The following is a 122,073-nucleotide window of genomic DNA, read 5'->3' on the forward strand; positions in this document are numbered from 1 at the left end:
ATAAATTTCTCTTATCCAAGTGGTTTGACAGATGGAGTTTAAATACTCCCTCAGAAAAGCCTGTAACCTCTTCAACTCTAAACATTTTGACCCACTGGGATTATGAGCCTGCAGCAGAGCTAAACAGAGTGATCCTCAGCTGAACTTTACACCGCCGTGCAAGACCTGGAAGTGCACTGCACGTTCAAGCAGAGTCTGTGGGAAATAGAGTACTCCAGGGTCAACCACACGATTGACCCAGTGGGTGTCCAGGCAAGGTCATATTAAAAAGACTTCCCTTCCACAAGAAAAAAAACTATAAACGTGTTGGGAAAATGATTTCCAGCTTCCTTACAACCATATTTCAGACTTCAATCTCAGAAGAAACTTCATCTCTATCCTTGGCCCAAAGTTAATGATAGCATTATGGCTTCCATTCTCTATCATAGAATCGCAGAATCACTGAAGTTGGAGGTCTTCTCTAAGGCTGTCAAGTCCAACCATTGACCTACCACCAGTACTGCCCACCAAACCGTGTCCCCCAGTGACATCTCCACTGTTCTGGAGCACCTCCAGAGATGGTGACTCCACCACCTTCCTGGACAGACCCCACCTTCCCTGACACAACTTAAGGTCATCAGCTCTCATCCTATTGCTGTAACCCAGGAGCAGAAGCTGACCTCTGCTTTGTTACAACCTCCTCTCAGGGAGTTGAAGACAGCAGTGAGGTCTCCTCTGAGCCTTCTTTTCTCCACTGAGCTCCCTCAGCCAATCCCCGTAACACTTGTGCTCCAGACCTGTGCTCATATCTCTACTTTTGTCAGATCTTGGATGGCTGAGATGAGCTCAGAACAAAGGGCTAAAGAAACCAATCTCCTTTTGTTCCCACTGCTGGTCCTATCTCATGACCTTCTCTTGTATTATTCCACACCAAAGCTAGATAAGGTGAGTTCCCACCTCCAGAATGCTCCATCCCACGCTGGAACATGACCTTGATCCAAAGTCCCTCCCAGTCCATTGAATGGCACTCCAGATCACTGTGATGTACTGAGAGCTGTGTCATCTCTGATCTGCTGGGAGGCGAGAGGATGGGCAGGAGAAGCCCCACACCAGCTCTTGGTCCCCAACACAGCCAAGCAGAGGAGCTGCAAAGTTGAATCCAAAGCCCCCTCAGTTTCACACTGTCACTTCTTTGCACCTCATGTGACAGTGCTGTGCTGTGCTGAGGTCACAACAGAGGCGGTTTTGTTCCCATTTCCCACCAGAATTAAGCCTGATTTTTCTGCTAATCTGAAGATTTAAAAAAAAAAAAAAAAAAGCCTTTTATTTTAATCTCATTGGCACTTCAAAGGAAAATCTGAATCATCACTAAGCTGCTAGAACATGGCTCTCAGTTCCTCAGCCAGGAGATACTAAGAGTGCCTTCTGAAGCCTGGCATGCTTCCACAAGCAAAACCCCTGTCCTGTTTGGTGCTGGAGGGACTGTCAGAGCTCCTAGGGAATGGTGCCAGAGCCCATGGCCATCCCAGTAACTCAGCAGGATGCTTTCTGTCCCAGATCAGGCAGAGTGGAGGCTTCATGGAAGGAAGGAGTCCAGAATCTCAAGGAGTGTTCGGACATGGCTCTCATACAAACCTTGGTGATCCTTGTGGGTCCTTTCTAACTCAGGATACTCCATGATTCTATAAGTTATGCAGGAGAGAGCATGACTGGCACTTGTGCTCACATCATCGACTGTAGTTTGCTGTTGGTGCTCCCTAGGCTGGTGCATGCTGCAAGCCATTGGGTTGTGGTTGATGCTGAATTATCCAGAGCTGTGAAAAGATGCTTCAAATGTCCACGTCCTTGTTTTTTATGGCTTAACTGGAGAAGGAGAACAGCGCTGCTAAAAATACTTACACGTTCAGAGTAGCATTCTGTCTCTGAGGAAGAGCAATGGCCTCACAAAGTGAAGCCAAGGCTGTATATTATTACAAGCAATAAACCTACTGGAGTCTGTCGCTGGCGTACTCTAAATTATGAGCCAGCCTACCCGAAGCCTACAGCACAGAGGTGGGAAGACTGGAAAAGTAGCACAGCAGCCTCACTTAAACTCAAGCAGATTCATTAAGGAACAATAATCAGTGTAGTAGCACGCTCTGTATTATTTCAAGAGGGCATTCACATATCTGAGGGCAGCCCCCTCATCATTCACCTCAGCCCTTCAGTCCATCACTGCACACCATCACAAAGGGGACGTCTTGAGGACACCAGGAGCCTGGGCTGACAATGTGCTGAGCAAGATTGATCTGCTGCTACTTAGATCAGCCCATTTAGGGGGTTGTGAAATGTAAGGCACTGCGGGAAAGTGAAAAGAGCTGAGGAGTCAAAGAGTGTCCATGGATTCACAGCGTCATTTCCAGAGAACAGTTATCTTGTGGAGACAGCTTCTTACTGAGAAGCATTTGTTGACTGTGTGTGTATTTATATCTACAGACATCAAAATTTCAATCACTCCTTCTTTAGAAAGGCGTAATAGCAGCTGAGAAAACATTTGCCCTTATTCAAAGGGCTTTATTTACGTTAGCATCAGAGTGATTCAGTAGGAGGCAGTGGGCAGGGCCGGAGGGGACTAGCTTCTGCCCTTGAAGATGGAGTAGAGGCTTACATCAAAAGTGGGATTTAATCCTGCTGCTTTTCACTTAGAAGATTTAGCAAAGTGCCTCCCTTTTACTTCAGCAGTGTCTCCAAGCACTCGCAGGATTTAAAGAAGTAGAATACAGAGTGGTTTGTCTTATTTTTAAGGCTAGTAGTTGTCAGCTGGGGGACAGGAGGAGTCCTCGCCTGGCCCAAGTCTTGCCCCCAGCCTCCCCAGCTCCAATACTTCTGCTGCAATCTCTCTGACATTTTCCAGTCTCTTCACATTCATATTTTAACACTCAGTATCAAGGTTACTCCAAGAGGTGTCCACACAGGGGTTGGGTGCTGTGGGTTTAACCACTGTGACATTAAGCCAACCCAAGCAGCCACACTGCAACCTTTATTAGAGGGAAGTACAGGATGGGTTCACGCATAAAAACTCCTCCACTGTTTTTGGCTTGAGCTCATGGGTCCCTCCAGCTGATGTAACTGGAGCCATTTGTCTGGATTGATGATGTGAAGGGGAAAACTATGGGGGAAGAGGGTTGTGGGATGCTGCTGGCTGGTCCTGCATGTCCCACTGTGTCTCGCTCCAATTTAGGAGTGAGGCAAAGGTTCTTTTGATATGTTATGCCCGGCGTGAGATTAAGAAGAAGAACATTCAAATGTTGATCCGACCAGTTTATTGGAAGTAATAGACAATTGAGGGGATGGGGAAGGGGGAGCGGCGAATGCCAAAATTAGGGTGATGGGGAAGGGAAAGTAGGCGATAGAAAAAGGTAGAAAAGAGCAAGAATTACGTTAAAGCGGGGAATAGTCACCTCCTGAATGCAGCAGCGTCCCGTAGCACGTTGTTAACGTTGGTCCGGGGCAAAATAAGCGTAGGGGAGAGCAGCAGCGGAGTAGCAGGCCGCAGATCGATGAAACGCAGAGATGGTCAGAGTAGCGAGGTCTCAGGAAGTGGAGTCTCGGGCAGCGAGGTCCCTTGGAGCAGAGTCTCGAGCAGCAATCCCAGAAGAGATAATAGGCAGCAGTAGGACAACGGTGGAGGAATCTGAGGTCAGATACCTAGATGCCCACAAAACCGTGGTTTGTCCGTGCCCTTTTTATCCTTCTTTCCAGCCTTCGAGAGATTTCGGGACGGCTCGGGTCAGAGTCCTGTGATTTCCTCAGAGATGTCAATCTTCCTTGAGATGAGCCAACACGAGAGGAAGACCACTTAAGGGCCATCAGTCCTCAGAGATGGCCATCTTCCTTGAGATAGGCCAACACAAAAGACCACTTAAGGGCCATTGATCAGTATCTTATCTCCCTTTCGTAGCTCCCGGACTTGTCCATCTCCTAAACAAAGGGATTTCTCGAACCTTGGTTCCTGTGTGTCTCAGACAAAGGCAGTCCTGGAACCTTGGCCAGGACTTGCCTGAACGTGTCCATTTCAGCAAACTTTGAGACAGTACTGTAAAAAGCATGGCTTCTTACACACTGTCAGACTTCCAAGCTTCTTTCTTCCTTCAAGTTGCACGCAGGGTTTTGTGGCTCCCTGGGGCTTTCTGCAGCTTTCCCCAGAGGCCAGCTAAATCAACACACACTCAGTGCCTTGTCGCCATTCATATGTATCCAAACGAGGAGGAATAGCTTTACTTGGGTGTGTTTGAAACATTGCTAAAAACAGCTTGTGGTTTTGACCTAAGAAAATGCATGAATGATTTGCAGAAGAAAACTTGAGATCCAAGCACACTTAATACATTTACATCTCCTGTGATACAGCTGCTCTGGCCTCACTTTTCAGGAGCAGGAGCAGCAAAAGTGTGCGGAACACAGAGCAAAAGCTCGGAAAATATGTGCACGTGTCCCTGTTCTCCAGGCACTCATGGGAGAAGATAAACAATTTGCTTGGAAATAATCCTGACACCTTCCTCTCCTCATTTAGCAACCACTCAACCTGCTGAAGGAAGCGTGTTAGTTGACTTAAAAGCTGTCACAGGACCTGAAAACTGTTTATTTCCACCTTGGTGGCTGCTCTCTGGAATGGCCAACTTGCTGGGCCTTCATGGGATGTTTGCAAGGAGGTGCTTAACAAGGAGGTATATATGCTGCTTTCATCTCTTCCTGCTACAATGCTGTGAAAAAATAAAGCAATGTAAAAAGAAGGGGCAGAGTAGGAGAGCTCATCGATATTATTGCTGCCACCTCTTCTTTGCCTGTGCAGCATTCAGATGTGTTCATGGTCTGCATGCACCAAACCTGCTCTGCTGTGCCATGGGCAGAAGCACCAGAGGTGGCTTGAAAGAGTTTGCCAGTCTCTGCAATCCCATGTTTTAAACACTACCAGTGTTTCCCTGTTATTGCTGTGGTTGCCTTTGAAAGCTGGAACCAAATTGCAGCAAGCTCCCCGGGGGCCGCCTTGTTTGTAACCACTTGGACATGGGTGAAACTATTTCTAATCTGGATGTGTGCACGGAATCCATCTCCAAAAGATGCTGCTGCTGCAAAACGTCTGTGTTTAGCCCAGTCTTGTCTTGTTTTATTTAGACACATGATCATTCATAGAACTTGGATAACGAATGTAGAATTAAAAGAAAAACCTCCATGCCCAGACACATCAGTGCTTTAGGCAACAGGAAAACATACGTATATTTCAATGTTGGAAGTCATAAACAGGCAGTCCTCCTTTAACACAGTGCTGGTAGCCCAGCCCCATTAATTATTCTTGGGCTCGAGATGCTCCATGGCTCCTGGGTCCCTTAGCAGGCAGCTGCAGAGCTCCTCTGGGCTGCCTGACCTCTGCTTGGACTGCCCTCTGTCCCTTAATGCTGTCTTTCTCTTCATCTGCAGAACTGGCCTTTTCCCAGTGTCGCTTGCTAGAAGCAACAGCATGACAGATTTCTTCTTTCCCCCAGAAAGTCAAGGCTCAAATACTTGACTGGCCCTTTCAGTTGCATACGTGGTCATCCAGACCATATTGCATGGGAATAAAAACGACATTACTGCTACAGCACTGCTGAGCCCACACAGATGGATAGAAAGAAAAAGAGAGCTTGGCACGCTACTAAGGAGGAATTTGGGTGCTTGCAGCTGCTCTCTGCTCTCCCCCACAGACAGATCCCCAAGTTTCTGCTCCCAGCTGGCTGAGTCTGTGCACAAGGACATCTCCTGGGGGCAGGGCCTGGAGGCAGCCTCCATTTGAAGGCTGTAGAGGGAACTACAGGACAGAAAATGGTTACTTGGGCTTTGTTTCCTTTTGGAAACCAGGCTAAAAAGCACATGATCGGCTGACAGCTCCATCACCAGCATCAGGATCAGGGCACCCCTGATACATTCATACAGTCCACGCCACATTAAAGCTGGAGAACTGCTGATCTTCCACAAGCTGTTAATGACTATGTTGGCTCAGGTGGCTGCTGATGTTCCCTAGGGAAGCCCAGGTGATGCTCATTGTGGTGCCAGCCTCATTCTGGCAGCCCTATAGGAGCTCTAATTCCTCAGCCCCTTCTGCACCTCCTTTGTTTGTCCCATTCTTTTCACCATACAGTGCCCTAAGGCTGACTTGTGTGCTTCAAGGTGTGATCGTGTTGCTGATCGTGGCCATTTATGGCTTCTCCATGACAAAGGTATGAAATCATCTTGCAACCCTCACCCAAATACATAGGCATACCTGTAAGCCTTCACCGCCTGCAGGTGTGCAGCCCAGGACGTGTCTCAACCGTGCTGCAAAAAATCATCCAGCTTGATCTGGTCAAATCCTCTCACCTGGGGGATGAAAACTCTCATTTACAAAGCAAAAAGGTGAAACTAACAAGTCTCAGTTACAAACACACCTGCTCCTGTCCAAAAGCTGATGTCAACACAAAGCTCAACCCATGGGAAGCTGTGTACAGGGTGTCTCGTGCTTCATGTGTGCCCTGCATATAGGGAACCATGGCAGAGATGCTTACTCATGGCTTGAAGCAGTGATTGAGCACCTGGTGGAAGGCAGGTGTATGCAATGTACTTGAGTGACTAGAAGGGCAGGGCCAGGATCCAGCCCTTCCTAGACCTCATTTGAGGCTTGGCAATGGAGGTGAAAGTATCTTACAGGGAATTCTTGCCTATCAGTGGCCTTCTAAAGGTAAGCAGATTGTTTCCTCTGTTTTTATACCTAGAACTGTTGTATTTGAGTATATCTTTATTTGCTGTAGCCTAGATCTTCGCTACTATGTTGCTGTGCTTTCCATCATGTTGTGGTATTACGAGTGTGTTTCTGTGAGCTCTGTATCTGACCATTGTCTCTGACTTCAGAAGGAAACTGAAACCCAACGTGCTGGGAAGGTGAAGTTGAAAGTAATTGCAGTGACGTTAATTCCATGCATCAGTTTTTCTCATGTGGTAAGAATACTCAGTTCTCTTTGGCTTGGTAACCTTAGGGAACTTGACATCGTTTCAGTGAGAAGGCGGGGTCTGTACTGCGTGCACCTTGTGGCCCTTGTAGGTTCTGCAGCCTGGTTGTGAGCATGGCAATGCTACCCAATGGGTGGTGTGAGCCCAGCACTAGCTGGGAAGAGTTTGGAGGCAGTGATGCTACTTCCTCCCTTAGCCCATGGTGCCTGTGGGAAAGAAGTGATGGATGGAGGAGGTGGCACCTAGCTTGTATGGTGGACTTCCAGGTGGAAGCCAGGTTGTGGAGTCATAGAGTGGTTGGGTTGGAAGGGACCCTAAAGATCAACCGTCTTCACCACCATCATCCTGCCCTGGGCTGGGTTTCTACCAGCTAGATCAGGCTGCCCAGGGCCCTATCTAACTTAGTCTTGAATGCCTTTAAAGACAGGGCATCTACAGCCTCTCTAGGCAAGTATTGAAGACTATTTCATTCATCAGCACAGTTCCTCTGTGTCTGAAAGCTTGCAGAAGCATTTCCAATGCATGCTATGGGATGTGTGGATGCTCTTAGCAATCCCCTCTAAACAAACCTGCTCTATGACAGATGGAGAAATGTAGTAGGTGCTGGTGGGGGATATGACAAAAGAATGATACCGGAGCCAGCTGACAGGGCCTCCATCCAAACATGGGGTGAGAAGGGCTGCTTGCCCACCGGGTAGATGAGGTGGGCATAGAGCAGAACCCAGGTGCATGCAGGCTGAAGCCTGATGAGCTGCAAGCTGTTCTCCTGTGTCATTATATTTAGAGACAAGCAACCAGGATGTGTCTGGAAAGGTTACCAGGCTCCTTTCTAATGACTCATTTCAGAACAGCGGCGTCAGTAAGCCACAATTTTTGCTTTGCTGTGATTTTTAGAGGGTGTGAAGTTTGAAAGTAAAGAAGTCAGTTGAGTTCAAGTGATGGCAAAGCTGTGTGGAGAAGCCTAGACTGGAACACAGTGCCTATGTCTCAATGTACAGTGCTCTAAATAAAGCTCTAAAGGTAACAAAGGTCTGAAAAATTGCTATGGGTATCCCTGTGCTTCCAGACTGATTTCAAAGGATGATCTTTTTTTTTCTCCTTCTCCAAAAAGAAAGCAAACAATTTTGAGCATCAAATGAGTGCCGTCGCCCTGCCCAGCATGCTTTTACCTTCTGCTTGCCGCCTACATGAGTTGCTTTTATTCTGTGGCTTTCTTGAGGGGAAAAAGAAAGTATGCAGTGTTGGAACGGGGATCTGAGCTGCAGCCTGGGCTGCTGCCGCCCTCTCCTGGCTCCGACAGTGCCAAGGAACTGAGATTTCCTAAGCGAGAATCCTGCAAACCTGGGTTCATTTCCCAAGAGATTCTTGCAAGCTGCTGCCCAGCTGGCCTTGCCCATGAGCACAGCGTGGCCTCTTCCCCACTGCTGCCCCACTGCCTCCTTCCTCCCCAGCCTGATGCTTCATTCTGTGTACTTTCAGTGCCCTGTTCAGGCTTTTCCTGAGCTTTCCTATGTGGAGAGAAAAATATCATATCCCAGGGATTCTCCTCGTGTTGGCCTCTCCAAAATGTGCCCGCTCAGGGACTGCAGGATGACAGAGCATCCCATGCGGCACAGAGCGAGCTGCATGCAGCAGCTGCCTAATGGTTTCAAAAGCCACTTAGTGGCTTACTGTGGTGTGAGTGGGTGGAAGCTCAGCACCAGAGAGCTCAGAAGCAGTCGGGCAGCCCCTGCTTTCCTCCTGATGGAGTGCAGGAAGAGAAGGTTTCTTTTCTCAGAGAACTACTCCTGCTCCACGTAGCTGGCAGGGCATGGAGTAGAGCACCAGGAACCTGTTTGTGTGCCCCAGATCATTCTGCATGTTCTATTGTGCTGCAGGTCCACGCGGTGCCATTGCAGCTGGGAGATGGGGATCCCTGAGGCAGCATCAGTGCTGCTTCCCCCTAATGCTCTTCCTTTCAAGGATGGAGAACTCCACTGTGGGCTATTAAATGTGAAGTCCCCAAGCCACAAGTCAGGTTGCAGATAGAAGTGATGGTCTATTTATATGCTCCCATTCAAAAGCCAGACAGACCTTTGGCTATCTATTGCTTTCTGAACAATTTCTAGCCCAGCCATATCCTGAGGTAGAGGGAGAGAAACCCATTTGGTGAATTATGTATGTGTGTAGGGCTGTGGTGATGTTCTCCTCTTTGTGATCTCTGCTTTTCCAGGCAATTATGAATGTGTGCCTTACATCTGAGCAGCTTTTGAGTTATGTGTTGAAACCAAGCTCTTTTATCTGCAGGAGGAGGCAGGTGGTCTTGTGAGGTGGAGGGGGGGCAAGGCACTGTTGCCAGGGGCCTGCAAAATCAAGGGGTCAATTCTTGATGCTCTGAGTAATTAAAAAACAATGTTGTGTCAAACCATCAGGGGTTTAGACCCTTCCATCCTGCCCTGATACAGCCTGAATTGCAGCTGATGAAGCAATAGGGATTTGCAGGGTTCTTCCTGGGGGTTGCATCGTGATACATAGGACGCTTGTATGAGTTCCATGCGCCTGCTGTTCCTGCTGTTTGGGTCCCACCACCCCAGGGCCATCTGCTTGCTGGCTGCCAGCACCCTAGTTTTCCTCTGCTTTGCCCTCAGCAATGGTGCTTGGTCTGCTGCAATCCTCATCAAAAAGGGATTACTGGGCATCAGTGTCTGGGGCTGAGCTTTTAAGCAAGAGGCCTGGCAAAAAAGATGTACATGTGTGTATCCTTAGATAAAGAATGCACTTGGAAAATACCCCCCATCCATACTGCTGGAAGTTACATTTTGCCACAAGGCCATTTCTTCCCAAAATGCTGGCAGTGGGGAAATGTTCTGCTGTGCTGTGCTCTTATTGCTCCTTCTCAAGAGCACACACCTGAGCACTGCTGGAGCTTTCAGGGTGGGCTTGCTTGCTAAAACACAGCTGGTTGCCATCAGCTTTTCAGGCATCCAGGTGATGCCAGCAGGGCTGATGCAACACTCCCAGCACCTTGGAGCTTTTCTCCAGCCTGGTGGTAGTGATAAGGTCCTTTCACCCAAATGAAATCCTCATGCTACAACCCCATACAGACAGCCCAAGGTTTAAGTTACATGGTACAGCTTATTTAGCTTGCTGGCTGTTAAAATCCTGAGGAAAACCACTGCTGAGAGCTGTGTTCCAGCTCTCAGTGCCCTTGGTGAGGTCTCAGGTTTCCAGAGGTGAGTGAAGGGGACAGACGCTGCTGTACCTACTGCTCAGGAGCAGCAATATTAAGTTGCACCACCCTGGGGACAAACCGTCCCCATCAGAGCGGATCCTCATGCCAGACATGGCTTTGTGAAATCACTGCGAGTCCCAAAGATGGGAATGAGCAGGCAGACACAGACCCCATGCTACCCCAAAGCAGGGTGAGAAGCCCCCAGCTTACCATCTGCCCCTTAGAAAACCCCCAACACAGCATCTGGCAGCACACACAAAGCACAGCCCGGGAGGAACAGAAAGCAAGATTCTTTATTGTACACAGTACAGAACGTAATGCGGCTTTGCAGGAGATACATAGCCCTGCTTGAGTAAAGGTTATTTCAATCAGTCCTCAGATTAACCCCCCTCTGCACTGAGCAAATGTTCTTAGCCATCCCCAAGGCACAGTGCCTGCAGTCACCGCTTCCTGACGGCACTGGGCACCCTGAGCACTGCAGGGAAAGCCAGCCATCCTGCAAGGGTTAATCTTCATACTTCCCCCAAAAAAGAATTAATCAGTCCAAAAACAACCAACCAAAAAAAAACCTGACAAAATAACCCCCCCAATCCCCCCCAAAAAAGACAACAAAAAACCCCAATCCAAACAAAGCTAACTAAGGATGAGAAAAAATTTCCTATACAGCATTTACAACAAAAACATGTAGCCATTAGGGGTGTGGGAGAAGGGGGGGATGCAGGGATGTATATATGAGAGGTGGAGGAGTGTTAGGGGTTGTGGGTGGGCAGGGGCCAAAGGGAAGGGACCCCAGCCTGGCCCTGTTATGCGCAGAGGGGAGCGGAGCCCCCTGGGGCAAGGATGTGAGCAGTGAAATGGAGTGGACCAGGTACTTCGGCAGGCAGCCTGGTGAGCCGTGGGGGCATCGGCACAGCAGCCAGGCTGCAGAAAATATCTTTGCCTTAAAATACAAAAAAATCTACAAAAATCGGTTAGAAATCTGTTTTTTTTTCCCCCTAAAACATCCCCCCCACCCCCTGGAAAAAAAAAAAAAAAAAAAAAGAGGGAGATAGCATCACAGCCCCCCTCCTGTGAAATTAAACCCATCGCATACAGCCTGAGCTGGGGAGAAGTGATGGGGATGTGGACAGGAACAAGGGCAGGCTGACAAGTCGTTATATTGGAGAGTAATGCTTGCTGGGAACAAGGAGGGACGGGGAGGTTGTGTCTGGGAAGAAGGCAGAAGGCTCCTCCAGCTTTGGGGTGGGATGCCGCACACATCAGCCCCAGGGCGCCGAGCCCCCCAACACCCCCTCGTCTGTGCAAATCAAAGCCCTTTCCAACACACAAGGCAGCTACGCGTATTGTGATCGATGCAAAGCAGATTGTCGTGACAATTCGCTACAGTCACACCGTCTAGACCGGTCCCACGGGCGCTGCTGAAGCCATCAGCCATCGCATGCTCACGAGAAGCGTGGCCAGGGTCAGAGACATGGTGCTCAGCTCCCAGCTCCCCAACGCAGCTGTGGGACGCTTGGCGCCAGCCTCGGGCAGTCCTATGCACTAGCCCTTGGACAGTAAGGTTGTGAGCTCAGCACTGGCACACACTGGGCATTTTAGATTCCTCCAATTGCGCTTAAAGGTAAAGGCCAGTCTGTGTGCGCGCGTTTCTTTCTTTTTTTTTTTTTTCCTTTTCTTTTTTTTTCCTTTTTTTGTCATGTTTTGTTTTTAAAAGAAATGGCAAAAAATACTCTTTACAAAACCTTTGCCCTTATTGGCCCACAGCAGACGTGCGTGCTAGTGCTGGTCGCTCTGCCAGCCGGCCATCAGTAGGCAAAGCCCTCGGCGTAGGGCAGGCTGCCGCAGTGCTCCACCTCCAGCAGGTAGGCAGGGCTGTCCTCAAAGTGCGTCAGCGGCAGCGTGTCCTCCTCACTCACGTGGCAGTCGGGCTCTGCTTTCAGGAAGGGGCGCTGATTGTCGGGGTACGCCATGGAGAAGAGGGCATCAGGGTCACACACGAACTTGTAGACGTACCGCTCGCCGGCCACCTGCAAGCAGACTAAGTGTGAGCTTGGGGAATGAGGAGCTTGGCTGTAGTGACAGCAGGGTCACCCCATTGTGCTGTGTGCTGGGGTGATATTGGGGGTGCCCAAAACAGGCATGGGACCTTCTGCATGATGCCCTTCTCGTAGTAGTAGCGCAGGGAGCGGCTCAGCTTGTCGTAGTTCATGGCCGGCCGGTTCTTCTGGATGCCCCAGCGCCGTGCTACCTGCAGGGGACAAAAAGCTGTGTTCAGGCACGGGTGCCCCAAACAAGGCAAACCGCATGAGTGCTCTGCCTGCCCCAGGGCACTGCTCACACCATCACTGTGTTCCTCCATCCCCTCTAAATCCTATTGGATTGCTGCAGTGCAGCCCACACGGAGCTGGAGGCCTAATCAAAAGGCATCTGATGAGGGAAACCTGCCAAAATTTCCTTCCAAACCACAATTTCCATGCATGGTGTTGGGGATATTATGGGTAACAGCCACAGCTGCTCTTGCTTGCTTGGCTACCTCCTCCATACTGCCTGTACAGGAAGGAATGGCCTCATACCCAACCCGTACCTCCTCAGGCTCAATCAGCTTGAACTCCATGCCGCGGCCAGTCCAGGCGATAAAGTGAGCGTTGGCGGGGTCATCCAGGAGTGTGACGAGGAACTGCCAGAGCTGCAGCGACCCGCGCCGCTGGTAGGGAGGGCCCTCGCGGTACAGGGTGGGCTCCTGCTTCACCTTACCTGCAGTGAGATGGCTGCTCAGCCATATGGGGCCCAAGGGCAGCAGCAGACCTCAGGCCCAGCAATGCCAGCACTAAGCCCAAGCGTGCCCCCCACCAGACCCTTACTTACCCTCCAGTCTCTCTGGTACCACGCACGTGTCGTCAAAATACAATCGTGTGTCTTTTTCATACGAAAATCCTAAGGGAAGAATAGCCTGCTGTGAGCAGCCCCCTCCCCAGGTACCCATTCCCCCGCCATGGGCCTTGCTAAGACATGGCTCTGTCCTCCCCTCACCCCAGGAGCTGGGACAGCCAAAGCCCTCTTAGCAGCTATTTCAGGTGGTTATCCTAGATTATGCTGGGCGGCACATCATTCCCATGCCTGCAGGGAGAGGCTGGGAGCAGGGAGAGCCCCGGGCATGGAGCAATGCTGCCAGCGGAGGAAGGAGGGATGGGATGGGCCATGGTAGCAGGCTCCATTCCACATTTCTTACCATCATGGCTGCCGGGGAAGAGGCCCCCTCTCATGTATGAGGACTGGCAGTTAGGCACTTCTGCAAGGGAAACAGAGGCAGTCATAAGCCTGGTGCATTCTCACCCCTAAGCATGAGCCCATGTACCACCCCAGGTTGCCTTGTTCCACCCAATGTGCTGCATAGCCCCACTCCCATCTCTGGGGGAAAGCGGTACAATTAACAGCACTGGGGTTCACTTGTACAACTGTGTGTAGTGTGGCTGACACCGGCTCAGCTTTTCACTAAGTTATTTAGGCCACATATGATGAGAGGCAGCAATTGCCCATCACCAGCACCAGGCTCTTGGCCACCTCCCTTCCCTCAGGGCCATCTGCTCGGCTGCACTGAACGGCCACCCCCAGCCCAAGGCTGTGGTATTTTTAGGCCCTAAGGCGCTTAGAGGATTTTCCGTGATGCTCATGGAGTCTGGCGCCAGCCAGCAGGAGCTGCAGTGGGATGAGCCCAGGCCCCGGTGTGCCCACCCTGATCCCCACCCACCTGAGTCAATGCAGTAGTCCCGGGGCTCCTGCTTGATGCCCATGGGGGACTGGAAGCCATGCCCAGGGGGGCCGGGCAGGCTGGGGCCGGCGTGCTCATAGAGCGGGTCGTGGTACTCCTGTTTGAATCCCTGAGCGGGGTGGGGGGCGGCGGGGCCAACAGGTTCTGACAGCTGCCGGTGGTAGACGGGGCGGCTGTCCCCAGGAACGCCGGGCTGCGGTGGGAAGGGGTGGCAGGGCTCAGACATCTGCCTCTGGAACCTGGGGAAAAAGGGACACGGTGTCACCAAGGGGCACCCATGGGCTCAGCCAGAGCTATGTGTCCCCATTTGGGATGGGACAGCGCATGGCCATCACCTGGGTTTGCACCCAGCAGGGTGCTGGGTTCCCCAGGCCAAGGGATGGAGATGCACCTTGCATAAGCATCCCATAGGGTTCTTGCCTTGGATAAGTGTGGGACTGGGGGGGGGGGGAGGAAAGCAACGATGCTGTAAGATAAAAACAGCCAGCTCAAAGCAGGTGAGGCAATGTTGCTTGGGGCCCAGGGCCACTGCAACAGGGCAGGTGCTGACGCAAAGCCAAATCCCCTCTGCTGCGCCACAGAGCCAGTTGGCCACTAATCTGCCTGGGATTAAACCTTGAACCGGGTACGGACAGTACTATTTTGGGAGCGAGGGGCCGGTGCCCTCCCATGAGGCTCAGTGCTGTGCAGGGTACACAGGAGTGGGCCGAGGGATGCTGCCGACCCCTGCACGGTGCAGCACCGTGAAAGGCGATCTCCGGGCGCCCGCTCCTTTCGGGGCCGCTGAGCACCGCTCAGCTTTGTAACCAGATCCCTCCCAGCTGACGGACTGGGATTACTCCATTTCCGACCCGCGTCCCCCTGCCCTTCCTGAGTGAAACCCAAACCCCGTGCTGGTATGGCACTTCCAGATGGGTCGCAGCCAGTCCCCCGCATAGCTCCAAGGTCGCCCAGAACCGAGCTCTGTACTGGAGCTGGCTGCTGTGCCAGGAAGGGATGCAGCCTGACCTTCCCTGCGCGCTGCATCCAGCCCCAGGTCCTGCTCCCATATGGAGCACCATTCCCACAGCACTGCTGTCTACGAACGCAGAACAGTTGCTCCTCCACCTCCAGAGGCCACTGAGCCTTACCTGTGCTCTGTGGGGTATTGGTTTTCAGACATCATCTTTGGCATGTGCATGGGCGGGTGGGGCGGCCGCGGCACGGCAAAGGTTTGCTGCCTCTGCTCCTGCAGCAGGTGTGGTGCCGGCGCGGTGCTGCGCAGTGGAGCCGCTGGGCCGCCATGGGCAGCTGCCTGCACTCCTGGGGCCGGCGGCGGTGGCAGGGATGAGCCCGGCTGCACGGGGGACACCGGCGTGGCGGGTGGTGTTAATGGCTTGAACCCAGTGGGGGGCTTCCTGTCGTAGGCACTGCAATGGGGAGAGGGGATGGGGGTTGAGAGCAAGGCAACGCTAACACAGTCAGACAGCTATGGGCCCCTGGGGAGAGCATGGTGCAGAGGAGACTGACACATGAGACAAGCGCCTGTGACATGGCCACTGCTACCCGCTGGCAGCGGGAAACAGCCCTCGTGGTGTGACCACCTGCAAGGGGCTCAGACTGGCCAGGCAGGGGACCCCAAACTCCTTCTGGCACCAGTGCTTTGCCTGCTGACATGGAATGCTCCCCATCACCCAGCTTCCAGTGAGGGGATGGCAGAAAGGGACGCGCAGAGACGTACCAGCAGTTGTAGAGGCACTTGTCTCCGTAGCTGGCACAGAGAGCCTGCTCATGGCTGCAGGCCGACAGCTCTGAGGAAGGGCTGTGGAGCTCCCGCTTGATCTTGGCTGGAGGTGGAGCATGCAGGACCACTGCAACAAGAAGGAGGAGGAAGACATGGGCACCACTGACTCTGAGCTGCATGGGAATAGGCCATAGGCATAGGAGCAGCTGTGTGGGTGCTCCCTTCAGGAAGCCAGAAGCTGACCCCCTCCACAGGAGCACAAGAGAATCACAACAGCACAAAAAACCCACAGCAAGGACTACAGGGACAGCTGGGCATCACCCACAGAGGGGAGCTGCTCCCCTCTCATGAGGTGTGGGGGCAGAGCATGGCATGGGACAAGGACGTGGGTGATCACCAATGAGTGGTGTGCCTGGACCATCCCCTACAAAGCAGCTATGAGCCCAGCAGTGCCACCCTTTGCCACACATGGACCTTTCCTTGAGTGTACCCAGACTCAGACCTGTGGAAGCCACTACATGTTTGCCTGCACCCAGCCCCAGACAAGCCAGCCAGAAGCAGTGAGCAGCAGCCAGCACCACGTGTGCTGTGCTCAGTGCTGGGACCACTGCGAGATGGAAGCCATGACTGTACAAGTTCAAGGGGCAAACAGCCCATTAAACCCAAAGCCCTCCCAGCTCCAAGCCCGTTCACTATATATACACATTTTAAACCGAGTAATATATGCTTAACTTCTTTAATTTCTAAAAGCGGGTGCTCTAGGAAAGGGAAAGCACGTCAGAGATCTTTACCTAAATCACGCCTGAGCGGGAGAGCCAACACTAATCGGAAGTGGAGTATTAGCTACATGCAAAGTCTAAACACAGCCCAGCTACACCAGAGGGGAGCAAATAGCTCCAGGACAACTGTTCACTGCTTGCCAGGTAATTAGCTGCTCCCCTCATTTGTCAAACCCTTTAAAGAGCTGCTGACTTCCCCCCTCTTCCCCCCCCCACTGCAGCCCAGCACAGCTGGTACCAAGGGCAAGAAAAACCCAAAGGAGCATCTGAAACATGAAGCCCGGGCTGAGCAAGCACAGCCCCTGTGCTGCTTGGAGCCCCCCCAGCCACCCTGGGGCCAGATTTGCTCCCCTGCGTGCATTTTGGGCCGGTGTGGAGGCTGCGACACCGCAGGAAAGCGAAGGGGAACGCACATTGGAAGGGCTCCAGCTGCCGATCACGGGCATGTTTCTCCCTAACAGTCTCTGTGTTGTTCGAGCGGGTTGTTTTTCCGCCAGCCGCACAATGGGGTCTGGTTATTCATTGAAAAAAGTCTCGGAGCGGGGCACCACCCTCCATTCACAAACAATTTGGAGCGCTCCATTCATGCGGTTGGAAGGGGGAAAAAAAAAGAAGAAAAAAAACCAGAAAAGAAAAGAAAAATTTCCCCAGAGCTTAGTGCTGCCATTCAAGAAAAGGGAAACGATACTTAAGATCATAACAGAGACCAGCTGTCCTCGCAAAGAAGCCCGGACTTTGTGCAACGTTTGAATTCCTTACACAAACAGCATAGGGCCGGGCGCGCTGCGCTCCCAGCTCGGCCTTTCCGCCAAATTCATTCAAAGCAAAGCGATTGTGCAAGGTGGTGAGGCCGGAAAACCCTTTGGGAAGAGCCAGGAGAAAGAAAAATAACATCCAGCGGCTGCTGGGGGAAGCACCGAACCAAGCTGCCTCTGGGGGGTGGGCAACCTGAGCACCGGCCACGTGGAGTGGGGGGTGGGTGTGGGGGGAGCACCCCTGATGGCCCTACTGTGGGCTGTGTTGGTTCCATAGGATGGACAGAGCCCAGGGGGGTCAGCATCGCATCTCCAGCCAGGCCTGCCCCATGATGCCACCAAAGAGCTGACACCTTCAGCAAGGAAGGGGACACCCCGAAGCTGCTTGGGGCTTTGAGTCCGGTCTGGATGGCACATTACAAGCCTGCAGGATGGAGCATTGTGGTGGCTCTACCCCAAGCACCGCTCCAACACACGCACCAGCTGGGGACCTTGGCACCACCGCAGCCGTCACCTGGGCACCAGCTCCCTGCCAGCCCCTCTGTCCCCCTGGCACAGGACGCACCCAAGGTCACGCCAGGAGAGGAGCCAAAAATAGAAGCCGTGCTCTTGCTTTCCTTTGTTTAAGCTCTCCTTCCTCAGAAACAAACCTCCTGCTTTCATTTGGGTGTCTTAAAAGAAAAAAAGGCAAGAAAAAGCCTGCTCATGGCTTTCACTGTGAGCCATCCACGTGGGGGGACACAATTCCACAGGGAACAACACTCCTCCCTACCAAAAAAAGGGACCCTGCACCTTCCCACCCCCAGCACTCGCTGTCCCAGCACAGTCCTATCACCCTGTGCCTATGTAAACAACTGCCCCAGATAAGGCTCTGGGCACATGCCCTCCTCCCCAGGGCCAGGTGGGAGGACAGGAGACACGTGCCACGTGTTGGCCAACACCTGTCTGCGTGCTGCCAAACCCAACTCCTGCCATGACATTGTGACCCACAGGAGTTTGATCAGCCGCTCTGCAGGCAGCCTGAGCTCCACCAGGGCTTTCAGCAAGGTGGGAACGACGGGTGTCACTGACACTCAGCACAGTGCACGGGGGGCACTGGGATCGAGCTGGGTGCCACTCATCCCATCACGCCCCCACGGCAGCTGCCATCAAGCACAGCCATCACTGGGAAATCTGGGGTCAAACACCCCAGCCAGCGAGGAGACCTTTGCTTCATCTCCCCAGGAAGGTTATTATGGCAGGAAGTCACGCACGGACATCACCCTCCAGGTGACAAAATTGTTTTGACCCCGATGACACCAGGCCGCAAAGGCTGAGCGATGCCAGGAGCTCACCGAAAGCCTCGACCAAATGCTTTTTCCCCTCCTGCATCACCCAGGGAAGTTTGTCTCTTCTCCCTGAGCCGTTCAGGTTACAAGGAAGCCAGCGGCTGCCAAAAGGCTCTGGAAGCAGCTCGGCTCCGCAGCCAGCCTCCCACGCAAGCTGCAGTTTGCGCCGCTCCAAGCGGGAGCTGCTGGGCTGAGCGCGGATGGCAGCAGCGGCTGCGGCTCTGCCTCGGGGCTCTGCCTTTTATCTCGGGGGAGAAAGGGGGGAAAAAAGGCGCATCTGAAGCCCAGGCTGTCTGGAACAGTTTAATGGCAAGCTTCCCATTCAGAAGTAATCAAAGAGCAATAATTAACATGCATTTACTGTAGTATAAGATACTCTGATGCATGCTGTGACAAAGCTGGAATGAAAAATCTGTTCGACTGCAGGCTAAATTTGATTTCCTTCAAGTTCTCTACTGGCTGCCTGAGCTGCAAATCCAGCACCGGGCTGCTCCTCGTGTTCTCTGGGTAACAACTCAAAGCCCCCAAAGCCATCTGAGAATCAATGCCAGAGCCCCCTGCACACACACAGCACACTATTAGCTGCGCGGCAGCCCCTGGCTCAGGCAGTGAACCACAGCTAAGAAACAACTCTCTCTCTATTATGCAATTCAAGAGGGACTGCATTTTCACTGGCCTCCTTTTAAACACGCTCGCTTGCCAGCGATTAATGCTGCTTAAAGCAGCTCAAGTTTCACCGCTCGGGTCGGCTCTCGCCAGCAGCACGAGGCCAGGACTGGAAAAAGCTGCAGAAGTGCAGAGATTGTGGCTAACCAACAAGCCCAGCACGAGCTCTCGCTTCCACTTGAAAAGGAAAAGCAGCATTTTGGAGCAAATCGACGCTACTACGAAGAGGCATTGAGGTTCAGGGGAGCCCAGAGCTCAGACAGAGACTCTTCCTTGCGTTCGGCCTGGATTTACCCATTTATGAGACGCAGGACACTGAGCCCCAGATGCACAGACCCACATGTGCTGCCTCTCCAAAGCCCGAGGGTCTCAAGGCCTCAGGGGTTTGGTGCTGGTAGCTTTCCCAGGGAAGGGGCCTTACACCATTGCATGCAGGGACCCAAATGCTTCCACCCCACAGAGCAAACACCAGGATGGTTACTTACGGTTGTCAGACTGGAAATCTGGGACAAATTGTTCATCATCAGGAACCTGAGCTGAAGGGAAAAAAAAGAAAAGTGTTTTTATAGCATTTTCAGCTCTCAAAGAAAATGCACGCAAAGAGATTTTACATGGCAAAAAGCAGAAATGAGAACTTGCCTTCAGCTAGCCAGGCCTCCTGCAGCTGGCTGAGATCCTGGAAGAGCTCTGGAACACAGCGAGAGGTTTATGCACCCACAGATCACTGAGCAAACGTGCCGCTATTTGCGGGCTTATCCCTCAGCCCAAGGGGAGCGGACCCACAGGGGCCTGCAGTGCTGCCTACCTTCCGAGTCGTGGGCCAGGTCGGTCTCCAAGAACTTCCTTTTCCTCTCGGAGCCCAGCCGGCCTCGGCCCTCCTCGGCACAGGATTTCTGCAACAGCCACGGTGTGAGGGTGGCAGCCCCCCAAAAACTGGGGGAGCCCCAGGAAGCGCCTCAAAGGGGGTAAGGCGTGCCCCAATAGGACTAATAGAAAGTGCCTGCCCCAAAAGGAGGGTCCACAATGGGGACAAAAGGGAGGGGCACCCCAAAGAGACCCAAGGGGAGGCATTCCAAAGGAAGGTGCCCCATGGGATCGCAAACAGGTGTTTCAAGGGACCCGGGGGGGCTTAGGGCAGACTTACCCCAGGGCCCATAAAGGGGACCTGCTGATCGTAGAAGCCATCCATGGTGCAGGGAGGCAGGCAGTGCCCCCGGCACGCTCAGCATCGACGGCGGCCCGGGAAGGGGGCTCCCGCCTGGACTCCGGCAGGTGCGAGGCTGCGGGGGAAGAGGCGAAGGCAGGATCAGAGTCGGGTCCCTTCAGGGCTGGCCGGGTGCCGGTGCGGGTCCCGCAGCGGGTCGCGGCCCCCGGGGCCGTGATGTCACCGAATTTCTATAGAAACAGCGGTGACATCACGCGGGGGGGAAGCGGCCCCGTTCCCGCTCCGCTCCGTCCGTGCCGCCGCTCAGCGCCGCGGGGCCGCAGCCGGGCCCGTTCCCACGCCGCCCCGCGCGCCCCATTCATAAACTCCTCCCCCCCCCCCTCCTCCTCATTCACTCCCTCCCCCTCCCGCGCGCGCCCTCGCTCGCGCGCGCCCCCCGCCATTCACATCGCGCGGCCCGCGCCATTCATAAGCACCGCCCCCACCCCGGGCAGCGCCACACCGAACCGCATCGAGCTGCCAGACCCGGTGCGGACGGCGGGGCACCTCGGGCTCACCCGCTGCAGGCCGGGAGCGGGGCCGGGCGGGCCGGGACGGCGCAGCTCCGAGCCGGGCACCGGGCACCGCGCTGCCGCTCTGCGCCGGCCCGCAGCCCCACAGCCAGCAGCCCCCGCCACGCCACGCCCAGCGCCGCTTGTTTACCCTCGGCGCCGTCCAATGGGGAGCCGGCAGCCGGCAGACAGCGCCTGCCGATTGGTCGAGGTGTCGCCCGAGGGCCCGCCCCCCCCCGCTCCGCTCCGCGGGGCACCATTGAGAACTGCGGGGTGGGAGGGGGCAGAGCAGCCAATGAGCGCAGAGAGATTTGCATGGCTCCGCCGAGAGCGTTTTTCATTCATAAAAAAATAGCAGGGGAAGAGGCCGGCGGGTGGGGCGGGGGCAGCGCAGGATTTAAAGGGGCCGCGGCCCTCTGCAGTAGGGGGTTGGGTGGGAGCCTCAAGGGCGACTAAGGTGGGTGCTGGGTCGGCCTGGGAGCCTCATGAGGAGCGTACAGCGTCCTGCAGAGGCAGGCCGGTGGGTCAGAGGGGGCCTCCGGGCTTCATATGCAGCTGTGGTGGTATTGGTGGGGTCATTCTTCGGTCTTTCTTCCTCCCCTTCGGTACCCCGAGTTGAGCCAGCCCAAGCGGCCGTTGTGTTGTTTGACCCCCGCTCACACCTCGCAGCCCTCGGAGGGCCTTTTAAGGGGGGGCTGTGGGAAGAGATTCTCACCTGCATAGAATTTGAATGGTGGGAAGGAGTTGCTGTTGGTCTTCCAAGTGGCCGTGTGGGGTTGGTGATGCCCAGGGCTGGAAGGCAGAGAAGGAGCATGAAGGGATAGAATGGGGGCACAGGGAGGAGGAGGAGGCTTGCAGGTTGGCTGGAATCATACCCCTGGACAGACCTTCTGGGTCCCCCAGCGGGACCTGCAGCTCTCAGGCACATCCTGTATAGGATTGCAGATGGCTCAGAGGGCTGGAAATTAGCTCAGGACATAGCCATGGGGACATGAACTTCCCCAGCACTGCCCGGTTGCATGCCTCAGTTTCCCTGTTTATAAAGGTAAGCAGTGACTATGGTGCTCTGCTACCATGTTGTAGGGCCTGGGATATCGCTGATGGAGAAGGTTAAAAGAGTGCTCAGCAAGTACTTTTCTGCCCAGCTTGGGACCTGGGAAGGGTGCCCAGAGACTTGTAATCTGGGGGCCATAGGCTTGCAGGCAGCCTTATAGAGGTGTGCTGCAGGGCTGTCAACATCCCCAGGGCTGATGCTGGTCTCTGTGGGCAGTTTGGCTCCCAGGTTGCACAGCAGGGCAGCTGCCATCACGCCTCATTCACAAGCTGCTGGGACACGTGGGGTGGGCACAGGGTGTCCTTGCCATTGGGGACACTGCTGGGGGGCTCTGCAGGAGCTGGCACTCTCGTGTTTCCTTTTGCACATGGGTGAGGAGGATTAAATCACCACTAGTAAAATTAGCAGATGACACACAGTTGGGCAGGTGGATGGGGGGCTGCGGGGTGTCGGCAGCAGTGGTACACAAACAGCCCATGTCAGGCCCGATGGCTGCTGCAGATGAAGAGGAGAGGTCAGGGGTTCTCCCTGCCTTGCCTTTGCTTTTGGAGGCAATTGACAAGACCCCAGCCAGGCCGCTGGCTGGCTGTCATGGGGTCTCCTTATGGTGCCTTGGGGTACGCCAGCGACCATGGACACACAGGGTTGGGAGGGGGATGGCGACCGGTACCTGCTAAATTTAGAGCCCGCTTGGGAAGAGAAAAAAACAACCGACAAATCACAGGTTCCAAATTTAGCCTGTTGTGCCTCCCACCAAACACGGCTCCATCTTGCTGCAGCTGAAAACACAGTCACCTGTGTGCCAACAGAGGGGCACATCCCGTTGTGTCCCCAAAACAGCTGAGAAATGGGGACCCCTGTGCTCAGGACCAGCTGAGTGTTTCATCACCACCTTTATTTGACGCAAGCCCACAGCAGGCCGGGTGTACACGGCAACACACGCTACGCTACAGACGCCACGCTATTTCCATGCAGGCAACCACGGCTACGGACATGGCGGGAGGATGGGAATGGAGCCTTCCCTGGGGAGGCTGGGAGCTCCATCCTATGGCCTTTGGGGGTATAAATGGGGGTTGGTGTGGGAGGCACTGGCTGAGCCAGGAGGCTGTCATAGGCCCTATGAGCCCTCCAGGCTGGAGCCTGGTGGCTGCCAGCTGCATTGCCTTTGGTGTGATCCATGTTGAATCCCACAGAGGAGGCAGCAGCCCTGGCAGCCTGAACCACCTGTGCCCCCCCTGCTCTGCCATCACCATTGCTAAAGGCAAGCGGAACGGCCCCGGCACTGATCTTTGCCCAAAGCATGAGCCCACCAAACCGTGACTGGGTGCAAGGATCAGTCTGCGGAGAAAAATGCTGCTGCTTGCATACGGACACCTTCTGACTGTGGTCACAGCACAAAACAACAGCTTGAGACCAAGTGGAGAGTGAAAGAAAGCCAGACTTGTCTCTATGAACGTCCCTGCCCTCGTGTCTTGTCATCCTGCGCCCCAAGCAGAGCAGGGCAGACCTTGAGGTTGTTGTTTTGTTTCATTTTAATCCTCCCCAGGTGCCAGCATTGAGATCTGCAGATAACATCAAGGAGGGGACTGGAGAAACTGGAGGCTGCCGTTTCAGGAGAACTTCAGGGTTTATTTTGGCATCCATCCCATAAGCTTTCACCTGGCTACTCATTAATGGCTGCCTCAGGCGAGGAGCAGAGGAGGGTGGATTTATGTGCTGCAGGGAGTGCGCAGGTCGCTGCACTTGAATGGTGCTGCCTTCAGTGTCTGTGCCTGGGGGGGTGACAAACACTTTTCAGTGCGCTGTTAACTCTGAAACCTAATGACGGCAGCAGCTCTGCACTTAGGGGAATGATGCTCTCGACAGCACAGAGCATCCCCAGGGGACTGCTGCAGGGGTGAAGAGTGAGCAAGATTCCGCAAGTCAGGGGGAGGAGGCTGATTTTGGAGCCGTGGTCTTCTGTGGCCACTAGAGGGTGGGGGGCAGTGGGTGGTGGCAGAAGAAATCAGCAAACCTCACTGGGGCTCAATGCTGGCAGCTCATTCAGCTCATGGTATGTCATGCATTTCTCTGTTTGCTGGGGGAGGAACTGGGCTTCAAAGCCACATCCTTGGCTTTGGGATGGGTAAGGGAGAGACCTGGCTGCAACAAACCCAAGGGCTGGCTGCTCACATTGCTCCCTGCCACAACTCAACAGCATCTGAAGCAGAACAAGTCCTCACTGGGATATATGAAGAGGTGACGCTTCCAAGCCAGAGGAGCTTTTAGGTGATGGGAAATGCTGCATTGCTCTCCCAGCAGCTGCACAGAGCGAGGATGGAGTTGCTGGGGGCTGCAGCCCACACCAGACACACTGCCACAAAGATGGCCAGCCAAAATGAGGATGGCATTCGTGTCCAACCTCATCCCATGATGAGGGAAGTGACCCCTTGAAGTTTGTTCAATAAATACATAAATACAAATCCAGATGTGAGGTCCAAACACGGAGCTGGGCTGGCAGCTCTCCACTGGGATCCCTCTGGCTGTTCCCACTTCCCAATGATGCCTTCTGTCTGCCCGGAGCCCGGCCCCTTGTCCCATGTGGGCTGTGTCCCCACACAGCCTGCTTCACACCCTGTGCTTCAGAGCCAACAGCAAGCGTTGTGTTGGCATCTGCTCTGTAGCAAACCAGGAGAGCCAGCTGAAGGCATGGAAACCTGCTTGGAGAGCAGCAAGGGAAGCGAGGGTCGGGCAGCCGAGTTCTCAAGGCTGAGGAAATAAATAACTTCTCAGATGCACAGGTCTGGTGGACAAGAAAAGCCAGTGCAGCAAAACACCAAACGTCCTTCAGGAGGATTAAAAATAAATAAGTGAAGCTCGGCTTTTTCTCAGGAACGCGTTTGTTTGCAGCTCTGCTGGCAGGAAGGGGGTAGTTCTTTAAATAAAGGGAAAAGAAAAACAGTTCTAGCACGCCTGCACGCCAAGCTGCCTTTGCCCATCGCTCTGATCCTGGCTGGAGAAAATACTCGTGGTGGCTGGGAAGGAGATCCCAAGTGTTCCCGAGGTGGAGCATCCAGCTGGGCTGAGTGGGCTGGGCTGGGATCATTCACCATCTCAGCTCGGGTCCTGCCGCAGGACCTGCCCTGCACAGCCTGCAGCCACTTTCCAGCTCAGTGTTTCTGAAGCAGGGAGAAAGGTCAGGATGCGCAGAGATGATGGTTTGCAGCCCCAGGGATGCCCAGGATGTCTGGCTGCCTCTGGGCTGTGGCTCTTTGCACCCAGCTTAATCTCGAGTTCGGTTTCTCCTCTTCAGGAAAAAGAAGCTGCTCTTCTGGGGAGGGCCCAGCAGCATTGGCACTTGGCTTTTATGTGTGATTTTGACCTAAAAATAAACAAATGCAGCTCAGCAAGCGGCTCCCAGCCGTGAGTCATACTCTGGCCAGGCATCAAGCACCCCTGCCTCAGTGGCTCCCACTCCATCCTCGTCCCCCCAGGGGCTTACAGTGCAGGATGGCTGCATCCAGGGCTCCCCATCCACCTGCATGGGCAGCAGCTTGGAAGTCCTGCAAGAGGAAATAGGGGATCACGCAGCCGCCCACTTTCGCTGCCCATCAGGGCATGCCCTGTGTAGGGATGGGCACAGATACCTGATGGTGACGGCTGAACACTGAGCCAGCCTCTTCCCAGCGCTCTTCAGCCCCGTGTAGATCTGCCCCATCTCCATTGCGCCCTCCAGCCCCACCACCTCCAGCAGGTGGTCACTGAGGTCTGCAAAAAACAGAGCTGAGTCAGTGCCAAGGTCCTACATCCCCACGTCTCGAGGGTCTCCTGTGCATTCCTTTTTGCTGATGGAGTGGGGGTACTCAGGGTCTTTGCCAACCTGGGTATGCTCCTGTTTTCAAAATGACTTAATATTGAGCCGGGTGTCTAAAGCCCCCCAGAGCCGAGCAGAGCTGCCCACAGGTGGGCACAGCCAGCCATCCACACACAGCAGCAAAACTCCACAGCCAGCCCCTGTGGTGCAAAGCTCTCGCTTTGTCCCTGCTTTTGGCAGGATGCCTTCGCTCCAGGAAATCAGTCGAGCTTGAACTCTCCAGCCTGAACCTGTCTGGGTTTCATTCATGCGCAGCCTGAGTGCTCTCATATGTAAAAAAACAGCTCCCCCCCTCCTTGTACGATCCATCCCTGTCCAGTGGGTTCAAGGTTCCCTCTTTGGCCCAGGCAGGCAGGGAACAAGGTGAAGGAGCTGCAGCAGTGATGCAGGCTGCCTGGGGACCCTGCACCTTCTACCATCCTGATGCATCCTGACCAGCTTGGTGTAGCTGCTCCCACAGAACTACAAGAGCAAAAATCCCCCTGGTTCCAAACAGCACCAGACCCCCACACAGAGCCCCTTCCAGCCCTTGGATGGGGTGTGAGCATCAGGGGAAATGACAGCAAAGAGACTCACTGGAACAGCTTCCCACCACAGACTCTGGAAAAAGCGGGTGCTTGGCACATCTCAGCAGCTGCCAGGAGCAGCACATCACTTCCCAGTCGATTTCTCCCTGCTGAGTAACTCCTACAGCCTGCTCTCCCGAGGGCAAGCTGGGCTGCCTGCACAATCCCTCGCCCCTGTCTCTGCCTCTGCCCGTGCCTGTGCTGGCGGAGATGAGTCAGGCACCAGGGGCACTTGTGGGTGCAGTGCTGGGCAGAGGTGCCGGGGGCACAGCACACTGGAGGAGAGGTGCTGGGGTTTTTCCCTGCAGCCTGCACACACCGCTGCCTTCCCACAACAAGGCAGCCATGCTGACGGCACTGCAGCAGGAGAAGCTTAAAAAAGCCACCGGTGCCAGCACTGCGGTTCTGCTGCCAGCCCCTCCCACGCACCGTCCGTCCCACCACCGCTCACCCTGTGCACAGAACTTGAGCTCCTTGGCATCAGTCACCACCGCTGAGTGAGGCTTCTCCGGTGCTTTCTTGCTCAGGCGGTTGTAGCCACGCTGCTTCTTGGTCTCACCCCAGAGGTTGGAACCACCGTACATGCTGGGGATGTTGAGAACGGCGATGCCCTCCAAGGAAGCATTGCTCAGGTCCAGAAGGGTTCCATCACACTGCAGGGCACACGGACATACATCAGGACCCAGCAGCCTGCCCCAGCAGGACCCTTTGTGCCATGCAGCCCCATGGGCTCCTGCAGAGCCAGCCTTCTTCATCCCCTTGCTTAAGCTGACCTCAGCAAATTGAAGTCTGGCTACACAAAGGCTGATGAAAAAGGGCTTGCCTTAAAGTGCTTGTTGGAAACCAGGAATAAATCATGGGATCACAGACTCACTACGGTTGGAAAAGACCCCTCAGATCCCCAGGTCCAACCCTGGCCCACCTCACCCTGCCCACTGCCCACATCCCTCAGTGCCACATCTCAATGGCTCTGAACACCTCCAGGGATACCAACCCCCCACCCCCAGTGCCTTAAGGGCTGTAGAGAAAAAGATGGCAGTTTTGGGGAGAGAGTAACAGGGCAGTGCCCAGGATGGGTGTTCTGGATTCATTGGCACACAGCAGGACTGATGGCTTTGAAAATCCCATGGAAGGCCCAAGAGCTGCTATCAGTGTCTGTCCAACAGGACACAGAGATGGAATTACATCCCTTAACATCAGCTCTCACTCCCAGGGCACCCAGGACGTGGCACTGACCTCATCTGTGGGTGCTGCCACGCAATTCCACCAGAAAAGACTGAGCCTTGGGTTTGAAGGAACAAGGGCTCCTCTGTCTGGATCCCTCTGAAGTCAGGACTGCTGTGGGCAGCATCCGTCTCTTGCTTTCAACTCCATTTTCTCTAGAGCATCTGTATTTCCCTTTGAGCATCTGCATTTCTCCCCAGGCATCTGTTCCCTACCTGCCAGCCTACACTTCAGCAAACACCAGCACATTTTTCTTCTTGCATTTTGGGGATGTGAAGGAATTTCTGTCTCTTTGCCAAGAGGAAATGTGAGTTGGCTGATAGAACCCCGCTGCTGCCCACACTCTAGTTGTTTTGCTGGAGCCGGAGTGGAGATGGCTTGAGCTTATTTGTAATGCACTCCTTGATATGGGGCATGGGCTGGATGGGAACAAGTGGGTTTCTCTGTAGGCTCAGAGCTCTGCCCCCTCTCCTCTCTCAAAGACGGTTCGGCCCTGCCTTGAAAGCAGAAGGCTTCTAGTCCACAGGCAAAGAGCCGCCTCACCGAGGCTGAGCTTCAAGCCCTTATATCTCAGTGCATTTAATAACGTGATGATTGCTGTGAACAATGCAAACCCTACTGCTGCGAGCAGCGGGTGCACAGCAAGGTGCCTGCAGCTCCAGGCTACACTGTGGCCAGTGCACCAGTCATAGCCCTCAGTGGGGTGGGATGGGATGGGATGGGATGGGATGGGATGGAATGGGATGGGATGGGATGGGATGGGATGGGATGGGATGGGATGGGATNATGGGATGGGATGGGATGGGATGGGATGGGATGGGATGGGATGGGATGGGATGGGATGGGATGGGATGGGATGGGGTGGGATGGGATGGGATGGGATGGGACCTCAGTGTCACCACGCACTGAGGGATGCCTGGAGCAGGAGCAGCCCCCTCGTCCCACAGCCCTGCAGCTCTGCAGCCCCGCTCCGTGTGCCAGCCTGCCACAAAGGGTTCTTTGAATGGGGGCAGCTGGCGACGTGCTGGCAGCGGCGCTGGGAGGAGAAATTTGCAGCTGGGGGAAAAGCAAATTCATTTCCAGGAGCTGAGCTGGAACGAGTGCCAATTTCCAAAACAAAACTGCCATTTCTCTGCAAGGATGACAGTTGCCTCGGAGCCGGAGGGCTGCTACTTTTAAAATGCCGTCTCCTTAACGCTTTCCTGCCGGCTCGGGGGGCCGAGCTTTAGGATGCGCAGAGAACCCCGGCATGTAAATGGGCTCCAACACCACAGTGCCCCCAGCGTTGGGGCTGCATGGCACGATGCACGCCAACAACTTGGGTTTTTCTTTCTGTAGCCCTACAGAATAAGTTGTAAAAGGGGCATTTATCCCGAGATAAGGCGAGCCGGAAGTTTGCAGAAAAGCACGGCACAAACCCCACCAATGCAAACTGCAAAATGACAGAGCTCTTAGCAACCGCTGGCACGCAGCGGTCCCTCCTCCCTGCTCTAATTAAAGGCTGTTTCCATGTAATCCAAAGACGGCTGCGAGCAGACACTGAGTTTACAGAGCGAATATTCCAGGCACACTCTCAAATACAGCTGGAAGGGGAAAAAATACAGGGCTATTCTTCTGCCTGCAGCTGGCCGGCCATGCGGCGAGCCCCGCGCTGGAGGTGTGGGCTGAGGGATGTGGGCAGTGGACACGGTGGGGTGGAGGTGGACTTGGGAATCTTAGTGGTCTTTCCCAACCTTGATTCTATGATTCTGAGACCCTGATGAAGCCTTCCCCAAATCCCCACCTTCACTTCTGGGAAACCCACCTCCACCTCGACGTAGTCGTGGAGCTTCTTACAGGTGGCTGCAAACGTTTCCGACGTGCCGAACTCAAAGTACCACAGCTTGTTCTTCATCCTGGGGCACAGGGAGCGGTGTTAGCATCCTGTGTGAGCAGCAGCTCCCCTGGGTCACCCCACAAGGTTCCCTTTGGGGACATGAGGGTCCCCAGCTTCCCCCATGGAGGCATGCCAAGGGATGGATGCTGGCCACACTGCACCAGGAGCACTGGGAGAGGAGTGAGATGTGCAGGGAAAGGAGCAGGCAGGAGCATGCAGTAGCATGGTGACAGTGGCTCTAGGGGACACTGAATGGCTCTGCAGCTGTGATACAACAGCTGGACAGCCCTTACCTGCTGTTGAATTTCTCAGGGTGCTTTTCTCGCATGATGTGGAAGCGATGGGCAATGGAGGCGTCCTGCAAGGAGAAGTGATGCAGGTCAGAACGGGAAACAGAATCCCCCCCACTGTGTGTGTACTGGGACGCAGCGACTCAGCCCTTCACCCTCACTGCTGGCCCCATAGCGTGGGTCTCCCACACAGCTTCCCTCAGATCTTGACCCACACCTGGGACCCCAAACCTCCCTGAACTCTGTCAGAGCTCCTTTGGCTCTTGCAGCACCCTCAGCTTGGAAGAGAGGCACTTTGTGAATATTTTTGCATCCAAGCGCTGCTATTTCAGACGACAATAAAAACAGAAAGACAATGCCAAGAGGGAGGCTGGGAACACAAGCAAGGAAGAGCAGGGAGGGGGAGTTGCTGGGTGCGGGACCAAAGCTCAGATGGAGAGTTTCACCATATTCTGAGAAAGTCTTTTAATTGTCTCTGTGGAATGACACAAGCCAGCCGTCCCTGCTCCTATGAATTACCCTGAGGATCATCCCCCACAGAGGGCTCAAATGAGTATAGGAGGAGAGGAGACAGGATCAGGGAGCATGGGAGCCATCCCCAGCTGCACCACTCACTGACTTCCTAGCAGCTGAGAAACGTTTATTTCCTGAGGCAGAGGGATCACCCCTGATCTGTAGTTCTGGAGCAACAGCTGCACAGGGATGCTCTGATGGGTTCTGCTGCTCCTTGCTCAGCTTGGCCACATCTCTCCCCATTCCTTGGTGCTGAGGGGCCCCACTACTCACCACCCCAATGGAGAAGTAGTTGTTGATGATGCTGTATGGGACAGGGTCCCCGTTGGTCTCCTTGTCACTAGGAATCACATCTATCTGCCAGCGGTCCAGCATCACCTCCGTGCTGTGCTCGATGTCTTTCAGCACCTTCATCAGGCTGCCACCCTCATAGCCTGCACATCAGAGGAGGATGAAGGACCATGCCAGCAGGACAAGGTGCAGCTGGGAACTGCTCACATGGCACATCACTCGCTCTTGCCCCAGCTATGTGCCTCCCAGCCCCAGGACATCACCCCACAGACAAATATGGTCCCCATGGGCTGCATCCCAGCAGGGTGACTCTCCCCTGACCTCACCTCCTCCCCAGCGCAGGCACCGGGCCAAGTCATTGCCTGTTCCCAGGGGCAGGACCGCCACTGGTGGGTGCTTCAGCAAGTTTGCCTTATCTGCAACACAAGGGGTGTGAAGGTTTGGGGCTGTGATGGATGGATTGCACCCTGGTTAGACTTGCTTCATGCTCCTCTTGATGTCCTTCATCTGCCCAGTGGTTTTGTGGTACTCGGGGGTTACAGAGCCTGCTCACCTATGCAGTCCAGGATCCAGCCCACAGTGCCATCTCCTCCGCAGGCCAGGACACGGAAATCTGGAGTGTCCCGGAAAAAGCTCAGCCTGGACAGGGCAGAGAGAGGAAAATGGTTTGTGTAGGAGATGGATGGATTCCAGGATGGGTGGTGGGGGCTGGTGAGCAGCATCTCCATACCCAGGAGCAGGCCCACCACGGTCCAGGTTGTACACCTGCCGTGGGTTGAGAAGGTAGTGAAACTTTCGTAGGACCCTATAGGAGAAGGAAAGAAGAGAGAGATGCCACAGGAGATGCTGGGGCATCCTGACCAGCTGGTGGCGGTGGGGCCACAGAGGGAAGCTGCCACCAGGCAGGGGCACACCTACCGCTCTCCTTGCCTCCCTCCACTCTTGGGGTTCACAAACACCAGCAGGGGATGTGTGCCAGGCCGGGGGCTGATCTGCAAGGCAGAAAGGGTGAAGGCTGAAATACCCAGCACAGCACAGCCTGCCGCAGCCTGGAGAGGGATCCTACCTGCAGCCCTTGCCCATCCACTGTGGTGGAGTTGAACTTGAAGCTCTGCCCATCCTCGGGGCTGGTGCCAGCTGGGGACTCGCTGTCAGACCTGCGGCAGTGGGATTGCCGCTCCTGCGGGACACAGCGAGGACGGGTGGGGGGGCTGCTGGGATGGGGCAGCAACCAGGGGGTGTGGGGAAAGGGTAAGGAGCAAGGGACGTGGGGACAGGGTGGCCACGCACCAGAACCACTGGGCAGATATAGGAAGGCAGCAGGATGTGGTCCCGCAGAGGGCCCCCGTCGCACTCTGGCTTCACGTGGGAGGCACATTTGTTGTGGAGCTGAAGGGGGGGGATGTCAGTGGGGTGACATCAAGGTGCCAACCCTCTCTGCCCCCCCCCCCCGACCATTCCCACTCACGGTGACTTGGCACCAGACGCAGTGCAGGCCGGTGATGCCCTGGTAGCACTTGATGCTCTTGTGGCATCGGTCACACTTGACAGGGGAGTTGCCCTCAATCCAGGTGTGCTGCATCACCTGCAAGAGGAGAAAGGATGCTGTTCCCACAGACCTCTGGCAGCTGTTCTGTCTCTGTGGCCTCCTCCGGGATTTCAGAGGCTGTGCTGTCCCTCCTACTCACGCTGGTGTTCCTCTTGGACTTCACGTAGGTGCTGATGCAGGAGGCAATATCTTTGGACACGCACCTCTCGTGCACGGTGTATTTGCAGACTAGTGGGAGGGAAGGAGGAGGTGAGTGACCTGCTGCCCTGCAGCCCTGCAGCACCCAGCAGGTTGGGGTGCCCTGGGGACAAGACTCACAGGAGCAGCAGAGGCCCTGCTTGCGGACGCCCAGCAGCATGGTGCGGCAGAAGTTGCAGTAGGCGGGTTTCTTGAAGTGCTTCAGCCTCCAGGCATGCTGCCCATCGTCCTTCACATTCTGCAGGGCACCCAAGAGGAGCAGGAGGGTCATTCCCTGCTGCCTTTCCCTGTGTTGTCCCTCATGCATCCTTGCCACCAAGCACAAATAAAGCCAGCTCCAGACTGAGCCCAGAAGAGCACGGCTCTTGAATCTGGATCCGGGCACCAGAACTCTCAAAGAGCCACTTAAATTCCTGCCTGACAATCTGCCCACCCTCCCCTGCTTGGAAAGCAAACACCAGAATGGGCACTGGGGACAAATTTTTCCTTCAAATTATCATCCGACGTGGAAGGGGACTTGGATAAGGATTTGGATGCAGCTTGGAGATGCGAAACTCAGTAGGATGAAAAAATGAGACGTGGAAATAAAGGGGGGTGGAAACCACCCCCGCTCATCATTTGGGTTGAACACGCACAGCACTGGAGTGCACTGCAATGCTGCAGAACAAACGCAGCCCGCGTGGGCTGCCGAGGGGAGGCTGCCCTCCCGTGGCTCCTGCAGCCTTGCTGCTGCTGCGGCCTCGCTCTGTGCCCATCTCTCTCATCTCACCGTCTCCATTCCCAGCAGCACCAGCAAGGGGATGGTGGTCATGCCGCCCCGGATCCACTCTTCCAGCGTCACGTTCCCGTCGTGGTCATAGTCGATCTCCTCCATCATTGCCTTCAGGATCTGAGGGCAGGAAGGGATGTTGTGGCACGGTGCAGCTTGCAGCCCCCAGGCTCTTGAGCCCTCGTTGGGCACTCACAGGCTTCAGCTCAGTGGAGTCCCACTCCAGGTACTCAGCCACGTGCACCATCTGGTTTATGATACGATCCAGCTCCTGCACACAGAGGAGTGGCTGAAGTCAGTGCCCGTGCCCTGCAGCCCAAACTGCCCCTGTTTTCTCCTCCTCGAGCTTACCGAGCTGTCCAGGATGCCATTCCCATCAGTGTCATACAGGCGAAACATAACTGAAGGGAGAAGAAAAGCCACTGCAGGTTGGACTTGGTGTCCCCAAAAGCCACCCTGGTGCCCTGTCACCCCCCCACACACTCACACCACACACTCTGCTGGGGAAGGGCTTGTATCTTCAACAAAAGAGAGAGAGACATACTGATCCCAGGCCACACACACCCCCATGGGGCTGCTGCAGGCCCTGTGATGTGCTTACGTTTCCCTTTGGGTCCTGGTGGGAAGGGATGTGGCCCCACCTGGGACAAACTTTGAGCCCAGTTAAACTCCCACTTCCCCAAACAGCTGCTGCAAAGCACCTGAGCCATCTAACCCAGGGAATACAGCCCAGAGGAGACAAACAGGGATGGAGAAACAGGGCATTGCCACGGATGTGGGCTCCTGCAGCTCCATAAGTTTGGAGCCAGCCCAACTTTGGTCATCCCAGTTCACTCAGTAACCAGCAGCCTGCATCATAAGGATGCCACTCACATTCCAGCTTGTCCTCTGCCCGTCCTCTCTCCAGCAGGGACAGGTAGCAGACGATGTCCTTCAGATAGACCACCTGAGTCAGGGGGGCCGGCGGGTGCTGGGGGGCAGCTTTCAGGGCACCGTGGCTTTTCCGCAGACTGAAGGGAAGTCTCTTCTCCAAACTCCTGGAGCCTGTGGGGAGGGAGGGGACACACACCGGGCTGTGCATCGGGAGGGGGTTCTGCTGGATGCTTCACAGGACTCGGGTGATGTAAAGGATGTGGAGCAGGGCTGGGTGATGCCACCTGTGCCCGGGGCAGGGGACAGCCCATGCAATGTACCCACAGCAGATGGCCACTCGTTCCTCGGGCAGCGGGGAGGCACTTCATTAATCCCCCTCTCCATAGGAGCTGCTGCCAGGTAATTAAGACATTGAGTGGCAGCAGCTCAGTGGGATGGGACCGATGGCTTCAGTTTGCAAAGCAAAGGTGTTGAGGCACAGGGAGGCTGCCTGGCCAGAGAGGTCACTGCTGCTGCCCTGGGGACAGCATCAGGGAACCCCTGTCACCTGTCTCCTGCACAGCCCCAGCCAAGCTCACCTGGTGACTGGGGGCTGAGCAGGGACCCCGAGGAGATCTTTGAGGACCCTGAGGAGTTGTGAGCAGAGGGGGTGCCAGTAGTGGACTTCTGGGAGGACGACCGGGACCAGCTGGGGGAGGCAGCAGCTATGGAGGCTGGGCTCAGCGCTGCCGGCTGCGGCTCGGCCACTGTGTTGGGGCAGCCCTTGGGCTCAGCTGTGTGCCGTCCCAGGGTGCTGAGCAGTGTTTTCCCGTTGATCCCTGCAAAGCAGACATGGCTGCCTCCCCCACCGGCCTCCAGCAGCCCCCCCTCCCATCACTATCCACTGCATCCTCTTCACTAGCCCAACAGCAGGACCATATCCTGACCCGTCAGTCCCACACTGTGCTCAGCCCCCACGCCCTAGGGATGAGTGTTGGGGTCTGGATGAAGAGGACACCATCCTCTGTGCACTTTTCCTATTGCTTTTGCAGTTTAACGTGCTCTCAGCAGATGTCTCTTCATGCTGCAGACCCAGCAATGGGGGAGGACGCAGTGCTGGCCCCACCGACAGCCCCATGCAGTACCTGTGACAGGAGCGCAGGCCACCTCAGTCTGGATGGAGATGCCGGCATCAAGCGACTTGGGCTCTGAAACACGGGTTTGGCACCATGAAGCTCTGTCCTCCCTGGGGCAGGGAGAGCTGACGGGACAGAGCCAGGCTGCGGTGCCCAGCAGGGCTAAGTGGGCTCACCGAGCTGCGAGATGCTGGGGCTCTGGCGCTGGGCCTCGGGGGCTGCCTGGCAGCTCTTCCGCTTGAAGGACATGAAGAGGTGCTGGCAGAGCTCCTCGGGCACCTCCGTCTCCAGGTAGGTCTTCATGAAGAGGCGGAAGCCCTCATAATCGATGGGCTGTGGGAGCACAGGGAGCTGTGGGTTGAGGCTGCAAATGGGGCAGGGTCTGCTCTGCACAATGGTGCCTGCACCCCTGCCTTTGCAGCACTGTGTCCTGCACAGCAATGGGCTGGCGGGTACCAGGACTGGGATATGCTGGGGGAGGAGAAAGGCTCCCAAAGGGCAGAGGAGGGGTGAGATGATTGCAGCTCCAGCCACACTCCCCCGTGCCAACACAATTGCCTCCTGCAAGGGGAAATCTCCTTTTGTGTGGGGTCCCACAGTGAGCATGAATAGCGAGGTGGTTCTGCTGCCTCTCGTTGCTGCTTTCAGCCCACTGATTTTCTCTTTTCACCTCATTTCTAGTGATTATGGCCCTCCTGAAAGGCTCTGTCGTGCTGGCACAACAATAATTCTCTCTAAAAGCACCACTTGGAACAAACAACCCCAGCCTACCCCAGGTGAGTGTGACAAGGTTTAGGGCCTGCCCATGTCCCCAGGTTGGCAACAACAAAATAAATTGCTTTGGGGGAAGTGCAAGGGGGAAGTGAGAGTAAACCACTTCTCTGCTCCTGCCTGATAAGAAAGTGCCCCAGAATGCTCTCAGTGAGGGATGGGATCAGATGGGACAGAATGGGATGAAATGAGATGGGTTGGCAAGAGGGATGGGATGGGATGAGATGGGATGGGAGGGGGGTAGAACGGGTGGTGTGGTATGGATTGGGATAGTATGGGAGAGGTGGGATGGGGTAGGATGGAGACGACTAGGGAGCTGGTGTATCCCAGTAGCATCTGCTGTGCTGGTGTGGATGAGCAGGCAGTGGGGAAGACTGGATGGGAAAGGGCTGTACCTGTTCAGGGTTGTACCTCGAGAGGACACCATCCCCATGGAACTCCTGCAGGACATCCTTGAGCTTCTTGGTGGAGTCTGGAGAGATGAAAGCATTGCACTGAGCAGGGTGCCAGCAAGCTCCCTTTGACAGCTGCAGGTGGCAACAAGCTTCCTCGCTGATGAACAACCAGGTCCCTGCATGCCCTGGGAAGGGCCATTTGTGCCCCACTTTTGGGGGGACATTTAAGTGGCTCTTGGGCACATGATACCTGTTTATTGCTGCTAATTTATCTCTCCATGCAGGATGGAACCACCTCCTGCTCTTCCACTGGGGGTGCTGGGCCACAAGCGCTATGGGACAGACACATGCTGTGGGGCCAGTGCAGCTGGTGATTGGGGCAAGAAGGACCTCGGGGAGCTCCTGGCCCCCATAAGGTGCAGGATATGGAATCAGCCCAATTTCTGTGGGACAACCCCAACCTTGCAGCACGGCTCCTGTCCAATGTCAGGCTTCTCACTCCATCCCTGTGCATCTTCTGGAGCCAACACCTGGGCTGGCCTTCAGTAGCACCCAAGTGTTTTGAAGGAGGCTGTGGGAAATGCTGCATTTGGATTCCATACCCCTGCCTCGGGGAGGGGAAGGATGGCTCATCTGTCACACCCCTGCACTTCAGGTGGCAGCTGTATTTCTTTTGCTAGGAAATAGCCCTTCTGCCTGCTCACAAGCTGCGCTGTCATTCAAAACGTTTCCATTCTGACGATTAGCCCCTTGTGCATCACATGAGGATGGCAGAGCGCTGTCTGGAGACTGGGAAGGATATGCACAGTTGCACAAAACACCAGCTCCTTCCCAGCTCCCTGCTGCAGCCGCCCCCCGCCTCCCGAGCAAGCCTCGCTTGCCAAACTTTGATTAACACAGCGAAGATGCTGTGCACAAACTCAGCATTACAGATGGTGTTTTATAGTCTGTGATTAAATAACGCATAGTCCGTTCTCTGGAAGGGAAGGATGGGGTGCCGGCAGCAACAACGGACCCCTGCCTGCAGCCCATCCCACCTGCAGCACTGTGCCCAGGGGAGCTGTGTTCAGCACTGCAGGAAGGGCTGTTGTGAAGAGAAACCTGGGCAGGTTCCAGAGGTGAGCCCTGGGAAACTCATAAAGCCAGTGCAAGGTCCTGCACCTGGTCGGGGCAACCCCAAGCACAGACGTCGGCTGGGTGGTGAGAGGGTGGAGAGCAGAGTTGCAGGGAAGGAATTGGGTGCTGGTGGGTGAAAAACTGAATATGAACCAGAGGTGTGTGTTTGCAGCCCAGAAAGCCAACTGCATTCCAGGCTACATCAAAAGTAGCATGGCCAGCAGGTCAGGGAGGGCAGTGTCCCCCTCTGCTCCACTGTCTGAGCCCCAACCTGCAGTGCTGCATTCAGCACTGGGGCTGCCAGCACAAGGACATGGACCAGTTGGAGTGGGTCCAGAGAAAGCCATGAGGATCCTCAGAGGGTGGGAGCACCTCTGCTATGGAGTCAGGCTGAGAGCTGCAGGTGTTCATCCTGGACATGGGAAGGGGATACCTCACAGCAGCCTTCCAGTGCCTGATAGGGCTACAGAAGAAAAGCTGGAGAGGAACCCAAGTGGTGAGTGCAGTGTTGGGGAAAAGGGAAATGGCTTTAAATTAAAAGATACTTAGATGAGGCATTAGGAGGAAATTCTATATCCAGAGGGTGGTGAGGCCCCAGCACTGCTGCCCAGAGAAGTGTGAGTGCCCTGTACATGGAGGTGCTCAGGGCCAGGCTGGATGGGGCCCTGGGCAGCCTGAGCTGGTGGGGGCAGCCAACCCACGGCAGGGGTTGGGACTGGATGGGATTCCAGCCCAAAACCATTCTGTGATTCTATGATTCTATAAAAGTTATCCGAGGCTCGTGATTCTGTCTCTGCAAAAGCAAAATTCCATCTCTGCAAAAGCAAAATTCCTTCTCTGCAAAAGCAAAATCATCGCAGAGGGTTGGCAGCCAGAGCTGAGCTGTAGCGCAGCTCCGTGTGTTTGGGAAGAGCCCGCCCGCTTTCCCCGCTGGCATTTCACTTTGCCGACAAATGTGGGTGCCTGCAGAGGGATGGAGCTGTGCTCATGTCTGTGCTGCTGCCCCCCTGCATGGGGGCTTTCTGGGGATGGGGCTGAAGTACTCTGAGTGACACTGGGCTGGTCCCTGGGGCCCCAGCCCCGCTGCAGGGATGTGATGGACCACGGGGAGCACAGCAGCTCTGCTCTCGTTTGTCAGTAGCATCAGTGGATGCATCTGATGTTCTGGTGGCCAGGAGCTGCAGCCTGGGCATCCCTGCAGGTGACTCACCCTGCTGAGCCTCCTTGTCCCCAGCACCATCCAAACTGACCCAAAGCTCAGAGGACAAATCCTCCATGTTTAAACTACAGGCAGGGAGATGTGAGCCAGTCCCTATGGCTGTGAAGCTGCAAAGGGGCAGGACGGAGGAGAGCTGGGCTCTGGGATCTGGGCCATGCAAGGAGCACTACTCACAGTCGGTGTACTGCTGGAGCTGGGCGAATTCAGCAGGGCTGAGTGTGATCCAGCCCCCGTCACTCATCTTGGGGCCGCTGCGGGGCCACCGGCCACCAGTCTAGGATCTGTCTGGGCTCATCGCCATGCTGGGTCACATCGGCACTGTGAGGGGCCCGGGGCTTCTGGTCCCACGTGCAGCATCGCTCCGGCAGTGAGGCTGAGAGCTTCAGGGCAGCCACGGCCGGAGCACCTGGCCAGCACCCTCCTCCCTGAAGTGGGAAAGAAAGAGAGGATGGCACCAGTGGCACCGAGGCTCCTTCCCAGATGGGCCGATGGCCTTGGCTGAGGTCACCGGGGCTCCTGAGCTTGGAAATAGGGGGTGAGGCTGCTTTCCCAGCAGCAGGTCCCCCCTGCTGCAGTCCTGCTGGGACTCATGGAGCTCCCCAGCCCTTTGGGACCCAAGGGGTTCACTGAGCCACTGCTCACCCTGAGGCTCAGCACCTGGGGCTCATCCTGCTGGAGGAACTGCCACAGATGGGGGGATTCCCTGGGCAACCTCAGTGAAACACATCCCACTGCTCCTAGCCAGAGCTTCTCCATCAGCATTTTGCAAGGGAATTCGACGCGATACAGGCAGAAAGAATGAGGCTATTAATTACAGAAGACGCAGCTCACGATGCCTGCAGGGCAGAGGATGTGAACGAATGGAAACTCACAGATTGCAGCTCCATCTACGGAGCCAGCCCTGACCTTTCGCTGGCTCCCACAGCTGATAATCTTTTCTAATGAAAACCTATGTTCTAAACCAGGCGATGGGAAACCTGCAAGAAGAAAAGTGCTGGGGAAGGCTGTGCCCCAGAGGAAATGTCAGAGGGCTTCAAGCAAAGTGGCAGTCTCCAGCCGATCAATTTGCAGGCTTCAAAATGTATTAGCTTCTTCACTTAACTGAATCGGTGGCTGAGGTCCAGGGGAAATGTCAGCTTCCTGAGGACACGCAGCCGGCCCTCGAGACTCTTGTTCTTCAAGAAGCAGACGGGAGCAATTAGATCTCGATTTTAGGGCCAGCTCCTGGCTTGGTGCTGGCTGCCAGGTGGAGAGCAACTGGATAACACAGAACCAGGGCCAGCAGGGAGCGGCGTTCCAGCACCAGAGTGAGCATAACCTGCACGTCTGGAGAGACAGTGCTGAGAGAGAGGGGGGTGCCCAGCCCTGGCAGCTGGGAGGCTTAGGGCAAACCCTCGGAGCTGGACCTGTGGAGGACAGGGAACGATCGCTGCCAAATGTTGGCCATTCAGGGCCAAATGCCCTTTGTGTGTGCTCATTGGCATCCCTCTGTATCAATGAACAGGAGAGGTGTCAAGACACCGGTGCTTTGGGATGCTCGAATTGTGCTGAGGGACGATCCAATGGTGTAAACAAAGCATTTGGTGCTTTGGCATGGGATGCTCGTATGGTGCTTGGGGTGCTCAGGTGATACAAACGAGACACCAGTCACTGGGGGAAAGAAGAGAACCATCTCCTACAACAAGAAGGGTCCAAGACGGAGGCAGAGGGAGGGGGTGTTCCCATCTCCTCTGCATAGATACATGCATCCCAAGCAAACCCTGCAGCAGCAATTATCAGAGTGCTGGGGGTGGTGCAGTGGAGGCACAAGTGGGAACGCTGTGTCCAAACTCCTGCAGGATGCAGTGTTTGTCTCTGGGTACTTCAGAGGCTGAGAATTCAGTCCATCAGAAACCCCCCATGAGCGTTTTCAGTTTCCAGGCAAACGAGCTGCTTAGTTGGACCAGAAACTGGTTTTTTATCTTAAATCTATACAGGGAGAGGCTAGGAGTGTGGAGCCAGTTCAGCTTGCAGAAGGAAAGGCACAGGGGGGCTGGCTGTGGTTCCCAGCTCCCTCTATCTGTCCCCATACTCAGAAATAGCAGGGTAGGACGTGGCCCTGACAGAGGCGCTCCTAGAGGCTTTCCCCCCATCAATCTGTGGAACAACAAATGCCACTTCTGGCATGTCAGCGTCAGGTCTTAAGGAGGGAAGGAAAAAGCCTCCTCGGGAATCCAGCTGCTGCTCATTTGGATGGCCTCTGAATTGTCAGCGGCAAATTACACGATATTAAATCAAACTTGCCTCTTCCTAAAAATAGCTCTCCTCCCAGCAGAGCAAAGAACAAGGAGAGGGTTTTCCAGCAATCCCAGCACCTCGCCTGCCCTCTGAGTGCTCTGTGGTGCCCAACAGGAGGTGGAGGATGTGTCCTACCAGCCCCAGAGCAGGACCCGCAGCCTGAGTGCCCACACCTTCCCTAAGGGTCTGCCTGCCCCTGCAGGGCGCTGCCAAGAGGCCCCACTGGCACTGAATGGGGTGGAAATCTCTCCTGTCCCACTGCAGCAAACCCCAACCGAGACAACCTCAAAGTGCTTTCTGCAGGCACCAGAGCTCCCTTTGGGTCCCAGCACATGGCAGCACTGAGGGGATGTGCACGGCTGCTCTGATCCAAAGCCCCTTGCACCCGTGGGCAGGGACAGAGAGCAGCACTTTGTCAAGAGATGCTTCCCCCTCGCTGAGCGCTGCATTCAGAGGGGCAGACACCTACTGTCTCTCTCATTGCCATCACTTTTTGCCCCAGATATTCTCTCAGAGCAGCCTGGATTTCTGCTCGGACACCACCGCAGAGCCCGTCTGGTGGATGAGCCCCATCCCGAGGCAGCAGCATCCTGCACGCATGAAGCCACGAGAGTGGGACAACCCCAGGAGCCCCGCAGCAGCCAGTCCCCATGGTCAGCTGCACCTTGCATGGGACAGCGCTGCTTCCCTGCAGGTTGAAGTTGCCCATCTCCCCTTCCATCCCCGCTAACAAGTTCCAGGCAGCCTCCATCCGGCTCTCCGCACCTCCTGCCTCGCTCAGTGGCAGCCCCAGCGCCATTCTCCCGTCGGAAGGGCTGCCCGGGAGCGGCAGCGTGGCTCTCCCAGCAGCGGGACGCGCAGGTTGGTACCGGGCTGAGACCCGATGCACGTTCAGACAGCAGTGAGGGCAGCGCGGCACGCAGCCTCCGCGGGCATTAGCAGGCTGCGCTCAGGGCTCGCTGGCAGCCATGTTCTCAATCTCGGGGGAAAACGAGCCGCTGCCCCGTCCCCACCACCTCCCCGTGCCCCTTTCCCCCGGGTCGGAGCCCCTGCCCCGGCGCCCGCGGTTCCTGTCGCCAGCGATGCCCAAAGCAGCGCGGCTCCTCCCAGCCCGCCCCGCGCTGCCGAAGCTCACCAAACCCAACCTCGAGCCCCGGGACAGAGTCGGGGCCGGACGGGGGGGGGTTGGCACGGTCCGCTCGGACAAACCCCCCCGGCACGACCGGAGCCCCGCAGCGGGGCCGGGGGCAGCGTCGCAAAGTTGGTGCCGGCCGCTCCCGAGGACTCGGGCTTTTCCCACGCTCGCTCTCCATCCCTACCCAAAGCTTTCCTTTCGGCTCCCGCCGACCCCCCCCCCACAGCCCGCACCCCTCGGGTCCCTTACGGGGAGGTGAGGCGGCGGCGAGCGCTCGGGGCCATCCGCAGGACCGGCGGCGGAGGAGGAGGCGGAATCTCCGGAGCTCCCGAGCGCGGACCCGGTGCTGCCGCCTGACAGCTCCGCGGCCCCTTCGGAAGGTGGAGCCTGGCCGCGGGCGCGGGGCCGGCACCGGAGGGAGGCGGGTACCGGGAGGAGCCCCCCCCGCCTCGCCCCCGCCCCGGGCACCGGGCAGCGCCCCGCCGAGCCGCCCCCGCCGCCGGCAGCGGGAGGGTGCGGAGCCGCGGGCCGGGTGTGCGCGGTGCCCGACACCCCGCGGCTCCGGGGTGCTGCTTCCTACGGAGCGGAACAAGCAAACAAACAAACAGAAAAGGCCCAAAAGAGATAAAAAGCATTTTTATTTTCTTTCCATGACGCGGCCGCCTGCCTGCTCGGGGGTGACACTATTTCAGGCATGCTTCTTATTTATGTTTCTCTCTATTGATACTAATTAAAGACGCCATACGTGCACGTAGCTCTCCGACTCGGAAAAAGCAGAAGGGGACTGACAGCCGGGGCTGAACTTTCTTGAGAGAAACGGGCAGAGAGGGGCAGAACGGACGGCATCGCTGCGCCCTGCGTGCGACCTCTGCGATGCTCCAGCTGTGTGCCTGGGGACCTCCAGCCCCTCTTTCTCCCTAAAGTTACCTAAATCCACGCAGTGGGCGAAGCCCTTTGCAGAGCGATGCCCGTGGGATGCGCGGTCCCTTTCCGTTCAATATCCTTCAGCAGAGCCCAGGGCTCTCCAGGACAAAGGAGCTCTCGAGTTGTTGCCTGGGGCTGGGAACGGCTCTGCCTGGAGCCCTGGGAGGTTTGCAGAGCAGAACCCAGCGGGCCAGCTGCTGCACCACGCTGCCTTCACTGTGCTGCTGAGGCTTTGCCTGGGCTGCTGGTGAGACGCCGAGCACACGCAGATGGAGGAGTTCCATTCTTTCCCTGCATCCAAGCAGATATTCCTTCCAAGGTTTAATTAGTAAATTAAAACGGTAGAAAGATGAAATTATTGTTATTCAGGAGCCCCGCTGGTGATCTCTCTCCTCTCACCGCTGCCTTCCTCAAGGGCTGGGGCAGCGGCTTCTCCCCAGATTCCCTTCATGGAAAAGAACCTCAGGGTGGCAAATGTGGGCAGATGAGACAACGGACGCCTGCCAGCTCCTGTCCTGCCATGCCTGAGAGAAACAACAGCCCCATTCACCGTGTGCCCCCCATATGGGCACCCCTGCACTGGCACAGCGGGTCATGCAGAGCCTCTCCCTCCGGATTGACGCAATTGATCAGAGCTGCAGCCCCATCTTCTAGCCCCGTCCAAAAAAGCCATCACATTTTGCTTGGCAAAAATTCTCCTTCTTAAACCTGAGTCACCAACAATTCCCTGCTCTGACGCCTGACAATTTGTTTTTTTGCTGCCGCTCCCCCCTGCAGGGCCCAGCTGCCCACGGGGCTGGGATCCCAGCCCAGAAAGTGATGGCAAAGCCCCACAGAGCTGGAAGGTGCCTGTTTTGAGGTTGTCGGTGCCCCAGTGCTCTCCAAGGGGCAGCCCAGCTACAGAACAGGGCCAGGCTCTCTGGAAAGCTCGATGCGTGCCAAGGATTTGCCCCGAGCATTTTTCACCCCAATGAGCTCTGGAAAAGCATCAGTGTTTGCTGGCAGCTCCTGGTTCTTTGCATCCAGAGAATGAGATACAGGGGGAGATGCTGGAAGGCCAATGCCAAGGGCTGCCTGAAGGATGGCTTGCACTGGGTGAGTCTACCAGCCTGGTGCTGCCTTGTCCCATGCTGTATTGGCTCTGTCACAACTCAGCTCTATTGCATCCCCCTCTGTGTGCTGCCACACGGGCACGAAGGGATCCCCAGCAGTTAAAACCCCATTATTTTACTACATATATGATGGAGATGGGAACTGCAGAGCCCGTTGTGGCACTGAGGAATGGGCAGCCCAGAGGAGATACAACAGAACGAGCCCATCCTGCAGCATAGAGACAAGCGGGCTGCCTCCTGCCTCCCCAGTGTGTTCCTCACTGAGAGAGGAAAGATGTCAGATTTCAAAGGCAAAAACCCACGGGAGAAACATCCAGGCTGTTTTTTTGGCTTGCTTTTTTTTTTGCACTTTTGCTCTGCGTGGCCGTGAGAAGGACGAGCTCTCCTGCTCCTGCCCGCGGGTGGTCGTGGCTTTATATTAACTCACAGCAAGACGTGGCGTGCAGCCTGGGGAGTGACAGATCTGCCTTGAAATTAGAAAACACCACGGGGAGGGGTGTCCCTTGGGCATGGTGCCGGAATGCTCCTGAGCCGGTCGCTTTGCTGAGCTCTCCCATGCAGCCAGCAGCCAAAGGATGGTGTGGGTGAAGCAGGGATGGAGTGCAGCTTTTTCACCTGGGTGCTGGGCTGGGCAAGCAGCCCCGAGCCTTCTGCCATAGACAATAACAATGCATAGCCTGTAGGAGGGGACAGCCATACAGCTGGGGGCATTTTGCTAAGGATTGCCACCCGTATCCCAGTCATGGAGCTCCCTGGAATTACATCTTGGCAGAGCAGAGAGGCGTGCTTCCACGCAGCCCCTCTGTGCCTGTCTCACCTAACGCTGATGTGATGAGACACTACTGAGGCATTTAGAAAATGGTGCTGTGGGTGACTCTGTTCCCAGTGGTTATTTTAACCCGAGTAAACAGCATAGTTAGAAAATCACACTCTCACTAAAATATATAGAAAAACAGTCGTGGAGGCTGCTTGGAGACGTGGAGGTTCCCTGTGCACCTGTGAAGCCTTGAACAGCTGATGTCATCAGTGTGCATTCACTGAACGCCCCTGGGCACCTGGGGGAGGTTTTTGATGATGGAGGACCGAGCAAATGGAAGGAGTGATGGGGAAACTACAAAGCAGTGGTGCTGTGCATGATCTCAGGCACATCGGTGCTGCACAGAAACAATGATGGCAGTGAGGATACGAGCACGGTGGGCTGGAGGAGAAGTTGCAGGCAGTGAGAACAGGGAAGGAGGAGGTGCTGCCCGGCCGGGCACTCAGGGCTGCGCTCCCCGTGCCATCAGCTCAGCTCGCTGCTGGCTCAGAGCGTGCTGTGAGCTCGGAGCGGCGCGGTGCTGTTAGCAGAGTGACACCTCCTAACCAGCCCCATCTGCTCGGAGGCACCGCATCCGGCGGGGTTTCTGCAGACCTGCTGGCAGAAGCGTTTGCCAAGGTTTTACAATCAGCATTAATAAACACGGCGGGGCGGCGTTTGGCACCACGAGCTGCGACTCCCAGGCTGGCGTAGCTGAGATGGAGAGAAGCCGTGGCAAATAGATGTGAAACGATCCCACCCTGTGGGATGCGTGGATGTGCACAGCCTGCAGGCAGGGCTCAGCACTCACGGTGCTGCTGCTCGCAGACACTCCACAGCCCCAGGCTGCTGCTGGGCTGTGGTGTGACCCAGTGCCACCCTGTACTGCAGAACCCGAGCTGTGTGAGCACCTGGTACGTTTCAGACAGGATGGCACCATCCAGAAACTGTCCAGAATGGAACAGCTGGACCCGTAGGTGTGTAATAGCAGCACAAAAAGCCCATGCAATTTAGGAAAATGCCACATTCCCTGCAGATGAAAGGCTACAGCTGAATCGAGTGGCTGCGGATGAATCACAGCGCTGTAGGGAGCACACTCATGGGTGTCTCAGCAAAGCCATACAGCTTGGATGGGCTCCAGCAGTGCTGGGGCGTTGCGGGACTCTCATTCCACCCCCTGGACTCCCAAAGCCTGCACATCCCACAGGTGCCTGGCACCCAGCAGCACCTCCCAGCTGCTCCCACTGCAGGCTGCAAGGAGTGAGATGAAGCATCACTTCAAGTACACACTCTTTCAGATCCTTTAACCTGCTGCATTAAAATAATGGTGTGGGATTTAGGTCTGGAAGTTCTGAAGCGGATAGTTTTGTTATATATCATCATTCCTGTCCTGAAGTTAAACCGTTTTGAAGCGTTGTATAAATAGCCATGGGATCACCTTTCCTAGCTGGCTCCATCCCTCCCCGTGTCTCTCAAGAAGAGAAACGTGCACATCATTGGGAACCTCTGGTTTTGCTTTCCACAGGCTGGAATATCAGTGCTGAGGGCTTCCAAGAGAGATGCTGTCATACACTTACGCACACACAGAGTTATGCGCAGAGCTGGAACCTTTGCTGAGTGCTGCACTCATGGGGCTGAAACCCTCCTGACAAACCCCCAGCTCCTGCCTCCCCAGCACTGCTAGGGCTGATTTAAAAGTGTTGGAAGGTTTTGGAGGACTCCCAGGCCACATCCTCGTTTTGCTTGTTGTGTGAGGGTTGCAGCGCTGCAAAGCTGCAGAGGGAGTTCCCCACAAATAGGCGGAGATGGAGGGGCTGCATCAAGCCCTGTGAACACACAGGGTTGTGCTAAACCCTGATTCACCCAAACCAACCTACAGATAAATGTATGGGTTTGTGACGCCTTGGGCACAGCCCGGCATCCATCAGAGCTCTGGGAAACAGTGGGGTCAGGGAAGCTCTGGACATGCTTGAAAGCAAAATGAGGAGGATGTTGCTATTCAAAGAGCTTCTGGCCCAGGGATGCTGGGTCACAACCACAGCCCATCTCGCTTTCAGCTCAGAGCTGTGCCGTCACACTGCTGGGGCCAAGATGCAGCCGTGGGGAGACAAGAACCATTTGCCATATGCTGAGGGATTACTGTATAAAACCAGGATGCTTGGAGCTGAGCCAAGGCACAAGGTTTCCAAATAGAGTCTGAATCCTGGACAGAAAAGTTCCAACTAAATATAGCCATGGCAGCCTGGGGGGGCTGACTTCTTCTGTTGAGTTCACTGAAAGCAGGCGGGCAGCAGGCAGTGCACAAATGGAGGCCCTGGGATGCACAGGAAGGATGGTGCTGGGGCAGGAGGGGATGAGGATCCCTGCAGGGTGGGGGTTCAGGAGCAGCAGCTGGGAGAGAGAAGCTCAGCCCTACATGATGCGTGTTCCCAAAGAACCATGCCAGGGGGGCCGGCAGCACGGGGAGTTCCAGCTAACAATAACAGATAGTGCTGGAGTTATACCTTACATAGAGAAAACCAATGCTGGAACCAGCTTTCTGTGAGCCTGGCAAAAAGCTTTTGTTTAATTTACAGGGGCTCAGGCTATATTTAGCCTGCAGATCCTTGGGGTTTTATCTGGGATCCAGTGAGCAGCTGGGACACATTGCCTGTTTGTGGAGTTTGGTCTTTATCCAGCGGGGCAGCACTGTAGGGCAATGCCAAAGTGAGCAATGGGGACTGCATGGGCTCAGCCCCATGGGGTAGTGGGATGAGGGCAGAGGAATAGGAACAGTGGAATGGGAGCTGTGAGATGGGACGGATGGGATGGGGGCAGTGGGATGGGAGCTGTAAGATGGGAATAGAGTGAAAGGAGCTGTGGGATGGGAATACAGGGATGGTAACAGTGGGATGGGAGCAGTGGGATGGAAGCAATGGGATGGGAGCAGCATCTCTGTCAGGAAAGCCTCAGCTCCCACATGGCTCTGATGATGGATGCAGTGGCTGCTGCCCTCTCAGGATATTTTTCCTTTCTCTCCCTGCAGAGTAACATTTAAGAGACACAGGAGCCCCATTGCAATGCTGGCAGTCTCCCTCTCCATCGCCGGCCGCCGTGCTGAGCTAATTTTATCCTCCCTGGCCCCCCCATCTCCTGGAGATTGTCCTGCTGCAGCCAGCGAGCGCTAGAAAATAGCACATCGCCCACTCATCCAGCCTCCCTCCACAAGGAAAATATTTATATTATGCCAAAGAGAGGGTTTCCATGGCAGTGATGACTTTAGCACTGTTGCCTTAGAAACCACTTGAGGCCATCTTAAGCGGGGCGAAAATACCCTTCATCGACAAATAAGGAGAGCGCACAGGAAGGCCCCGCTGGAGCACGGCAGGACGGGAGCTGCCCTCCTCCCGGCGGCTTTTGGAGCTCCCCAAAAGGGGATGCGCAGTGTTTGATGATGGCACTGGAGGGCAAAGGGGTGGAGATACGGTGACAGTGGAGGGGGCAGGGGTGGCACTGGAGGGGACACGGGTGGTGCGGGGGGGGATGCAGGTGACATTGGGTGGGTGGCACCTCTGCCATCCAGCCTCGAGCACCGAGGAAGTCCCGGTGTCTCCTTCAGCCCCGGTTCCCCGGCAGCTCCGTTCGAGGGGCCCCACGTTTCTCCCTCGGAGCTGCCAAATCCCCCCTCCCCTGCACCTCCGCCTGCTGCGCGGTTTGGCAGACCTCTGCAAGCCAGCGGGACTCCATCACCGGGAACACATCGCTGGAGCCTTCAGAGAGAGGGCAACGAGCTGCGTGACGAAGCCAGCGGTGCAGAAGCACGATGCCACGTGTTCAAGCTATAGAATTTCGGCTTTTTTTTTCTTTTTTCCCCCCATGTTTTCCTTTCTGGTGGGCTGGAACTACGTCACACACGTGGGAAGTGATGCTCCAACCCGGCCCCGGGGATGCGGGGCAGGCGAACAGGCGTTTTTGGGGCGAACCGTGGGTGCTGGAACACACCTCCCTGCGCCCATATCCCATCGCAGCCCCGTGTAAAAGCCCCTTAATGCCGCTTCCCACCGTGCCCACACCAAACTCTTGCTGTGCCCGCACCGACGCCGCGGGGTCGGACGGAGGCAGCGGTGACGGCTCCTCGTCCCACCGCCGCGCGTGGGGGTCCCGCCGCTCTCCGCACCCCGGGGCCGAGCAGCTCGGGGCCGCCTCCGTCCCGCCCCCGTCGGTCCCGCCCCACCCCGGCGGCCCTAGAAAGGCGGCGGCCGCCCCACCGCCCCCGTGTGCCGGTGCCGTCATGGCTCTGCCGCCCGTGCTGCGGTTGTGCGCCGTGTTACTCGTGGTGCTGCTCCCCGCGGCTGCCGCGCAGCAGGAGGCGGTGGGAGGTGAGCGGGGGGAACCGCGCGGGTCTCGGGTGGGGGCTGCGAGAATCCCGTTGTCCCGTCCCGGTGGTGCCACGGGTGGGGGGCAGCTCCGGAAGCGTTGGGCGGCTGCGCTTGGGAGCGGCGTGACTTCTGCATTCCTTGTGTTCCGCTGCCAAAAGCCAAGTGTGACACGCGTGAGCTGGAGGCTCCGGCCGGGAAGCAGGCGTGTGGCTGGCGAGAGGTTGAGATAACGCCTGTAGCGGCTGGGATTGGGACTGCTGTGGTGGTAAGGGGTTGTAACCGCGGGGTTTGGGGTCCTGGGCTGAACCCACAGAGCCGTGAGGGTGGCACGTGGTTGTGAGTGCTGGGAGCTCCCGAATGGGATCGCTCCAGGGAGAGCGGAGCTGATGGGGATGTGGTAAACCGGCCCATCGCCTCCCGGGGCAAAAGGGCGGATTCCAAGCGCCCTGGAGGCAAACAGGCCGAGGCAGCACAACAGCTGTGATGCTTTCCTGGCCTTGGCTGGGGAAATGGGGAGGATGCGGCTTCCCAGAGCGTTGCAGGGCTGTGCGGAACGTGCAATCTCAGCCTCTCTGTGGTGCATAAACAGCCTTATCTGAGCTGTGTTAATAAATTGCTGGGTTGTTTGGAGGGCTGTGCAGAGCATGTGACCGGCTGTTGACAGTGGGCCGCAGCTGAGGCTTCCTCCCAGCTGCAAGGGGAGAGCTCAGCTCTGCTGCTTGCACACAGGGAGCACCTTGGAACTGGGGGACTTTGCAAAGCTTTGCTCCTCGTGCTGCAGTTACTGGGGGGCTGCTCTGCTGTGAGGCTGCAGTTGCTCCTTTCTGCCTCCCTGCTGCTTTTCCTTGTAGCAACTTCCTTGTCTGGGTTCTGTTTGCCTGAGCTGCCCTCTCACCCAGTGGTAGGGGATCGTGTTGTCTGTCCCTGCCCAGCAGGTCTCTCCGGACATCCCATCATAGCACTGCTCAGCTACCCAGAGCAGCCGACAGCTCAGTGCTTTGTGTCGGTGTGGGCCAGGCTTGGGTTTGCCTTTGAGGCTCTGAAATCAGCCCTTATCTGCTGCAACCCATGTGGCTTCTGGAGGGCACGGGGCAGCATCTGTCTCCAGAACCAGGGTGCTGCTGCAGATGCCAAGGCAACAGCAAGCTCTGTTGGCATGCCCACAGCAATGGGTGCAGTGCTTAATGCATGGCAGCATGTCCTAGGGCACAGGTCCCTGCAATGTGGGGGACAAAAAGAGGCTCTAAGGAGCACAGAGCTTATAACAAGGTCCTCCAAGTATTCAGGTGTCTCATTCTGTTCTCCTTCCTACAGAATGTCAGCAGTATACAAACAGAAGCTGCGAGGAGTGCCTGAAGAATGTCACCGTAAGTAGCAGGAGTAACTCTGACTTCTCCCTAATGTCCAGAAGCATAATGTGTATTTTAGGGGGCTGTATGAAGAGCTGCTTCCCTCTTGGAGCTCCTTTGTCCCTGCCCCAAGCACGCTGTGGGTACCACCCATCCGCCCATAGCACTGAGAGGACCAGCGCCCATTGGTGCTCAGGGAGTGGCTGCTAGGAAGTGCTTGAGTCTCATGGTGTGCTGCTTGAGTCATTTAATGTGCTGGGCTCCTCCTCAAGAATGTGAGCTGCTGCTTGTGCTCAGCTGAGTCCTATGAATGCCGGAGCACCTGACTGCAAAGCATGATGAGCAGATGTTTGCTGGTTGAGTGCCCTCAGCTCTGCATGCAGCAGATAGGGCAGGGTCTTTCCAGAGGTCCCTTCCCACTGGGATTTTCACTTGAAACAGTTAACTTTCCTCTTGGTGCTCCTGATGTATGTAGCCCCATCTGTGATGTGTGTGTGGGGGTAGGATGGGCTGCCAGGGTGGCAGCTGTGGGCTGCGTGCTGTCCTGCAAACCTCCTCCACTGCACAGCCTTGAGAGCAAGAAGTTTGGGCTTGAGGCAGACCTCCCTGCTGGCTGGGCCAGGAAGCTCTGACCGAAGCCAGGCAGCTCTGCCTGGGGGCTGTGGGCAGTGCTGCCTTGGCTGCTCAGGGAGATGGTGGTGGTCACCATCCATGGAGGTGTTCCAGAGCTGTGGAGATGTGGCACTGAGGGTCATGGTTGCTGGCTGGGGTGGGTTAAGGTTGGAAAATACCCCTATAATCCTCAAGTTCAGCTGTAGGAATTCTGATTCTTGGGCTGGAGCTGGTTGGGTGGAGCCAGGAGAAGCACTCTCAGCATCTTGGGGAATGGGGAGTTTCTGTAGCGTTCCCTGGCAGGATGAACCTGCTGCAGAACAGAGTGGTTGCTGCTGCTTGCTTTGGGTACCTCACAGTAATGCTGTGCTTTCCTGTGCCGCAGTGCCTGTGGTGTGCCAGCAGCAGGAGGTGTGTGCCATACCCTGTCCGACGGATCCTCCCACCTGCTGACCTCTGCGAGCTCCGCTCTGCACGCTGGGGTGTCTGCTGGGGTGAGTGGAGGGAGGCCTGTCTGCTTTGTGTCTCCTTTGGGCCACAATGGTACTCTGGTGCATGGACAAAGCATGGGTCTTGGGGAGCAGGGTGATAGGGGAACAAGCTGGGGCTCAGTTTCCATCACCTGTCCCCATGCTGCAGCGCTGCTGGACTGTGGTCACAACCAGCTGTTCTGTCTCACTGCCCGTGGGGGAGTGAGAACAGCTTCCACACCCCCCAAAGGGAGAGTCTGCTCTTTGTGAGCACCGCTGTGTGCTCTTCTGAACCTTGTGTAAGACCCTGAAATACTAGTTTGTGTGCGAGTAGCTTCATAAAAGGTCTCATTGTGGAAGAACACATTCCTTAGCTTGCAAAACGAGCCTCGGGGGTGATTAGTCCTGCAGGAGATTAGCTGTGAGCTGTGTTTGTGGTGTGTGACTGCAGCCTGCCTCACCAGGCAGAGGAGTGTGTGGTGCTGTGGGCAGGGTGATGTGAAGCCCTGGATTCAGTGCATTCTGGTGGTGCTGCTGGTGGAGAAGCTCCCATTGGAGAGGTGAAAAGCATGGTTAGGTTTCTTGCCTATGGCTGCTGATTTCCAATACGTGGCCTCCAGCCCAGTAGCCTCAGGTGAGCCCTGCTGCTTCCTGCAGGCACTGGTTGGTAGCAGTGTGCTCAATGCATTCATGCTGGTGCCAACACTGAGCACACATGTGGATGATGTCTGTCTTGCTTTCTCAGGCTGCCATGCATGCCTCAGGTCCAGCAATTGAGGCTGCCAGTGACAGGAGCTGTGTGGCTGTCAGCAGGCAGATGTACACTGGTGTGCATGTGTGTTTTGTTGCATCTTGCAGTGAATTTTGAAGCCCTGATCATTGCCATGTCTGTGGTGGGTGGCTCGATCCTCATCATGCTGCTTGTCTGCTGCTGCTGCTGTTGTAAGAAGAAGAGCAAAAAGCAAGTATCGGGGTGGGCTGTTCCTAGTTCTCCCAAAGAATCCTTAAGGTGCAGCTGTGTCTTGGTGTGAGCTGATGGGCTCTTCTTTGCTCCAGGCCAGACAAGGAGGATGAAAGAGCTGCCCGTGAGCGGGAGCGCAGACGAGTGCGTCAGGAGGAGAGGTGAGGCCACATCGCCCTGTGCCCTGCTGACCCAGTGCTGTGCCAATTGCAGGGTGCCACACTGCAGTGCATGGTGCTGCAGCCACTGCATGAGGGTCTATATTGCAAGTTAAGTCCCTGCTGGGATCTGTGAATGCAGCACTGTGGTGGTGGCATGTATCCATCCTGAAGTCCCTGCCCTGTGGGAAGGGGGGCTGCAGGGAGACCAGCAGCCTGAGGGCTCCCTCCACCCTGGGAGGGAGCTGGGAGCTGGAGCTCCTCCTTGGCTGTGTTCTGCTGGTCACTCGTGGTTTCTTTCCTGTTTGTTTCTTACAGGAGAGCAGAGATGAAGTCACGGCACGATGAAATCCGAAGAAAATACGGTACAGTCGTTTGCAGTAGCAAATTACACTAAGCTTTAGAGTTGTAGAATCGTTTAAAATTAGAAAGAGCTCTGGGATAACTACTCCAACCATTTAGCCATGTCTGTGGCAGCTCTAGACTGTGTTCCTCAGTGTGACCATCCCAGTTCCCTCAGCTGCTCCCCATCACACTTTATGCCCCAGACCCCTCAGCTCTGCTGGACACACATCCTCCTTGTAGTGAAGGGTCCAGGACTGAACACAGAGCTTGATGTATATCCCATGAGGGGTAGGAGTTGAGGTGGTGTGGGCGCATCCTTCCATGAGGACAATAGTACAATAGTCTCTAGAGCAGGATGGTGAGCAGAGGATGGTTAGTGAAAGAATTGTCACCCAGAGCAATGAGTGACTCTCAGTGTCTCTCTTTTCTTCCAGGCCTGTTCAAGGAGGAGAACCCTTATGCAAAATTTGAGAACTAGCCTCTCTGGATCTGCCCCACCTGGTGAATGGCGTCCTCCTTCTAGACCCACCTCACTCTGGGTTGCTTTCTAGGAGCCCCCTATGGTGCCACATGCTGCCACAAGCCCTGCTCAGTGACTCCCCCCATTCCCCACTCCAGTTCTCAGCTTGCCCTGGGCTTTTGCTGCAGAGGCTGTGCCAGGATCAGCTGCAGTGCCAGGATCAGCTGCAGTGCCTGGCCGGGCTGGAACCTCACTCTGTGCCTGGAAACTTGGTGGCAATAACACTGGGGCTTCACACTCCTCCTTTACTCACCTGGGGGTGGCAGCACAGCACAATACAACACGGTGCCTGGCTGAGGTGGCCTAGTGTGTCTTCCTTCTGCCTTATGCAAAGCTGGGTGCGTGCATTGTGATGCTCATGTCCCTGTGTGCAGCAGTGGCTCAGGGGTGCCCTGTCTGCCTGCAGCTCTATGCATACACTCACACACCAGCACCAGTTTCTCGCTGCCTTGGGCCTTTGGGGGCAGGCCCTAAATGCACGCTTCACTTGCAACTAATCCAGGGACCCTCCACAGCCCCCTCTACCTCTGTGCCTTATATTGATCATCTCCTGGGCTCGGTGCCTGTTACTGATTGCAATACGGTAGGGTTCTGATGCGATGTGGTCAAGATGTATTAAATCGATTTGATTACTATCCCAACGTGAGCGCTTTATTCTGAAGGGCAGGAGCCGGTGCTGCGCTCGGTGCAGTTCTCTGGCCGCCCGCTGGGGGGCGCTATAGCCGTACTGGGCCGTATCCAGTGACGCACTTTCTAGAGCCGCCGCGCCGCGCGCTGTCGCTCACCCTCCTCCTTCCCACGTGATCAGCCGTGCGGCCAATCAGAACGCGGGATTGCTGGCGCGGGGTGGCGGGGGCGCGGCTCGGCGCGCGCTCTCGCGGTCGGTGGTTGTTGGCGGCGGGAGCAGCGCGGGACGGGCCCGAACCGAACCCAACCCCGGGCCCGACCCTCCGCCATGTCGGAGGAGAAGCCCAAGGTGAGCAGGGCTGGGGCTCTGCGGGCACGGGGCGGGCCGTAGGATGAGCTATGGGGGGATAAGGGGGGGAGGGTCGGGCCTGGCACTGCGATGATCGCCGCTCTCGTCCGGTTTGTCCCCCCTCAGGAAGGAGTGAAGACAGAGAACGACCACATCAACCTGAAGGTGGCCGGGCAGGACGGCTCCGTCGTGCAGTTCAAGATCAAGCGGCACACGCCTCTCAGCAAGCTGATGAAGGCCTACTGCGAGCGGCAGGTGTGTGTACAACGGGGCCACAGCCAGCACTGAGTGCGGGCAGCGCTGTGTGTGTGTGCTGCTGCACGTGGAGCCCTTCCTCTGCTTCCACACTCCTAAAGCTCTGCCCCATCCCTGCACCTGACCTTACCTGGACCTGAGCAAGGCCTTTAACATGGTCCCCCATCACATCCTCATCTCCAAATTGGAGGGAGGTGGATTTGATGGGTGGACAACTAGATGGATAAGCAATTGGTTGAAAGGCCGCAGACAGAGGGTGGTGGTCAATGGCTCTATGTCCAGGTGGAGGCCGGTAACGAGCGGCATCCCCCAGGGATCTGTCCTGAGACCGGTTTTCTTTAACATCTCTATCAATGACATCTACGATGGAATGGAGTGCGCCCTCACTGCCACAGCATCCATCCGGCAGCTCTGCACCCTCCTGTACAGCAACAGAGGCATGAAGTTCCCCATCTGCTTATATTACATGTTAATTTAGTTAATATGCGTCCCGGCACTAAATCAGTCAGTGCTTTGTTTGGATTCAGACGTGTCTCGGTTTGGTTCCTCACATGTGTCACTCTGTATATTGGCAGGGTTTGTCCATGAGGCAGATCAGATTCAGATTCGACGGGCAGCCGATTAATGAAGCAGACACACCTGCACAGGTATGAAAGGTGCTTTTAGTGCAGATCATTTTGTGCTTCTTCTTCAGTCTCTTCCATATGTGTTTTATGCTGGCTGGGGTGGGAGATGTGCATGAACAGATGGTGCCAAACACACTGGCACCTGTGTGCTGCTGTGGGCAGGACCTGGAGGGAGTGCTGAGCTCTTCAGCTCTGTCCCATGTCTGGATACAGCCAGGACTAAAGCTGGGTGCTGTAGCTGCTGCCAGCTCAGTCAGCGCTCAGAATTTAAGGGTTTTCTTGCATTGACGAGGCCTGAGGTGAGGAACAGAAGAAACACATCTGAGTTGGTTGCTTTTAGATGGCTGGGTTCTGAGTCTGCTTTGAAATAGAGATCTCAAAACCTGTGTAACTCTATTATAAGTTTATGGTTGTGAACTCGTGTTCTCCGTATCACCCTCACAGCTGGAGATGGAAGACGAAGACACTATCGATGTGTTCCAGCAGCAGACGGGCGGGCTGTGCTAAGACATGGCATCCTTTGGAGCACAGAGGCTCCTCATCGCACCTCGCTCTCATCTGTCCTTGGATTTGCTATCAAATAGTGAACAAATGAACACGCCGATCACACGGGATTCTCGGAAACCTTAGAGGACATTTACCCAAAATCGCTTGTTGTCTTTGACGTACTGCGTGTGCAAGTCGACACAGTATCTGCAGGGATTCATCTCTTATCTTTAATTGGGCCCAGTTGATTTTTGAGTTCCGATTCAGTGCTACACGTTGTCTGTCTGTCTGCTGTTTCCTGGTTTATTCCCTTTCAAACCTGTGGCCTAAATAACCCTGTCCGTGTTTGAGGACATGGAGTGCATTCCTGGCTGTCAGCCCTGCCCCTCTGTTCCATCCTACCCTTGTAAATAAGTCTATTTTCATGCCGATCTCAAGCTTAATGAGTCTCATTGTTTTAAAAGAGGAGGAAGAAGACGCTGATTGAAGTCGCTGGGAAACGTGAAGCCCACGACACGAGGTCTGTACGTGCGAGACGCAATGCTCCGTATAGACAGTTTGGAAGATTGCAGATTGACATGTGCTTTGTCATGATTTGATAAAGTTGTCTGAAATATACTTTTTTAATGCACAAACGAGAAGTGTCCTGAATGGAAGGGGGGGGGTGGGGTGAGCAGAGCAGCTGGGCTGAGAGGGCCCGCCCACAACTCGCTGGTGCTACTGCGCATGCGCTGGGAGGACTCAGCCCCCCCCCCCCCCCCTTTACCATAGAGGCGGAGTGCTAGCGCGCCCCCTATCTACTTCCTCCCCTCCAGCCCGCCCGGAAGCGGCGCGGGGCCGGGGCGCTGCGGGCCGCGCTATGGCGGGTACGGCGTTAAAGAGGCTGATGGCCGAGTATAAACGTGAGTAGCGGGGCGGGGCTGGGGACTATGGGGACGGCTGGGTGTGGGGCTGAGCGTGTTTGGGGTGGGGGTGGGGGGGCTCGGCCCAGAGCACAGGAGCTGAGCGGAGGCCTCGTGGCAGCTGCAGCTCATAGGGAGCAGATGGGCAGCGCTGAGCTCAGCTCGGTGTGACAGCGACAGGGCCCGAGGGAACGGCATGGAGCTGTGCTGGGGAGGGGGCACCGACAGGGTGTGACACAGCTCCGTGTACAGCTCCATGTACAGCTCCATGCACAGCTCCGTGTACAGCTCCATGCACAGCTCCATGCACAGCTCCGTGTACAGCTCCATGTACAGCTCCATGTACAGCTCCGTGCACAGCTCCGTGTACAGCTCCATGTACAGCTCCATGTACAGCTCCATGTACAGCTCCATGCACAGCTCCATGCACAGCTCCGTGTACAGCTCCATGCACAGCTCCATGTACAGCTCCATGCACAGCTCCATGCACAGCTCCATGTACAGCTCCATGCACACCTCCGTACACAGCTCCATGTACAGCTCCGTTGCACAGCTTCCGTGCCACAGCTCCGTGCACGCTCATGCACAGCTCGCATGGTACAGCTCCCATGCACAGCTCCATGTACAGCTCCATGTACAAGCTCCATGTACAGCTCCATGCAGCAGCTCCATGTACAGCTCCATGCACAGCTCCATGTACAGCTCCGTGTACAGCTCCGTGTACAGCTCCATGCACAGCTCCATGCACAGCTCCATGGCAGTGGGCACAACTTACTGACATCTGAACACAAAACCCAAAACGACTCAAAAAGATGGGAGCATTTAAATGCAACTTAATGAGGAATGGCCTCACAGAATCACAGAATGTCCCGGGTTGGAAGGGAGCTCAAGGATCATGTAGTTCCAACCCCCTGCCTGGCAGGGGGCCACCAAACATACACCTTTACTAGATCAGGTTGCCCAGGGCCCCGTCCAACCTGGTCTTGAACACCTCCAAGGATGGGGCATCCACAACCTCCCTGGGCAACCTGTTCCAGGGCCTAACCACTCTCCTAGTAAAGAACTTCCCCCTAACATCCAACCTAAATCTTCCCTCTTTTAACTTAAAACCATTTCCCCGTGTCCTGCTATTGTCAGCCCTTTCGAAGGGAGTAAACTCTTTGTGTAAAAGCTGGATGAGCTGTGGTTTGCAGACAGCAAGGCCGGGGGAGCCGCTGCTGCTCACACCCCGCCAGAGGGAGCCGGGAGTCTGGCTGGAGATGACTGGCTGCTCCATGCTCATTGCTCTGCAGGGATGTGGAGCGGGTTCTCACTTTGCTTTGGTGGATGGCTTCAGCCTGTACCAGACAGAGTATTTCTGGGTACGTGTTTTCAGACAAAACCCTATGCTCGATCTTGGGGCATCCTGCAGGGCATGAGCTCTAACCCATCTGATTCACCATTCACCATCTGACCTGCTGATGTAGTGTCCTTGTCACTGTGCTTTTCTCTGTTGTCATCCCAAAGCACTGACCTGAAAACCAGCCGTAGCAGGACTTGTCTCTGCTCCTGTCTGCTCTCCTGTGTAAGTCCCCTCTGTCCCTCAAATAGTTCTGCTACGTTATGGTTGGGAAGCTCCATGATCTTACTAAAATGCTATAGGCAAATGAATTGCTAAGAGAAAACTGATATTAACTAAATAACATTGAAAAGGATGTTACTTAATGCTACAGGCAGACATTGCGTGGATCTTCCTTGCATCGTGTCCTGATGCAGCATTTGACATGACCCGAGATAACATCTTGTTTACTATTCTCCTTTATACTTTCCCAACAGTAGTCGGATAGAGCGTTGTGAAAGGCAAAAGCAACACGCTGTGACTGAGGGCACAGTGCTCCTACAGACCTGAATTCCTGAAGTAAAGCAGAGCTTCCAGTTCTCCTGGTCACCTGCACGGCCCTGTGTTGTCTTCACGGCTGGTGTCGTGTATTTAGTGGGTGCTCTTGCCCAGCCTCACCACCAGACTGCCCAGCTCCTCCCTGGTGCTTCCCAGCAGGTTGCCAAGCTGCAGCCTTACAGAATTTGCTCTGCTCTCAGTTTTCTTCCTTCTTTCTTTCCTCTTCCCTCTGTGTGTTTCTGGTTGTGATGGAGATGTGTGGCAGTCGGTGCCTTTCTGGTGGTGACATTTTGTTTACCAGATTGCTGATTCTTACTTTTCCTTCTGGAGGATATATTTGTTAGAATCTAAATTTAGAATGTTTAATAGTATTAAAACCTAAAATTAACATCTCACTAGGAGCTTATGCTTGCAAGACTTAAGGAAACCTGCTGCTTCTGCCTTTACCATTTCCTTGCTGCATGCTCTTGAAGGTATCTTGTATGTTTTAAATCTAAAATGGGTTACTTGGGAAATACTCAGTTGAAGCTGTAGGTGCACAGAACGTGCAGTGTTTGGTCTCTTGTAGCTTACAGAAAAGCAAAGAGGGAACCGAGTAGTGGGTTGTTACTCTGTCAGGAATCAATAGGAGCAGCGCAGGGTTAAAAGCAGGAGGTGTGGATAAGGCAGGTCTGCATCACGCAGAGCAGCAGGGGTGGGGAAGTGAAATGGAAACGGAGGCGCTGAGCCCGTGTGCACCCAAATCTGTCCCATGTTTCCAGCAGAAGTGCTGCACTTTGGTTGTGCCAGCTTTTCCCTTTCATTTGGTCTCGGCTTAAAAGCAAAGCTTTAAAGCAAGGCTTAGCTCCTCTGCTGCAAGCTGGGACTCCATTGTGTTTGCATTTGGAAGCAAATCCCCTGTGTGCGGCACGACCGCCGTGCAAACCGAATGGGAAGCCTTGATGAGGATGCAAAGCTTCAACTGCTCCAAGTGCTCCCAGTGCTGAAGAGAGGCATTGTTCTGAGGCAGCTGGTGGGCTGCCCGCCATGGGCTGCTCCCACATGCGCTCGCCACATGTGCATGGCAGAGGACTTGCAGCCACCCAGGCTCCTGGGACACCCAACAGTGGCTCTGGTGGGGTGTGAATGCCCAGTGCCTTACCTGGCAGCCTCAGCTTTTCCTCAAGCCTTTCTGCTTTCTGGAGCCTTCCTTGCTCCAGGGATTTGCCTTGTGATTCCCAGCACCTGGCTTTGCTTGGAGAGCTGTACAGAACCCCTCAGCACAGCTACCAGCCCCTGTGTCCTGCCCCATCAGCACAGGGTCTGAAATGTAAGAGCTGCCTGGATTTTCAGGGGAAATTGTGGGAAATAGCAGAACTGTGGGGTCTTGTTTGTTTGTTTTCCCTTAAAGAAAGAGCCCTAAGGTGGGTCCAAATAGCTCCAGGAGCTCCCAGGTTTGGCATCTCCATCTGCCTAGAACTATCTAGAAGCAGAGCTGCTTCAAACCCACTGACAAGCTGGAAAAACCTGCTCTGTAATGTCCCTGTTCTCGTATTCAGGATATGTTCAGCCCTGGTACTGACCTCCAATCTGCTGCTCTTCTTTTGAACTTGGATCTGTGCTGAAGCTGATGGCAATCTGAGTGAGCCAGGGGGTTTTGTTATCTTTCCTGCCAGCATATCTCAATGGCTTTTGAATCCATCACCGCTTTGAGACAAGAATCTTTGTTCTGGTTTGTGCAGCGTTACCCACAGCTCTCGCTTACAGCCCAGCAGGAATTACATTAAGCCTCTCATTCAGCAGTTCATGACTTCTCATCTTCCCCACTGATGCGTTGCTGCTTGTTTTCAGGTAGCAGAACACATGTGGTGCTCTGTGGTTGCATGGTGCGAGTTGGTGGTAGAAGTTCACTGATGAATCGGGAATTGTATCTGTTTCCTACATGGAGCAAGGGTGGGTCGGTCAGATCATGCTGTGTGCAGCCACAGCTGTGCTCTTGGTCTCTTTCAGCTTGCACTTCCCAGGCCACATGGGGTGAGACGGTTTAGATCTGTAGAACAGAGACGCTTGTCATTATCTCTTTGCTTCTGCTCCTTCACCTTTTGGTATTGCTTTGGGTTTTGTGTGGACATGCTGTGAAGTCTAAGTCAGTGCAAAATAGGCTGTAGCAGTGCAACCTGTTTTCTCTTTGGGTTAAAGGGATTTTTTTTACCTTCCTTCCCAATTTCCTTCCACTGGGAAGACAAGTTTAGAGATCTTGAAAGAGCACAAGACCTCAGACAGTGTCCTTGTATCTAAAACAGAGAGAGATGGATGTGATGGGTGGACTGCTTGGCGGATGACAAGCTAGCACTCGAACTGTTGTGGTCAAAAGCCCCATGTCCATGTGATGTCCCTTGGGTCTGTTTTGGGACAGTGTGTGCTTGCAGCCCTGAAGGCCAACTGTATGCTGGGCTGCATTAAAAGCAGCATGGCCAGCAGGCTTTGGGGGCAGCATCTTCCTCTCTGCCCTTGTGAAGCCCCACCTGAAGCCCAGTGTTCAGCCCCTCACAGCAGGGAGGTGGAACTGCTACGTTATGGTGTTTAAGGTCCCTTCCAACCCAAACCATTCTATGGTTCTGCAATCATTTTACTTAGAAAACTGTCTTGCGTGGACCTTCTGGATGTCAAACCTTGCTCAGAAAAGCGAGGCCAGAAGATTCCTCTTGTGGTTTTCTCAGGCTGTGTTAACATCCCTTGTCTTTTTTTCTTTTACAGAACTGACCCTGAACCCACCAGAAGGGATAGTAGCAGGTGAGTTGCTGGGTGGCTCGTGCACTGTGAAATTGGAGCCTTACTTTCTGGCAGCTCTGAGCATCATTTCATGTTTTTTTTTTTCTTCCTCATAGGTCCTATGAATGAAGAAAACTTCTTTGAGTGGGAAGCTCTGATTATGTGAGTCAATATTGTCTCTTTGTCTGAAAACAACACTTGTACTCTCTGAGTATTTTCTGGGAGGACAAGGGTATTGAAAAGAAGCCTGCCTAGTTTTGCATTATATTGACTTTGGCCCATCTCTGGTTGGAAACCTCTTTTCTGATCCAAACTAGAAAGTATATTTGGAATTTAAACAGTGTGACGGGGCAGCTTAAGTGATGATTTGTCATGCAGGTGTCCTAATAAGAAACACTTGGCATGCATAACTTGCAGATTTTACAAGAGTCATCATTTGGGCTCCACTGGTTATATTGTGTGTATAAACACTGCAGGAAACCATAAATTACTTGTAGATCACACAAACATTGCTCAACTGCAAATACAGGACAGGTTTCCTCAAGTTCTAAGGGGAGCAAAATGGTCAGATAGACCATCAGTGATAGGAGAAAAAAAAATCAGTGTCTAAAATTAGTTTCCTTACTATTCAACTTACCTGTAGGAAAATTGAAAGAGAATTGATATGAGATAGCATTGAAATTAAAAAACAAGCAACGGCAAAACAACACTTTAAAAATCTTTTACAATTCTTTGTTTCGTGGAGCAGCTGCTCTTGACAAGGTGTTGGGTGTGGTGGTTCCTTACAGAACCCTGCTGCTGCTGAATAGCTCTGATCACTCTCTGCTGTGTTTTGGGGATGACAGACTTCTCCCAAAGCTGTGTGCTCCTTCTGCTCCTGAGCTGATGGGTCCAGTTGCTCACAGCTGAAATTACCTTGAAAAGACAAGGTCTTAACCCAGCAGCTTTCAGGTCTTTCTCTCTCACTTCTACTACGTTACTCATGCTGTCTGTAACCTTCTTTGGGGGACTTTGGGTGCGTGGTGATTTTTACAAGATAAAAGTTCTTCAGAGTTGTTGGAGGGGAAGGAACAGGTCTGACAATTTGCACGCATAACAACAAGATGAGGAAGTTCCAGTCCTGCAGCTGATAACCTGTTGGTAGGGCTAATCCACTTTCTTCTGCATTTCTTGTGCTCTTTAGTAAGAGTTCCTGACTGGGGCTGGGCACAGGTCAGGCTCCTTGTTCTTCATGACCCTTTGGAGTGTGTTGTCCAAGAGTGGAAAAGCATCTGGCACACAAACAATGCCATTCCTATCAAGCTGTAGTGTATCACCTCTTCTGTATGAGCTGTGTGGGTGATCCTGCTTTCTTGCAAGCTTGAGGCTCTAAGTTATTTTAATCCTTGGTAGATAGATTTGGATTACCACTGCTTGTTTGTGAGTTGACACAGGGCTGGTTGCAGCAAGACATCCTGTGATGAGCAGGTTGCACTTCCTGGCAGCTCAGTCCCCTGAAGATAAACACCAGCCATGGAGTGAGGTAGATGACTACAATCAGAACCTGTTGCCTTAGGCAACCATGGAATCCTACTTTTCCTTCTGTAAGTGGGACAGTTACCACATTTCTCAAACATGCGTTTTCTGCTAACTCAGAAAGCTGTGCCTTGCTTCGTGTTTAGAAACTCCAGAGGATTTATTGCTCGTCTTGGAATGTGGAAGGAAATTCCTGTCCATCACTACTTTCTAGTAACAGAGATTTTGTGGTTGATGACAGCATTCATGGGGGACATGCAGAATACTTTGCATTCACTGCCTAGAAAATACCTTTTTCTGATGTTTCCCCTAACAAATCCTTAAACAGCGGAGGATCTGCTTGCAGACTTGAAAGCCCTTTAAAGTGCTGAGTGTTGAGCTTCAGGTCTTTGTCGGCGCTAAATGAGAGGCGGAGGTGCTTTTAGTTTCTGAATTGTGTGTGTGTCATAATAAAATTATACTTTAAGATCTGTTAAATCGTGAAGCTGTGGTACAATAGAAACATGTTTATCCTAAGCAGGTTGGGTTACTTTAATCTCTTTACAAAACCCTATTGGTAAACATGTTTGAGTACATTTGGAAAGCCAGCTACACGACTTGTTTATGTTTGTGATAATCTTCTCGAGTGTTTTGTAATCTCAAATGTGCTGTGTGAGACTGTGGGATTGAAAGAAGTGCAGATGAGGTGATTAAAGTAAGGTTGACTTGCATTGGAGAGGGATGAAATGCACAACGTAGATAAGTGCTGTAGTAATGAAAAAAGAACAGAATATTATTCTTCTCTCCGTGCACTTTCTAGAAAGCTGGAGTACATCATTGCAAACAGAACTGAAGAAAAAGAGACTTAAGAGAGGAAAATTCATTGCCCATTTCTCTATCTGGAGGTGGGCTGGTTGATGGTACACAGTCTGCTGTGGAACTTGGCCCAGAGATTACTTTAAAAGGCTGTTTTTATATATAATAACAATACTAGTTTGTATTCATGATGTTCTTGCCTGCAGCAGCAGTGCTGGATAAATGCTGAGCATAAGTGTTCTGCATTGACATGATTGAATGATAGGATGGTTCTTATGCTTATGGATTAGAGCTGTAGGTTGAAATACAAGGTGGTAATTTTTCTGAATAGTGAAAGCTTACAGCCTGGTTTAAAGTGTGCCCTTCTGATAAGGCATCAAACAGTAGCTGACTTGGAGTATTTACAAAAGTAAAACCTTTGCAGCCAGGTACCTCATTTCTGGTGATAAATAGCCCCAGCACGTGGATGGAGTTTATCAGCTCAATGCCTTGACACTGCGTGAGGTCTGACAGGCTGTGTTATGTTATGCAAGCTCATGAATTTAACGTTTCAAGACCAAGTTTTGTCCTCTAGCATGGAATTCCCCTCTGCAGCATCTGATGACTGTGGGGTTTCATCTTTTTCCACCCTCTTTTTACAAACGAGAAACCACTTACAAATGTACTTGAAGCCATGGCTATGGCATTAATTGCCATTATCACTTCACTTTTCCCTACTGTTTTGTCAGACGCTACCCTTGTTTTTTTTCCCCTTGCCCAAGCAACATTAAGCTCACAAAGTTTAGAATCTTCATATAATGTCTTGTATCACAGTAATTATTCCTAACATGATTTTGCTTTGCTTTGGATTCAGCACAGTTACATTTAGCACAGGTGCTGCAGGAATAATACAGCTTTTCGTTAACTTCTGGAATTCATATCGATGTCTTTGCCATAGCTGCTGGGAACAAGACAGGATGGGAAAGAAACAAATGTGGAGGATAAGGAAGGCTGCTTAGGTCACAGTGCACAGTGACTGAGTCAGATGTAAGGCAGTTGGTTACAAGTTCCCCCTGATCCTAGCTGAGCATTGCTCTTGGTTACTGCTGCATTTCAGTGCCTTGTGTGACTACAGAAGTGCAGAATGCTTAGATTGGAAGTGGCCTTTAGGATCATACAGTTCCAGCCCTTTGTCCTCCCACTAGATCAGACTGTCCAAAGCCCCATCCAGCCTGGCCACACCAAGAGTAATACAGAAGAAGTGCTATGGCAGCTGACTAGATGCTGATTTTCATGCTACAGAATGGTAGAAATAGAGCTTTGTGATCCTTGAGACTGAAGAGGACTAAAGGGAAGTAAATGTTCATTACCTACAGAGCAGGTGGTGTGACTGCAGAGTGCCACGCTCTTTGCCTTGCTGGCCCTGCTGATAATCCTTTTAGAACTGAAAGCAATAAGTTTAACCACTGTGATCTTCAGAATGTTTTGTAGTTGCGAACGCTGTCTTGGATTAACTTTAATAATTTCTTTGAAGTTGACCCTGGCAGCAATGAATGGCTGAAACAAAAGCAGTACGTTCTCTTAATGCGGGGCCTAAAATGGAGCGTGTTGGGTTAACGTATTTGACAGAAGAGCCCTTAAGGCTGTGTGTTTGCTCTCAGAACAGAAGACACCCACCAGCTTTTTAATGCGTGTATGTACATACCCTTAGAAGTTCAACAATAAGCCTTGAAAATGCAGCTGGAATTAAAATCCTTGTGAAAAAATGCATTCAGTTCACCCTCAGATGTGAATATTGAATCCTGACTAAATTTAAGGCAAAGACCAGCAAGGGAGCATACAGGGTTGAGATGTTTTATGTAGCTGCATTTCTCTAATCTCACTTTGTGTCAATATCCCAGTTTAAAGTGCTTAGATCTTGTGTTTATCTGCCAGCCAAACCTTCTGAATTGCAGAGTTTAAGAGTGACCCTCTGTAGGGCTTCTGAGGCAATAGAATCCTTGTTTCAAATGCTCTCTAATAAAGACACGAGATTTCCTTAGCTGAGATGTTAAGTGATGAAGCCTGTTTTCTGATCTTTCTAATCAGGGGAGATGGAGTTTGTTTTATGACTTCCAGGTGGTTCATCTAGTTGGAATAAATCACATGAAACAAACTCTTTTGCTATACCTTCCAAAAACGTTTTGTGCAGAGAGGATAAAATAGTTGTCTTTGTACGCTCACATTATCACGCTTTGAACTAGATGCTGAACACAAGAAGGAAATGTTTCTGCAGGAACCTTGATGAAGTTATTTATTCTCTGTGTATGTTCGAGGGAGGGGGAGCTGAATGCCTGAGGTCTGCAAAGCAGCCGGGCTGTCCTGCATCTGGCAGTTATAGTCCCTGGGCTGCATTTTATGTTCACAAAACATGGTGTGGTTGCACTCGATACTGGCAGTTTGAATCCTCCGAGGTTTTATAAGCTATTTTTGAGCTGCAGCATTTGACATCTCTGTCTCTGCAGCCTAACAGCATCTTCAAAGACGCGGGAGTCCCACACCTGCCTCTGCCTTCTCTTGACGTGCAGACACTCAAATCCTGGAACATGCCTTGGAGCCAGATACTCCAATTATAGCCAGACACACCCTGCTAATTAAGCCGTGTTGTGACCTTCCTAGTAATTTAGTGTGCAAGCTTTGATATTTTTTTTTATTTTTTCCCCCCATTCCCTCCCAAACCCCATATTTGGATTTAAGTTTATGAGGTGTGGGCTGAAAGCATTTTAACTCTTGGTATTCTGGAGTAGATGATACAACCCAAACCTAAGATGTCTCATTAGACGAGAAGCTGGTGAAAGAAATATATATAACTCATGTGAATCTCTTTTTATCTCTTTCTAGGGGTCCTGAAGATACCTGTTTCGAATATGGGGTTTTCCCTGCTATTTTGAGCTTCCCACTTGACTATCCACTAAGTCCTCCAAAGATGAGGTTCACGTGTGAGATGTTCCATCCAAACAGTGAGTCTGATGCATGGGGAGTGGGGGGCTTTTACACCATAAACAAGCAGCTTCTGTATAGAAAGAGCAGGCATCCTGACCCAGGGATGAGTGATGCTCTCCCTGTCCATTCAGTAGGTGTTTGCGGCTCCACATCAGTGCTGCTCTTCGCTAGGGTCATTCTCTCTTTGTCACATGAATCCTTATATACCTTATGATGTTAAACAGCCCAGTAGATTCCAACAATTCCACTGCCTTGAAGATCATTCCAGGAATACTTGTAGCTACTGCACAAACAGTTGAAAGGTAAATGTTTTGTACACGATGTAAGATTTAGTGAAACAATATGGACTCTTTCCAGTGTTGCTCTGTGGTCTGTATTTAAGTAGTTTTGTGTTATTTTAACTAGTGAAAATGTATTCATCTTGACCAAAGTTTGGGTGCAGTTTTATTTGGCAGCATGGCTTTTTTTCCCTTTAAACAGAGGCCTGATGTTTCTGAAGTCCAGGGTGCTCTGTCCATGCAGCTGGCACAAAGAGTACAACTTTTTGCTCTGGACTGATAAAAACCTTAAAGCTTTTTTTCACAGCCCCAAGCTGGAGTCAGTCCTGGCATTTGCTGTAAAACTGTTAATACATCTACCAAATCAGCATTGATAGTGATGAAATTGCTGTCATCACCCAGATTTGATGAGCTGGACCCCGGTTTGAGGCTGTTAGACCTCTGCCACTTGAGAACAATAAGCAGCAGACACTGCCCTGCTGCTTAGGGTTTCCTTATTATTTCCTTGGTTGCTGAGTGATCTGAGTGCACCCAGCAGGCTTTCCTTGACGAAGATGATTTGTACATTTGTTTAACAGAAGTTCTTGCTAGATTTTTGTCTTCTGGGTTTTTAGCAAAAGGAAATTTTAAACTGGGTTTATGTCAGTCGTATGAAGGCAAAGTCCAAAAGATCTAGATGGGCCAAGTGTTTCCTTGGAGTAATAGTCAGTCTCCTGTACTTCTTGCACAGTTTACCCAGATGGGAGAGTTTGCATCTCTATTCTTCACGCTCCTGGGGATGATCCCATGGGATACGAGAGCAGCGCTGAGCGGTGGAGTCCTGTGCAGAGTGTGGAGAAGATCCTCTTGTCTGTTGTTAGCATGCTGGCAGGTAAGGGCTGGGCTTTTATTAGCAAGAACTAATAGCAATAGTAGCATCTGCTTGATACATACGTGAAGCTTCTACTTGTATTTTCACACTTAAGCAGCAATCAGAGTATTAAAGCCCTCATGTTTATTTATCAATAAACCAATTTTCTTAAAATAATGGGAAAAAAAATCTGAATTTTTAAATGGGTGCTTCCAGCTTTCTGACAACTGCACTGTGTTCCTTCTGGTCAGCAGCAGCCAGATATGGGGTGACGATCAGGCAATGGGTCCTGAAGTTCAGCTGCTCCTACATAAAGCAGAAATGGATTTGGCTTTAGCAGCTGAAGGGAGTTATAAGGCAGATAAATCAGTATGCTAGATAGGAGTCCATGCCATCTATTCGCCAACCAGTTCCCTTGTTTTCTGTTTGGCAGCCTGGGAAATGTACCCCTTTCTGCCATCTCTGATATAAAGGAAGCCTTCTTGTGGTGAAAACAGTCAGCGTAACTTCTTACTTTAAATCCTGCAAGAACTGTGGATCAGATCTCTCGTGCACATCTTCCTGACAGATGGATCTTTTCCGTGTTGTGGACTGTGCTGTTGAACTGCCTGAAAAGGCAGAAGCGCATCCCCAAGAATCATTTTGAAGTGATGAAAGTTTAGGTTTTAGAAGCAGCAAAGCTGATCAAAGAGCACTGAAAAGATTCTTACCTATGACTGCGTCAGCTTCAAAATGGCAACCTGCTGATGGAATCTGTCCAGAGACCAGAGCCTCATTGCTCTCCCTGTGCCCTCCATGATCATGGCTTGTTGTACAACCTTACCTAGACTGCTCTACTGGGGAATCATCTGGTCTCTCTTCTTCTCTAATCCTGTTTTCCCCATGGCTTTGGAGGAATTAGTATAAAACATCATCTTCTTCCAGGCTGCTGGCGAACTCTCAGCTGTGGATCTGCCAATAGAGCAAACCTGAGTTTACTAAACAGGGTGTCCTGTGCATCTGTTCTAATTGCTGGGCTTTAAGAGTCAGCAGCATTGTATTGAGAGAAACATGAACATAAAGTGTCTGCCATGAACTGAGTTGTGTATTTGGACCAGAATGTGTAGCAGAATTAGTAGAATATGTTCTTAGTGGCTTGTATAATCCTATGACAGTTGTCCTGCTGCATGCTGACCATGAACCTGGAAAATCCCATGCCTCAGCTTACCTCTATACAAAAAGAAGTGTTGAAGTTGCAGGGTCTTATTGTACTTTGTAAAGCACTTTGAAATCCTCAGATGAAAGATATTGCAGAAATGAAAGCATTTAATGACGAGTTGTTGTGTTTTTTGGTTTGTTTTTAATAGAACAAACCATCCAAAAGATGGGCAGAGCCTGTTTGGGTGGCCTGCTTTGTGAGGCTTTGTGTTTGTGAAGCCACAGAACCAGAACAAATACGTAGCAGAGAGCACTGTGCAGTTTTACATACGTTTGACAGCACAAACAGGGGAAGTATATACAGGGGAAGTATACCAGAGCCACGGGGAAGTGACAGTGCAGAGACGCTGCTGAAGAAATGAGCCGATGTTGCTCAGTCCCCTGCATGCACACAGACCTTTCCATCTCTTTCGTTTCAGAGCCAAACGATGAAAGCGGAGCCAATGTAGATGCCTCCAAGATGTGGCGAGAAGACAGAGAACAGTTTAACAGAATTGCCAAGCAGATTGTGCAGAAGTCACTTGGACTTTAAGCTCACAAAAAGACTGAAGTGTTTTGTATTTCTCTCCACCTGAAAAAGAGCAGTGCTCAGTGCTGGTACCAAAAAGGAAAACTTTGCTAAACTATCGATCTAGTTCTTATCCTTTGTTATTTATTTACCATCTCTTTTCTGCTTCCGCTGCTGCACAGAAGCCTCTAGTTTACTCACTGAATCGTATGGGGAAGGGATTTATTGCTAGGGAAAATAATGGGAGCAATGCTGTTTCAAAGGCTCTTTGTTGCTACCTCACTTCATGGTATGGAAAGCTTGGAGACTTTGCAATCTGCAGCCTGCTTCTGTCAATCTGCTATTGGAGAACAGCCCTGAGTTAGATCTCCTGCTGGAGGAATTAGATTTACATCGGTATAGGTAGCATTGCATTGGGAACACCAGTAGACAGAAAATAGTTATCAGTCTTATTATACCAGCTAAGTTAAGGACAGTGTTTGCAGTCAGAACCGATCTGAAGACTGGTTAACCAGAGAAAGTTATAAGACAGGGTTTTAGCCAGAATGGTTTAACATAGGAAGTGATTCAGCACCGTGTAACTTGAAGATCCATGTGGTCATTGCTAGCAGCTGGCTGGTACTCCTGCATTACACTGTGAATTTGTACTGAGCCTTTGAGTTAGGGTTTGCTTGGAAGAAAGCCCAAGAACTGCTTTACTGCTCCCTAAAGACATTCAGTGTAAGCTTTACATTCAATTGGAGGTGCAAGATGTAAAGGCTGGGTTCTTAAATACGTGGGTCAGGTTCACTATGAGCCCTAGGTATGTCATCTGCAGCCTGAAAATGCAGTGAGGTTGTTCCTGCTCCATGGGGAATGTAAGATATCTCTGCAGTTACGTCAGCTCTTCTCTCCTGTAGCCATTTGGATGCTCAGAAAATGAAGCATTGCTGGCCTGTACCATCACAGCCCAGGTCACCCAGTTTTCAGATGAAGGAGCCTTTGCCACCAATGGGTTTTGTAATATGGGCTGTAACGCTTCTTTATGCTGAATGCTATAAGTAGGAGTCACTCGGCTGTGTTCTCTGGATGGTAAGATGCTTATTTAAAATGGCAGAGCACTGTAGGCCACTTCTGGTGGCTGGAGATGACAATCTGCAGTGCTTTGTGAAGCTGCTAAGGAGCTGCTGGTGACCTTTGTGCTTTGCAAGTGAGTCTATTGTTTTTCTAGGAGCAGCTTGGGAGTGGAAGGAGCTGTGCTGTGCAGAAAGCTTTACAGAGGAGATTGTGTGCATGTGTGTGTGTTGAACTTGTCAGTATTTCCATCATGCTGCACATGCTGCTTAGTCACAGGCTGCAGATTGGTGGGTGCCACCTTTCTCATCTTTGAATTCGGAGCTTGTATTGCTTGTATTCCCTGTGGAAGTAATTCCTGTCACTTTGGTGGGTGGGTGTGAAGGGGACCCAGCTTAGCATGGGAGCAGAGATGACAAGATAGTATTGTACCTAACTAGTATTTCAAGGCGTACAGGAAAACGTAGCATCTGTATGCAAAATAAGGGTGGTTTGGGGGGTTGTAATATATGAAGCATAGCTCCTGCAATTACCTCAGCTGCTGTTGGAGAGCTGTGTGCACCGCAGAGCAAACACTACGTTCAGCAGACGTGGCAAAGTGGGGCTCTTTTGAAGTGCGGAGTATTTCATTCACGTGTGTTTGCTCATTATTTTATGGTGGGATTTAGTCTGTATTCTGAAAATAAAGTGATTATATATATTTTTTCCTTTCATAAAAGTAATCAAATGTATTTCAGTAAGTGCTTTTAAGGGGGAAACAGCCGGTCAAGAGTCCAGTTTCATTGTGGGCCAACGGAGTGGAAGAGTTTGTGGTGATGCAAGTAAAACACTGGGGATGCTTTAGAGATCTGGAAGACTTGATGCAGTTGTTGGGGCTTTCCAGGCGAGTATCTTGTTGTGATGGCAATCAGTTGATATTTCAAAGAAAACACTAAAAATCTGGCAATCAGCAGATGTGACTCAGTTTGCCTCTAACAAAAGTTTTGTGGTGATCTAAGGCTCTGGGCTTAGGAACGTCTTGTTGTGGCAACAGGTGAATCATGAGCTGCTGTGTATTGTTCCGAGTGCGCCGATACCAGATGGCAGATTGGAGAAGGACAATTAGTTGGAGATTCTCAGGAGGAATTGGACAGTGCCCCCAAATCAGAGCTCAGCACAGCTGGCACTGAGAGTTTCCATGCTCAGGCAGTTCTTTGTGGCTGGGGAACACCCCGGCCTTCCTGCTTGTAAAGCTGCCACTTGGATGCTGCAATAGCCTGCCCTGAAAGCTTAATCCTCTCCTTGAAAGAGTACTCACGCTAACAAGGTGTGTAATGGTAGCCAGTAGCAATAATTTTCTAAGCCGTTGCCTTTTTTCTGCCTGAAACAGTTACTATAAAACACATTCCTTGGGGAGTGTCAGGATGCTACAGGTGTTACGCATGCAAGCAAAGCATTAAAGGTTTAAAAAAAGGCACAAAACCTCTTTCTGTGGGTTATATTTGCCTTAGGCTTATATCTAGCTACCTATATATAAAGGCTTCAACAGAGCTGTACAAATGCAGGCAGTGTCTTTTCGAGAGCCTTTGTGTATACGTCCGTATACATGGCGTGTGCTTTTTTTGCTTCTTGGCAAAGGGAGCAGTGTCAGAACACACACAGTGGGATGCACGCCATTCAGTAATTGTGCTGTGTGTGTGTGTGTGCGTGCACGCCGTTCTTTGAAAGTGCAAACTGCTGCGGGAGAGGCGTTGGAACCACATGAAAGAGCTGCAGCTCCGGGGCAGAGCAATCAAGAGGGTGCTCTCCTGCTTTATTTTTTGGGGCTGGATGTGAATGGAAGGAAGGCAGTGTGTGCTGCATTCAGGATGCAGCTCTGCATCTCTGGAAGGTTCTTGCTTCCCTCTGACTTGTGTTGTGTCTTGGGAAGGATGCTGTGTATCTTCTGCCAGTGTGAGAGCAGAGAGACACAGCCACCTGCAGCCTGGACTCTGCTGGAGATCAGAGGAGCACAGTGCACATATTTGTTATTTCACTGTATTTAAGATGCAAACTATGCAACAAGACCTCTAAATACTAAGTGCTTTTTACCCTCATGGAGCAGTTTAACGTGTGGGTAGACTTGCTGGGCATTGCATCGTATTGTTCTGAGTACAGGCTGTGGCTGACGGGCCGATGGGATGAAGGTGCTCAGCACTGAATCCATCACCACTACCTGAATCAGGTGACATGATTAGTGCTGACTCAGTTCCATACTGGGACCGGCTTTTGAAAGCAGCTCACACCCTGGGATGGAACTGCAGCAGCAGCAGCGCAGATTATGGGGTATGTTAATATATAATTAATGGTAATGATACGGACGGTGGGTTATTACAGGGTAGCTGCCGTGCGTGAGCTCCAGCCTCCCCTTGCTACACAGAACCGGGCACCTGTGGGCTGAGAGGCTGGGGGCTGCAGGAGGTGGGTTCAAAGCAGCAGGCTGCAAGATGCGGCATGCCGGGGGGTGTGGGGCACCCACGCTCTTGGATGCTGGGCCGGGTGCTGGCAGTCTCTCCACCCACGGCCAGGTTAGCTGTCTGCCCCAAAGCAGGTATTTTTTTTTCCCCATGCCAAAACAATTTGGCAAATTGCAGCCCAAATTTGGGCTGGCAATGACAACAGCTTCTGGTGGGTGAAATCTCATGCGGGGGCAAGGCTTGCACCGCTCTCAGGTTGTCCAGGATTGGGTGTTTCTCTCAGGAGGCTCCTGGTCCTGGTGGTACAGCCAAGCCACAGGAGGCCCTGCAGAATCTGCATTGCATGTGGGGGGTTGGCTGCTGTGGGATGGCCCAGTAGTGTTTCTCTATCAGGCCAGCTCAGGACCAGTGGGTTAGTGCCCACTTTCCCTGCCAGGCCCCCAGATGTTGTGCTGACCAAGGCTGAAGAACAGGTGTTTTCCACCCTGTCTGGTGGGAGAGGCAATGGGGAGTTGTTTTGCCTTTGGCCATAACCTGCTTTGACATGGGATCTTCCACCTGGGCACGCCTGGGGTGGGAGTGCATGTGTTCTGAGGTGCCCATCCCTTGCAGCTCTGCTTGGGATAGGGTTGACCATCACAGGGTGGTGGGGCTCAGCCCCTCGGTGCCTACTGTGCCCCCTTTCCACCTCCTGGCTCCAATGCTTTCACCATCTGCTCCCAGCCGCCTCCTGCTTGTTCCTCAGAGCTCACACTTGAAAGGTGGAGCTGGCTGAGTGCTGGACGTGGAAGGACTGTAATTTGGCTGTGTTCAGGGCAGGAACTAGAGCCTGCTGCTCACACCAGCCCTGCCTCTGCCTCCCATGCCCAGCAGCAGCCCTGTGCTTGCAGTGTGCAGCCACACCAGCACCGAGGCTGCTCTCCTGATGCAGAAGGGAAGCAAGAGCCAGTCTCACTGTGCTGACCTTCTCTTCTTCCTCCTTTTCTCCCCTATTCTGCAGGCAGAGTGGCTTGACTGGCCCCAGCCCTTTGGTTTCATGCTCAGCTCCATGAGCAGGTTGGGATGGGGATGGAAGCTGCCATCAGTGCAGCTCCAAGCGCAGCAGGGCCTCTGTGTGGCCAGCATCTCTGGGCAGCAGCGGAACCAGCCCTGAGAACGTCTGCAGAAACAATAGCAATTGTTCTCTTTCTTTGTTCCCTTCCCTCCCCCGGATGCTGCGGAAGAAGGAGCTGTGCTGTGCGGGTGGGCAGAGTGCGCTGCCCCTGCACTGTGCTGCCCTCAGCCTTCTTCCAAGAAGTGTGTTTGTATGTCGGGCAGTGCCTCAGCACCGGGCCATAAACATGGGCAGCTGTTGCCTAAGCTTGAGCTGACAAAGCCCGAATCATCACTAACAATGATACGAGCTGTCCACAGGGAAGGCAGTGCAATTGGGCCGTGAGTTGCTTTGGCACAGGGCAGGGTGTCTCCTTGCAGAACTGGGCTGCTGTATGTTCCCTGGGAAGGACCTGGTGGTGAGTCCCTCCATGGGCAGGACCCATGCAGTGATGCGGGTGCCCTTCTCGCTCTGTTCTCTGCATGTGAGCTCTGTTTGAAATGTGCTGTCCACAGAGATGCTTCTCAACCTTTCTTCATCCAGGGAAATGGCCACACTTTTTTTGGGAGAGGTTCAAGGATTGCTTTGTTCAGAGCTGCCACATGGTTTTATTTACAACCCATAGGAACAAGGCAAACATCTCTTCTGTTTGTCTCTTTCATTCTGTCCTCTCTCAGTTGCTTGTGCGCACAGGAATGTGTGTGTCAGCTTAAGAACAGATCTGGAGCTGTCAACCTGGAGCTGCAGCGCCAGCACCTAAGGTTTGTTCTCACCCCTTGACATTCCTGCATCTCTGCTTTTGCAGGGCACAGCAGCAGCTGTGACCTCAGGTATGGTGGCATCCTCCTCATCTTCGGGCAGCTTTTTAGCCAGTCAAGCCCCCAGTGTTAGCTGTGTCCCGATGGGAAGCCTGGCCCTGCTGGCGTTCGGGCAGCACGCACAGATCTGGCTGCTGACGCATGTTCCCATGCATGTGCTTCCAGCTCCCAGGGCTGTGCTAACATGACACATGTGTGCAGCACTGCCACGTGGGGTGACTGTGTGGCACAGTGGTCACTGTGGGGTTCAGGCCGAGGGCCGTGTTGGTGTGTGCACCTTTGGTTTGTCCCCAAACAAGCTCTGCTTTGCTTCTCAACGTTTAGTCGTTCTGTGCTGGCCGTCAGCTTTGCATTCTGCAGTTTGCCTTGCAGGAAAACTTTGGGGCGGGGGGAGCTAATTTCAATTGTTCGGAGGATGGAAGTGACTTGCTTTGTGGCAAGAGGAACCAAGCAGCGCTCGCTGCGCGCACAGAGTTTTTCCACTGCTGTCTCCTGTTTGAGCTCTGTAACCTCGAGTGTTTCTAAACTGGTACTTGGCACGTCCCTGCCCTCCCCATAGCAAGTCCAGCTGGGTGCTGTGCCCTGGGCATGGGCAGAGTGACTGGGTATCACCTGCAAGGGAGAGAAATGCCCCTCGTGGGGCCTGGCTATTGGGGCAGGGTGCAGCAAACTGGAAGGGGTGGAGGATCTGTCCAATACAGGCTGGGATCGCTGCTGAAAGCCTGGTGTGTTTGGGGGCAGCACGGTGCCCACCTTGGGTCCCTTGGGCAGGGACCGATGTCCTGCCTTCCCCCATGTGACCTCAAAAAAATGAATCACCAAAACTGAAAGGAAGTGAAAAGAAAAAAAAAAGAAAAAAAGCAAAACAAGAAAGAAAAAGAATCCCTCCCCAAAGCCGCCTTCCAGAGGGCTGGGCACAAGATAAAAGCTCTCTGAAGGAACGGGGCTCCTCCTCTCCCACCGCTGTCTTCCCATTTAAATGTCTGTGCGCCACGGCCAGCCCAGTACATCCTGCAGCTGGGCAGTGCCCACGCAGGGGCAGGGAAAGCTGGCCCTTAACCCCCAGCCCTGCTCCAGCGGATGATGTGAGAGCACCCAGAGGGCTGAGCACCCCTAAGGCAGCCCCATGTTGGCCCCGCTGCTGCTCTGGGCTGTCCTCCTCCAGTGGGCGTGCGGCAGGGGCGGCAGGAGCTGGCAGCACTGCACAGGTAGGAGCTGGGGCTGGCGGTGCGGGCAGGAGCTGCAGAGGTTGTTGGTGCTGGGATATCATGCAGGACTGCTGTGCTGCCAGGGCAGACCCTGGGAAGCACATTTGGTGGAGTGCCCCATGAGGGCACATCACCAGCCTCTGCCCGGGGTTGGGGTGCACTCGTGGGGTGAGTATCTGGGTGAAAGATGCATCCTACATCCTCCTGGTGGCAAAATCTCCTGGAACGCTTCTGTCTTATCCCTGGTTTTTAGGTGCTTGGGCCCATGTTCAGTGTGCTCGTGTCTTTGGGTGAAACCACTCCAAGCTGCTTTTCAAACCACGGGGAGCTGTGATCTGTAGTAACAACTGATGTGGGAGGGAAACTGGGACTCATGGCTTTGATTGCAACAGGAAACCACCTCGCTGAGGTCGTGTCCTTGGCTGCCGTACGTGGGCACAGCCTCCATTCCACCTCCAGCCCTTCTTCCCACCTGTGGGCTCATCCTGGGGCTGTGAAACCTTACTGCAAACCCAGGACTGAACTCAGCCTGTGCTTCTGGCTGGGTGAAATGGGAAATGCGCACTTTGTTTTGCTCCTTTCAGAAGCAAGATGCCCGGGGCAGGATGTGCTTCCCCTAGAACTGGTTCCAGTGCAGAGAAACATAGGGGTTGGAAGGGACCTCTGGAGATCCTCGAGTCCAATCTCCTGCTAATGCAGGTTCTGTACTGTGAGCTGAGCAGGAAATCATCTATGTGTGCTGGCCAGCCTCGCTTACACCCCCTCCTGCCTGGCTGCCCCATGCCCAAGTAGCGCGGTCTGTAGCACAGTTAGGAGCCCAAAGCCCATCAGTAGGAATTGGAACAAGCATAGGGCTCGGATCTGGGGCTGCTGCTTCCCAGATGTGTGCAGGCAGAGCTCTGTCTCCTGGTGCTAATTTTTCCATCTGGATGATGCCCCGGGGCCATGCATGTTGTTTTCTCCTCTGGGAAAAGGGATAATTACTTAATGAGGGTTTTTAGGCTCTGCCAGGGAAGCACATGTGCGTGTGTGCCGCCAGGGCTGGGCTGGGAGATCCCATGCCCAACTGTTAGCCTGCATTTGGGGCCACTGTCACCCCATCTACCTGTGTACTCTTAGAGCTGCGCCCGCTGGATGTGCTGGCAGAGCTGTTTCCTGGCAGTGGCTCAGCCCGTGGTGTGCGGGTGCTGCAGGCACAGGGGCTGAGCGGCCTCCAGCTCCGCAGCTCACGGCCCCGTGCCCTGGCCTTCCCCGCATCGCGCCTCTTCCTGCACTGCGACCGCTTCCCCGAGGAGTTCTCCATCATCGTCACCCTGCGGGTGCTCGCCGTCCCCACCAAGGTGAGCGCTGCCAGCAGGCCTGGACCTGCATTGGATGCAAGGCTGGGCATGGAGCGTGTTGGCCTCAGCACCATGTCCTCCTGCAGAGGAACGAGTACATCTTCACATTGATGGCGGAGGAGAGCCCTGGTGTGCTGGTGGGGCTGCGCTACTCACCCAGCAAGCTGCATTTCCTCTTCTGGAGCCCGGAGCACGCTGGCGGCTGGCAGAACCGCGTCACCTTCCGCAACGTCTCCCTGGCCGACAGCCGCTGGCACACACTGGTGCTGGCTGTCTCCGGACAGTCCTTCTCATTGTCAGTGGACTGTGGCCTCCCCAAGGACGTGTAGGTTGGGCTGCAGGGATGCAGTAGTTGGGGTGCTCCTCCAGCCCTGCCGTGACACTGTCCTCTGCCCATCTCAGGGTGGTGGAGACGCCGTTTCCTGCTTCTCTGTCGGTGAAGAGAGCCAGCTTCTACCTGGGCAACAGGAGGAGGAGGAAAGGCTTCTTCACGGTAGGTGGGCATCAGGATGGCTGTGGGGTGGAGGTCCCTGGGCAGGGGCCCCACGTGTGACTGTGGGACACCTCTGTGGGGCTGGTGGCCTCCTGGACATGCTGTCCGTCCCATTCTGCAGGGCCTGCTGAGGCAGCTCGTCCTGCTGCCAGGAGCTGATGCCACCCCTCACATCTGCACAGCCATGAACTATAAAGCCACAGCACTCTCCATCCCTGCGGTTCTCCAGGATGTCCCAGTGAAGGCAGTGAGCAACGAGGTGCTGAAGTACCCACATGGTCAGTAGGGAGCTGTGGGCTGCTCTGAGCTCAGGCAGATGAGGAAGGGTGGGGGAACTGGGGCAGGTGGTGAGCAAAGCTGCAGGGAGAAGGGAGTGGGCCCAGTGGGTGAGATGGGATTTGATGTCTCTGGGTAACCTGGCAGTGATGGGCTCACACTGCTGATGTCTGGGGTGTGAGCAGCCAGGTTTCTGGCTTGGGACCAGGATGCTGTCCCCCTGCTCTCCAATGCCCCTCAGAATCAGAGTGGGATGCCCAGTTCTTCCTTCATCATCCATCCTAAGGATGCCCACCTTATTCTGTCTGTGCCCAGGAGCCAACATGAAGGTGACCCTGGGCTCCCGACCACCCTGCACCAAGCAGGAGAAGGCACTGTTCTGGTTCAACGCCTCCCGGAGAGGGCTGTACCTCTGTGATGGCAGTGCCTGGATCTCCATGCTGGAAGGTAATGATCACTTGAGTCCAACAGCGGGGCTATTGAGTTTAAATCTGACTCTTTTCTGTGCTCTCCCAGTCAAGCAGCGGCTGGACTATGTGGAGGAGTACCAGGACCTGGTGACCAACTCCGAGACGATGGGCGTTGAGGTCTTCACCATCCCAAGGGTGGGACTGTTTGCAGCCACTGCCAACCGGCACAGCCCCCCTGGATCAGCCATCTATAAGTGGACTGATGGGAAGTTTGTGCTCTACCAGAACATCCCCACCTACCAAGCTCAGTCCTGGAAGTATTTCACCATAGGCAAAAAGGTGAGGCTGTTTGGACGGGTTATTTTAGGGCTGTACCAAATATCAGGAGCCCAACACTGGCTTCTCCTCACCTGGCCTCCTCCTTCACAAGAGTGGGCTGAAGTGTCCTGCCTTGTTCTTTTCCAGATCTTCCTAGCAGTGGCTAATTTTGAGCAGAATGACAGGGGTCAGGAGTTCTCTGTAATATACAAGTGGAGCCACAGGAAGGAGAAATTCATCACCTATCAGAGGATCACCACGCACAGCGCGAGAGACTGGGAGGCGTTTGTCATTGAGGGAGAGGCTTTCCTTGCAGTGGTCAACCACAGAGAAGGTACCCAGCCCTTGTTCTCTGAGCCACTCCAAGCCAAATCTGGGCCCCAGACCAGTCCATTGCTGGCCATCAGCTCCACCAGCACCAGAGAAGGGCCCTTGGGGACACGTGCATCCTGCAGTGCTAAGGATCACCCTCACTCCCTCCAGAGCTGAAATATTGCCTAGTCAGACCCTTGGCTGAGTCTTGTTTCTCTTGCAAATCAGGTTTTCTTCATTGCACATCTCTGTCTCCTTCAGGGAATAACCACAACATAGACAGCGTGATATACAGGTGGAACCCCAGCACGGGGCTCTTTGAAACCAACCAGACAATCCCAACATCTGGAGCCTATGACTGGGAATTTTTTGCTATTGGGCCTTATTCCTTCCTGGCCGTGGCCAACACATTTAATGGCACATCCACAAACATCTACTCTCATATCTACATCTGGCTCAGTGGCTCTTTCCAGCTCTTCCAGTCCATCCTGGTAAGGTCAAACACTGCTTCTCCATTCCCCCTCAATGCTTGGATCACAGAGGCTAGTCCCTGTCCATGGCAGCTTCACTGATGGCTTCTTTCTCCATAGACATTTGGGGCTGCCGACTGGGAGGTCTTCCACATTGGGGACAGAGTCTTCCTGGCCGTGGCCAACAGCCACAGCTACGACAGCAGGATCCCAGCACCTTCTAACTTCTATGCCATCAACTCCTCCATCTATGAGTTGAACATCACTGCCCAGATGTTTGTCAAATTCCAGGACCTCCTCACCTACAGGTACCTGTTCAAGGAGCTGGGGTGATGCTCAGTCCACAGCCTTCCCCTGAACACCCTGAAATACATAGGGGTCTCTTGGAAGGTTCATGTGGGATAGCACACTGCCTATGCAAAGGGACTTGGAGGAGGGCAATGGGAGACAGGTCCTGGGCAGCAGATGGCAGTGGAGCTGGAGAAGCACAAGATGGGGATGGGATGGCCATGTGCTCGGTGTGGGCTGAGCACTTCTCACCCACCTCTGCCTGCTTCATCCCCCAGTGCCCTGGACTGGGAGTTCTTCTCAGTGGGAGACGACTCCTTTCTGGTGGTAGCAAACTCCTTTGATGGCTTCACCTTCTCCATTAACAGCATTATTTACAGGTATTGCTGCATGGCTGGGTCAGGCTCTCTGCCAAACCTGGCACAGCCCAGGAGTTGGGAGGTGCCTGGGGGGACAGTGGGGGGACATGGGTACAGCAAGGGGATGGTTTGGAGAGGGCACAGAATGGGCACATGGGGATCCTGCTGCCTCTGTTCCCCACTTCTGCCAGTCTTCCAGGCACAAAGGCTGTCTCCTGCACCCAAACTGCTGCGGGGTGGTGGAAGAAGATGCAAGGCCCAGAGCTGACTGTCCTTCCCACACAGGTGGCAAGGCTACGAAGGCTTTGTGGCAGCTCACCACCTCCCCACCGTTGGCTGCAGAGACTGGGAGGCATTTAACACCTCAGAGGGCTCCTACCTCCTCTACTCCAGTGCCAAGGAGCCCCTTTCCAAGGTGCTCAAGCTGAAAACCACCTGAGGTGCCCAAGGCACGCTCAGCTCCTTGCCAGGATGGGAGTGGGCTGAGCACTGAGGTGAGGATGGACCGAGGCACGTTGAGAGCCTGGGGACAGCTGCAGTATCCGTGGGGCTGTGCGTGCCACAGGACAGAAGGATGGGAGCTCCCAGGTCAGCCATCTCCAGCCAAGGGTCCCAGAGCTCTACTATGGTGGCTGGAGCTCGTGCAAAGCTGGGGCAGAAGAAGCCTGAGCAGAGCGTGTGCTGCTGGATCGGGTGCATGGTGTTGGGAGGAAATGATGTGTGAGAAGTTGGGGAAGTGCTGGCTTCAGGCTGGATCTGGATGCCCAGCGCTCAGGGCCACAGTGTGTCCCATGCTCTGTGTCCAGCTGCAGGCTGTGTCTGCAGGCTGAGCAACGTGTGTGCATGGGGCAAAGCCACGGATGTGTGCTGCAGGTGGGTGTTGTGTCACTGTCAGCACGGTGCACATGGCAGGGCAGGCCACCCTGACATTGGCACTCATACAAAGGGTTTTGGAGATGTGTGCTGGCACATCACCAGCATCCACTGCCCAGTCTGATGCTGGTCTTGCACCCTTTTGCAAAGGGTTGGGGATGCTTTTCCTTGCCTTTATCTGGGGGAATCTTTTGCTTAACCAGAGCTCAAATAAACTGCTGCACCCCCCACAAGCTGTGGCTACCGGAGCTGCTCTGCTTGCACCAGGGGCTCTTCCTTTGGTCCATAGTCCCCTCCAGGTCTCCTTGGTCTCCCCTGGGCTCTTTAGAACCAGCGGGGGCTCCCAGGGCTTTGTGTAGTCTGCAAGGAAGGTGTGAGGATGGGACCTCCTCCTGCTATGCCGATGCCCTTTAACCCAGAATCCCCTGAGCATTCCAGGCCTCCAGCTCAGGACTGAAACCTGGAGCCTCCAGGAGGGGTGTAGCCCCCCCAGGATGAGGTAGGGGAGGAGGGGGTACCTGGGAGGGGTTCCATGGGTCCCAGACCACACCATCCTCTAGAAGCCCAGCTCTCAGTGCAGCACAGACCTCGAGAGCTTTTCCTATATACAGGGCTTAACTGAGAAATTGGCACCCAGGATTGTGTCCTCCTCCTGTGGGGCCAGTGATGCCCTGCGTGGGGCTGGAGTCAGAGTCCACCAGGACACACACAGGGTGCTGTAGGATGGGGGTGTTGAGATGAGCACAGCTTCTGCCCCAGCTCACAGCCAGCTTCCATATGGGATGTGGTGATTTGCTGCTGGGGAGCAGCAACAACAAACTCCCATCTCATCAACCCCAAGTGTTAAAAACGCAGTGACTCAGATTCCCCGCTCGGTTGGCTTAATCATCGCTGGGGATTTAAATAACAAAACCTGGAGTTCTTTTGCTTTTCCCATCTGGTCCATGAGCTGGTATAAGTCACGTTTCCAAGGAGTTTGCCAAGCAGTGATTTGGAGGTGGCTTTTTTAAGGTCAAAGTGTGGCACAGCAGCATGACTCAGAGCTGGAGCTTGGTGAGGAGCTGCTGAGTATCACTGTAAGGGGTGATGGGAGTTGGTGGGGGGTGGGATCCAGGAAGCCCAAAGCTCCTAATGTGGGTGAGTCTGCATGTGGGTTGGATTTGTGCTATAAGATTGGGGCGAGAACATTGTGGAAGCACAGTCTGCAGGGATGACCTGTGCCTAAACAGCAGTGACACGTTGCCAGCCTCGAGTTGTTTAGTACACTGTTTATTGAGCAGCGTTGACTAAGTTCCCAGCTGGCCCCCCATCTCCCAGCCCCAGCGCCTCACTGGTGAAACCACAATTGTGCTGCAATGGCCACCAGTGGGGGAGAACGGCCCTGGCTGTGTCTGTGTCTCCATGGGGAGAGCGTGGGGAGTTGAAATCCCTCCCTAAGCAGTCCTAGGCCATGATCCACCCCCATGGGGCTGTTCTGGGCTACTGAGAAGCATCTCCGCTGTGCCTCATCGTCCCTATGGCAGGCAGCAGAAAAGGTGAGCAGAGATGTGTGAGATGGATACACAACCGTGTCCTTGCTCAAGTCCCCACTGGCCCCAGTGTCTGCAAAGGACAGACCCCCACGTGTCCCAGCAGGCTGCCCTTTTCTGTCCATGTACTCAAGGGGGCAGGCAGGCAGGTGCTATTAAGCACAGGGGAGGATATTGGCTACAATGTGGTGCTCAGCATACACACGTAGGGTCACAAAATACTTGAGAGGGTGAACTTGTGCAGAGGTATAAAGCCATAGGTGTATGAGCCAAGAGCTGCTCTCACCTTCAGAAGTGTTGGATCACAGCTCAGTACATCACTGGGTCTGAGGCAACTGGAGATATGAGGACAGATGTCACAGCAACTTGCAGGGCAGCATCTTGCAAGAGACCCTGAGTAACCCTCCAGGAGCTGTGCTGAGGTTCCTGGGGCTCAGTGGACTGGGGAGCAGAGCTGCCTGATGGATGCCCTGCGTGCCCACACGCAGTGCCCACCCAGATGGTGGGTGGGTAAGGGTGAGCTGGTGGCTGTGGTTGCTGCCTGGCCTCCAACAGCAGCCCATGGCCTTGCAGGTGAGCTGGGGCATAGCAGCCAGATCCTGGCCCAGGGCTGCAGCAGCTGTGGCTGTGCCTGAGAACTCAGTAGTAGGCGCCGAGCAGGGTGGAAGCCTTCTGAAGGAGCAGCTTGTGGTTGGCGTGCAGCGGGATCCTCCTGTCCAGCACCTGCCAGCGGATGCACAGCTCCGGGTCGCAGCCCTGGAGGAACTGGAAACGGAGCAGGACACCATGTGTGTGCTATGGCAGGGCCAGCTGCACTCAGCAGCACTGCCAGCCTCCCACCCTGAGCTTTTGGGGCCCCTGCTATGGTGCCACCCTGCTGACAGCACTGTGTGCCCCCTCCCCTGCACACAGCTGGAGAAGTTTTACACCTGATGAGAGTGAGATCTGGGGCTGGAGCTAAAGGAATTCATAGAATTACTATGATTAGAAAACAGCCACTAAGATCCCAAGTTCAACCTCAGCCCACCTCACCAGGCCCACTGACCTCACCAGGCCCACTGACCTGACCATGCCCACCGACCACCTCCCTCACCTCCTCAGTCCAGGGATGATGACTGCCTGGACAGTCTGTTCAGAGGGCTCTGCCTTGCTCAGGGAGGTTACCTGCCCCATACCTTCTAGGAGCCAGTAGGGTGCTGCAGAGGCAAGAGGTCCTTACCGAATTCAGCCGCTTCATCTCCACATCGTTCTGATTGTCAAAGTGCACGCTGATGGCAACAGTCTCAACCCAGGCGTTATCTGTGTTGCGGGGATCATCGAGGTACCCCTTGTGTATCTGTGCACAGGGAAGGAGTGCTGCATTAGCAGAGCCATAACCACCGCTCTTAGTGCACCAAGAGCCCCGTGTACCCTTACCTCAGTGCCTTGTTTCAGCAGGTTTTGGAACTGAGGCCAGAACTCCCGACGCAGGATCCACTTGAGCTTTAGCGGCAGCGTCTCACCCGGCTCCAGCGAGCCCTGCACCCAAACAGCTCTCACAGCCCAGCTGCCACCACCATGGCTTATCCCATGGCTGCCCCAGGCTCGGATGGAGGGGATCAGGTAGCAGCGGGGCCTCCCTCCCTCCTCCTGCTGCTAAAAGCCCTCCATGCTGCTCCATCACCCGCTGCTGCTCCTGGAGCTCCCCGCCAATGGCTTGAGAATGTGGCTGGAGCTGCTCTGCTCTGGCTCTTACCCCAGGCAGTGCCCAGACGTCTGACAGGGGATACTGGGCCACGAGGACCTCCAGCATCTTCTTTAGGCTCTTCCTGATGATGGACCCATCCAAATTCCTCCTCCAGCTGTGAGAGAGGCCCATGTTATGCTGCAAGCCATGATCAACTCCCTCTCCTTGGTCTGAAATGGCTTCATGCCCCCTGCTCCATTCTGTCGCCAGCACCCCTACATGCTCACCGGGTCACAACTGGGTGCAGGGCATGGTTGGGCCCAAAGCAGTGCAGCCTCCCACGACCACAGAGCCCCGTCCTGCCCATGGGATTCCTGGTGGGAGAAAGCAAGTAGGCTGGAGGCTGCCCAAAGCCCCGGACCACCCTCCCTAATTCATAGAATCACAGAATGGGTTGGGTTGGAATGGACCTGAAAGATCATTCAGTTCCAACCCCCTGCTATGGGCACAGGTCCATCTTGGGACTGGTGCTCTTCAGCATCTTCATCAACAACCCAGACACTGCCCCATTCCCCTCACCCACCTCCCCATGGTGGGAGCACTCACAGTGGCAGTCCGTCCCGCACGGCATAGAGGCCGTGGAAGCTCTGCCTGTCAATCAGCCCATCCATGGCATTGTAGTTGATCTTCAGGAGAGACTCCAGGGAGCTGGGCACAGGAGGCAGCCCAGCAATGAGGGCAGGCTGCGCCATGTGTGGGGATAGGGCAGAGGTGGGAGGCTGGATGGGGAGGGACCCCTGAGGGGATACTCACGGGCTGAAGGGGTCTTGCACAGCTGAATCCCTGTGGTCGGCTGAATAGACAGGAGGGTCATAGAGCTGGAAATCCACCTGCAGGGCATACAGTTGTGTCAGCCCCACTGGCAGCTCAGATGTGCCTGTCCATTCAGAACACCTCCAGCCATCCCCACGTGAAACCCAGCCTTGTTTTACTGAGCACAGCCACAGTGTTTTCCCAGGGAGGTATCTCTGGCCATGCCTGGACCCTCTGTGCACTGGAGACCCAGCTCCCGTTCACTGAGCACTGTCAGTGCCTCCAAGAAGCTGCTCATCTCAGGGCTGGGGAGAACAGCAGCTTCCAAGTATGATACTTCTCTCTCTTGCTGCAACAATGGCTCTGTTCCCCTTCCCACTTCCCATCCTCCCCCAGCCCCCAGCCTTCCTCCAGCCCCACCACCTGAGCTCCTACCTCCCAGGGCACCTTCTCATCCGGCACAGGGAAGCGGATGGTGTGGGACCCTGGGTAGAGGAGGTTCCGGGCCAGTACATGGTATGGTGGCTGCTTCTCTTCAGGCTTCTCCTCCAGATCCAACTCCTTCTCCTCTGAGGTCCTGCTGGAGACTGCAAGGCAGAGACAGCAAGGCCTCACAGGGCAGGTGCTGAGCCTCAGCAGGACTGATGCTGAGTCTCAGCAGGACTGATGCTGAGGCCCATGGGACTGCCTGACTCCAGTGCTGTATCTTTGCTCCTGGCATCCCTTTGGGCTGTGCTGCTAGGGCTGTGCTTACCCAAGGGTGGTATATCCTCTTCTGAGCTGAAGCCACTGCCCTGCAGTGCCTGCATGATCCACCTCAGGGCTTTTGCATTCTGATGGACCTGTATGGGACAGGTGAGGGTCTGGAGGGCTCTCTCAGTCCCAGGAGAAGAGCTGGATGAACAGTGCAGGGGCTCATCCCACAATGTTCCATTTCCCATATGCCTTTTTCTCTTTCAGGCTATTGTTTTCTCAAGGACACTCTAACGTTTTAAGGGGAACTGATTCAGAAAGACTTCCTCTTGTGGCTCAGTTGACCCATGCCCTTGGAAAAGCCCACGCTCCCAATGCAGTGGCTCAGTTTTTGCCTCACCTGAGCTTCCAGGGTGCCCAATCTCTGCTCCACCAGACTCGTCCTCTTCACCCGATCCATGTCCAGCAGGTCTGCCAGCACATCGATTCTGGAGGGATGGTGCAGAGAAAAACCTCTTTAGGAGCCATGGCTGCTACAGGTGCTCCGCAGCCTACACTGCTTGGGTGCCTGCCGCTCCAAAACACAGATTCCCATGAGCATCCCCCATATGTATGCATAACAAGGAGGGCAGCAAGAGCTCCAATCCCAAATCCTTCCTGCCCAGAACAGGAAGGGTGTCCCTGTCTGAGGTGTGTCGGTACCTCTGTGCAATGTCTCGGATCTTCTGCTCTATGTTCTGCTTCTCCTGACACTGCTGGTGCTGCAGGTAGTTCTCCTTCAGGTACATCTCCCACGAGAGGAGGGCGGCTTCTTCATTCTTCTCCAGCTTCTCTTCTGCAGGAAGAAGGGGACAGCAGGGCTGTCAGTTCCCCGGGCACCTCATCTACCTGGGAGGGAGCTGAGGAAGGGCAAGGGCTGCTCCTCACTGAGCTGCCTGTGGCGCATGGCCGGCCTGCGGAGCAGCCCCCGCTGCACCAGGAGCTGCAGGTGGCTGAGGAGGATGAAGGGTGGAGGCGCAGGAGGGCGGCCGTGGTACTCCTCAATGAGGTCATGTCGCTGGAACTTCCAGATCTGGTCTGTGTGCTGCTGGACCTGCTGGAATGTGTAGCTGGAGACAGAGCCCAGGCATCAGCTGTGCAGGGGAGTAAGGAGGCACCCCTCGTCTGCTTGCTGCCCTGCCTAGGGCTAAGCCTGCAAGTAAAGGCAGCGTGATTCACAGTCAGGACCAGGGCTCCAGGTCAGACTCACTTGAACATGGCAATGAGGAGGTTCAGGAGGAGGATGTTGGTGAAGAGCAGGTACAGGCACAGCAAGATGACCGTCAGCCACTCTGGGAAGATGGGCTCCTTGCTGTCCTCGTTGGTCTCTGGGCACTTGGGCTTGTAGGGGTCAGTCCCATTGGGGCTGCACTGATCGATGTTGAAGTTCACCCCTGCAAGAGAGCACAGCGCTGCTCCACCACAACCAGCCCTTTGGTGTCTCAAGCAGCACACTGTGCTATCCGACATCAAGGTGGCTGAGAACATGGCAGGGGTTGGAGCAGCTGATGTGTGCTGAAGGTTTCCAAGCACACTCCGCATTATCCTCTTTGACCTCAGCACTCTGCTTACTCCTGCCAATTTACAGCTGTGACGTGGAGCTGGATCAGCTCCTGGCAGCTGACACCCTGCTCCTGTGCCTTTGCACATCTTGACTGGCTGTCCTGAGGCAGATTCAGACCCTGGCTTTGGAATGGTGGCAACACTCTGAATGTGCCCTACACTTTGTCTCTGCTCCTTCCTGGCCTTACCCTGTAGTGTGGAGAGGAGACCTGTGCAGGACTGTGTGGCTGCACGAGTGTGTCTCTGTAACAGTCACTGGGTTCATGTCACACAGCCACAGGGCAGCATCCCTTACCATCGATATAGGAGGGGATCTGCCCAAAGATGGTCAGGTAGGAGTGATAGACCACACCACGGAAAAGCCACTCCACGCGTTCCTCGTTGTGGATCAGGATGGCCTGCTTGGCAACCCCAAAGGACACCACCCACACTGCCAGCAGGAAGAGGAAGAAGAAGACATCCTTCATCTGCAAAGACACCATGAAGCAACAGTGTGTCCTGGAGCACAGAGCCCTCCAGGGTAGGATGAGATGGGTGGCACGTCCCCTGCAGGCAGGGCAGGGCAAGGCAGGGTAGCCCTTACCATGCGCTTCACAATGATGATCTTGGGCCCCAGAGTCTTGCTGACGGTGAAAATGTGCATCAGACGCAGGCAGAAAATGATAAATGCCAGTGATAATATGATGCGCCCAGGGTATAGCGTTGATGGAATCAGCCTGGGCACAGAACAGAGGAAAGGAACATCTCAGTGCCAACAGGAAGGAGCATAGAGCCCAATGCAGCCTGCAGCTTGGCCCTGAGCACTGTGACTCACCTGCAGGTCAGCCCCACAATGAACACCACGATGGCACCGACATCCAACTTGTTCCAGAAGTCCTTGAAATACAGGGAAGCCATCTTCAGGACTCCGAGCCCATCTGGATCATGTAAGAGCTATTGGGAAAAGAAGCGGGGTTGGTATATCAGTTGAAGCACTACAGGGTACTCACGTGCCTTACAGAGGGGCAGAGACCTGCTGGCCATCACCGGACTCTTTTGCTTACCTGAAGCAGACCTGAGCCTACAGGGTTTTCTGCCAGGGCATGGAAAAAGCACAGGACCTTCCAGGACCACCAGAAAGGTTCCCAGCAACCCAGCTCCTCCCAGCTCCTCCCAGGCCCTGCTCAGCCTTCCCCATACCTGGCGGATCTCCTCACACACCAGGGAGAAGAGCCAGAAGTAGATGAGGTACTCCCACCAGGACGGTGATGGCTGGAAGTCGACCATCAGGACGTAGGCAAAGAGCAAGAGGAAGGTGAAGTAAGAGAGGATGTTCATGTGGAAGATGACGACAGGTGCTGTGAAGAAGGCTCGGAAACGTGTCAGGCAGCCCATGGGCTGCATCTTCTTCTCCCTGAGGGCAGCAAGGATGGAGACATGGCTCGGCTGCCTGAGGTTTGTGAGCCAGATGGAGGAGGGAGCTGAAGCATAACCTGCCTCTATGTGCATGTGCCCCAGCTGCAAGAAGTACCTGAAGGTGATGAAGCTGGTGTAGAGGAGTGGGAAGAAGAGCATGCACATAATCACCCGCCAAAGCCCGTTGTCCACACACATCTTCCCCCACCAGACTTTGGTTAGGAAGGCCTGTGAGGAGGGAGGGGAACACTGCTAGAGGAGCCTCCTCTGCATCCTGACTGATTTGCAAGTCCAGCTCATTGGGAATGGAGCCTGAGCTTGTGCCACAGGGGTATCAGGGATGAGTGATTTCTGTGGTGATTTCAGCAGGCCTGGGACCTCACCTGCACACCTCCATGGGACACAAAATTCATGTTCTTGGCCTCCAGTGCCAGCTGCAGACAGGTTGTCTTCCCCCAGGCATCAGAGACACGGACGAGGAGCTTCTGGGCTCTCTCTTCATCCTTGCGATAGCACTCTGTGAACACACCTGGGAGAGCAGGGAGATTGGGCTGAGCTCTGGGCCAGCCCATTGCTCAGCAGGAGGAGCACCGGAGAGATGTTTGCAGCATGAGGTGAGCATTACCACGGCTCTACACCATCCATCGTACCCACCACCTTTTAGACACATCCAGCATGACAAGACATGAGAATGTTCTGGGTTGCTGCTGTCCCTCCCACTCACCAATTGCTTTCTGCTCATACTGCTCAGCCAGGGCCAGCATTTCATCAGTGGTGTCCGTGTCTTCTTCCTCCTTGGCCAGTTCCTTCAGGATCTTGCTGCAGGCCAGAGCAGCCGCCATGCAGTCCTGGCTCTGGGGCAAAAGAGGTCAGAGAGGGTGTTAGATGCTGAGCCTCATCCCCATCCCACAAGTTCCTGGCAGTTCTGACACGTCCATCAGTGTTTTCATGGGAGGAAAAGAGCATATCCCAATCTGGCTGCTCAGGAAGGAGAACTTGCTGTGGCAAGGGCCAAGCTGTCCTCCACTCTGGGTGCAGGGGCAGAAGGTAACCCAGTGCCACTGGGAGTACAGGGGCAACCCTGCTCTTGTAATAGGAAGCCATGGGTGATGGGATGTTTGTGACTCCACATGCAGTCTTGCCTCTTGGGCTTTGTTTGGTTTTAGCTGAGTTTTACAGCTGGGACTGATGACTTTGAGCTGCAATACCTGGGCCCAGATGATTTCTGCCAGTTCTTTGTGGCTCTGGACCACGGCCCAGATGAGGAGGTCACGGACTGGGTCGGTGGTGAAGGTGACTCGGCCAGAGGTGCGTTTGTAGAGCGACCGGAGGCTTGACCCATGAACCTGAGAGGTACGCAACAGTCAGACTTGTTTGCCTGCCAAGGGACTGCCAAAAGGAGATGGCCCCTCAACACAAATCCTCCCTAACCCCTCGATTTCTGCCTCCACCAGCCATGGAAGGGCCTTTGCTGCAGAGAGGAATGGCCAAGGCTGGGCTCATGCTGGAAGAGCCTCTCATAATCACAGGGGTTGTGCCAAACCTGCCCAGTGCCCAGGGAGCCCCTCTGTCCTCCACCCCATTGGGTTCTGCTCATCAGTCACACAGCCACCTGGTACTGCACAGGTAGGAGAGTGGGAGCTGCATCTTGAATGTGAGCCAGGTAACTTGGGAAGGGCTTTAAGGGACTTTAAGTAAGATTCTTGAGAGGGTAAAAGGACAGTGAACTAACTGGAACCTCCAGGGCTGTTTCTTCAGCCAGTGCCCCCCTCCCTAATGCAGTCCTGCCATCACGTAACCTGGAGATACGTACGTTCAACTTGACGTGTGGGACAGGGATGGAGAGCCGGGGCCGCTCCGTGTGCTTGGGCTTGGGGTACAGAGGTTGTGTGGAGCGGCCCAGCAGCTCCCGCAGCACCTGGGAGATGTGATGCAGTTGGATTCGTGGCATTTTGGAGCTGGCTGTGTTCTCCTTCTCCTCCAGGAGGACCTTCTGCAGCTTGCTGTGGAACAGGCAGGATGGAGCCATGTTGTCATAGAGGTAAACCAGGGTGTCCAAGGTGACAAACTCCTTGAGACGCACTCCCTGCTCCACAAATAGCTTCACAAACTCCGGCTTGTTGGAGATTAGGGCAGCTGCCATCACGGAGTGGAGATCTGTGGGCTGGCAGACCAGAGGCAGAGGTGAGGGGCTCCATGGCCCCACAGCAGGGTCACACCTTACACCCTGCTTGGATGTGGGAAGGTTTTAGCTACTTGGCATGATGGCACTGGCAGAGACCATAGGATAGGGCTACCAAGAGGTGTCTAGTTATCAAAAGACTCTAGGTTGGTACACAGTCTTTCAAAGACACCAGTTTTGATTGAAATACCAACCACCTTTGCAAACAATTATGTAGGATCGTTACAAGCAGTGAAGCAAATCGAACCCAGTTCTGCTCTGTTTGTAGTTAGGAATGGGAGAAAGCCCCTTAGCCTTTCCTACCCTCAGCCCCCAGCCCGGTGTCTCCCACACAGCCATGCAGCAGACAAGCAGCACAGAACTGCCTTACCTTCCACTCATAGTCGTCCGTGAAGATCTCACTCCGAGCAATGTCCACCCTATTCCAGGCCACGGCTAACTTCAGCTGGTGGTCCCAGTTCTCACGACCAAAGTGGTCCTGGTTTCGGGATGCTGCATGCCAAGTGCATGTGTTAGAGCTGGGGATTGTTTACCCTCTGGAAGCCCCCACTGGAGGCCTGACCCTTGGGAGAAACATCTCTTCCTGATCAGTTCAGCATCTGGGCCCTTTGGTGACTGCACAAGCCAAGCTTGTGACCACAACTCCATTCATCTCCCTCATACCCCCCGGCAGCCCCCAGCTCCACACCTTTGAACAGTGCCTGGAGGATGGCCACATCCACATCCTGCTGACCATATTTGCCCTCTCTGAAGATGGTCAGGAGTTGCCGGCTCCGCACTATATCTTGGATCTACAAGGAAAGCCGTGGGCAGGCAATCAGCAGCAGCATCTCTTCTTGTGTGGGGCAGCTCCTGGCTCTCCTTGGGTCACCTGCAGACCACTGTGCTGTCCCTTAGCCCAGCTGGGGCTGGTGCCACACTGTTCTTGGGGTCCACCAGAACAAATGCTCCCAGTGAGAGCCTTGCTGCCCCCAGGAACTCCTGGGGTCTCCACATGCTCAGGGAGAGGAGCTGTCTGCCTGCAAGGGACTCACCTTCTTGGTCCACTCCACCACCTGACCCTCGGTGAATTGCTCATAGGTATTGTGAAAAAGCACACTCAGCTTCTTGCGGATCAAGGTGATGGTTATCTCGGACACAGGTAGGCCAGCCACCTGGGCAATGACATCAGCCACACGCCCAGACCCTTCCACAATCACACATGGGGTCCCATTGGTGATGGCATTGTATATGGTCTGCAACAAAGCAGGGAGGCTGGCCCTAGTATCACCAAGAGGCCAGCAGCCCTCCTGAGCCTGTTGCTATACCACAGCACTTCTATCCATCTGCATCTCTCCCATTTCCCACCAATATCAGGAGATCTCGGGATGATGGAGTCTCTGTCCCTGGAGGTGTTCAAGAACTGTGGAGATGTGGCACTGAGTAGCATGGTTTAGTAGGCATAGTGAGGATGGGTTGAGGTTGGACTGATTCTGTGATCCCTAGGCAATAAGCAGACCTGTTGCCCTCTGCCCTCTGCCCTGACTCCTGGCTTTCCCAATCCGAGCCCATCCCACCATTGCCCCTCTTGGCTCTGCTGCAAGAGGCCAGGAGTGGTTCCTTACATCGAGTGTCCCAGGGCCTCCTTCCAGCACCACACAAACGATGGGGATCTTGATGGCAACACCTGCAGGGAAGCAGAGCCCAGGTCATCTCCCTGCAGGGAGCCCCTCTGAGCAGCTGAACTGGCCCATTGTGCCTCATCCCCTCCCCTGCCTCTGGCCTGGCTATATGTTGCCGTTACCTCCTTTCACCTTGGTCTGTTTGGAAATGAATTTCTCCAGCCGGGTCCTCAGAGGGATTTCCACTCCGTACCTCCCATGGGTTCCATCGTCCACAAGGATAAAATGGGAATGGTTGCTATCCAGGCATGAGAGGCTACCTTGGTTCTCCTCATCCAGTACATACTCAGCTGGAAAGCCCCCCTGTAAGGTGCAGGAGGGGAGACCATGGGCAAAGCCTGATGGGGCTGAAGTGGAGCAGCAGATGCTCAAATCAACCAGCATGTGGAATGGAAGCAAGATGGCATGCAGCGGCAGAACTGCCATCCCTGCAGTGTTCATATCAGCCTTGCCCCACACTCCTGTCTCTGCTCCATTTGCCCATCTAGGCTGCTCCCAGGAGAAGCACAACACCTTTGCAAAGCACTGGGTAGAGCGTAAGTGGTTTCAGAAAGCATCAGCCTGGAACCACCACCCCTTCTGGCCCTGCTCACCATGGGGCAGATGAGGCTCTCCCGGTTGTACACAGTCCCCCAGGTGGCAATGCCAATGGTGACAATGTCACCTTCCTTGTAGCTGCAGCTGAGGACGAAGTCTCGCACCGCCTCTCCCACCTGCTTCATCACACCAGCGTGGGACCCCCCCGTGATGATCCAGGCCCCTAAAGGTCAGAGAGGGGCTTGGGAATGGAGAGACCCTACTCACAGCAATCTCTTAACATCCCACCATATGGCTGCAGGAGCACCCAGTCCTTGAAGATGCTCCATCCCCCAAAAGACATTTTCTGTGCCTATTGCATTAAGCCCTGGGTGGGTTTTCTATACAGTGCAGCATCTCTTACCAGTGGTCTGGGCCACTCTGACTAGCCCTTGCCGGAAGATGTTCTTTAGCCTTGGCTTCATGACGAAGTTTTTGGCTCCACCGGTGACTGAGATGAGCAGGTTGGGTGCATCAAGGCCCCAGTGCTGTGTCATGAGGTGGTAGATGACCCGTGGAGGAGTATCAGAGGAGACACGCACGTACTGTAAATAGGGAGCACATGTATTTTGGGTAGAAAGAACTGGGCAGGGCAACAGGGAAACTCCAACACACTCTCTCACTGACTCCCATTGTACACAGAGGGGAGAAACAAATCACCTTTCCTGTCTTCTGTCCCAGGCCTGTGAAGTGGATGTCACCAAAAGCATCTGTTGGCATTTCCTGGATGTGTCTGCTGGGGTCCCACTCCTTCCCCAGGAACAGGGGAGGTTTGGCAGCATCTTCCAGGTGCTGTTCCCTGAGGTAGCCACACTCGCACACCACCCTCCTGCAATGGACACCACCAGCTCCGTGGGAAACAAGCCAACCCCAAAGGGCAAAGCCCCAGTGGTTCACCTGCCTCAGCCCAGCTGGGAAGTGCTGGCATCATCATCAAAACACCACAGGCACCAGCACCTCCCACCTAACCTGACTTCCAGCTTGGAACATGTGCAGAAACAAGGGCTTTTTCTAGAAGTTCCCTTAAGAAAAGGTGGGGTTTCCTAGTGATGTAGCTTTGTCCCCAAGATGCCCCATTTGTTCCCAGGCAGGGGAGGGGAAGGAGGGGCAGCCTGACTTACCCAGAGTCTGAGGTCTGGGAGCTTTCCACAAAGTATGTGCACTCTTTCTTCTGGATGTTTTCAGGAATCCATGAGATGAGATTTTCCTGAGGGAGCAGGAAGAGCAGTGACGGGTTGTTGTTTCTGTAAAGGGTCAGAACTTGCACCAGGGGCCAGATGCTGGTGCCTGGGTCATACCTAAGGGCCTTATTAATGCTCTCCCCAACCTGATATTCCCCATCAATGCATTCCAGAACAACTGTTCTCCCACCAGGTGGGGCCAGCTCCCACCTCTTCCAGCTCCAGACCCCCAACTTGCCTTTTCATTGCTGCCAGAGGGGAAATGTGCCTTCCGCTGGCCCTTGGCCACACTGCTGCTGCTCTGCTGGAGATTGGGGACCACCTCGAAGTCGCTCATCTCCCTGGGGTGCGTGGCGGGGCCGTCCCCTTTCTCAGGGCACACTTTGTTCAGCTGGGAGGGGAGCACCTTGGTGTGTCGGCCACGCACCGCCATGGCTGCTCTCTCCTGCTCCTAGGTGGGGAGGTGCTGCACATCTCCATCCTGAGCAAAGGAAAAGGATGCATGTGAGCTGAAGGCAGTGGGTCACCCTGGGTAGGAAGGGCTGTGGATAGGCAGTGAGCACAGCACTCCGGTAGAGCAGTGGCAAAGCAGTGGGTCAGCAGGCCTGAGCATAACAAGGATTTTGGCTGCCAACTGAACCCTGCACCACAGCCATAACGATAAGGGCTTGCAGGACTTCCCGGTGTCAGGGAGAAGCAGTGGAGCAGGACAATGGCTGCACTGCACTCAGGTCCCCTTTCCCCAGGCTCAGCTCTGCTGCAGGGGGGGAACAGCTGGTGACCCACAGAACAGCACTCAGAAAAGTGCCTTCATGGGCCCAGGGACAACGGCAGAGTGCAGGTTGCCTGCCTCCAGCTCAGCTGACACGGCAGGCAGCATGCGGCCCCTCACCCTGGGTCACCCCTCACCCATGCAGAATAGTCACAGCACCCTGTGGGGACAGGGATGCAATGCAGGTACTGCAAGCTGCCTGCAGACAGTGCCAAACCCCCTCCCTGCTCCCCACAGACACAGCCGTACCTTCCCCACAGCATCCTCTGCCTGCATTACCAGATCCTCCACTCCATGCCCGCCATGGGGATGTCAGCCTGCCATGTCCCTGTGGCAGGTCATCTTGTAGCTTGAGATGCAGCGGTGAGCGGAGAACAGAGCAGAGCTGCCTGCAAACTGCCTGCAGAGAGGAGGAGAAGGCAGGGAGGCTGGCAGCCTCCCAGCAAATCAGGCTGCAGCAGCAGTCCCTGCGCCCTGCTGGAAGCTGCAGCACAAAGGCGAGCCCTGAGTCTGCCTGAGTCACGCTTCTCCTGCGGTCTGGGAGCGCTCAGCAGCCCAGTGCCGGCAGCCTCTTGGGTCATGATGTGGGCAGGCTGGGAAGGGAGATGCTGCCAGTTATCCATCACGGGCACAGCACTCAGATCTGTTGGCTGAAGCCGTGTGCACCCCTTCGTGCTGCAATGGGCTGAGATGCTGGGGCAACACATGGAGCAAGCATGCAGTCCGGGTGAAAACGTGGTGTTTTGGCCACATCCTATAGCTCCTTTCCCAGCCAAAGCATGTAAGACAGCACCAGCCCTCTGTGCAGTGGGATTTTGTCATTTCCTTGAACAAGAGCAAACCGCTGAGATTTGCTGGGAGAACAGATGCCATTAATAAGGCAGTAAATAACATCCATGTGCAATGTTTTAAAGTTCGGTCGTAATTAACTCTGCACTGCCAAAAGAAGGGAAGCCAGGACTGTGCAGCAATTACACATTAATGCAACTGTTCGTCCGCCCTCAGCTGGCTGGCTCTCTGGAGACAGTGGTTTTATGCCATTTTTGTGTATGCCAAAACCACTGTGGCCCGGTGGGACCCATACAGAACCCTTGAATGCCATGTGAAAGGCTGCAGGACAAGGCATTGTGAGGGGATCAGTAAGCATTTAATCACATAGTAATCAGGCTGTCCCCAGGTGAGGCCTGGCTACCTGCTCAGGAGCAGAGCACAGTGCAGTAGTGCATGCAGTTGCTTGCAGCTGGCTCTCCCTGCAGGACACTGTGCTGCCACAAGCTGTCCTTGATGGCAGCATCCCATGGGGACTTGTTGTGTCCATGGTACAGTGGTGGAGCCTGGCAGGGCTATGTGCCCTGCAACCAGCCAAAGAGCTGCAGGAGTGGTGAGTGGAAATGTTCCACTTCTGTTGAAGCTGAGTCTCCAGCCCTGCATCAGGATGGAGTCCGCCTTGAGGTCAGGTCTGCTGGCACAAGATGGCGCACTGGGTCCTCAGCACAAGATGGTGGCACTGGGCCATTGGTACAGCAGGTGCTGGGCTCTGGCAGTGGTGCAGTACAGGATGCAGCCTGAGCAGCTTTGCCACTGCAAGCAAGTAAGCTGAGACAGATGGAGCAAGGCTTGGAACATCCCCCTGCAGAACACCCACTCTGTGAGCTGCTGACCCCCTCAGGGCCCAGTCATCACTTAGGAGATCTCAGCAAAGTAAAACACCTAGAGCATCAACGTTCACCATCTCATATACACAACCCAACCTGCTGGTGCTGTGTGCTGGGGAGGAGCTGTGGAGGTCCTTAGAAGGAAACATCAGAAAAAGAGCCATAGGGCACAACAGCCTTTATTGAGCACAGGGAGGGGTACCCCAATAACGCGAGTCTTCCTCCGCACTGCTGCGCCCTCAGTACATGCAGGGGAAGAACCGGGCGTTAGGGCTGCAGTCCCCATCCCCTGCCCTGTGGGGAGCAGTGCCGCGGGGGCAGCAGGGCAGGTGCCACCCCCTGCACCGTGACTCTGTTGGCCCCCTGCAGCCCTGCGGCCGGTAGCTGGTGGAGGGCAAGCAGTGGCACATGGGGAGGTCTGAAGTGGGGTGCGGCCAGCTGTGGGGACAGGGGCTGTGCTTGTGGGGGTGGTGTGGTGGGGAGGGAGCACAGTGGCATGCCCCCCTGTGCAAGGCAGGGAGTGTCTGCCTGGTCCCACGGCACTGATGGGGCTGTGGGGGGGTTTGCAGCACTGACAAGGGATGCTGTGACACCCGGTGACGCTGTGGTACACAGGACCGTTGGTGGATCTGGCCATGCCCCTCAACTGCGTCCCCTGCCCTGGGATCCCATGTTACCCCACACGTGCAGCCTGGCTCCCTCAAGGGGATGCGGGGTGGGGTCCGCCCCCTAAACAGTGGTGGTGAGGGGGTCCGGACCCAGAACGGGGCTGAATTTTCAGGATGTGTGTCGTCTTCATCCTCTGGCATCAAGGGGAACCAGCTCTGAGGGAAGAGGGGGCATAAATCAATCCCTTCTCGTACTGGGGGTGAGACAGGGGTGGGCACCTCCATCTGGGAACTCACCTGCCTCTCCCTCCTCTGCACTCCAAAAACAGGGGGTGGCAGGACAGCTGGGGGTCTTGGAGTCTGAGGGAGGGAACATGCAGTTGGCAGCAGGGACTAAGAGGTGGACGGTGGTGGGAAAATCAGTTCTTTGGGGCACTCACCTGAGCATCAGCTTGCAGGGGGGCACGGCAGCGGCAGTAGTGTGGTCTCTGCCTTGGCTGGGGTGGCAGCTCCAGTTCGGGTGTGCAATGCCTTACACGAGGATGAGAGATGGGGGAGCATGCAGGGGGGGTGGGCCTGAATGGTGGTGGGGGAGTCCGGTCCCAGAACTGAGGAGCTGGGTTTTCAGGATGTGCATCATCCTCATCCTCATCCTCTGACATCCAGGGGAACAAGCTCTGTGGGGAAGGGAATGTAAATCAATCCCTCCTGATATGGGGGATGGGGTCACCCCTGTTTGGATACTCACTTGCCTCTTCTTCGTCTCAGTACTGAAAACGGGAGGAGAGATCTGGGACAGAGAAGTTGGTGACTGCAGGAGGAGAGCAAGGTTGGCAGCAGGGAAAAGATGGTATCTGGGGAGGCATCGCCTCTTTGAGAATAGAAAAAGGTATTTGGGGGAAATAATGTTTTCCGGAGCACTCACCTGAGTGACGACCTGTGGGGGTGTAGGGGGGTGGCTGTGATGGAGTGCTGTGTCCCTGCTCTGCATGGGCTGGGGAAGCAGCTCAGTTTCAGCAGTGCTGAGCCCTGGGGGTGGGTGTGAGGCAGGTGATGGCACAGGGGGCTGTGTGTGGGACAGTCCCCCTGCAGTCCCCGTGCTTTTGTGGGGAAGGAGCGTGTCCAGGTCAGGCAGGGTGCGGTGATGCTCCAGCAGGATGGCCAGCAATGCACGGCGTCTCTCCTCTGCCAGCACACGGCCCCAGAACTCGGGGGGCTGAGGCAGAAGGGCACACAGGCGGGCAGCCAGACCCCGGGCTGAGCTCACTGTGCCGAGGGACTGTCTGTCACCAGCCGCTTTATCTGCGGGGTTATCCGGAGGGGAGGGTGACCTCTGCCCGTCCTTCTCCATCCCCTTGACAGGCCGGGGGGACTCCGGAAGGATGTCCTCAGCGGGAGGCGGTGGGGGGGGCTCTGCCCCCTGCCCACCCTCCAACAACCGCTTGATGTCCATGGAGGCCACCCCTCGGCCGAGCAGCCCCCGGGGGCGGCAGAGGCGCCGCTGTGTGATGATGACGGGCCGTGGTGGCGGCAGGGGGCTGTGCAGGGGCTGAGCGGGGCGGGGCGGAGCGAGGCCTCCCCAGGGATTCCTGCCCCCCCTCCACCTGGAGCCACGCAAGCTGGGCCCGAACTTGGCCCTGTTACGCTCGCCCCTGGTCTTGCGGCGCTTGAGGCGGCCGGGCCCGGCCTGCAGCTCTCGGACAGCGTCCCCGGCATCAACTCGGCCTCGCTGCTGGCTCATGACCGTGACTGGGGGACACGGAGGCCTCCCCCGGTCCCTCCGGGCCCCGCTCCGGGCCCACCGCCCCCCGGCCGCCCCCTGCACACGCCGCCAACGGCCACTAGGCCGCGTCCTCCCACCGCAAACACCGGGGGGGGCCGGGCCGGCTCCACGCGCTGCTCGCCCGGCCGCTATTGGTCGCCAGCAGCCGGCTGGGGTGGGGGGCGGCGCCGAGGGGGGTCATCGTGATTGAAATGCTTGTTTCCTTTCCTATTTGATTTGCTTTTCTGTCTCTACAATAAGCAGCATTTTACTACAGATCCACTTTTAGGGTCAACTATCCTGTCTCTTTAGAGCGAGGCTGGAGGTATTACTCCAAATCCTTCATGTCCTGTTTATTTTCATTGCCCATCTTATTATCCAGAAGGCAGGATCCTGGCACTGCTGCTTCCGGGACCGTTCTCCATTGGGAAGCAAGTCATACAAACAACTGCTGTGCCCACACCGCGTGCCTCTGTTCCGAAGAGGATGTCCTCAATGCTCCCATTGATTTCAGTCTCTGGCAGAGCTGGATGAAGCATGTGGCATTTCCTGGCTCTGAGAGCTATTTACGACAAGTACTTATTGATTGGATCCATTGGGGAAAGGTTGGTGGGATGAGTTTGCTGCCATCAGCTTCCTCAGTGTATAACCCAGCTTGAATGAGTCAACGGCCTGCTCTGAAAACCATCTTTAGAATGAGGTACTTGGGTACTTGGTACTTAGTGGCAGCAGAAGTGGTAACAGCCTTTTGAACTAATGGGTCTTTCTGGAAAATTAAAGACTGACTGACAAGGTGGTGATTTTTATTGCAAACAGAGTAGAAATGAAACCACTGAGCTCTTCCAGCAGTTGCTCTCTTTAAGTGCTACAGTATCTACTGGAATATGTGGTTGCTGTTGTGTCATACCTGCATTTGTGGGCACTGTGGCTCATTCAATTACTTCCTATCAGTGGGAGAACTTTCAAGGTAGCAACCATTAGTATAAGGCTCTGCAAACTGAGCAGTGCCATCACTTGTGCTGAGCAGAGCGCCATGGCTTTGGATGCCAACTGGGTAAAGTATGAACAAAGGGAATTATGGCATGCTTATGGTATATGCTGCAAATCAGTGCACATTATGGGCTCTTAGTTTGGCCCCAGGAGAGTGCACAGTCATTGGAGCTAAGCAATGAACACCTGGAGCAGTGCTCACTCCAGTTCATCCGCTCTCCTCTAGTCCAGTGCTGTGATTAAGAAAGGATTAGACAATAAAGAAGGTGGAGGTGCAGCACTGCCCCATCTCAGTGTATGCCAGTGTGAGCCTCAGTGCTGTTAGGTGAGTCCACTGAAGATCATCCCATGTTGTAATAGACCCTGCTGTGACTTGAGTGACCCTGATAACCTCAGCAACTTTGTCATCCTCCCACAGCACCTCATCAGTTCCTGCAGGGAAGAGCTGCAGGATGGGGCTACTTATTTTCCTTTATCATCACCCAGGGCATGTTATCATGTACTTCTCATAGCCTGCAAAGCCCAGTCTGCATATCATAATCAAATAAGTTGTGCAGGTTTGGTCCATGGACCTGAACACATGGCTGCATCAATGGGCTTCACCAAGCAAGGGACATACTTTCTCATACTTTCTCACACCAGCAGCTTCTATAACCCAGGTGAGTGGGGCAGAGCTGCTGGCTGTACATGGGTGATGCAGGTACCCATCCTGCAGGCATAAGGAACATTAAAGAGGAGGATTAAAGCTTTTTGAAGACAGAATAGGTTTTGCTTTCATAATATTTTTCTTTTCAGCCTCCACATGAGTTGGCGCAGCTTAGTGTGCTACAAAGAACTCTTTATTTTCCCTTGCTTGGAACATCTCTAATTAATTCTTGGCAGGACTATCCAACTCTGCATGTAGATAGGAAGAAACTCCAGCAAAGCTGGGTCCTCCTGCAAGGCCATTCACTTGGGTCTTTCCATTCTGGGCCTTTGAGTGAGCAGGCAGGCTTTCCTTGCATGATCTTTGTACGGCAGACAAGTGGCTGTGGTATAGCAAAAGCACCAACAGTCAGGTGCCACAGATGCAGTGAGGAAATGCAACAGATTCAGTGGGGAAATGCAACAATAAGTGGTCTCTAGAATCATGACGGAGAAGTGATTTTTGTAGACTCAGACTAAAGGCAGCTGAAAGCTTCCAGCTAATGTTGGGGGGGAGTCAGCAGGGGTCTGCTTTTTTGTTTCATGCAGACTAATTGGCTGCAGTGGGCACTTGGTACAGCTGTGCATTTTAAGTTCTGGGTTGTAAGGCTGCGGCGTTTTGTGTTTTTGTGAGGAAGGAATCCAGTAACCTCTTCACAATTTGCACAGATAACGCTTCTAAACAGTTACTTTTCTGAAGAGAGGGGAAAAAATGTTAAGATGGTCAGGAAAAGCAGTAATAAATCTCAGCTTGGTCCTGGATTTTCTTCATCTGTTTTCAACATATCAAAGTCTCATTGCTGAAGTTGATTCGGAGATCTTTGTGCGTGTGTGTGTGCACAGTGTGAGCAATTAAAATGACTCTACGTGAAGAGGACGGGATCAGATTGGTGTATGAACTCGGTGACGTTTCTCTCCTTTCCCCCCACCCTTCCTTACACCGTGCTGCTATTTTACAGCACGCAAAATCCTTTTGGATTTTTGGGCTGACTCAGAGCTACAGACCTTTGCTATTGAAAGAAGGAGAAAAGGGGAGGGGAAGAGAGGTAATTTCTAGAGGGAACTTAAAACAACCAAAGTATAAAAGATTTCTGCAAACACTTCATTTTGTGTCAGTTTAGAGTAGCCTCTTGGGTTTATGCCACCTAAAAGTAAATACCAGTTAAAACTTTGGTAGGTTTTCTTTGTTAATACTCTGTGATGCAGTTCAGCAAATGTAATGCAATAGAATTGGATCTCGTTATGACTAAAGTAATGACCTTATTTGGGAACAGCTTTTTCTAATAAAAGATGAAATGCTGTATTTTGCATCGTTCCTCATCTCTTTTAATGATCTCCAGCTGTACAGATTGTTTGTCAGAAACACAAACAGTTGCTTACAGAGAAGATGAAAAGCATCGGCTTCCTTTTCTTCTGTATGCTGATGAACATAAGAACAGGTAAGACTGCTTAGATTTATTCAGGTTGATTTTTCAATACAAAAATCTTTTCACACTAAAATAGCATCTTTTATTTAGTCTCCGATACTGTCTGTGTATTAATTGCAACTCCTTCCTGGCATGTTTGATTTGTAGTATTCTGACTATAAATGGGCAATTCCTTACTCAGCTGTTGGAGAAACAGAAACTTTAGGCTATAAGGGGGGCTCTAAACATACCTTAAAGGAGTTGTCAGCATTGGTCTGTGCACCAAACCTTTTGGGAATTGAAAGTTCTTCTGTGAGAGAGTTGGTGCTGATGATTTTCCTGTTCATTTTCAGATGCCCGATCAATCCTGGAAGGAGATGGTAATGCAAGTATTTTTTTCTTTCTTATGTATCATTAATGATTCAAAGAGTCACTTGTAACTCCCTGAAAGAAGAGTGATTTTTTTTATTTATTTTTTTTCTCTATTTCTTTAATGCGGAAAGCAGATCTGTTAATTCCAATAATGGAGCTTCTATACAAACATTAACAAGTATGATGACCCCTTGAAGACAAGTCCTCCAAGGGGTTATGGCCAAGTCATTACTTATCTGTTTTATGAAAACATAACTGGAGAGCACCAGACTTATAAGCATAGGAGAGACTTCAGAGAATTGTGGCTGTTCTGGTAAGCAGTGAGGGATGTCTGTCCAGGTATTGGTAAGAAATACTGTCCTCCATGGCAAAAAGTAAAACATTTTCAGATTGCCACAAATCTGGTGAAAGAAATAGTGGAATAAATCCCTTGGCACAGCTGCTCTGCTGCTGTGTCCCTTCGGGTGATTAGCCTATTGGATTAGTGTTTGTCTTTGATTAGCAAAAAGCCTCCTCACAATCCTAATGATATTTGCAGTGGCCTACAGATAAGAATATGTAGGTTAACCTTGGTTTGGTGTGTTCAGACAAATTCTTTCTGAAAACAAAGTTGCATAGAAGTAAATCGCACAACAAGGTCACTGCTGTTGTTGGTGCACATCTAACCAGCAGCATCCTCATTCTTCTCATGCTCCGTATCTTTCCTTATGGCTCTCTAACCTTTTTGAATGCATAATCTCTGCTTCCACAAGTTTTTGGGTTGAACACACTGTTTTATTTGTGCACAGCGAGTATTTCTTTGGCAACCTCTTAGGTGAGAGCATGGCTGTCTGAAAACAAGATGTTCTTCAGCAATGTCCTCTTCTCTTTGTAAGCAATTAGGGTTTTCTTTCACACTGGCCATGCAACAGACTGCAAAGTGAATCTAAGTTCAGCTGATACTAACAGTTCTCTTCTGCAGACAGCATTTGGTTGGCTTGTTTGGTTTCTTATATACCATCTGTGCCTGTGCAGTGCAAAATTCACAACATGAAGGTCTGACGCTAAGATTGATTAAGGCTCTTCATTCCCACTAAACACCCTGGTCTGAAGCTGAGTCTGATGAAAGGAACAACTCCCTTTTATTTAAATGGGCTTAAAATCAAAATACTGGGTTTAACTTTGATGCACAGAAAGATGCTTGTAACTGTGTGGTTGCAGCAAGTGTTTATGTTTGACAGGATCCTGTGCAGGCCTGGATTTGGGCCCGAGGCAGGTCAGCTCTTGGCATTTTCAGAGTTTATTTTGGTTCTTCTCATCTTTGACTTTTATATTTGGCACAGAAGATGGAGAGAAAGAGCAATGGGGAAAATGGCTTCAAGTTGCCATTCCTCCTTGCTTTCAAACAGCCCGCTGCCTTCTGGAAATTAAAGCCACCTCAGCAATTCCTGCAATGCTGTTGGTGTCCCTTCAGTCTTGTCCCATCTGGTGCCCCTGCGAAGGGCACGGAGGGTTCAGTGGCTGTGCCCATGTTTGGCAGAGGGGAACCCCAAATGACATCGAGCCAAGCTTTCAACAGAAAAACTTCATGTTGTAATAATTCCCTTTCTTGTTTTATTTTAGATCGAGAACCTGTGGCCATGCCATACTGGCCCTTCTCCTCCAGTGACTTCTGGTCCTACGTGGAGTACTTCAGGACACTGGGAGCCTACAACAGGATTGCTGAGCTGGCCAGGGCCTTGTTTGCACAGCTGCCCGCGGGCAGCCATCTCGGCCTCCACCTGCCTGCACAGGAGGACTGAGCAGTGCCCACCACCATGCTGGGACATCACACCAACACATGGCTGCTGGTGAGCAGCCCTTCCAGTTGCTTGCAGCCATGTGAATGGGCCTGTGTAGTGTTATATGCATTAGAAACCCGCAGGTGAATTAGCCTCTGCTTTTTGCAAGCCGTGCTTTGTGCCAAATCAATAAACTCCTTGATCATATGGTGAGGTTTGGGTTCCTGTTGTATTATCGTGCTGCTGGGCATGTCTCAGGACAGCAAGCTCTGCTGTACATGCAGTCATAGCGTTACCCTAAATGGGCTGATCAGGTAACTAACACCCATGGGGTTATCCTCCTATGTGCACTGCTTACACAAAGCATCTGCAGTGTATATTACATGTGCTACGTACACAGAAGTTTCCCAGAGGTTAAGTCAGATATTCAGTGATTCTACTAGGAGAGTGGTCAGGCCCTGGAACAGGCTGCCCAGGGAGGTTGTGGATGCCCCGTCCTTGGAGGTGTTCAAGACCAGGTTGGACGGGGCCCTGGGCAACCTGATCTAGTAAATGTGTATGTTTGGTGGCCCTGCCAGGCAGGGGGTTGGAACTACATGATCCTTGAGGTCCCTTCCAACCCGGGTCATTCTGTGATTCCCAGCAGGACCCCCTATTTCCTCGATACAAAAAGACTCAGCAGAACTTGGCTCAGAGAGACAGCCCGTTCTGTTACCTACACAAACTGCAGGGCAAGCTTAACGATAATCATGTATTAACAGCGTTACATAGAGCAGAGCTCAGCACGGACCTCCTCCAGGGCGACCATAGAGAGGAGGCGCATAGAGCGGCGAGGCTACTTCCGCAAGATGGCGCGGCCGGAAGTAGGCCATAGAGCGCTGCGGCCGCCATGAAGCCAGCAGTGGATGAGATGTTCCCTGAGGGCGCCGGTCCGTACGTGGACCTGGATGAGGTGGGAGCGGAGGGGCCGGGTGGGTAGAAGCGGCTCTGGGTGCTGCCCCGAGGCGCTCAGCGTCTGCTGTTCCAGGCAGGGGGAAGCACGGGGCTGCTGATGGATCTGGCTGCCAACGAGAAGGCCGTGCACGCCGACTTCTTCAATGGTGAGGGCTCCTCAGGGCGGGTGGGATGAACAGCGTCGTTTGGTTGATTATTGTAGCGTCTTTTGGTTGATTATTGTTAGTATTCATTACAAGTTACATTGCATTGCTGTGCAATACATGCTGTGAGACCTGGCTTCTGTCGTTAATCTCAATACCAAGAGCAATGAAAGCTCGTGTGGTGTTTGCAGCTGTGATTTCCAGTGTTGATTTTCACCCTGTCTTGTTTTTTCCTGACTAGATTTTGAAGATCTGTTTGATGACGATGACATCCAGTGAACTGAGTTGTCCCGCTGTGCTGAGATGTGGAGTTTTCTCTCTGGGATCGCCCGTGCTGTCCTTTATTTATTGCAATGATTAGAACAGGAAAATCTCATAGGGGGTGTGAAAAAAAAGGCTGTTTAAGCTGCTTGGGGAATGTGGAATTCAGATGGTGAAAAGTAACATTGAACTGTGGGCTGTTATTGTTAGGAAGGTGTTTGTAGATCTGTCTTAAAATTGTACTTGATGTGCTATTCAAAACCAACAGCAAAAAACCTACAACCCCAATGAAATCTGTGTGCTGTGTTGTTTCTTTTTTATTGTTGTTTGTATGAAATCATCCACTGTTACTTTTGGTTATTATATACTGATACAGGGCAGGACATATCTCTGCCTTGAGGTGTTCTGTTCATCATAGAGCATGGGATTATCTGCTCATAGGGTGATTACTATTTCCTGAATAGGCATTGACTCATTGCACTAGGAAGACCTGTGGGTTTTGTTCAGTATCAGGTTTGATGTCCAGCTGCCATCAGTGCTTTGCTTTAACCTAAAGAGCTATTTTAGTATTGTTTTTTACTCAGGTTTTGATTTTTAGAGAGGTAATTGTATGATATTGCACCTTCTAGTGATCAAAGTGATTCTCAGGATGAAAGGACCAGGGAGTTTTTAATGTGTTATTTCAGAGTCAAGAGTTCAATCCTTTATTCTATTCTTAAATTAATTGTTTAGGATTAAAGTGAGGCCTAAATTCTATACATTCATCACAAAATAATCCTGTGACTGATCTTTCTTTAAAGAAACTTACAATTATCAATGCTCCAGATGAAATATTTGTGCTAAACTGTATGGAAAAACCCCAAATGAAACCCTTTCTTTTCCTTACCTCTTTCATATGTTTTTCCCTTGGTATTTTTTATCTTAAGAAAGAGGAGATAAATATTTTTAATCTTAGCTGTTCATTTGCTGGCCCTGAAACAACCGTGGGAGCACAATGAGTAAGTAGAACTATGTCTTCTTGTTTTGTTCTTGTGGATTTCTCAGCCTCTTCTATTTTGTCCTCCAGAGCAATTTAAAGCAGCGTATTGGTGTTTACTCTGCTTAGTGTTTGACACTGCAAAGTGACCCTCAGGGCTGTTGATGCAGCCTCCTGTTTATTTTTTACCTCTTGCTTTGCTTGATGAGGGAGGGATTTCAAGCTTTCCTCATTGAAAGCAATATAAACACTGACTGCTTAGTGTTAGCAACATTGTTTGGATTCTTCCTGTCTCTGGTGCTGCACTTTTTCTAAGCAAGGCTTTGGGAAGTGAGTCGTTTCCAGTAAACAGACACTGCGTTCTGAGTGAGTGCCAAAACAGAAAAGGCTTGAAGATCCAGCTGTTCCCTTTGGTGCTGGTTTGACTGCATACATCTGCTGATGCCCATATTCTTCCAGATAGTTGCCTTGGAATACTGTTCTGCTTTTTCTTCCTCCCCCGTTTGCCTTGTTAAATGTTAATAATAATAAAAGTCTTTAAGATTAATGGGCTGATTACCAGGGTACATATATTGTTAGTCATCTGGAGTATGAAGTTATCTCTTGTTCAATGAGACTGGAAGGAGAGTCTGTGCCTATAACTTTGTTTTTCTAAGGGAGTCTTAAAGTGTAGGAATTCTCATCAGTAACTGTAATTTCTTTGGGTCCCTTTTGGGGCCAAAATTCAGTTTGCTTGTAGTCAGCTGTAAGTTGAGCTGTATTCATGCTGTCTTATGTGCACTTGTGGCATGTACATATAAACCCTTTGTAGTCTTATTGCTTGAACTCACATAACCCCTCTTGAGGGGAAAGACATGAGTCTGTATATTGCTATGGATAAACATGCAGCTGAGAATCACGTGCACACTGGGTGTGAGAATACTTCTCAACAAGGGATTGTATTGGAGTTTCTAGCAGGCACATCCTTAGGTATGTTCAAGAAATCTGCGGTACACAGAGGAGCTGCTGGCACTGCTGTTGGTTCCCTTGACCCGGCTGAAGAAGCTTCTGTGAAGATATTGTGAAGAGGTTCCTGCCATCATACCACCAGATGGTAACTGGTGTGTGAAAAAGTATATTTGTTCAACCCCCATCATCCTTCCTGTCCTGATTCCTTCAGGGTTGTGGTGGGGAGCCTGGGGTGGGCTCTCCTGCTTTACCCCTTGCTCTCCTACAGCTTTATGGGTAGACTCCACAGATTTCTGTGAGTTGAAATTGTCTGCTTTGCCCCTCGAGGGGAAACAGATGTTGGTGCTTTGTGTTTCATGTTTCTATTTCAGTGGGAATAAACACCCTGCAAGTAGTGCAGGGCTGACAGTGAACCTGCCGGGAGGGAGCTCACACAGCTCTCCTCAAAGGGCAATGGTGTTAAGCAGAACAAGTGTCTGGGGGTGAGTCTAAGGATACCAAGTGGTGGGAGGGGTTTGCTGCTTTGCCATCCCAACACTTGATGCGCAGAGTGCTTTCATCTTGCACCTACATGTAGCACAAACAAGTCAAAAAACACACAGCAGTCTTACTCCTAGTATGGGTGTGCTCAGGATTGGGTTTGTCTAAAGGAAAAACTGAACCTGATGGCATTTCCTGCATGAAGTGCAATGACAGATTAGCTACATGTCGGCTTTATCCCCGTGCCTTCCATGCCAAAAAGCCTCTAGCAAGTTTATACTTGTCAAATAAATATGATAACAGGGCTTCCTGGGAAGCCATTTATCTTTCTTTCAGCCTGTCGTGGCTTAGTGCGGCTGCTCTTTGTATCCCAATTAATTACTGTCACAAATGATTACATGGGGCTGAGGTGCAATTAGAATCAGCCTATAATTGTCCCTAAAAGGGGCACGGATGCTTTCACAGATGGGGATGAAGCTGGCCAATGTCTCCAGCTGCATTCATGCTATTTTACTGTTAGTGTGCTGACTTTAAGCTTTCAGTGCTGCATGGTCAGGATGAGAGCATCTTGCCTTTCACTGAGCAGTAGTATAGGGAGGAGTCAAACATAGCCATCAAGATCAAGGGATCTGAGTGCTTTCTTTATAATCTGCCCTAATTGCAAAGTCACAAACAGCATTTTGGCCTCGGTATATCCATCATATTGGCTGTTATCTCATGGGAACTGACTGCAGTGTTTGCCCTAAGGGCCATCATTCTGTGAGAGCATAATATCTGGGGAGCACAGGGGGTGACAGCTGCTGGCAGCAATACTGGTGTTCTTTCCCACCTGTTTGAGCTCCGCATGCTCAGACTGTGTGTGTGTTCCTTCCTGGGCTGCCTTTCTCTAAATCCTTCCCAGCAATGCAGACAAAGAGGCAGGAGAGCTCTTTATTGAGAGAGCACTTTATTGTGATATTCTGTGCAGTGTGATAATCCACTGGGGTTCAGGAAATGCTGCTGTAGGAAGTATTTTCAGTCAAAGCCTTTAATACTGTCTTGTGCTTGTAGTAATGCCTTAGCTCTGCTGTGTGTTGTATACATAGGAAGGTCTGGGCTAAAGAAGGGAGAGGACAAACCATGGGTGGAGATCAGAGGCCCTGGTAAGGTGGGAAGTGACGATGGCCAAAGCCCAGCCAGCAGCTCCAGTTGGACTCAGGGAGGTAATGCTGGCTGATAGAGGTACCACTGTGTCAACTGGATTCAAGTGACAAAAAAGGGGTAAGGTAGAATGTGATATTTAAATGTAACATATATAAAAATCAACTTTAAATTTAAAACAAATGCCAGCCCATCTGGAGAGCGACCGTTTCATCATGTGGCTGGAGTGGTTTTTGATTTGGGGCCCTGGTTTCCATCAGGAGAGCAAGAGCAGAGGTAGGAGTGAACTCTTGGTCCTACGGGAGTCACCTGTGTGTCAGGTCAGTGATTTCAGGGGAGGTGGGGCCCATCCTGGTCAGTGGTGGCCCCCATGTGGTGAGGGGAATTTTCTGGTAAATAGAATACAGCTGTAGTGCTGGTGCCCCAGAAGGCAGGTGGGGTTAAGCAGCCTTGTCCCCTCCCATGTAGCCCCCTGCTCTAATGGTCATCCATGTCTGGGTACAGGAGGAAGCCCATGAAAGTGGAATCATTGATGTTGTCAGCATAGACCCCGTTGTTGTCGCCCTCCCCATACACCTGGAGCCAGACCTCATCCCCCGAGCTAAGGTGCAGCAAGACAGAGCCACTCGCTTGGTCAACATTGTTCTTCTGGAACTGGTCATAGGTGAAAATCACTGCCTTGTCCTTCTTGAAAAGGCTGACCTTGACATCCGTCATGTAGACCGTCAGGTGGTAGGCGAAGAAGTACGTGCCAGGGATGATGCAGATGAACTTGCCGGTGCTGGCGTCATAGTGGTTCTGCTCGTTGTAGAAGATCTTGGTGAAGCGGATGGGGACGTTGGGGTGGGGGGCTCGCTCTGTCAGCCCCACGCTGAAGGCAGAGCGGTACACGTAGGCGCTTTCACCCTTCTGCCCCTTCATCCCCATGTGTCCTGGAAATCCTCTTGGTCCTTCTGCACCCGTGTCACCCTTTTCACCTGTGTCACCTCTGGCACCTTGTAGACCTGGGGATCAGAATTTGGATTGGGATCTGTGTTTGCCCTTTTCTGTTAACTTTGTGCCAGAAGCGCAGAGTGGCCATGGCATGATTGGCTGCCCAGCAGCATGGAGCCCAGTCTGTCCCATGTGGGCAGGCTTGGTGACGTTTGTGCCCCATGGTGTGGGATGTCTCCCCCAGGTGTGCCAAGCTGCTGATAGCTGCGTGTCTGGGGAAAGGTTAATTGAAAGAACAGCCATCAACCTAACTCTTTGCCTTAGGCTTTTTAACCTCCATTGCTGGAGGTGTTCAAAAGCAATCTGGACACTGCTTATGTGACACACCCACTCGTTGTCATGTGTACTGGGCCTGGGGCTCATCCTGGGACTGCCCATGGGCTCCAGCACGTATATACCCCAAGCTTCTCACCAACCTGGCTCTCCTTTGTCCCCCTTTTGTCCATCTTTTCCATCCTTGCCGTCCCTTCCAGGCAGCCCGTTGTGGCCAGGGTGTCCAGGTGCTCCTCCCATCCAGTTGGCACATGGCATTTTGGGGTCAGGTTGGTCATCCTGGGCAGCCACCTCAGTGCCATGTAGAGCCAGCAGCAGCAGCAGCGAGCAAAGGAGGAAGCCTGCTGAGCCCCTCATGGTGAGTTCCTGAAGTGGATAAGGGTTTCATTAACTTTTAAAGGATATAAGAGAAGTGATGAAAATCCCCCACCCTTGAACATGAGCATAGTGAGAACTCAGAACCCAGCTGGCAGGACTGGGGATGTCTGGGACTGGTTTATGTGCAGAGCTCTGCTCAGTTAGCAGTGATGTGCTCGATCTTCCATCTGGCTGATTCTACAGTTGGTTGGGAGCACAGATTTGCATTCAAATCTCAAAAGCTTTTGTTGCCATGGGTTGTTTTTTCATTGTACCTACGGCATGCTAACCCCAGTGTAATGCAAACTTCCTCTTTTTGATTGTATTGAGTTAGGATACTGTTGTTTTTCCACCTGAATTGTGGTTTTGGATCACAAGAGCGCGCCTTGCACTGCTTCTGGGTACCACGGAGTCAGACTCTTCTTTAATTGAGCTACTTTGCTCATCAGAGTCATTAGCACATGGAACTGGAGGTGTGGGGATGTGCTGTGTTCAGCCTGACAAATTGTCCTGAGGCTCTCAGAAACTGATGGGACCTTCACGTGCTTTGGATCAGGCATTCGGGTAATGGATATCTATAAATGCTCATTGCTGTATTGTCCTGCTCTCCATGCAGGAATTGATCCCTGGAATAAAAAGCAGCCTGTTAAAGGGAGTGGCACACTTAAGAGATGTGAATTGCAGCACGGCCACTAGAGTGCCCTAGCACTATAATTCTTTGAGAGAAACAGTATTTTAGAGCAACTCTGTTGCAGAGTCGATTTTGTTTTTCTTCTGTATACCACTTAAACGTTGTCTTTTCAGTAGTTTCTCATCTATGGCGTTGCAGCTTCAATGCAAGCTGAACTGCAAAGAGGTTACCATGAATTTTGTGCAGCACACAGAGCCTGGAGCTCTCCTGGCTGTGGGCTCCAGCACTCCGTGGTGGGGATGAGACCCCTCTGGGGGCATTTCTGGTGTTGAGTGCTGTGCCTGAACCAGTCCAGAGACTACAACCTGCAGCTTATGGGCAGAGTGGATGAGATGTCTGTACATCCCACAGAAGCCCTGGGGATCAAGGTGGTGTGTGTGCATTTGGGTGCACTGCAGGATGGCCAGTTTGCTGTACTGAACTGTGCTGAATGGGGCACACAACTCTTAGGACCCTACCCAGCTCCATGTGCTCCCCATTGCTATTTGTGTTTTGGAGACAGCAGTTCTCAGGCATGAGAATGTCAGTGGTGCCTTTCCAGAGAAGTAGCAGGTGAACTAAGGAGATCTGGTAGCATTTAATAAATACAGAAACTGCCATGACAATTAAAGCTCACATGCATTATCAGAAACTTGTTCATTTAGCAGCAGAAATCAGAATATCACACAGAATAACAGTACCACTCAGAATTAAAGTTTAACACAGATATATACATGCACAAAATGGATCAAAAAATGCCATGTGTGCTTTCTACCTCCTGTGGTTCCCTCAAAGGGCATTAGTTGGGCTATAGAGTATGCAGCCCTGTGTTCCTTTAGTGGTGCCTACAGGCAGCACAGCATGTTCCTTGCTGCTGTCACAGCACTGAATTGCTCTGGGACTCGGCCCTGGGTAGTTCAGGTTTGTGCCAAGGACCGGGTGCAGCTGTGTGAGGTCAGGAGCAAAGCCAGTCCTGCTGGGGCTCCTTGCAGGAAGAAGTGGCTCCAGAGGTGCCCCTGCAGTGGCAGCAGCAGAGCCATGTGTGGCTGCCATTCCTGTTTTTGGTTGAGGAGTTTGGATCTGTAAATAGTATTTCTGGAAACAGGAGTGTGAGTGTAAGGGAGATCTTGGATGAAGATGATTGTTATCTCTTCTGAAAATAAGGCTCAGAGAGAAATCTTCATGTGATGCAGAAAGTTTGTGTGTGGTTCAATTGAAAAGAAGAGCAAACCCAGCATTTAGGAAGAAGGGAGAAAAGTCATGCTTACCGCTCCTGGGAGTCCTGGCTGTTGCTGTAGTCTCCTTAGGAATGGAGTCCGGACAGCACAGCACTGTCCCTAAGGGCACGATGAGCTGTTCATTAAGATCCCGTATTTTCCATTTGCTGTTGCAGGCACTGACTTAACAGTTGGGTCTTCCCATTCACTTTTCCAGCTGTCACTTGTTTTTTGGGGCTGCTTACACTGTCCAAGGTATCAAATTGTAAAAGTATCCATAAGAGAAGAAAGAGCAGTTTGGGGATTTGCAAGGAATGCAAAGAGAAGTGATGTTTTGGGGAAGTCAGTGCCTGAAAGCTGGTTTGTCTGGGGCTCGGCTCTTCCAGGTGCCTGTTAACAGCCACTGCTCTGCGTAACTTGGAAGACTTCTCTGCAGCTGATGGAGAAAGGGCGTCTACGTGCTTGTATTAACACATTTGAATGTGGGTGATTATTTTTTTCTGTTGTTGTTCCAATGTGTTCGTAAATGAATCACTGTGTGAGAAGTTTGTGCTTCTCCTTTCAGCAGCTGGAGCTGCTGCTGCACCAAAGAAGGGAATAGCTGGGATGGGGCAGTGCTGGCAGAGCTACACTGCAGTCAGAGCTGGGCAAACAAGCTGATTCCTGCACGAGGCAGGACTCGTGGTAATCTGAAAGCTGGCTGGCTGGGGGAAGGCAAGGATATGTGTAATAAATGACTTTCTGATGCGTAGGCATTTGATTCAGCTAGGGAAAGGAGCTGTAGTATTAAGGAATAGGGTGAAAAAGGGTGGAGCCATCATTGAGCTGCTTGTTTGCTTTCTTCCCTATTTTGGTTGAGCTATTGGTCCAGCATTTGAAGAATTTGAACTTCTTTTTACTTGACAGTGATTTTTCCGGGCAGGGTGAAGATTCAAATCAGTCCTCCCTTATCCAGTAACATGGGGCATAGAACTGCTTGGAGTTTAGCTGCCTTTCCCCAGCTGGGATCTATGGAGATTTCAGCTCCCAGCTTTCATAGCCTCATGCTCAGCCTGGCCTTGCTTGTTCTCTTAGGTCCAATCCCAGCCAGCAATAATGGACAGAGGACCAGAGCCTTCCCTTTGAATTAAAAATAAGCTTGGAGTTATATTTAGCCATCTATAAGAGCAGAGCAGGAGGCTCATTGTCAGCCAGGCTTGGCACGGTCCGCACTGCTGCATTCTAGGGCTGAGCACTGTGCCCCAGGGACGCCTGCTCCGAGCTGTCCTGCCCTGTGCCCTCGTCTTCCCCACCACCCTGGATACCGCACGTACAAGAAACAACAGCCCTCATTTTGCTAAAACAGTGAGCACTGTTTATGTTGTCCAGCAGGCAGGCTGACAGGCTGTAAAATGCTATTTTGGTGCAGCTTGTGCACCGTGGATGGATGGTGCCCTGTGCAGGAGCATGGGTGCCAATCCATCAGCCCATCCCACATGCACAGATGGGCCCTTCTCATACTGCTGCTTTGGTAGGGGCACTCCTGCCAGGCTCTGGTGCCAGTGTGTCCCCCTCCTTGGGGACCACAGTCAAATTTCCCCAGCCCCATGGAGTACAGCTTGACTCCTGGCAGGGGCCTTTGGCACATTGATGCTTCTCATGCCAAAAAGGAACATTGAAATGTTTGTTCAGGCCCTGCCAGCTCCTACCCTCTCCTATGCAGGCTGGCAGCTGTGCCAGGTACTGCTCCTTTCAGCACAGCACAGTCGTGTCTGAGGTTTGTTCTATGGTATGGAGCAGAAGAAAGATGCAGTGAGAGCTGCCGCCCCTTGCAGCAGGTCAGCCTGCAGCCTGAGGTCTATCTGTATCCACTCAAACACGTGGTTAAGAGCAGACAAATTATTTATTCATAAATGATTTCTGACCAATATAAGCATGGAGAAGAGCAGCTTTCTCTGCTGACGTGAATTTCTACGTTGCACAGCCAGCTGTGAGTTTTGGACAATAGATGGAGCTAAGAGCCCTGGTGGCTTGGATGCTGTGTGCTGGGCCTTGGCAGAGCCAGGTGAGAGGCTTTGCTTAGCTCTGTGTAGGGTCGGGTGGGGAAGGCAGAGGGCTTGAGGGTGGCCATGGACACATGTGGTTTGGTGGGACTGCAGCTTTGGTGGGGGATGTAGTTTAGGTGGGGGTGCTGGGGCAGCTGTTGGTGGTGCCTGCTGACAGAGCAGCCATCCCTTTGCAATCCTTCCTTCAAGATCACATCCTCCTATCTCTTTTCTTCCTGTTGTGTAAATGTGCAGGAGTCATTTTTGGCCACCGTTGTTTTTCCATTCACTCAGGTTTCGACCCAGGGCCGCAGGTTCCGGTGCACTCTGCCATGCATTAGCTGCCTCCTGCTCTCTGCAGCACAATCAATGGGGTTTTACAGCATGACTTTTTGGCAGGGTGCAGGCACTGGTGAGCATCCCTGGGGAGCTCTGTTGAAGGAAGGCGTGAGGAACTTGCAGCTCTCCCCAGAGGCAGCACTCCTGGGCAGCAGGTGGAATTTCAGGCCAGAAACCCATCAGCACCCAGCTTCATTGTGTTCAGTCTGTTCTGGGACTGGTGTGTCAAACCTGGGAGAAGTCACTGGAACAGCCTCAGGCTGGGCTTGCCAATGGAAACAGGGTGTCAGCTTTTTTCCATGAGGTGGCAGAGCATCACATTGAGCAGGGTCCCAGCACTGCCCTGAGCTGGCTCACGCAGTTGCTGTGCTTCTGGCACAGGTTTGAGCTTGTTATGCATCAGCACAGTGACTCTTTCCACTTGGACTGCCTCAAGTAATGTTGGGTTTAGAGACTGGGTTTAAATCCTTCCACCTCCTCTGTTCCCGTTTCTCTGGCACTTTTCTGCACATCACCACTGTGTCACCCCTTGTGTGCTGATGCATGTACTGTGAAGCATAGCCTAGAAGCAAGGACAGGGTTAAGGACAGGAGTTATCAATCTTACATTGTCTGTGAAATGAAATATTACTGTGGAGCACATTTCATCGCGGAGCTGTAAAGCTGATCAGAAATGAGAGCTGTATGGTTTTGCTTTGGGCATTTCAGGGTGTAAATCAGCACAAGGCACCGTGGGAAGTTACACAGTCTGCTGCATCTGTGACACTTTTGATGGGGTGTCTCCTTATGCTCAGGAGAAAGCATTTATGGTTGCCGTAGGGCTAATGCAAGGTTTATGGTGTCTTTAATTATTCATTTTTATAAGTGCTTGTTCTCCTGACTCAAACAGCCAAAACCGCACTGTGACCGGCTTATCAGTAAATTGTTCTATTTTTCCTGGAATCAAATGACTTTGTTCCTGCTGCAAACCTTGTGTCCCTTTCACAAGGAAGACAATTGAGTGACTATGCCTGTACCGAGTTGCTTTGGGCTATCCCAGTGCGTTGAGTTCTTCTGGTTCAGGAAAGCACCTGTTGGCTTCCAGCCCCATGGTGGCATCTAGTATGTGCCTGACTGCATGCTGGGAAGGCTGAGCAGAGTATGACCACTGCACAAACAGCACAGACTTTATGGGATCTGGGTGGGTGGATTCAGAGCACGGTGAGCACCACAGTAATCTGTGCTCAGGTAGAGGCTCATTTCCAAGGTGTTTTTCCCTGCATCATGGCATGGTGCTTGGCTGCAGGGAGGCCAGTGCTGGGAGCCCCAGTGCAGCCTATCTGGGCTCAGACCTGCATCCGTGGGAGATCATCACAGGGAAACCCTGCAAGGCTCCCCTACAGGAAGGTGTGCTTCCTGGTGCTCCTTTATAGGATTTTAATATGGTTTGCATGCTGCCTGCAGCCAGGCGCTCCTTGCTGTGCTGTTTTCTGTGGATTAGGTTCAACGGTATAAGTTCACCACCTTTTATACTTATAATCCCTGCGAGAGTGGTGACTATAATAGAGACCGTTCTTTCTTGCTGCTTCCGCAAAGCAAGTGCCAGCTCCCTGCTGTGCCTCTTCTCAAACGACACACAGACGTTCTCTGAATAGCAAAGAGGGGGAGAAAAAAAATAGATCTGAGTTGTTTCTTTCTTCAGATGGCTGCACAGCTGTCTGGCTGAAATATCCCCCCAGACCCTTCCCGTTCTGATTTGTGGTTGCTTGGTTCATGGGGGCTCTGTGACTGGGGCTCAACCTGCCCCCCATGGCTGTGCGTGCTGCTGCTTGGCTCTGCATCTGCAAGTACTGTCACCCGGTTGCAAGGCCGCTGATCATTGCTCACAGCTTTGCAAGCTGCTCTGGTTTGTGATGAGCCTGCAAACGTCAACATATGTTTGTAAGAGATAATCAGGCCACTTCTGCGTGTGGTGGCTGTTGCCTCTTTTGTTGGAGGGCTTTCCACCTTCCTCTTGGCATGCAGTCCCTTTTCCATTGCCTCTAGAAATAACTGACTTGGCTTAGCTGTTTTTTGTGTCTATTTGCCATGGTGCTGCCCAGCAGCTCTGCCACTGCCCCAGGGCACTGACCTAAAGGAATGCTCTTCTTTCTTCTGTTCTTTCACACAGCTTCTCTAGATTTTCTCATTGCTCTTCTTGCTCTCCTGTGCTGCTCACCTGCTGGCTTTTACCCCCTTCCTTCTGCACGTTCGTAATATGTTATTTGCGTGGGTAGGAAGTGGTCTGAGCTGCAGCACATCTGCATCTGTACATCCCAAAGCTGCTTCTGCAAACCATTTGGGGTTTCGGTTCTGTCCCACCATGGCTTGCTGCCATTCTGCTCTCCCCAGCAGGAACTTCAGGCTGGTGGTGTCCTCTGTGCCCTGCTCCCAGCTTCCACAGCAAAACCTTCAGCTCCCGCCTGTCACCACAGACATGTCTGTGCTAAGCATAGGGAAATTTTCTGTTTTGCATGCACAGGGGGAAGGATTCTTGTCTTTGAGCCATGTGTTCCAGCCCTTCCTTCAGCTTCTGTTTCTCAGTGTGTGCATGTTAGAGGGGCAGGATGGGGGCTTGCAGCCTCCCTGTGTCACTGAGGACAGCTTGGCACCCATCTCCTGGCACCCACCTCCCAGCCCCCCTGCTGAAGGCATCTGCAGGTGTTCCCCTCTGCCTGCCCTGCAGGCTGTGGAGCAGTACCTGGCACATCCCACTGAGGGGTCCCCCCACCACCCAGTTCCTCCGCAGCAAAACTCTGTGGTATTTTCACACTTGTGAAACCAGCCTTGCTTCTTGCAGATCCATCAGCCCGCAGGTAGGATGCTGGTTTAGCCTTGTTGCCATCACTTGCATGCTCCTTCATACAGCTTCCTGCTTTTCACTCAGTTTGGGTTTTGCAAACACTTCCCTGCCTCGTTCCACTGCTGTGCTGTCACCCTGCCCTCTCACCCTTGCCCTGACCCCCCCTGCGTGCTTCCTGCTCCCATGTTCTAGCAATGCCTTCATTCCTGTTACGTTTCTAAGCCTGTTGCGGCCTGGTGAGGGGTTCCCCTGACCTTCAGAGGAGCGCGGTCACTTCAGCACTGTGCTGTGCAGAGCAGCTCCCCCATAGACAAGCAGCATACAATGAGAACATCCTGCAGCTATTCCTTTTCAGACCAACGTTGCACAACATCGTGTCAATGATTAACACAGAAGTTCTGCACTTTCATAAATGTAAAGCATCATTGTTCATTGAAAGGAAAGAAGGAGTCACGGAGTGATGTGACATCCCCATGTGTCATCAGTAGTTTTGTTGTGTGCCAGCAGTTGCAGTGGAACCAGTTCAGCTGGAATCATGCTGGTCATCCATGGCTGAGGATTTGGTTCCTGAATGCCACCCAGTTCTGCTAATGCTGTAAACAAAACAAAAAGCTGCAAAAAGATGCACTTGGTAGAAACACAGAGGAATGGCATACAGCTCAACCTTTTGAAGCCTGTTGGCTTGTTTCTAGTTCTCCAAAATAGGAGGGAAGCAATGACTTTGTTTCTTGAAAGAAAGGAGAGGGCTGGTAGGAGACTGGGCATGGATGGAGGCAGTGCTGTTATCCCTGGGCAGGGTGGTAGCAGTGGGGAAGGAAGCAGCTGTGGCATTAGATGTAATGTCTTGAGAGGTTTCTCCCTGCATCCAGTCAGCTCAGCCAGGCTCCTACATCTCTGCACAACATGCCCCAGCTGCAGGTGAAGTGATGCTGGGGCTGCTGCTTCTTCCCTTTCTCTGCATGAGGCACTTTCTGTGTTGAAATTCTGTGTTTTCCTGACTACGTTACATCACAGCTTTCTGTCTGTGCTTTCAGGATTTCATAAGTGGGGTTTGGCAGCACTGCCACTGACTATTCCTTTGGTGAGCCCTTTGTGTTACAGCACAGAGCCGTGAGTGTAGCTCTGTTTGCATATCGCCAATGGCAGGTGCTGACAGCTGGATGAAGTGCCATCACTGCCACAGCACAGAGCCATTCCCCTTCCTGTGGGAGATGATGGCCACCAACTTTATTGTCCCAAAGGACAAGTGACCCAGGGATGATCTCCTCCAGCAATGTGGCTCTGGGACATCTGGCCTTCAGGAAATGAGCTTGTAAAGAATTAACTGCAGGTTCTCATGGAGAAGTACATCCTCCTGTCCCTGCGTGCTCCTGACAGCTCAGCCAGGACCACTCAAGCAATGCTCAGTGTTACCCCAGCTACTTTACGGCTTGCAGTGTGGACAGGACTGGAGTTTCCTTCCAGCAAGGTGCTGCTGCTACTGCAGGTATTTAAAGATATTTCAGTTGCACTGTGAACTTTAACCTCCCTAAAAAGTAGTTTTCAGCTGCTGGCAGGTTCTGTAGCAGCAGCAAAGGCCTCATGTTCCCCTTGTGCTGTGGTGCAGCCTGTGGGACTCCAAGAGCTGCCTTCTTTTCAGCAGAAGAGAATGTCCTTGTTTGCTGGGTTATCAGAGCTGATGGACTTTTCTGGCTTTAAGCAAGATGATCACAAGGGGTTGGAGGAGAGAAGTTATTTATATAGTCTGGTTTTGTTAAGCTTTAAAACATACAGGTTCCTCTTTTCTCATTTTCTTTCCCATTTTCTACTTGCACGAAGCCAAAGCCAGCAGCAGCGTGCATTGCCCTGTTGAGATGCTAAGCACAGGGATTGTCTGGGTGTTAATTGTCTAGGTGTGGACACTCACCTGTGTGAAGACAACAAAGGAAATGATGGCTGGATGCAGCTGGTTCTACATGAACTGAAGCATGGCATGAGAAGCAAGGCTGGGGCTGCTCTCACCTGCCTGCTGTTGAATGCACTGCTCTGCTGAGCTGCCAGCAAGCCCAGTTCCAGCTCTTGTTCTGTTCCAGCTGACAGGAGCAAGGTGCCAGCCTGCACTCACCACCTGAGTGGGCAGAAAGTGAAAAATATCTGGCCGACAGGATCAATGCTGGGCCCTTCCCCAGGCAGAATCCTGGCCTCAAGTGAGGTTTTACTTCCTCATGCTGCAACCCGGTGACACAGAATTTTCCAGCAAAAAAGGGATCCGCCTTTTATTTTTTATTTAGCCGGGGCTGTGTGTAGACTTGCATTTGTAATGTTGTCTGCGAGTGCAATCTGAAACAATTGAACCTTCTGGTTGTTGCTGGGTATATGTAGGATTAAAAATCCCTCCTTGTGGCTATTGCTGCCCAGGGATTGCCATTTCTGCACCCATTAAATGTGCCACGTGTTTTATTGAACGCCTACATCACAACACTAAGAGACAAATACAAAATGGGCACAATGAATCACGGCTCTCATAGCCTCCCTTAGCCCCAGGATCTGAATCAGGCTGGCCAAGGAGCGAACACTCTGGCTTTACTGCTGTTTTCCTTCGCTTTTGCCCAGACCGTGGGAATGCAGACAGTAAGAAGCATCTTGTTATTATGAGATCCAGGATGCAGCAGGGAGATGGCACCGTGCTTGGGACAAACTCTGTTTCTTTAGGGTGAAAACAACCATTTGGGGTACATAAATCAGCAGTGGGAGCAGAGTGGGACATGAAGGCTATAGGAGATATGTGGATGTGCCACGGCAGCAGGGATGGTAGGGCTTGGTGATGTGACCCATGGGGGCAAGCTGGGGGTACTGGTGCCACCAAATACAGAGGGAAGCAAGGAAGATGAATAAAGCCTTCAGTATATAATAGACTGCCACGCTGCACAGCAATAAACTGCTCTTCATGCCCTCTGGGGACAGAGGAGAAATTACACTAACAGAGATTTTGGAAAGACAGAGGGAGAAGCTCTCCAAGCGCAGGGTGATTCAGCCCTGGCAAAGGCACAGGTTGCGACATGCACATCAGTGGCTGTCAGCAGGGCCGGGCTGCACGGGGCAATGAGGATGGACAATGGGGATTTGGGGTCTTCTGAACTCCCACTTCCATTTCTGCAGCTGCTTTCACTGCCCTGAGGCCAGACCCTTCAGGAGAGGTTTCCTGCTTTGCTCAAAGTGCATCCACCTGTGCAGGTCTGCTGGTGGCAGCTCGGTGTTCATCAAGCTGTGAAAGCTTTGAACAAAAGAAATCGAAGATAGGACTGAATATAAATAGGACTCGGGACCACCTCGATACGCCTCTCCGAGGAATCCTCGAGGAAGGTTTTGGAGTTGGATAAGAGCACGTTCCTGTTCCAGCAGGGCAGATAAAGGAGCGCCTGCTCCCCCGCGGTCACCCTGCCATTGCTGCGCTGCTGCGGCGCGGGAGGACGGCCCCAACAAAGGCTTGGCACGGCTTTGTTCCGCTAAGGAACGCGGCACAAGGTAGGGATGGAGCCAGGCGAGGCAGCCCCCTGCATCCCCCGCATCCGTCCCGGCTGCCCCTGGGCAGGGTGGGGCAGGTGGGTGAGGTTCCCCGCGGAGCGGATCGTTTCCGTTCATCTTCCCGTTCTGTAACGCTTCCAGAGCCGGGAAACGCTTTGCTCTTCCATGGGTGGTCCCCTTCCTTCCCCCGGCAGCGTGGGGTGAGATCTGGGAGCAGCGGGAGGGGGGTGAGCGGTGCCAGGAGGCGTGCGGCGAACCGGCCGTGTGCCTGCTGCGCTACCGGGGGGGCGCCGGGGGCTGCGGGGTGGCCGAGGGTCCATCAGTGCTGCAACAA

The 122,073-nt window shown here is 53.3% G+C and overlaps 11 protein-coding genes across 16 annotated transcripts; 6 read left to right on the forward strand and 5 right to left on the reverse strand.

The window, feature by feature from the left end:
- Nucleotides 1–10,459: 10,459 nt before the first annotated feature.
- Nucleotides 10,460–21,037, reverse strand: ETV5 (ETS variant transcription factor 5). Of its 2 annotated transcripts, XM_015871295.2 has the most exons (13): nucleotides 20,929–21,037; nucleotides 20,351–20,486; nucleotides 20,012–20,099; nucleotides 19,846–19,893; nucleotides 19,692–19,742; nucleotides 15,676–15,805; nucleotides 15,086–15,364; nucleotides 13,935–14,194; nucleotides 13,416–13,475; nucleotides 13,052–13,120; nucleotides 12,771–12,940; nucleotides 12,333–12,434; nucleotides 10,460–12,213 (listed from the first exon to the last, which is right to left on the reverse strand). In XM_015871295.2, the coding sequence occupies exons 2-13, from the start codon at nucleotides 20,393–20,395 to the stop codon at nucleotides 11,992–11,994; spliced, it is 1,524 nt and encodes a 507-aa protein (XP_015726781.1). In that variant the 5' UTR covers nucleotides 20,396–20,486; nucleotides 20,929–21,037; the 3' UTR covers nucleotides 10,460–11,991. The 2 variants fall into 2 exon arrangements, with proteins under 2 accessions (XP_015726781.1, XP_015726780.1); XM_015871294.2 differs by lacking the exon at nucleotides 20,929–21,037 and having other exon boundaries at nucleotides 20,351–20,695.
- Nucleotides 21,038–22,836: 1,799 nt separating this feature from the next.
- On the reverse strand, nucleotides 22,837–42,401 carry DGKG (diacylglycerol kinase gamma). Of its 2 annotated transcripts, XM_015871286.2 has the most exons (26): nucleotides 42,256–42,401; nucleotides 38,769–39,019; nucleotides 36,260–36,336; nucleotides 35,270–35,426; nucleotides 35,103–35,165; nucleotides 34,557–34,796; nucleotides 33,979–34,149; nucleotides 33,457–33,506; nucleotides 33,302–33,376; nucleotides 33,106–33,225; nucleotides 32,457–32,574; nucleotides 32,278–32,366; nucleotides 32,058–32,174; nucleotides 31,880–31,978; nucleotides 31,656–31,769; nucleotides 31,508–31,581; nucleotides 31,320–31,394; nucleotides 31,143–31,228; nucleotides 30,916–31,005; nucleotides 30,572–30,732; nucleotides 29,789–29,853; nucleotides 29,424–29,514; nucleotides 26,847–27,048; nucleotides 25,603–25,723; nucleotides 25,458–25,518; nucleotides 22,837–25,337 (listed from the first exon to the last, which is right to left on the reverse strand). In XM_015871286.2, exons 2-26 carry the CDS (start codon nucleotides 38,833–38,835, stop codon nucleotides 25,239–25,241), a joined length of 2,682 nt encoding a protein of 893 aa, XP_015726772.1. In that variant the 5' UTR covers nucleotides 38,836–39,019; nucleotides 42,256–42,401; the 3' UTR covers nucleotides 22,837–25,238. The 2 variants fall into 2 exon arrangements, with proteins under 2 accessions (XP_015726772.1, XP_015726774.1); XM_015871288.2 differs by lacking the exon at nucleotides 34,557–34,796 and having other exon boundaries at nucleotides 42,256–42,400.
- Nucleotides 42,402–48,850: 6,449 nt separating this feature from the next.
- PTTG1IP (PTTG1 interacting protein) lies at nucleotides 48,851–54,252 on the forward strand. The gene is made up of 7 exons (XM_015871280.1): nucleotides 48,851–49,196; nucleotides 50,511–50,563; nucleotides 51,543–51,651; nucleotides 52,486–52,588; nucleotides 52,684–52,749; nucleotides 53,065–53,111; nucleotides 53,526–54,252. The coding sequence occupies exons 1-7, from the start codon at nucleotides 48,866–48,868 to the stop codon at nucleotides 53,567–53,569; spliced, it is 753 nt and encodes a 250-aa protein (XP_015726766.1). The 5' UTR covers nucleotides 48,851–48,865; the 3' UTR covers nucleotides 53,570–54,252.
- A 192-nt stretch (nucleotides 54,253–54,444) lies between these two features.
- On the forward strand, nucleotides 54,445–56,589 carry LOC107317986 (small ubiquitin-related modifier 3). Its single transcript, XM_015871281.2, has 4 exons — nucleotides 54,445–54,587; nucleotides 54,714–54,842; nucleotides 55,418–55,489; nucleotides 55,913–56,589. Exons 1-4 carry the CDS (start codon nucleotides 54,567–54,569, stop codon nucleotides 55,973–55,975), a joined length of 285 nt encoding a protein of 94 aa, XP_015726767.1. The 5' UTR covers nucleotides 54,445–54,566; the 3' UTR covers nucleotides 55,976–56,589.
- Nucleotides 56,590–56,727: 138 nt separating this feature from the next.
- On the forward strand, nucleotides 56,728–71,362 carry UBE2G2 (ubiquitin conjugating enzyme E2 G2). 2 transcript variants are annotated; one of them, XM_015871230.2, is made up of 6 exons: nucleotides 56,728–56,856; nucleotides 61,469–61,504; nucleotides 61,600–61,645; nucleotides 66,653–66,771; nucleotides 67,763–67,903; nucleotides 68,316–69,197. In XM_015871230.2, the coding sequence occupies exons 1-6, from the start codon at nucleotides 56,814–56,816 to the stop codon at nucleotides 68,351–68,353; spliced, it is 423 nt and encodes a 140-aa protein (XP_015726716.1). In that variant the 5' UTR covers nucleotides 56,728–56,813; the 3' UTR covers nucleotides 68,354–69,197. The 2 variants fall into 2 exon arrangements, with proteins under 2 accessions (XP_015726716.1, XP_015726715.1); XM_015871229.2 differs by lacking the exon at nucleotides 68,316–69,197 and adding an exon at nucleotides 69,499–71,362 and having other exon boundaries at nucleotides 56,732–56,856.
- A 4,718-nt stretch (nucleotides 71,363–76,080) lies between these two features.
- On the forward strand, nucleotides 76,081–81,576 carry TSPEAR (thrombospondin type laminin G domain and EAR repeats). Of its 2 annotated transcripts, XM_015871231.2 has the most exons (12): nucleotides 76,081–76,194; nucleotides 77,314–77,534; nucleotides 77,621–77,859; nucleotides 77,937–78,027; nucleotides 78,149–78,305; nucleotides 78,619–78,750; nucleotides 78,820–79,052; nucleotides 79,179–79,365; nucleotides 79,605–79,834; nucleotides 79,934–80,121; nucleotides 80,380–80,481; nucleotides 80,746–81,576. In XM_015871231.2, exons 1-12 carry the CDS (start codon nucleotides 76,113–76,115, stop codon nucleotides 80,897–80,899), a joined length of 2,016 nt encoding a protein of 671 aa, XP_015726717.1. In that variant the 5' UTR covers nucleotides 76,081–76,112; the 3' UTR covers nucleotides 80,900–81,576. The 2 variants fall into 2 exon arrangements, with proteins under 2 accessions (XP_015726717.1, XP_032302459.1); XM_032446568.1 differs by having other exon boundaries at nucleotides 78,619–79,052.
- Nucleotides 81,577–82,581: 1,005 nt separating this feature from the next.
- Nucleotides 82,582–95,938, reverse strand: TRPM2 (transient receptor potential cation channel subfamily M member 2). The gene is made up of 33 exons (XM_015871255.2): nucleotides 95,653–95,938; nucleotides 94,870–95,112; nucleotides 94,572–94,657; nucleotides 94,111–94,279; nucleotides 93,815–93,995; nucleotides 93,468–93,634; nucleotides 92,997–93,177; nucleotides 92,818–92,879; nucleotides 92,248–92,448; nucleotides 91,902–92,004; nucleotides 91,584–91,705; nucleotides 90,845–91,195; nucleotides 90,240–90,377; nucleotides 89,756–89,885; nucleotides 89,415–89,560; nucleotides 89,147–89,259; nucleotides 88,816–89,029; nucleotides 88,451–88,569; nucleotides 88,220–88,352; nucleotides 87,932–88,103; nucleotides 87,284–87,467; nucleotides 86,962–87,143; nucleotides 86,737–86,869; nucleotides 86,435–86,522; nucleotides 86,096–86,183; nucleotides 85,777–85,928; nucleotides 85,342–85,418; nucleotides 85,135–85,236; nucleotides 84,816–84,902; nucleotides 84,598–84,703; nucleotides 84,279–84,380; nucleotides 84,082–84,198; nucleotides 82,582–83,627 (listed from the first exon to the last, which is right to left on the reverse strand). The coding sequence occupies exons 2-33, from the start codon at nucleotides 95,062–95,064 to the stop codon at nucleotides 83,502–83,504; spliced, it is 4,527 nt and encodes a 1,508-aa protein (XP_015726741.1). The 5' UTR covers nucleotides 95,065–95,112; nucleotides 95,653–95,938; the 3' UTR covers nucleotides 82,582–83,501.
- A 1,281-nt stretch (nucleotides 95,939–97,219) lies between these two features.
- Nucleotides 97,220–99,524, reverse strand: PRR19 (proline rich 19). Its single transcript, XM_015871256.2, has 5 exons — nucleotides 98,592–99,524; nucleotides 98,415–98,477; nucleotides 98,107–98,343; nucleotides 97,964–98,026; nucleotides 97,220–97,882 (listed from the first exon to the last, which is right to left on the reverse strand). The coding sequence occupies exons 1-5, from the start codon at nucleotides 99,405–99,407 to the stop codon at nucleotides 97,298–97,300; spliced, it is 1,764 nt and encodes a 587-aa protein (XP_015726742.1). The 5' UTR covers nucleotides 99,408–99,524; the 3' UTR covers nucleotides 97,220–97,297.
- Nucleotides 99,525–102,013: 2,489 nt separating this feature from the next.
- On the forward strand, nucleotides 102,014–104,853 carry OTOS (otospiralin). 2 transcript variants are annotated; one of them, XM_015871258.2, is made up of 4 exons: nucleotides 102,014–102,148; nucleotides 102,443–102,541; nucleotides 102,862–102,888; nucleotides 104,483–104,853. In XM_015871258.2, the coding sequence occupies exons 2-4, from the start codon at nucleotides 102,490–102,492 to the stop codon at nucleotides 104,659–104,661; spliced, it is 258 nt and encodes an 85-aa protein (XP_015726744.1). In that variant the 5' UTR covers nucleotides 102,014–102,148; nucleotides 102,443–102,489; the 3' UTR covers nucleotides 104,662–104,853. The 2 variants fall into 2 exon arrangements, with proteins under 2 accessions (XP_015726744.1, XP_015726745.1); XM_015871259.2 differs by lacking the exon at nucleotides 102,014–102,148 and adding an exon at nucleotides 102,172–102,275.
- Nucleotides 104,854–105,459: 606 nt separating this feature from the next.
- On the forward strand, nucleotides 105,460–106,291 carry COPS9 (COP9 signalosome subunit 9). Its single transcript, XM_015871253.2, has 3 exons — nucleotides 105,460–105,592; nucleotides 105,668–105,740; nucleotides 105,979–106,291. Exons 1-3 carry the CDS (start codon nucleotides 105,530–105,532, stop codon nucleotides 106,014–106,016), a joined length of 174 nt encoding a protein of 57 aa, XP_015726739.1. The 5' UTR covers nucleotides 105,460–105,529; the 3' UTR covers nucleotides 106,017–106,291.
- A 3,038-nt stretch (nucleotides 106,292–109,329) lies between these two features.
- Nucleotides 109,330–113,662, reverse strand: ADIPOQ (adiponectin, C1Q and collagen domain containing). Its single transcript, XM_015871312.2, has 3 exons — nucleotides 113,104–113,662; nucleotides 110,952–111,174; nucleotides 109,330–110,546 (listed from the first exon to the last, which is right to left on the reverse strand). Exons 2-3 carry the CDS (start codon nucleotides 111,163–111,165, stop codon nucleotides 110,020–110,022), a joined length of 741 nt encoding a protein of 246 aa, XP_015726798.1. The 5' UTR covers nucleotides 111,166–111,174; nucleotides 113,104–113,662; the 3' UTR covers nucleotides 109,330–110,019.
- Between the last annotated feature and the right edge of the window lie 8,411 nt (nucleotides 113,663–122,073).

This window comes from Coturnix japonica, chromosome 9 (assembly GCF_001577835.2).
Source record: "Coturnix japonica isolate 7356 chromosome 9, Coturnix japonica 2.1, whole genome shotgun sequence".
Lineage (NCBI taxonomy): Eukaryota > Metazoa > Chordata > Aves > Galliformes > Phasianidae > Coturnix > Coturnix japonica.

Bases quoted from the DNA above. Each gene is read 5' to 3' on its own strand.
- PRR19 (XM_015871256.2), bottom strand. From the start codon at position 99,407: ATGAGCCAGCAGCGAGGCCGAGTTGATGCCGGGGACGCTGTCCGAGAG. The intron at 98,478-98,591 runs GTGAGTGCTCCG...CTCCTCCTGCAG, and splicing joins CCCCACAGGTCGTCACTCAG to TCACCAACTTCTCTGTCCCA. The intron at 98,027-98,106 runs GTGAGTGCCCCA...TCCCTCCCTCAG, and splicing joins CCCTGCAAGCTGATGCTCAG to ACTCCAAGACCCCCAGCTGT.
- LOC107317986 (XM_015871281.2), top strand. From the start codon at position 54,567: ATGTCGGAGGAGAAGCCCAAG. The intron at 54,588-54,713 runs GTGAGCAGGGCT...GTCCCCCCTCAG, and splicing joins TGTCGGAGGAGAAGCCCAAG to GAAGGAGTGAAGACAGAGAA. The intron at 55,490-55,912 runs GTATGAAAGGTG...TCACCCTCACAG, and splicing joins AAGCAGACACACCTGCACAG to CTGGAGATGGAAGACGAAGA.
- ADIPOQ (XM_015871312.2), bottom strand. From the start codon at position 111,165: ATGAGGGGCTCAGCAGGCTTCCTCCTTTGCTCGCTGCTGCTGCTGCTG. The intron at 110,547-110,951 runs GTTGGTGAGAAG...TCTGATCCCCAG, and splicing joins GGGGGACAAAGGAGAGCCAG to GTCTACAAGGTGCCAGAGGT.
- PTTG1IP (XM_015871280.1), top strand. From the start codon at position 48,866: ATGCCGCTTCCCACCGTGCCCACACCAAACTCTTGCTGTGCCCGCACC. The intron at 50,564-51,542 runs GTAAGTAGCAGG...CCTGTGCCGCAG, and splicing joins AGTGCCTGAAGAATGTCACC to TGCCTGTGGTGTGCCAGCAG. The intron at 53,112-53,525 runs GTACAGTCGTTT...CTTTTCTTCCAG, and splicing joins TGAAATCCGAAGAAAATACG to GCCTGTTCAAGGAGGAGAAC.
- OTOS (XM_015871258.2), top strand. From the start codon at position 102,490: ATGAAAAGCATCGGCTTCCTTTTCTTCTGTATGCTGATGAACATAAGA. The intron at 102,542-102,861 runs GTAAGACTGCTT...GTTCATTTTCAG, and splicing joins GCTGATGAACATAAGAACAG to ATGCCCGATCAATCCTGGAA. The intron at 102,889-104,482 runs GTAATGCAAGTA...GTTTTATTTTAG, and splicing joins ATCAATCCTGGAAGGAGATG to ATCGAGAACCTGTGGCCATG.
- ETV5 (XM_015871295.2), bottom strand. From the start codon at position 20,395: ATGGATGGCTTCTACGATCAGCAGGTCCCCTTTATGGGCCCTGGG. The intron at 13,121-13,415 runs GTAAGAAATGTG...TTCTTCCCTTAG, and splicing joins CTTCCCCGGCAGCCATGATG to GATTTTCGTATGAAAAAGAC. The intron at 12,941-13,051 runs GTAAGTAAGGGT...ATCTCACTGCAG, and splicing joins GGTACCAGAGAGACTGGAGG to GTAAGGTGAAGCAGGAGCCC.
- COPS9 (XM_015871253.2), top strand. From the start codon at position 105,530: ATGAAGCCAGCAGTGGATGAGATGTTCCCTGAGGGCGCCGGTCCGTAC. The intron at 105,593-105,667 runs GTGGGAGCGGAG...CTGCTGTTCCAG, and splicing joins CGTACGTGGACCTGGATGAG to GCAGGGGGAAGCACGGGGCT. The intron at 105,741-105,978 runs GTGAGGGCTCCT...TTTCCTGACTAG, and splicing joins GCACGCCGACTTCTTCAATG to ATTTTGAAGATCTGTTTGAT.
- TSPEAR (XM_032446568.1), top strand. From the start codon at position 76,113: ATGTTGGCCCCGCTGCTGCTCTGGGCTGTCCTCCTCCAGTGGGCGTGC. The intron at 78,028-78,148 runs GTAGGTGGGCAT...CCCATTCTGCAG, and splicing joins GGAGGAAAGGCTTCTTCACG to GGCCTGCTGAGGCAGCTCGT. The intron at 79,053-79,178 runs GTGAGGCTGTTT...GTTCTTTTCCAG, and splicing joins ATTTCACCATAGGCAAAAAG to ATCTTCCTAGCAGTGGCTAA.
- TRPM2 (XM_015871255.2), bottom strand. From the start codon at position 95,064: ATGGCGGTGCGTGGCCGACACACCAAGGTGCTCCCCTCCCAGCTGAAC. The intron at 93,178-93,467 runs GTGAGCAGGGCC...TGCACCTTACAG, and splicing joins AGAGCCTCATCTGCCCCATG to GGGGGCTTTCCAGCTGAGTA. The intron at 92,880-92,996 runs GTAACGGCAACA...GCTTCCCTGCAG, and splicing joins ACAGACCAAGGTGAAAGGAG to GTGTTGCCATCAAGATCCCC.
- UBE2G2 (XM_015871229.2), top strand. From the start codon at position 56,814: ATGGCGGGTACGGCGTTAAAGAGGCTGATGGCCGAGTATAAAC. The intron at 61,505-61,599 runs GTGAGTTGCTGG...TCTTCCTCATAG, and splicing joins ACCAGAAGGGATAGTAGCAG to GTCCTATGAATGAAGAAAAC. The intron at 66,772-67,762 runs GTGAGTCTGATG...CTTCTTGCACAG, and splicing joins TGAGATGTTCCATCCAAACA to TTTACCCAGATGGGAGAGTT.
- DGKG (XM_015871286.2), bottom strand. From the start codon at position 38,835: ATGAGTGACGGGGGCTGGATCACACTCAGCCCTGCTGAATTCGCCCAG. The intron at 33,377-33,456 runs GTAAGCTCGAGG...CTCTGTGTGCAG, and splicing joins ATGGCATCCTGGACAGCTCG to GAGCTGGATCGTATCATAAA. The intron at 32,575-33,105 runs GTGAGATGAGAG...GGTGCCCTGCAG, and splicing joins TGCTGCTGGGAATGGAGACG to AATGTGAAGGACGATGGGCA.